The sequence below is a fragment of the Sphaeramia orbicularis genome, chromosome 24 (assembly GCF_902148855.1).
Source record: "Sphaeramia orbicularis chromosome 24, fSphaOr1.1, whole genome shotgun sequence".
NCBI classification, from domain to species: domain Eukaryota; kingdom Metazoa; phylum Chordata; class Actinopteri; order Kurtiformes; family Apogonidae; genus Sphaeramia; species Sphaeramia orbicularis.
In genome coordinates, this window is record NC_043979.1 from 31757393 (window position 1) to 31901571 (window position 144179).

Genomic DNA, 144179 nt, shown 5'->3' on the forward strand with positions numbered 1-144179 from the left:
ACCTGAACTAATATGAACAACCTGAAATGTCTAAAAAAAAATAAAGTGCAATTTTAACAATTTTCTGTCTGTTACTAAGTGTTTAGTATTTTTGTAGATCCAATCCATAATGCATGTGTATAAATGATAAGCTGAGGCATAATATTGTTAAAACTGCACTTATTTTTCTGAAGAAATTTCCATTTTTCCAGGTTATTCACATCTTTTTTGTTTGGATAGTTTAAAAAAGTAAGTATTTTCATAATTTAATGGGTTTTTTTTGCGCTAAAACAAAGACAAAAATTTGGAGTTGTAATTATTTATAGGTTATTATGCTATTATTTTACTGGTCTGGCCCACCTGAGATCAAATCGGACTGAATGTGGCCCCTGAAAGAAAATTAATTTGAGACCCCTGATGTAAATAGTTAATTGGGTAAACACTGTCAATATATTTTTAACAAATACACTAATTAACGTATTCCCTGTAATTTACTTTACTGTTAAACCTTACATTTCTTCAGCATAAATTACCTTAACCTCTGAGCCTTACACTCCTCCAACACTTCATACACTGTCCCTACCATCAACACAAAAAAAATCTCATCCACATGTTAGTAGTACACTTTACTTATCATATTTTATTTTCCAAAGTGAATGCAGACTTTTGACTGTATACCACGGTCCATATTTCACATATATGCTAATATATATCTGAGATCTTAGCAGACTGCAGGGTATGGTATTTAGAGATATCTATGTGTCGGACCTGTTAAATAGAACTGGAATTCCAATTTTTCCTACAGATACCGGCTACTTACTCTGTTATCTGATATTGGCTCTAACCAGGAATCTAATTTAATTACCCAAGCTTACGGTCTTCCTTATATTTTTTTCACCACATGCTGTGACATATCAGTGAAGTACATGGGGTATGAAATATGGATAAGAACCAACTGTAGGAAATCCCTAGCCATCAGCAGTAAAACCACTGCACGCTTTCCCAATACGACTTAATTATTTTATTTCTCATGTTAGATAGTAACTGAAAGACAACCAGAATGAACATGACCCAGAGATATACGCCTCAGAAATATTTAATACTCCACCAGTGAGGATAATCAATATGTTTCCACAGTAGAGAGAAAGAGAGAGAGAGAGAGAGACAGGCAGATAGTGTAAACTGATTCCACTCACTTAAATGATTGGTTGTTTGATGAGCTAGAAGCAACAGAATAGTGGGTGTGTGGAATGATATCAGCACCTCTGTGTATATATTTAGTTCCTTCCAGTGATGTACAAGGCTTTTTTTGTCAATCTGCTGTCTTTGTGTTTTGCATATCTGGCAGAAAAAGACCTTGTCATGCGGTGAGCAAGAAAACAGAACTTCTGTCTTCAAGCCAAACTGCGCATAATTTCTGAACACTAATAAAAAAAAAAAAACACTGAGCTGTCTTTGCACCAGTGCAGAGAACAACCCTCTTACTTCTTCAGTTGTCTTATAGTTGTACTCCTTTTACCTCTGCAACCGATAACGGATTAAATTATCGCATGAATCAATTGAATTTGGCCTCGCTAATAGCTTTTTAAAGTGGTATATTGAAGACCATGAATGAAATCAGGATGATCACTTGAAAATATTCCACTTCTGCTAATGTCAAGTAAGAGAGAAAGACCCTCCTCTAGCAATCATCCAGTCTCTTAGTCACTCTGCAGCTGACAGTTATTGTTAATGGAGTGAGGCCATCCAAGGTCTGAGTGTGTCTCTGTGAGCTGAGATCAGCAGTTAACCTTAGTTAACCTGTCGACAGTCGAGAGAGACTTTCCTCATGTGGGCGACCTCCCTGTCGTTCCACAACACTTGGATCAGTTAATACATTCCTTCATAGCAATCCAAAGACGGTGCATCAACTGTGAAGGTTTCCTTTTGATAACTGAGGGTCGCTCCTGAAAAGATTTGTGTTAACAGAGCAAAAGAAAAAAAAAAAAAGTGGCAAAGGTGATAATGAGAACTGTGAGGAAAAAGGAGAAACGGTTGAGAAAAGGTTTATGCATTTTTATCACATTTTAAAGATAAATTCATTGCTTGCTTGCTTGCTTTTTCAAAAGGTGGTAGCCTGAGGGCTCGAAAATTAATGCTGGAGTCCAGAAGGAGGCTGCTCAGCCTAAATATTAATGTGCTGTTTGGTCCTTCATGCAAAACACAACAGAAATACCTTTGCTGTAGAACTGCCAGAACTGTAAAGAATACTAATGTTATCGCTAACTTAGAGTGTAACTGAAAGTACTGTATCTGTGGTATAACTGAACATGTGTAAAAGTAAAACTACGTTTACAGAGTGTATCAAAAAAAAATAAAATAAAATAAAAAAAAAAAAAATAAAAAAATAAAAAAAAAAAAAATATATATATATATATATATATATATATATATATATATATATACATTTTGGGAAAATTACCCCCAGTTCCGCATTTGATAATTTTTGGAATTTTCTTTTATGGACGTCGGTAGGTAGGGGATTGGTGGATATTTGTCCAAATTTACAGACCCAGGTTTTCATGCATGAGTGAGCAGGGGCAAATTGCGCAATCCAAAGTAAAACTGGTTTGCGAGAAGTAGCGGTGGGATTTAAACCAAATCAAAGATCATGGGAGGGGACAATGGGCATCCATGTTGTTTTCCACAAAATTGCCAGGTTACAGCATTAACCCTAATCCTAACCGTAACTTGGCCTTTCCTCAGTGACATTTTCAGGCCTAAAAAAGTTGAATTAACATTGAAAGGCAAGAACAGCTGCCATGGGTAAAAAAAATGAAATTGACATGGTGGCCAAATGCTGTAAGCTGGCAATTTTGTGGAAAACAAGATAGATGCCCATTGTCCCCTCCCATGACCTTTGATTGGATTTAAATCCCACCACTACTTTGCGCAAACCAGTTTTTACCTTGGATTGCGCAATTTGCCCCTGCTCACTCATGCATAAAAACCTGGGTCTGTAAATTTGGACAAATATCCACCAACCCCCTACCTACCGACGTCCATAAAAGAAATATTTCAAAAATTATCAAATGCGGAACTGGGGGTAATTTTTCAAACTGTATAGTTTTTTTTTATACATCCTGTATAATAATCTATTCAAAAGTAAAACATGATTTTACACTGCTTAATATTAATGACTATAGAATTAAGTAAGCCACAGTTCTAATGCATGTAGGTCATGTTTAAGTAAGCACCACATGTGAACTAGTTCAGCAGGTTTATACAACACCACACACTTTCCCACCAATACCCTGTGGAATTATCAGTAAAGCTGCTGTTACCACAAATGAAAGTGAAAATTCTCCTATGCAGGTTGGATTCAGAGTTTTTGTAAACAGCGCTCTCCACACTTGTGGGGAAACAAAGCTCACACCACATTATATAGGTGTTGCTTGTTTTGAACTGAAATTGGTTCTTTTTTGTAGCAAAGGATTTTCTTGACATTGATTTTTCAGCCTTTGCTAAGATGTGATTGGGATGTAGGTCTGCATTCAGGTGTCGTCTCCATTTTTTCTTTCTTTCTTTCTTTTTCTTTCTTTCTTTCTCACTAAAGATCAGTGTTCTGAAGTTGTATGGATTAATCAACTGATGTCCTATGTTGGTATAGGGCAGGGGTTCCAAAGTAGGGTACTTGGAAGATACCCAGGGGGTACTTTTTGGAAAAATACGTTAAATAAGTCATCATGTCCTGAATACAAAAAAAATAATGAGAATTAATGCTGAAATATAAAACACAATAAATACATTCATATAATAGTTTTATTTCCAATCATCTTGTTTAAGCTTTGGTAACATTTTAAGACCATTTCTATTCAAAAGAGTTTATTTGAATAATTGAGTAATTTTTTTTTTTTTTTTTTTTTGATGAAAGGTTCATTTATTAATTAATGATTAATTAATTTATTTTTCTTATCAATAAAAGAGGGCACTTTTCAGGTTATATTTTGCACACAAAATTTACATAAAAAATGTTTGTAATTTTTTAAATATATGTTGTTTGTTTACAAAGTTTTGAAAATATAAACAGACACCTTTGGCACAGGAGCAAATTGTGCCAAATTTTTTTTCAATCAAAAATGCTGAAGTGAAAGTTGGGAGTACTTGGCTAAAAAAAGTATATTTCAGGGGTACTCCACTGTAAAAAGTTTGAGAACCACTGGTGTAGGAGATCATTTACCGGCACAAATGCTGGCCTTTATTTTATTATTATTATTTTGTAACACAGACCACTGAAAATAGTGTACCTCTTGCCCTTCAAAAAAAATAAATTCTTAAAACACACAAAAAAGAATTCAAAAAGTACATAATATGTGTAATTTGTTGCTGTCCTTCAGTATCAATTACTTGTCATTATAATCATATAAAACAAAACACTTATTCTTTTATATATACTTTTATTAAAACATCATTGGCCTCCGACAGTTAAAGAATGTACATAATAATAATAATAATAATAATAATAATAATAATAATAATAACAAAACAAATAATGTCAGGAAAAAAGGTGTTTTCTGTTTGTATTTTTCTATTTTATTCATGTTCTTAATTTGTCAATTTTTCTGTGAGGCATTGTCTGGATCTCTGTATTCTTTGACTTCAAGGCTTGAGCTAATTTTTCGAGGAATGTACAGTACAGGAAATAAAAAGTATGTTTCCCCCATCTTTTCTTTTCTGACATCTCCACATATTTTCTCTTTTTGCATTTCATCATACAAATCAACCACTCATTATCTTTTCCGAAACTATCTGATGTAACATAAACCGTTACAAACACGCACACATTTTCAGGCAGGTTGTGCCTTCGTTCGGGCACATACACTCACACATACCAGTGTGCGTGCACATATTCACACGCGAGCACACAGTAAAACACATGCTTGGTTGCTTGCAGTGTGGTATAGTGCTGAGCTTCGGTGCTTTAATCAGACCTTTGGTCATAAAGTGTCCCAATGACCGAGGCAGCAGCTTCCACAGAGCTCCTTTCTCAGCAGAACCAAACACAGAAGGAAGTGCATTTGTCTGCCACCAACCAGGCTCTAGCACAGCACCACAGCACCGACCCATGTGACCCACCTCGTCACTCTCTGCTCTTCCTTGCCAAAGTGCTTCATGCTGAGTGGTATGTCCTTTGTTGCTGAAATTCAAAGGAAATGCCACAGATGCACCATCAAAAAAGTGACCTTTAAAAATTACAAGATACGCATAGGGGGAGGGAGGAGGGGGGGTCCATTTTACACAACATAATGTCACCAGGCTGCGCAATATTCAGATTGTCCCTTAATAAAGTGTGATTTTTTTTTTTTTTTAAACAATTAAAAACACAATAGCACGATTAAAAACCTTTGTTTTGACTTCAAAGTCTGCACTCTGCACTCAGTCAAGTGTAGGTTTACAGTATGTTCTGACAGGCAGGTGATGCTGAAAATCTCTTTTATGGTTTCAGAGCAGTTCATGTGGGCTTGACAAGAGCAGAATATCATCCTGTCATGCAGCTGATTTCTCTATCCATCTCCAGTCCTGGAGCTTTCATAAAAGCATTCAGTCTGGAAAGGTGACTCCAGAGCTGGCGGTCATGTGTCAATGACATCCTGTGCCGGCGAGGGTTCATGGGGCAAACTGGTGGCATTGGGCAGCGGTTGTGTGTGGCTGACAGAGTTCTGCTGTAGTTCTAGCGCCATTGCGTTCTGTGGGTGAGGGAACTCCTTTACCTGCTTACGGTACTCCAGGAAAGTGGATGCCTTCGTAGCAATGGCAACCACATTTTTGCCCACAAAGATGGTGGAAACACGACTATCCTGAAACAGTACCATGTTTACACCTCGTATGAGAATGGTCACCACGTTTATTGTGACCAGACTCAGAACCGGGTATAGCATCATCTTCTGGGGTGACATGTGCTCCCCCTGCATGCTGATTTCACTGAGTGACACACAGGGCAGGATGAGCAGAAGGATGTAACAGTAGAAGAACATCAAGCCCTCTGCCCAGATGGGCAGACCCGTCCGCTGGGGCTCCCAAAGGTTGGCTTGGATATCCAGGAGGTCCAACAGGTCCAGAGCCACCCAGAACAGACGACTCCTCATGTCTTCCTTCCTCCGGAAAGTTCTCACATACTCCATACTATCCAAAGCCACTAGAACCAAATATAGACCCGGCACGCATACAGATAATAGTAACGTCAAAGCCTTGCGGGCCACTGTCTCCAGACTTTTCCTGTCAGCTTTGCAATTCTGGAACACAAAGTAGAGCTTGATCTCCAGCACAAAGATGTACAGAAACCAGAGGATCATGGCGTACCCTCGTCGGGCAGTTCTCACCTCTGCACCCACCCACACTGCCACATACCGTAGGACAATGAGGAAACATACATCCCCAACCAGCACTATGATGCACACACCAATCTTCCTTGGACCCTGGTTCTGCTCCACCAGGTATGCGTCCATGAAGGCCATGCTGGTCATGATGACAATGGTGGTCAGGCACACGTGGCGTTTGTCTGGGGGCGGCAACACCATGGCGAGGGCAACTGCTAACTCTCACTATCTGCCTACAGCGTTAAAAAAATATTTATAGTCCTGAAGGGGAAACCTGGGACTGTCCACTCCAAGCCTTTATGGTACTGTGGACTCTGACAGCTTTGATGACCGCACAAACAAATCTGTCTAAGATTAAAACAATGCTGTAAATCACTGCACTAGTAGTCCACTGCTAATGATGGTTAATGCAACATAGAAGCAGAGTAGTGTGTGAGTCAGCGGAGAGTTTCTGACTGCTGATTGCTCTCAGGCCATGTGAAAAAAGGAGCATCAACTTGTTACTCAGTGCACTTCCATTGATTTGGTTCTGCCCCTTAACATGGGCTACGTTGAGGGCTTTACAGCTGATGCACCATGAGTGATAGTAATCCACACACTGTCAAATAAGCTGGCTTCATCTAATGGATATGTGATGCAATTACGAGACAAGGTGCTGCACTGTAGAAATGTTTATGGGACTGTTTATTTTTGGATGAAACTGTGTAGGAAGCTAATGTGCTGCAGCTCAGCATGTGCAAGGAATTCCTCTTCGAATACTCCTGCAAAGGGTGATGCAGTGTGTGTGGCTCCTTACAATCCTGCGGTATGGGTGAAGGGATATAAAGGAGAGAGAGGAGAGGAGTCTGCAGTGGCCAGAGGCCCCCAGCCGCCATAAATCACAGAGACAGTAGGTCAACGGCCCATGAGGCCTTGCGTCCGACACCGGCTTCCCCGGGGGGAGGCTCTTACATTGGACTGGAGATCCATCCTTCCCACCTCCTTACGCCACGTGCCAGCTTCTCCACGGCCTAGACGAGAGAGAGAAATAAAAGAGGAAAAGAGGGGGAGGGAAGAGGAGAAGGAGAAAGAAACCTGTCAGCACTACCGGACCATATAACACAGCTTTCATTGCCAACGGCCTTCCATATATGAGGAGCCAAGTAATGTGTCAGCTCGACTCAAATAAAGCCTGTTTCACTATTGATAGGGCAGAACATATTGCACATGTTAAGACCGCTTCAGGAGGTCATTAGCCCTCCACCGTATGTGACGTGTCACAACACATCTGGATGTATGGCTTAATATGCTCTAATGTCAAAGTTATTATATTGAGCATATTTGGGCTATATTACTAAGCAGTTTCAATTTGGGAGTTAAATTAATAGAGAATTTATAACCGGGAAAAGGAGCCAATTTTAAAGTCTGATATAGGAGCTAACTGCTCAGCACATCTTTCTTTTTGCATTGCTCTGCACTACATTTCTACATTCAGGCAAGACATGAGCAATGGGAGAGACAATGAGGGAGTTCATTTGGTGCACAGATCGTGAGTCAGTCTTAGTTACCACACGAAGACAAGACAATTATGCAGGAGGATTTTACTGAAGGATTATGAGACAGGTTTTGATTATGGTGCATCTAGGGAGTGCACAACCAAATATCCGTTGTCTTCTTGCCTTCTAGGTACAGCTTCCTATTATAGTCTATTTTTGTTTATTGATGATTCACGGTGTTTGTGTGCGGCCTGCTTAGTATTCCAGCAGATGTGCGAGTTGAGCGATGTGACAGGTTGTTTTACAGGGGGCCTCTCATTAACAGTCCAGTTGGACGTTTACAGAAGTTTCTAGAAAAAAAAAAACAGTACAGATGCTGAGCGCTTTGCTCGTCAGCAGGAGCCTGCCTTGTGCACTGGCCTCTTCCATAAATAACAGCATGTCTAAATATTAGCATGGAGAGAAAGCAGGCCGATAAAAGAAACTGAAATGTGTTAATTGAGCAGAAATGTCTCCCATAGATGATGTTTGGCGAGCTTCATGTTGAGCAAAACCTGTAATTTATCTGTCGCTCTGCACTAGTGTGTTCATTTCTATCTGTTCTTGCTGTCATTGAATCCTTCAGGCAGAACACAAATAAATCACATTAGAGCTTCTGTCAGCTCAGTTATATTGCAAATCAAGGTATGACTATATCCTACTGTGCACTGGCACTGTTAACACTCATGTAAGCAAAATATTTGGCCAAGGCAAGTAATTATGAAAGTTTTATTTGATATAAACACCCCATGGCTAATTGATGTAAAATAACGGTTATGATTGCCAACATTGACTTGCTCCCAAGCAAAAAGCTGGTTAAACCTAATATGTTTTGCCACTGCTTAATATAATTATCGCTCTGCTAATCATACAGTATTTTAAAATTGACCCAATAACAGAGTTAAAGGTTCTGAGTATCAAATGATTTACAGTATTATAGCCTGTCCATCCATGGGAGTGGACCTCTCCTTCACTGTGATTCTCCCCGAGGCTTCTCTTAATCCCACTGGCTTTTTTAGAGTTTTTCTTTGCCGAGAAGGAGGGTCTAAGGATGGGGGATGCCCGGGACATTGATCCATTTGCTTCACCAACTGTTTACTAACTGATTACTTGACTGTTTGCTCAAAAATTTCTGTAAAGCCCTGTGAGGTGACTTTGTTGGGATATTGGGCTCTATAAATGAAATTGAATTGAATATTATTAGGGCTGTCAAAATTAACACATTAACGCGGATTAATCCATCATCATGACTAATGTGATTAACATTTTTAATGCAATTAACCCATCTGCAGTGCAAAATGACTGAACATCTCTGGCAACACATTTGGGGCAGTTTTTCCAAGTAGAGTTAGCGTCGCACATGTGTAAATGGGCAGTTGCTCTGGTAGTGACAGGCAACAAAACTGACCAATAAAAATGGAAGACACTAAACAGCACGTTAGCCCTCTGGATGGAAATATGAGGACAAAAAAAACCCAAGACAGAACAGTTCTTTCAAGTTGTTTTGTTGAAACTGTTGAAGGTGTTTAATAAACACATTAAGTGCACATATATTCACTTCTTTCTTGCGTTTGTTCACTCATGTAAAATCAAATGTGGTTAATATACATTAAAAATGAATGATATTTAATCATGATTAATCAAAATTAATCCACAGCAACCCTGTGATTAATCTGACTGAAAATTTTTATCATTTGACAGCATTAAATATTGTTAAACCCGACTGCACCTATTCTTTGATTTTTTTTTTTGTGTATACTGTGGCTAAGTTTAACATACTATATAATTCACACATTTGAAGGCTTTTTCGATCAGTGGCTTGTGAAAATGGCCCTGGGGGGCATTCATCCTTTCTATTTAGTAATAATGATATTGCAAGTGATGATAACTGTTATGTTTTTAATAAAACATAAAAAATAGACGTGGGTTTCTCAGCTTTAGCCTTTTATTTTTTAACTAGGCTGCTGCATTGTTCATGTCTTGACATCAACAACCGGCTTCTGCTTCTGCTACACAGTAAGTAGTTTTTAGCTCAAGACAGCCCCCTTGTGGTGTGGCTGTATTAACACCAAATACTCTTAATCAGCACATCCCCTTTTCTTTTAGATGTAAACTTAATAATAACAATACTAGGTAAGCACATAATGCATACAAGCATATAGCTACATATATCAACAAATATTTTAGTCTAAACCAATATAAACATGTTAACATGCATAAAGTGAGTTTTCTTTTGAAGTACTACCAAAGAATTTTTTTTTTTTTTTTTTACATCTTATAACTCATTCAAAGGTTCAGTCTATCAGGTGGTTTGACAGTGCGTCCAGATCTTCTGAGCACAGGTGGTTGGTCACTTTGCTCAACACTGTCCTTTGCAGGTGAGGTTGGTTCAGGTGTTTTGTTATCTTTGTCCTCACACTGTCCATCTTGTGATCTCATCGTCTCTTGTGTACGTAACAAACTCCTCCGGTTTCTTCTCAGTATCAGTCCATCTTCAGTTTTCACATTGTATGATCTCGGGTTCACTTCTTCCAGAACAGTTGCTTTCTTTGTCCAGATGTTTGCATCTTCCACTCTGACTGTGTCATTGGGTGCCAGTGGTTTTAAACTTTTTGAGGACTTGTCATAGTTGACTTTTTGTCTTTTCTGCAACTGTTTCATTTTGTCTTTCACTTGTTTGTGTTTCTTGGTAGTTATGTAAGGAAGAGTGGTCCGTAGTTGCCTTCCCATCAGTAATTCTGCAGGAGATTTACCATGCTCTAATGGTGAAGCTCTGTAGCTCAAAAGTGCTAAGTAAGGATCTGCCTTACTGTCTCGTGCTTTCTTCAGTAGCCGTTTCACTATGTGTACCCCTTTTTCTGCTTTCACATTCGATTGAGGATACAGTGGGCTTGAGGTCACATGTTTAAAGTCATATTCCTGAGCAAATAGTTGGAATTCTCGACAACTATAGCATGGTCCATTGTCACTGTAAACAATCTGAGGTATTCCATGCCTCGCAAAGATTGATTTCATGTGCGTTATGACACAAGCAGCTGACATGTTGGACAATAGCGCCATCTCCGGATAGTTTGATAAAGAGTCTATGACTAATATGTAGTTTTTACCATCCAGGTGGAAAATGTCCGTCCCTACTTTCTGCCATGGTTCATCTGGAATGTCCGTAATGGTCAAAGGCTCTTTTGGTTGCTTTGCCTGGTGTTTGATACACGTGTCACAAATTGAAACCATTTTCTCAATATCTGCATTTATTCCTGGCCAATAGACTGCTGTTCTGGCTCTTCGTTTGCATTTCTCTATGCCTAGATGTCCCTCATGCAGTCTCTTCAGCATTTCCTGTCTCAGTGAGCGTGGGATTACTACTCTGTTTTGTCTTAGCAAAAGTCCATTTACAACACTTAGCTCTGCTCTTATGTTGTAGTATGCTTGGCACTCACCTCTTGGCCATTTTCCATTTAACAGTATCATTACTTTTTGCAGACAAGTGTCTTTTTGTGTTTCAGCTGCGATTTGCTTTGATTTCATGTCTGACAGAGGAAGTGACTTAGCTACTAGGTTTACATGTACCTTTACATCAGTCTCCGTGGAGCTTTGCTCTTGGCTTTGTGTTGTTGCCCTTGAGAGAGCATCTGCCAACACAATAAGTTTACCTGGCGTATAGATCAAGTTGAAGTCGTATCGCTGTAGCTTCATCATAAGTCTTTGAATGCGTGGAGACATCTCACTCAGGTTTTCTTGATGATGGCTATCAATGGCTTGTGGTCTGTCTCTGCCACAAATGTTGGTAACCCATAGACATAACTGTGGAACTTTTCAAATCCATACACTAGCCCTAAAGTTTCTTTTTCAATTTGGGCGTAACGACATTCTGATGCAGTCATTGCTCTTGAGGCATAGGCCACTGGCCTCCAGTTGTCTCCATAAGCCTGTAATAACACGGCTCCAATACCATCCTTTGATGAATCAGTGGATATCTTTGTCTCTCTCCTTGGATCAAAATATGCCAAAACTGGCTCTGTTGTCAGTGTCTTTTTCAGTTGTTTCCATTCCTTTTCCAGGTTGTCACTCCATTTGAACTCACATCCATCGTGTAGAAGTTGTCTTAGGTGTATTGTTTTTGAAGACAGGTTTGGAATGAATTTTCCGATGAAGTTGATCATCCCAAGTACTCTCAGAACACCCTTTTTATCCTCAGGACATGGCATCTCCAGTATAGCACGTATTTTGTCCTTGTCTGGCTCAATGCCATCTGCTGTCAGCTTGTCTCCGAGAAAGGTGATTTCAGACACACCGAACTGACATTTTGTTCTGTTCAGTTTAAGTCCATACTGCTTAACTCTCTGCAGCACTTTAATGAGTCTCTCATTGTGTTGTTCAAGGGTGGAACCCCACAGAATTATGTCATCCACATACACTCTGACTCCTTCAATGCCTTCAATCATGTGCTCCATTGTCCTGTGGAAAATCTCGGGAGCTGAAGAGATTCCGAAAGGCATTCTCAGGAAGCAGTACCGTCCAAATGGCGTGTTGAATGTACAGTATTTTGTACTGTCCTCATGAAGCTTGAGTTGCCAAAATCCTTGTGATGCATCCAGTTTACTAAAAAACTTTGCGCCAGCCATTTCACTTGTTATTTCATCCCTTGTAGGTATCTGATAGTGCTCTCTTTTTATGTTCGCATTTAAGTCTTTTGGATCCATGCACACTCGAAGAGCACCTGTTGGTTTGTTAATGCACACCATGGAATTAACCCATTCAGTCGGTTCCTCCACTTTTCTTATCACTTTCAGTGACTCCATTCGATCCAGTTCCTCTTTTAGCTTGTCCTTAAGCGCTGCTGGAACACGACGAGGAGCATGAACTACAGGCTGAGCTCCTACTTTCAGCTGTATCTTGTAGGTGAAAGGCAAGACTCCAAACCCTTTAAATATATCTGGGTACTGGTTCACTATAGCTTTCACACTGTTTGGCTCAGAATTGCTTATACTGTAGACACGTCTGACTAGGCCTAGTTTCTCACATGCTTTGTCTCCCAACAATGACTCATGTCCTTCTGGTACTATAATAAACATCAGGCTGTGAGATTTCCCTTTAACTTGTACCTTGAGTCTGCATTTACCTTTGGTGTTGATTGGCTGTCCATTATATGCTTGGAGTGTACTGTTTATTTGGTAAATGTGTGGCTTTACCTTCATTGCTTTCACATCCAGCTCATTCACCAGATTTGCTTTGGCTCCTGTGTCCAGTTTAAATGTGACCAGGGCTCCATTCACTGGTAATGTCTCTGTCCATTTGTCCTGCTCCACTGTATTGACCGTCACCTGTTCCATGGGTGTGTCCTGTTGTGTCACCAGGCCCACGAAAAACGTGTCACTGAGAGCAGTTTCCTCCACTGTGTGTACTCTGTCTTTTTGGTTTTGCTTGTTCTTTGTGAAGCATTGTTTAGCAAAATGGTTTTGTCCTTTGCACTTATTGCACATCTTACCATAAGCTGGACACTGTTGTCTTGCATGTTTTGTGCCACATCTTTTGCAATGAAACGTTTCTGTCTCTCTTGATCCTTTGTTGTGCACCTTTGTATATTTGTGTCCTGTTTGTCGTGTGGTCACTGCAGCTACAGCTGTCCCTTCCGCGTCTGCGTCCCTCGTTGACCCGCTGAAGGTTTTTGCATGCTGTAGAGCTAGTTCACTGGCATGGCATATTTTCACGGCGCCATCCAATGTTAAGTCTGCCTCTCGCAACAGTCTTTCTCTCATTTTTTTTATCTTTAATTCCAAACACGATCTGGTCTCTTATCATAGATTCCTGTAGCTGTCCAAAATTGCATGTTCTTGCTTTTAGCTTTAGGTCAGTCAGAAACGTATCAAAACTCTCTGTAGGTTGTTGTATACGTGAGCGAAAGACGTACCTCTCAAACGTTTCATTCTTTTTAGGCGAACAGTGTTCATCAAACTTTCTTACTACCACGTCAAACTTTTCTTTATCGTCTGCAGTAGCGAAAACAAACGTGTTGTATACCTCCACCGCTTGTGGACCCGCCACGGTAAGAAGCAGTGCAATCTTCCGTGCGTCTGGCTTGCTATCCAGGCTGATAGCTTGCAGATATAGCATAAACCGCTGTTTAAAAGTTCGCCACTCACAGTCCACATTTCCACTCCGGTTGACGCCATCCGGCGGCTTCACACTTTCCATGACATCCGTCTTCATAGGCCAACTCCTGGTACCATGTTATGTTTTTAATAAAACATAAAAAATAGACGTGGGTTTCTCAGCTTTAGCCTTTTATTTTTTAACTAGGCTGCTGCATTGTTCATGTCTTGACATCAACAACCGGCTTCTGCTTCTGCTACACAGTAAGTAGTTTTAGCTCAAGACAGCCCCCTTGTGGTGTGGCTGTATTAACACCAAATACTCTTAATCAGCACAATAACCAATTAATTAATCATCATGGGTTCTCACTCTCCAATAATCCATAGAGTACTCTATTAAAGATGACAAAATGCAGGAAATATAGAGTTTTAAATTTGTCAAGTATGCAGATATAAATTGTTATTCATCAGTTTTTCCCGAGGTTGTCTGCAGACCTTTTCTACAAAGAAAGATTAATAGAGTTGCGTAGAACACGGAAAAATTAGAATCTGTGTTAACACAACAAAGCGTCATTTACCGTCACTTCACAAATACCTCACAAATCTCAAATTTGTGGCTGAATACACAAACAAAAAGAAAAACAAGCGCTCTTTGATTGTGTAATTTAAAAAGACAATCCAAGAATGCATTGCAAATTGTTTCATCACCGTGTGTAGTTTTCCCAAAGACTTCAATTTTACTCCCTCTTTGACAAACTAAGCTCTTGATATGAGAGATTTAAGTATGCGATAAATAAACATGAGTTTGTTTTCGGCTTTGCTATGTGAAATCACCAAAGCAAAATGAGCGTTTGAGCTTTGTGAATAAACGCTGGAGTGCATAAACTATATGTACACCCATGGCAGACACAAAGAAAATATTAAATAGCAATAATTACGTCTTTAGAACAACTGCAATGGATGTTCTGGGTGACATCTTTTTAGTTGAAGAAGAACAGCGACATGTTAGATTTTGTAACATCCTCAATCAAAGGCTGTCAATAGAAGCCCGGTGTAAGGAGAGCATCAGGCTTCAGAATGAGCCTCATTTGCAATCCAAGCATGGATTTGAATGTTTAAAACCTATTATGTAGAACAGGGCCTAAGTAAGAGATTAAATTCATAAGATGGTGATTAATTGACTGATTAGCAGAATGCTGTGGATCATTAACATGCTATAAGGAAGACTGCTCCCACATATACAGTACATCACATCATCATTTAAATGCCATTAATTATAAAAAAAAGTCTTTGAGATTGTTCCCCTAATGAACGGATTACAGCAGGCGTGATAATATGAGACTGCTAAATTAGATGGTTCGAAACTTGGAGGAATTATGTGTGGCTGAGAAACACAGATCCTGAGATGTCATCAGCACGATTCGCAACGTAACATGGGCTTCCCGCGAAACAGGAAGCTGATGAACTTTGACACTAATAGACGATTATTAATCTTTTCTGTCACATTCTGTCGAAAAGCGCCTTTGTCTCTATGAAGCGAACCGCACTGTTTTGCATATGATTTCTGTTCAGCATTTATAATGTATAACTCCAGGCTGAAGATTGACCAAGGGTGCCGGTGCTGAATTTAAAAAAAAAAAAAAAAAAAAAAAGCAAAGAAATGTCAATTGAGATGCGATTTGACAGCTGTGACGACTATCATTTCACATCTTTGCTTGACTTGTTCCCTTTTACTTGCAATGATTCCCTGTGTTCCTCTCAGCTTTCTTTATATGCTTCAATTACAGAGTATTAATTATGGCATACTAAAAATAGGCAACATGAAGTGCTGTGAACTGGCTGTCCAACATTTATTCGCAGAGGGAGACTATTATTGTGACTGGGGTCCAGGCCATTATCTCTCTAAACAGCCAGAGCTTCCTTGTCAGGCAGTTATATTAACAGTTAGCCTCCCAGACTGTTCACAGGCTTCCCATAGACGACAACAACAAGGACAAAGGCTGGGGCAGCAATGGTATGACTGAATTACTAGGTTTTGTTTGTTCTGCCAATTTTTATGAAAAATAATGAAGTAGGTCATTTGGAGCTGAAGAACAAAACTGTCAGAACTAGAAGAACAGTATTTTGGCACACAATTTCTATTCCGTCTGCCATGGAAGAAAAAAAAAATCTAATAAAACCCTTTTACATTTATACTCTGACATGACCATCTGCTTTTTTAACAAGCACAAAAAAGTTTTATGTTGACTTGACTAGATTACCTCTGATTCTTTTAGATTGATGTTGGGTTTTTTTTTGTGACTAGAGCTCTGTGCTTGAGGCTAAGAAAGTCTTTCAAGCTCCAAGGAACTTTTCTTGCAACATAGAGTCGTGCTGATGCTTTTTACACCTTGTGAGGGCTGCGCGCTAGCATTTGTTTACTGCACAAAAATCATTTCATCCAGCAACTGTGGATGGTACGCTCTGTTACCTGTGGACTTCAAAGACGACTGAGATGTTTATGCTTTTGGGAAGCTGCATTGTTATGCATTGAATATATCATATTACATCCCCCCGCAACTTTACTTTCATTCTCTCTTTTTGCCTCCCTCACCACCCCAAGGATGTTTACATCAATGTCAGCAAACACTGCAGCGGGACGCCTCGGGTCTCCTGAGTGGTCCGTTTTGTCCGATATTTATGTCAGGTTGTCTTCATTAGGGCCAGAATAAGACCCATATGTTGTCTTGGCTGCCAGCCATCTCCATCATCTCAGCAGGTGTTCTGTGCCGTCCTTTGTGTTACTCGCAGTGCTTGGCTAGTTCTGAGAAAGGTGGCAGATTGCTTTGAATTTGTCCAGTACACAGAGTACAGCTCAGCGCGGCTCAACTGACAAAATGCTTGTACACACACAGACGCCTAACACATACATAATGCACACACTCATATACACACACTCTCAGTCAAGTGCATCCATGAAGGCTCTTGTATACACCTTCAACTCTCCTTGCTCTTAAAGGTTGCTGACAGATCCGTAATCTGCAGGTCATGGGTTTATCCCATCTCTCACATCCCGATAAAGCTCTGCAACCTCATACTGATCACATATATCCTGTACTGATTATAACATCACAAGGTATTATATTTCCAAATCCCTGAATACATGTTTCATGTCTCATATTCCCTGCTGGGACCAATAACCAACCAGGCAGTATTCAGAGATGTCTGTTTGATTCCCCTAGATACAGTGACAAATACGTGTGACATCCCTTAGCTGTTCAGTACATTTCCTTAACATATTAAAAAAACAGGCTTAGCTGCCCTCATGGGGATTCACATTGTCTGCAATGAAATATTCAGTGTATATAGTGTATCAAATTTTATGCATTGAAATTCCAGACACATCTGTTTTAAATTTTATTGTCATTATTCTTGTGAGGTTTAGTCTTTTCCACCTATTTTGTGTAATTCAAAGACACACACCTCAATTAGCCAAAAAACAATACACTGGGTTTGTATGTTTCTTCGTGCTCCCAGATTTCCATTCCCTTGTTTTCTTGTTATCCCTGCATAATACGCTTGTAATTGCTTATGAGGTTGCACTGGGTTAGAATACTGAGGAGGATCTGAAACTACGAAAAGGACTCTGCTTTGTAGCACTGGCTAAGCTCATTTTATCATCCATTATGGTTGATTAAGGCTGATCCTCACTCTACTTTGCCATGTCACATTGTGTGTGTGTGTGTGTATGTGTGTGTACGTGTGATAAGCACTGAAGGTTCATTTTAGCACATAACTGTAACTAACCCAATCTGTATTCAGGCTGTCTGTACTTAAATAGCTGTGGGTGTTGATCAAACACTGCTGGAATCAAACATGCAGCACATGACAAAGGATGGATAGCTGTTGTTGAGGGAAGGCTCCTATAATAGGCATTGTATAAGGCTAGATGTTGAAAACAGCTCAGAAGTATTTTGCTTCAACTTGGCCCCCAGCAGCAAAGACAGGGGGCTTTTCAACATGACAGACGTGTCTTTTTCTCCCCTGCCAACTCTCAAACGGCCATAATGTGCGCAGCGTCAATCAAAGCGTATTCTTTATTCACAAAGCTGGGGAGAGGATCAAAAGCACCATGCCACTGTGAGTCATCATCAAAGTGAAGAGCAGCCCTCTGACATCCCACCCGGCAGTTAGTCACTGACACAGGGGGCAAAGATGACTAGTTGCCCGAGTTCTGCACATGAAGCAAGAGACTCTTGAAGTTGGGTCCAAAACTGATGCTATCTAAGTTGTGAAAAGTTCAACCTTGTGTTCAAGTTGTATTCATGGTTGGAAGTTGAGTGACTGTTTCCAAAAGTAACATTTCTAATACTTAAAGAACCAAAAAAACCTCCCACAAACAGCAACTTGCTTATTTTATACCAGCTTGTGTATCTCCATTCGATCTCTTATTGAGTCATTATTTCCATAGACAAATTTGATCTCTACATTGTACCCATACTAATACACTCAGTACCTAGCATTAGGACATGCCGCAGATCACATTGGGAGCGGTGAGCTGTCATTGAAGCCGCTTGGGGACCGACTCTAGATCTTCATCAGCACTGTGGTCAGGGGCTCTGACAGAAGAATTAACCTGTATGTACCCCTTATTTAATGGCGGAAACCTATGTGGCTCAGAAAGAACAGGCGAACTGAACACAGCACCCTCTTGCTGTGAGGTGGAAGTGCTAACGCCAACACCACTACACCACCCCAGTTACTATTATGCATCTAGTTAAGTGTTCTAACCATTATTACCTCTGCCAAGGATGACAGAAGTTAAGTTTTCATCGGGATTTGTTTGCTTGTCTGTCTGTTAGCAAGATAACTCAAAAAGTTATGAACAGATTTTGGTGAAATTTTCAGGAAATGTTGATACTGGCACAAGGAACGAATGATTAAAGGGGGGACGACAACACGACTGATCTGCCTTGGCAGAGGTCTGTGCTCTCTGAATGCATTTCTAGTTGTCAATGAAAACTAACAAAATACCGGAAACTAAGGCCCCGTCCATACGAAGACGGCTTCGGTTGTATCTGCAAAAGTTTTGTATCAATTAGACCTTTCGTCCACGGGAAGCCGGCGTTTTCAGTCACTGAAACCGCAACTTTTTGAAACCGGGTCCCAGAGGGGATAAATTTGAAAACACTGGTTTAGCGTCTTTGTCTGAACTACCAAACTGCAACTTTTCTAGCACAATGATGTCATTGCCCCACCTCTAACCTTTCAACCTGGAAGCAAGACACCACTTAACAAGTGGCAATGCTACAACAGCTGTTGAGCTTATTGGAAATACTGAATCAAAATTTATCGGCTACTCTTTCATTACAATGAACAACAAACAACCATTGCTAACAATATTCACTACATGCTTGTGGATCTACCACAGAGAGGGGCAACCAGAAGGACAACCAGGAGGTAATATTGGATCAGACCCGGTGGATCCACGCAAGCTTTATGCAAATGCGCCATGTCTTTTTCTCCATTTTTGCAACGCCACATACAGGCCTGGCATTTGTACTACATCGTTTTCAGTTGTTTTCAGTGGTTTTGTGTGGACGCAGATATATCCTGAAACAACTCTGTGTTTATTGAACACTTTTTTGAAAACGACAAAGAAAAAAATCAGATTGGAAAAGATGAGTTTTTGTTTGGACATGGCCTAAGTGTGTTAAAGGTTTAAGAAATTTCAGACATACTTGTGTGCTTAGTCTTTTTGGGAGTCTGTTTTGTATTAGGAGCACGTCATTTGTTGATGTTACCCAAGCCAGTTTTTAAGCTTATGAATGTCTCAGTTGCTTACCATCATGATAACAGCCTATGCAACAAATTTTGTGTAGATGACTAAAGTGCACTCAGAGTGAAGTGCAACATTAGCTATTGTAAGCTTTGAAATGGAGCCTGCTAATGTCAACAAATGACCGAGTCAAACACAGAAATCCCATAAGCACACAAGTATGCCCAAACCTTTTACCGTGCTTAATTTCAAGTATTTTGGTTGGTTTTCACTGACAATAACGGCTAGAGCATTTAACTGCATGGGATAATAATAATAACTGGGGCAGTGTGGTGGTATACTGGTCAGCACCTCTGCCTCATGGAAACAAGTGTTAGATGTTGAACCTTTAAGCCACTGAATTCTACAGTAGCTACTTATCGGGTGTGTGATACTAGAACTGGAAATAAAAAGTCAAAATGAAACAAATTAAAACCAATGTCAAGTGTAAACTGGTATCACTTTGTCTCTTTAACTTTGTTACACAGTGATTCATTTGCCCCATTTTTTAATAGGAGCTTTAAAATGAAATAAATATCCTGCCAATACTTAATGGCATCTTTGAAATGACTGTTATAGACTTTTGCTAGAGGTCATTAAGTCTCCTTTGACTTATGTTTTAAAAGAACAAAATAAAAATAAATGAATAAAACAGGGGACCCTTATGCAAAGAAAATATATTTCTCTATAGATTGACTGTCAATATATTACTGACTGAAAAATATATTAATGTGTAATATATATTTATATCTAAAATATACAGAATAATATATTGTTTTAATATATTTTGTATTATATTACAATATATTGAAAAATACATAAGGAATTGCCGCTTTCCATATATTGAAACATATATGACAATATATTTACTTATATATGTAAATATATGTCATTATATATTTAGTAATACACTTCATAATGTATGTATGCATATATACATACATATATTGTCTAGTGTATTACTAAATATATGTAATTATATATTTAGTAACACACTTCAAAAAATATGCATGTATATATATGTACATCTTTTTCATCCTATGTTGCCAAAATGACTAAGAAGACATAATTTTTCAGTTAACACTTTTTTCATGTATATCACGATGCATATTTTCATGAAATACGTTATTATGCATACCACGTAATGTAAGTGTTGATAAATATCTGCTTTATCTAAACTTGTGTTGATGGAAAGAAATTGAGTTTCAATAAAACTATATGTAAAAATATAGGGCAGTTTTTGTCTTCATTGCAATATATGTTTTATGTGTCAATATATGATTAAAGCATATATTGCAGTATATTGGAAAATATATGCACTACTTTCCCATATATGGAAATGTATTTTTTAATAAAATGCATTATATTTTTCGATATATTGCCATATATTTTTGTTTCATAAGGGGAACCACAAACCCAGGGGAACCCACACCGTCTGCGTGACTTAACCTATAAAGTGAAGCCTTACTCAATTTTAAATGATGGCAGGTTATAGTTGTGTTCCAGGACATTTCAGTTGACCTATAAAATATACTTTAATACCCCCGGTGTGCTTTATCCTGTAACGCTGCTGTCGGCTTTGATCAAGGAAACATAACCTCATCCTGAGGAAATAACCCTTCATTTTCTGAGTTTTGCCAAAATTCCCAAATTGCCTTCAATGGAGCAGAACCACGTATAAATCCTTGACTTTGGTTGTCGGAGTTAAAGCCATGCAATAACAATTAGGAATTCCTGAATAATTAAGTTTAGCTTCCGTTTAATCCCTTATGTTGAATAACGCACACCTTTAACCACATACTGTAACTACCGCCTCACTGATAATTGGATTGTCCCTTCAAGTGATTGTTGGCCTTCCCTTTTAATTTTATAAATTGAGGGCCTAAAAAGGGCTAAAATGCCGCAGTGATTACCATCACCCATCATTTTTACACACACATACACACTACACACACTCCCAAACAAACATCTCTGATTGTACCATGGTAACACATTACATACACCTTTAGCACCAATGCAGCATTTAACAAGCATATTGATTTGCCCATGCTGTACCAGCTCATATTCATTTCTCTAATGATAATATGGGGGTGTGATCACCCAGGGACAGTAGTGATTTTTATCCAGAGGTTTTACAGGGAGATCCATTTAATCTTTGTGTCAATAACCCTCCCTTCCCCCCCTTTCCTCTCCTTCCACTGCTTCCTCTTTTGCCTTGCAATTCCTCCTCCTGTGTTCACTGTCACCATTTTAATCTGGCCACCCCTCAAGGAGCTGCTATCCATACCCACACCTCATTCCAGTCACGCTGCTTTTCTGTTTGCTTTCCATTCCACTTGAGGGTAGAATGAATTCCAAAAGACATCAAAACCTCTCAGGGCCTTTGCACTACTTATCATATCTCTATTGTGTTATGGAACATTCCTAAAATTGTAGAGTTAAAAAAATAAATAAATAAAATCCAGAGTTATGATCTGTCATGTAACGTTTCACCAGAAAAAAAAAAAAAAAAAAAAAAAAACTACTTTGGTTTCCATCTCAATTAAACACCCACTCTCTCCGCTGTTAACAGTACTTTGCATGAAACAGATGTGCACTGGCAGGTAAAAGGGCTAAACCAGTCACCTTCATGCACCGTCCTTTGAGGAAAAGTAACCAGACAAAAAAAGAGCAAGGAGATGAAGGAGAAGGAGGAAAAGGAAGAGAGGGACTGAGGCAGGAGGGGAAGAGGCTGTTCCACGTGATTGAATAAAAGGGGGAGAGAAAAGATACGAGGAGGATTTGAAGTGGAGCTAATGAGCTGGGAGTTAAAACGGATAGCTTTGCAGAGGAAACAGATTTAAATATTACCAGGCAAGGATTAATGCTGAGAGTGTGAGGAACATTCAGAAAGATGCAAAAAATGTCTTCTTCAACAAATCATTTCATCTTACATTTGCTCTTAAAAAAACGTATTTTCGATGAAGTAAGCGACGAAGATCTATTGATAGTGTGAGTAATGATAGCTGTTTCGGGGATGATAGGTTTTAAAATCTGAATACCAGATCATTTACCTTAAGTGGAAACGTTTGGCAGCAAATGAGGACATTTGTCAGGTTCTGCTCATGGAGTTTCTCTTACATCTGTGAAGAAAAACTGGGTATTTGACAAAAATGTTGCAAAACTTTCAATGTGTCTCACGGGCATATTGTTTGCTGACAACACCTGCTTTGTATGATAATGAAATGGAAAACAGTATTTCACTCAGGATTATGCATTTGTTTGCAGCTCGCTAAGGAGGGTTGACTTTCTTGCCTGTTTCTGCTGAGGTGTGATTGGGTATGACTCTAAAGTTTACAAGTGCTTGTACATTCCAAAAGATCAGCTCATCCAATTTATATTTACTCCCGCGAAAATTGTTGAACCCAGACAAAATCAAGAAACTAAAATATACATAATTTGACAGCTGGGTGTTGCTGTTAACTGGACATGGCAGGTCATTTTCTTCAGGCTTTGCTCTGAATGGTGCAAGCTGTTGTGTATTATATAACAATTATGGGCTCAGCCATTATAAACAGACTGTTGCTTTTGGCAAGTTGTTGCAAACCCTTTCAGTGTTGTGCAATTTCTAATGTGAAATTGGTGTTGATGGGATAGTTCTGCTGTGTGATACAACTGCAGGTCAAAACACTTTTGGCCTAGCACATAATTTGATCCAATAGTCAGTGTTTTTGTAGTTTTTAGACATGATGTAGCTCCTCAGTCACTACTCTGTGTGATCAGCTACGGTGCTTTATACACCATAATCTGTAACTGATGAATTAGGACTAGTAAATGAGCCTTACCTTTTGTTAGTTTTATTATTGTTATGTTACAGAAATTGAGGGACTGTATTGTTCATTTTTAATTTAAAGAATTCTGTTATGTTAATTGGATAAAGCGGGTTCAGATAATGAATGAATAGTTTGTTAATAACAAATGCTGCTGGTAGATCCTCCTACTTTTTAAGACAATGAGCCCATTTACATGCACACCAATACTCCGATCATTATCCAATTTCTGGAGTTATCAGATTTTTCAAGTGATCATGTAAACAGGATAATCTGATAGGCATCATCTGATAACGTCAGTTATCTGATTATGAGAAATCGGATTAACACACCTAGATTTCTCCGCAATTCTTCGATGTCTTTACACATGTATACAGGTTATTCTGATTTCTTTTGGTTTTTTTTTTACATCTCCATATGTGTAAAAAAAAAAAAAAAAAAAGTGGAAGTTACACAGCACCAACGTGAGCCCAAGAAAAAAAAACAACAAACAATGAAATGAAATGAAGTATAGCAGCAACATGTGACCTATTTTGTAATCTTATTAGCTCCCACATTAGGACAGCTAATGCTGATACCGTAGGCGTTGCCATGGTCAACAGGACAAGACTAGATATTTTGAAAATGACAGGAAATGTACGTTTTATGTCATAACGTACATATGTACTGCGAACCAGGGTTTTTCGATTATCGCATTTCTGAAGTGCATGTAAAAGCGATGCATTGGATTACAGCTATTATCAGATTACTCAGTTATCTTATTTTTCTGGTCATGTAAACGGGCTCAGTGTTGTAAAGTTCTCTTTTAATCACACATAGGCTTAAAGCTATTTTCAGTTATATGTTGGAGTTTGTGTTATTGTAAATATTAAATCATTTCTGATTCTGACATGAGGATTTTCATTTTCACTGTAAATACAGTACACATATGTACCAAATATGGGATACCACTGTCCTTTATCGCTACTAATCCATTCTTGTAACAGCCCTGAAAAAAATTACATTTCAATCTCAGTCATTTTATTCTATACTTACAACAGGAAGCAGTAGCAGCTCCACATATACATGTATATGTGCTGAAAATGAAATTACTTGGAAAAGGGAGTAATTTACTCATTAGTTATAATTGTTTAGGTCGGTGTTTCTCAACCTGTTTTGAGCAAACACACCTTTTTGTCATCATCAGCCTCCTGCCCCCCCCCCCCCCCCCGCCCCCCAGGAAAAAAAATGTGCGACTAGGGGAGGCGTTATACCATTATGTGCTCTGTTACATATTGTCGTGCATTGGGGGGTGTAGTGGGTCTGATGGAGCTTATATATGTGGCATAGATAGTACAAATTGTCAAGTGGGGGGACACGACGGACATTACCGCCAAAGACTGGGAGGGGGGGGCTGTGACGTACCGTAAGACGTATGTGTGTGTATGGGGGGGGGCGGGCAAAGAAATTTGCCATTGACATAACATGCTGCTTGATATTGATACTTATACAGACTAACACCCCTCCTGTCAGCTTTCTCATTCCAAACGTCCCCCTATGGTGTCCCAACACCCCCTGGGGGACGGTACCCCCTCCCGTTGAGACACACTGCACTGGGTGGTGCTCACAACACTAATTCAGAGCTCACACACCTTCTAATACTGAACAAAAAAACATACCAATCTTCATCAGCACAACATCTTAAAAGCATTTTGAAATGATCGTATTCTTCTTCTTTAGGTCTTAATGTCATCAACATTGAGAGGCGAACATCCATAATCAATGAATGTGTTCTAGTAAGTTTCAACACTCCTACACACCTATTGCAGTCTCACAATTATTGCTTCATTTAATGGTTGCTCATGGTGGCGTGGGTGTTTGTAACCTGTCCTTGATTAGAATTTATTCATTTAATCAGCTAATACATTATGAAAGCTCATGTTCTGCACTGAGAAGGTTTAGCCATTTCTTACTCATGACCCTTGTCCTTATTCAGGCTTTTCCATACACATAATGTAAATAGAAAGTCTTAATATTGGTTGTAAAAGCATTTGTATGTGAATTTAATTTCAGTCTTTTTAGAGAAAGCTGATTGTCCAAATGTAGATCTAAGATGTCCTTTTGCCATTCACCATTATGAGTTAGGGCCTTGACACACCAGGGGCATGATGAATAAAATGTGCAAAATACTCACCCACAAATATTTAGCATCACAACTATTCATACTGGCAGCGATGTGAATTTGCAATAGCCGAGACAGTGAAATTAGAATTGATTCGACATCATCTGGTGCTCTTATATAAAGCCTGCATGTGTCTCCTGTTCTGTTCGTTCAGTGTTCAGGTAAAAAAAAAAAAAAACCTCTCAGCGCAATTTATATGATTCATGTGACGTTAATGTTATATAAGCTCTCCACAGTGCCACACTCTGTCCTTCAGTTCTTTGTGTGCTTTACATACAAACCAGAGTGAATTAAAACCAACGTGTTTGTTGCTGTGACATGATGTCCCTGACACACAGCTTTACGGGTTCATGCCGTTACTCACAGTGCAAAAGCAAGTAAAAACTGACACACAAATGATTATTAAATTACGAGTTTCATCAAAATTAGCAAAGAAAAGAGTTAAAGTGAGCATGAGGCTGTGACAAATTTACACCAAGGGATTCCTCCAGCACTTAACTCTCCCTAAACCTCCAACTGTCATTTTTTCCACCGTGGTTTTCTTAGAGATAAATAAGTTAGATGTGTTAATTAGTAAACTTTTTAGGGACTTATGGTCCTTCAGGCAGAACCAGGCAGTCTGCTTCCCCTGCTCACAAGCCTTCTGCCACACTGAGCTAGTCACTGGCTGGTTTCAAATTCAGCAGGAATGAAAGTGTTACTGATCTTCTCATCTAACGCAGTTTAGTTTTGTTTATTTCGAATATGCAACAAAAGAAAATAATCCTACTTAGTCCTTATAAATGAAACTGATTATAAGGAAACAAAACAAACAAAACAAAAACTGACTTCATTTGCATATTCAAAAAGGAGTCGGAGGAAGTATAACTTATTTAATCCCACCCCTGAATCTCAACTGGTGTTTAGCAATCCAAAAGTGGTTCGCAAACCCGTTTTCAGCCTTAGCCTGGGCAAAAAGTAATGTTAAGAAACAAATCCCATGTTTTATTTTTTTTTACGGAGCTGAGCGCCGGCCAGTTACACTCCCCAACAATAGATGGCAGTAATGCGCTGTTGAGCCGCATTATGAAATAAATTCCCATTATGTAATAAAAGTTCAAATGTAATAAGAATGTCACGTCATCTTGTAATAAAGCCACATTATGTAATAAACTGACACATTTTGTAATAAACTCCCTCAGTGCATTATGTAGGAAATTTTTTCGCATTATGTAGTAAGTTATTACAATTTGAGAAATTTATTACAAAATGCACTTGACACATTTTTATTTTCAGGAAAATGTAATGGGCTAAATTAATCTTTAAACTGTGTGGTTAAAGTTCTGATTCCATTACCTGTAGCTCCTGTGACTAATTTCTTGTAAATTACTCTGAAATTATATTCATTTGGATTGTTATTACATAATGAACCACGTTATTACATTATTTTTAATAAAAATGTGTCAAGTGCATTTTGTAATAAATTTCTCAAATTGTAATAACTGACTACATAATGTGAAAAAAATTACTACATAATGTATTGAGGTAGTTTATTACAAAATGCGTCAGTTTATTACTTTATGTGGCTTTATTACAAGATGACGTGACATTCTTATTACATTTTGAACTTTTATTACATAATGGGAATTTATTACATAATGCGGCTCAACATGCGCTATAGTGCTAATTAACACCAGATATTTCACAGCATAAAAGAAGACCCAAAACTCTCTATCCAAATCATGCCAAATTCAGGTATGACACAAACTGCATCAGATATGGTTTTACCTACATCGAGGACAAAAACATCAGTGTGTTTAATTCTTGAATAAGAGTCAGAATGCTTTTTTTTTAATTTTTAACTGAATTCACTTTTTAGCTTTGGTTAAAATGTACCCAATCTAGTGTTAAAGGGAAAATTTCCATATTTAGCATCACCACCTGCTGGTCAGTTTGGTTTATCACTAAACTTGTCTTCTGTGTTTTCATACTGTGATATTCTGTTACCTCAGGTTCAAAACACACCATGTTTTCATTAAATACATTTGAGAAGTTTAACTTTTATCAATTTGGGTCGCAGCTTGTCATTGAGGGGTGATTGAGGGGTTGAGAATCGTGATCTAATGTTTGGCCAGAATACGAAAGAAACAGTTGTTGAAATATCATGCATTGACTCTTGGTTGAATAAGATAAGCAACAAACATCTTGCATCTTCTATTAGACTCCTCATGGATTTTGTGGTGCAACTCCACTCTAATCCCCAAAAAGTGATACGGTAACACAAGTGTAATCGGTGATATAGGTTTCCTGGCAGCAAACCTGCAGAACGGTTGCTAGATCATTGCATCAACTAAAGGGCAAGTGTCACTAAATGTAATCTGTGATGGGTGACCCAATCATCAAGAGTGTCATGATATGTGTCATGATCTCAACTTTTTTTTTTTTTTCTTCCTTACAAGCAGTTACATCTCAGCTATATGACGCAACGACAGGGGCTATATGTAGTATTTCTACTTTAAAATATTAAAACATGTTCTAAAATTATCATCAAACTGAGATTTTCACTGAATGTAGAGTCGCAGAAAAATTTATTAGACCATCAAAAGTCGTCAAAAACAATGGTTATGCAATCAAGTACGAACTCCTGTTTGTATTATGTGACTAAAACAGACAGAAAAGAAAATATGGAATGTCTAAAAGCACTGTTTTTGTCAGTACAATGCCATAGGTATTGATGTAAGAACTGAAGTGATTTTGGTTATTATCAAGAAAACCATGGAAAATAGATAGATACCAGCTCTGAAATTAAACTCTTATGAGCTTTTTTTGTTGTTATCATTATATTTATCCAAACAAATGTACCTTTAGTTGTACCAGGCATTAAAATGAACAAGAAATTGGAAAAAACAAGGGTGGTTTAATCATTTTTTCCATGACTGTATTTACACTTGTTCATTGGATTTATGTGACCACTAGAGGGAGTAAAGAGTCACTCTCCTGTGGTCAGGAAAACTAACGCCACGGAGCTTTTGACCAAAGCATCAGCGAATGACGAAATGGGATGAGAACTGCAGGGAAACATCTTTTTACAACTAGAATCACTGTTGTTTTTTTCACCACTGGACACAGCTCTAAAGGAAAAGAATGGAGTTTGATGCTGAAATCGTTTCCTCTAATTTTACTGTTTATTGATCCACAGTTCAGAATAAGCTGTGAACTTTCTGGCTTTGTTTGGATGATTACAAACAGATCTTTATTGTAGCTATTGACAACAAGAAGTTAGGATTTTTGGCCCCAGTGTTTCAAATCACACAGCTCTTGTTGACCTGGGTTCCTTATCACATTTGGTTAAACCAGTCATGTCAAATTTGGGTGTTAAAACGGACCCCGATCTTAAACTCGACCGACAAATTAGTGGTGTGGTCAAGTCTAGTTTCTTTCACTTAAGACAGCTTGCAAAAGTAAAATCTGTTCTGCCCAGGGATCTGTTTGAAACTGTGATCCATGCTTTTGTAACTACTAGACTTGACTATTGTAATGCACTTTATGCTGGCTTGAATGAAATTGCACTTTGCCGACTGCAGCTGGTCCAAATTTGCTGCAGCTCGGCTTTTAACAGGAACACGGAAACATGAACATATTTCACCAGTTTTAGCTTCACTCCATTGGTTGCCAGTGCATTTTAGAGTTGATTTTAAAATTCTTCTGTTTGTTTTTAAATGTTTGAATGGCCTTGCCCCCTCCTTCCTGTCTGACCTGATCCACCCCTATCCCTACCCCCCCACCCCCACCCCGTGCTCTCAGGTCAGCTGATCAGCTGCAGCTTGTGGTTCCAAAACTAAAAAGAAGCTTCGTGGGGATCGTGCCTTTTCTGTTGTCGCCCCAAAGTTGAGGCTCAGTCTCTGCCTGTCTTTAAATCACATCTAAAAACGCACTTTTTCTCATTGGCTTTTAATCAATGAGTGATGTGTCTGTTTTTTTTTTTTTTAATGCTGTTTTTATCAGATTTTAATTTGTCTTTGTTTTTATGATGGTTGGATTTTGTTGTTCTTAGCCCGCTTTACACCCTGTGATATCACTAGTTTTATTTACTTATTTATTCATTTAATCCCTTGTTTTATATTTGGTGTACGGCACTTTGGCCAGCTGTAAAGTTCTTAAAGTGTATTATAAATAAAGCTGGTATGGTATTGTAACAAACTACAGAAAAATGACTTGTGGTTTTACTGTAGCTCTTTTCTGTCTAATTGCAGAGCTAAGCTAACAACTATAATGTAAAGACGCAGTGTTATTATGGCTGATTATCGAGATAAATGGCTATGAGTTTGCAGAAGAAAACTCAATGACGCCATAACACAGATGTGTGTGAACAATATTCTTTATATTTTATTAGTGAGTGTCACAGTCTGTGGATACATAGTGATAATTTGTAGACTTTGGTATTATAGCTGCACAATATATCGTTTGAGCATCGTCATCGCAACGTACAGTACGTGTGCGCAATAGTCACATTGCAGGTCCTGCAATGTAGGAGTCAACATATAGAACTCCTGGAGGATTCTGTTGGGTTTCTGTAAATTGGCTTAGAGTTTGGTTTCGACCAACTCTATATATAAAGTGTCATGAGATAACTTTTTTTGTTGTGATCTGGCGCTATATAAATAAAATTTGATTGACTGAGTGATTTGATTGGTTTTCCCCTGTAAGTCGCTTTGGAAAAAAGCATCTGCCAAATGCATAAACATAAACATAAACTCAACATGTTCATGCACACACTGCGCGCAGCGATCCACCAATCACAATCGTTCTTAATCAGTTTGCTGAAGCAGACCACGCCCCCTGCACATGGAGTGAGTCACTGGTAACAACATTGAAAAATGAGCAACGAACAAGAGAAAATCACAGATAATGATGATTTGGTGCCAAAAAGAAAAAAAAAAATGTTGGTTATCTGGAATTATTTCAGCAACAAGAAGGATGATATTGAAACATGTGTTCTGTGTCGACGGTGCCTTCCACCTGTCGTCACAGCAAGACGTAATACAGCTAATTTGTCTGACCATTTATGTCAGCACCACACAGCTGTTATATCCTCCTGAGTATTTTTTCATATCGCAGAGTTAAAAAAAATCGCAATGTCAGTTTTTTCCAATATTGTGCAGCTCTATTTGTTAGTCTTAAGAACATTGTTTTATACATCTTTCTCCTGCTGTTGACAGTTTGGAGTATCAATACTACATATAATTCATATAAATCAAAATAATTTATAATAGGAACTGAATCTGAACCAATAATTGATATTGACACTATTAGGACCTCTTTTAATAATCTGTATAATCGAGTCCAGAGACCATTTGGCAACAACTAAGACCATTTACACTGTATAACTTTCAACTACATCAAGCTCCACTGACTTCCACTTAGAAAAGATGACACGCTTTGCGGAGCTAAATGTGGACGTCTTTTTATCTGTTAAGAAGATCTGAAGCCAGGCATCAAAAGCTGACACGAACATCAGGTGTCTGATGTAAACAACCGTACAGAGGCCCCCCAAACAGATGGGGCACGCTAATAAACTTCTGTTATGTCACGCTTTTCAAACAATGCTATACAGTAATTTATAAACAATTAACAATGCAGAGGAAGAAACCATTAAAATTGGCAATTAAAATATGAAGTATTAATTATGTCACTGAAAAAACAAAACAAAACAAAACAAAACAGTTTTTTCATCAAAGCCACTGTTGTAAAATTTATTTGAGTTTATGAATATTGATTTATATGTTGTTTTGTGGAATCCAACAGACTCAGACTCATCAGAGAGGATGTCGTAACGCTTAAGACCCATCTGGTAAAGGCCCAATCATATTTTGCTTTGAGACCAGTGGGAAGAATTCTGCAGCTGTGCTCTGCCTCTAAAGTAAGGTTAATATGACAATAAATTGCGTTTCAAGAAGCAGAAAAACAAACAATAACGGTTTGTGTATAGCGTTTTATTCCTTAAATTCAGCAGTGTAATAATCACAAACTGAGATCAGTCATGTGTGGAAGTAATCCATCCATGACACTTCACGGGCTCTTCAGAGTTCTTCTCCTCACAGCGGTGGCGAAGAAATCTAAACAAACCCAGCTAATTCCTGGATGAATGCTTTTTACTATCTCACAGCTAAAAGTAAACAAATAGGAAAAAAACGAATACAAATAAAACTCTGAAAGCTTTGAGTCATTTTGAGTTATAGTTTACTTTTTGATACAATTACTGAAGAAGGGGAGAAAACCAGTCCTTGATTAATATGCCAGCAACAGCAAGAAAACTGATCTGAAGGATGTCGAAGTAATGAAGCATTACTGAGATTAGTAACTAATATAATAACAGTGCACTCAGAGTGTGCACAGACAAGTCAAGGCCAAATATCCACTCTTCGTCTTTTTTCACATTATTATCCAACCACAAATTATGATCAATATTTTCCTCCTTTTCTGTTAGCTGGTGCTGCTGCTGCTTCATTTTTCTAACTTTTACCATGGTAACAAAGATCTAATTCACCAGTTGGTACCTGTTATTGTGTGTCCAGTGTTGAAGAAAGTGAAAAACAATCCCAGTTTTTCACCCTTTGTGATGGATTTTCCTCGGAATTTCAGGGGTTTGTCCTTGCTTCACGCCCCATGAATCTATCAGATTTCATCAAAGTTGCTTCAGTATAGTTGTTGCATCATCCTGCTAATAGATTAACAGCAGTGATCACATAGCGTCCTTAGTGGAGGTAATTACAGATTAAAATACTTTATGCTATTAGCTGTATTTATGGAACTGTAACATGTTATTACATAATTTGTGGCTGACCATAACACAGCTGGAGCATATAGAGCAGTCAGCAGGCTGCCCATTTACCCATCACCCAAGTTAATGCATGCATGAAATCACTCAATGAGAAATGTGTTTATTAAACTGTAAAACAAATATAATTATCGGATCATGTTTTTGATCATTTAGGCCCTATTGTCCCAGAAACTGTTAAAATAGATCTGTAGGAAATGAAGGCAATGCATCCCAGATTGATTAGCAATAAGAAAAAAATATTGTCCCATCTTTGCTCAAGGTCTCAGCTGTATAGCTCGGGGGTTGTTGTGAGCTAAAAAAGTCAATCTGATCAATCAGCCAACTGCTGTCAGCCCTTACAAATGAGAACAGCCTCCATCTGTGAAAGTAGTATGCTGATGTGTACTGCAATCACGCACAAACACACACATATACACATACACACACCTCAGGCTAGCCTGCACCTTCATAGGCAGCAGAGTGTATAAAGGAAGAATTAAAACAGCTTTTTACTGTTTTTTTTTTTTTCGTCAGCATGTGCTCTCTTCCAAATGTGATTCTTCCTTTAGGCCGTGCTGCTGCCTTTAACAGATTAAAAGCCAAAAAGTAATTGAGAATTAGCAATTCATCAAAAAGTTATTGGCGTTTTGGTCTCAACAAACTAGGTCTGTTCAGGGTATGAGCTTCCATTTTGGCAATTATTTTTTCAGCTTAGACAGAGAGACGACTGCTACTGTGGTCCTTTTTAAGGTTTCTAATGTCCTTTGACAGAAGCAGAGTCCTATTTAACTGCCTCCTACATTGACACGCAATTTAGTTTTTGCTAATTATAGGGTACAGCGGTCATAAATTATTCTCAGCTCCTTAGCTCTCCCTCACCCACTTTCGGTCTTCATACACAGACAGAAAGACGCACACCCACCCTAACCATACAAACAAAATTACCCATCTGCTGATTTTCACACTGAGACTGAATGTCACGTACACTGCGTTGCCGCACACTGACTCCGGCTGGGGGCTGCGAGGCAGAGAGAAGGAGCGAGCAAGCAAAGAAATGAGAGCAGGAAAAATCCAGCAGTTCATCTCTTCCCTGCTGTTAAAGGCCATTCATAAATACTCAGGCTGCACACCGCCCCACAGTCACAGATTCTCTGAGACTCCAGCGCTTCAGCATATCACAAGCAATGCTTTAAATTATCACAACACCAGAAGATGGAGACGTAAAATGAAAATTGACAAAAGTCGAAAACTGGGAGCCAAAAGAAGGCTGTGCAAATATAATGGAGAACATGCAAGAGCCCCCCAGTTATACTAATAGGACATTCACAGCCCTTCTGTTTCCATTTTGCATATAGCTGTGAAGGCACAGCCAGATTCTGTCACCGAATGTACTGAGGCATTAATATATTGTTCATGAGTAATGCAGTATGTATGTGCCATTATGTAAAAAAAAAAAAAAAAAAAAAAATACTGCACTTTAAACCTGTAAAGCCTGAACCATTAAATCATTGACAGAAAATTCCAGTTCTTAGAAACTGGAGCCTTTATTGGTCCTTCTGAACAACCAAAATGTTTTTTTTTTTTTTTTTTTAAATATCAATTTCCATGTATGAGTTTCAATTTTGTATCATATTTGATACATCGGGTCTCAATGCTCAAGTATTATTATTTTTGAACAAACAAAAACATAATATAACACAAACATATCTAACAAATCAGTAATTCCTTTTCAAAATTGGCAAAGTTCTTGGCCTGTAAAAAGACCAAAAAAATGGCTATCACAGGAGAGCCCATCTTTAAACGGATGGATGGAAATCACAATGGACATGTATAAAATCAAATCAAATCAAATTTTATTTATATAGTGCCAAATCATAACAAAAGTGGAAAAGATAACAGCATTTATTAATCACAAGTTGGAGACATTTGCTTCATACTGGGTCAACTATGTCACACCCTATAGGCCTGATTTTGTTTTCACAAATTAGTGCTTGTACTAAATGGAAAAGATCACTCCCTACTTGTTCGTAGTTTTTTCTCTCTTTTTTTTTTCTTTCTTTTTTTGGTTATTTGACATAAAACAAAAACATTATTCTTGTATTTAGAGCAGACAATACATGTATGCCATATGTACATGTGATGTACTGAATGTGAATGTCTGATACTCAATGTCAATAAAAAATAAATTATAAAAAAAACCCAAACTGGCAAAGTTCTGCCCCCTGACAATTTTGTAGTGTCACTGGAAATGCCTCTGTACGAATTCCTCCCCCTCAGTGGATTATCCATTCATTGTATGTGTCTAACTGTAAAAATCACATTTTTCAAGAAAAAAAATATCACCCTGATCATATAGAGGGCTTCAAAACTCATGTATCAAATATGATACATTTGGTGTTATAGGGTTAATTATTGTGTGCAGAATAATAGACATGCTTTCTACACACAGAAAACCTATGTGCAACGTTTCACACAGTAAAAAGAACGCCTTATGAGAAAAATAATGTTATTCAGCTGAAGCTACAAGTACAAAAACTAGCATTAAAAAGTGATGGAATCATGAGTCTGTTAATAGATGCAGGCATAGAAATTTGGTGCTATTCATTTCAGCTGAATGTTCTCAGACGACTGGTCTGCATCTGCGGCGCTATTATTGTTTGGTGTACCTCACTTCTCCCTTGCAACAGCCAAGATGACTGACATTATGACACAAACAAATAACAGGTAGAGGAGGTATTTTGCATAAAATACAGCCTAGAAAGCTGCCTCCAAAGTTACACTGTGAGATGTAAATGAATGTGAGTGACAAACAGGTTTAAGGAAAGCGCATCCTCATGTCTTCTTTTTTTTTTTTCTTTTTTCCCTCTTCTCTGTCTCTCTGTCTGGTCATAAATGTTGAGTATCCACAAGGGGGAAATGCTCCAATTCTCCAATTTCTCTCCTTGAGTGAGCTCACAGATTTCTCTTCTCCATCCCGCTTGGCTTGTACATCTTTGCTGTCCTGATTTCTTCCTTATTTCACAGAGTCCGTTTGGCCTGTGTTCAGACGGAACAGTTCTGCCCTCTTCACCCGACGTAGAGCTAACAATCCTGTCCTGTTACCTATTATGCTGATCATTTTACAGGGCACACCTCGCTCAAGGTCATTTTCTCAAAGCATGGCTCATGCTCTTTATGTTTGCATAGAACAGGAAGAGCTGGTTACGTGAATTAGATTTGAACCTACACAGAATATATTTTTTTCTCAATTCAATCATCGGGAAAAAAAAAATGTCACGACTGTATGCTTTTACAAATCACAGATGTGTTTGCGTTATCTCAGGGCTGGTTGGGGTGGATGGAGATGTCTTGCACTTGGCCACCTGTTCTAGTTTGGGTTAGGTAAAGGTCATACCTAGTTTAAATATTAATAAAACATTGTGTGACATTTTTAATACAGCTTTCATTACATCTTCCTTTTAACCCTGTGCTGCATGTGTGTAAACCCAACTATACAAACTGTTCAGTGTTAACATATGAACATATTCGTAGCTGAAAAATCTTGATGGTTTACAGATCTATGGTTTACATTAAGCATTTTATTTTGACAAGTCATTTTTTTTCCAGAGTTCAAACTAAACATGGTGAAACGTCTTTTAGCTGTTATACTGCATGGAACAAAATACCCCACGAAAGCTAAATGTTGTTGGCGCTTTCATAAAATTCAGTATCTTGTCGATCTGTCGGGGGGTGGGGTGGGGAGGGGGGTGCGCAATCCATACATAACGTCACTTGCGCTAGCGTGAAAACAAAACTGAAACTTAACAGGCTTTAAACTTCTGATTCCCGACTTCTGTGTCTCTCTTATATAGCGGATCTTACAGGACATTTTCACAACTTCTAGCCTGTATCCCACTGGACCCCCTCCACTGCTCTATGCCCCCCCCCCAAAAAAAATGCTGGGCCCCATGAATTTGTCATGTTTACTTCCCCCTTATCGGTGTCCCAGGCCCCAAATGTGAACTTTTTTAAATCCAGGTTAAAAACCTTCCTCTTTTCATGTCCTTATGAGTAAACTCTTTTCAATCTTGTCTTTTAAATGCACTTTTTAAAAAAAAATTAATTGTCTTGCTTTACGCTATTTTAAATTTAATTTTAATGTATAATTTTAATATAATTGTACCGTGAGGGTTCGTTGGTGGTTAATGGTTCATTCTTTATAAAATGAAACAGCAGGATGGAGATGGATTTCTTCTTGAATAGTGCTTTACTTTTCACACATGACAACTACCGCCACATGACGCATAACCTCACATGACCGAACTAGCCAATCAGGAGCTAGGAGTACTTAGACTGGTTAGAAAGGCAGATTCAACAGACTATCTTAGCTGCTTATGTACAACAAATGAGAATAATTAAATGTGTAAATGTGTAAATAATAATTCTACAAACAGAAATGTAAAGAGTTAATTGGGTAAACACTGTCAATATATTTTTAACAAATGCATGAATTAACTTATTCCCTGTAATTTATTTCACTGTTAAACCTTACATTTCCTCAACATTTTTCACGATTGTGTTTTTACTACTGTTTGTTTTTTCAAGTTTGTGGATACTGCTGGAACCTGTAAATTTCGCTATGGGATGAATAAATTATCTATCTATCTATCTATCTATCTATCTATCTATCTATCTATCTATCTATCTATCTATCTATCTATCTATCTATCTATCTATCTATCTATCTATCTATCTATCTATCTATCTATGTCTTTCTTTTATTCTTTCAATGCCTTTTAAAATCAGTTTTATCTCAGATGATTTTAAAGTGTTTTTATTTTTTTTCCCCCTTTTTTTGATTTTAATGTAATTTCATTGTCTTGCTTTTGTCGCCATTTTTTTATGCCTTTGTAAAGCACTTTCAGTTACACTGTGTATGAATAGTCCTATACAAATAAACCTGCCTTGCCTTTTAATAATAACTAAGGTTTCATGTGTGATATTAGGTTGGATTTAGGGGTGAAGTCTCAGATTGCAACCATCTGCAGCCAGCCACTCTACTGTGGTGGTTTACTATGTTTCTACAGTAGCTTAGAACAGACTCTGCTCTTTTTCTCTCCTACTATTTTATAGCAGTTGGTACACAGCGTAAAAGTGCTTTACTGTCACCTATAATAGATCAGAGTTAATATCCCGTTAAATAAAAGCCCAGGACAGACAAAACAGATACTGACTCCTTATGGTTGGTAGGTTGGTGGGATATTCACTTAGTTGCAATTTATATCTTCATCAGTAAGTGTTGCTATATATAACACTGTGAGCCATAAATCAGAAAAAAAAGAACCGGTAGTCCATTCTGAACTAATGCTCTTCCTGTCAATATAAATCTGTCATTTTAGGTCATTAAAACACAACTTTTATCATTTTTGGTGATTATGCAATTACGAAAACACAATTATGAATATTCATTAGTTTGATTAGATCCTCATAATCCCCCTAAATCGTAGCCACTAAACCTTTAAAATGGTAATGCACATCAAAGGGAGATCCAGAATGGTGGATTTAACAGAGCATGTTAAAGCTGAACTTCTTTGTTGCTGAGGAGACCAGTCTCCTGACAGACACTAAGGTGTGATATTGTAGAGCAGGGCTATAATGAAGACCTTGTTCCCTGGAGAGCAAACACTCGTGGCCAGTTTCACAGACATGGATTATGTCTGGTCCTAGACTAATTTGCCTTTTCAACTAACATCTCCATTGAGAAATCTCTTTAGTTGAAGACAGTGTGTAAGCGGCCCCCTGTGTCTCCCTCCTGAAGTTTCCTTAGTTCAACTGTCTGCTCTGGCCTTTTCTCTCTTCTTTTTTCTTGAAGCTTTGGACAGATGTGATTCTGCTCTTCCTCTATTCACAGCTTCACCCCTCTTCCCCTTTACTAGGAGGACGAGATTTAAGACTTGAGCAGATAGCACAAGTTCTACAACTCTGGCTTATTCATCATGTTAAATATCCCTTAGCCTCTCACTCCCTCGCTGTAGATTATTCAAATGACGGCTCCCTCATATTTGGAATTAGGGTGTAGACATATCGTTCCCATAAATTGGCTCGAGCCCACAACACACTCCCCTTTGCAAAGAACTCTGGTGATGAATGCTCTTGTGTGTCATAATGTACTATTATTCCATTTTGAACATGCTATGGGTGCTGGGTCTGTGTCAGCCGCCTAGATTAGAGTCATAAAACTTGGCACTGAGATGATGTGACATTTCGCCTGGGCTGTAAAATCTCTGCAGCCTGATAGTACTTTCACACTGTAAATTCAAAGCCAGGAGTGAGAGTACTGACTCAGGCTTGTACGTGCTAATGGTATGTTAAATGTGTGCATATGCTAGGTGTATACTTTTGCCCTACAAATTCCTTTTACAGCCGGTTATTGTGTTTACTTAAATACATCCTTTTGGTTCTGTCTGTGTTGCAAAATGCATTTCAAAACGAGTGCGTTAAGCTGTGGCTGAACTCTATATTAAGCACATGCATGACTGCGAGTCTGTGTCTGTCTGTCGTCTTACATGCATGCATAAAACTGAATGAATATTTATGGCGCTCTCATGCTGTGTGCATTCGTGGCACTCTAGTATCTCCCCAATCTATCGAGTGGGGTGGCAGCAGGTTGTAAAAGGAAAGGAAAAAGGGACAATGAATGACATTGACAGGCAACATGCTGTAGAACGTCTCCCGGTTCCAGGGACACCGAGCTGATCACTGATAGCAGATGTGTGTCTAATTGCAGAGGGGTTGGGCGCCCTGAATACGTCTCTGTCTTTTCTGTCTCTGCCTGCCAGGAAGCTAAGCCCCCTCCAGAGCCCCCAATCACTGCTTCTAATTAGAGGCCTTATCTTTGTCAATCACCGCGGCTTTCGCTCTCTTTTGCAGCCCAATGCACAGATAACAGGGCAACGGGCCCGGCCAGGATGGAGTGGTGGTCGCAGAGGATGAGAGAGAAGAGGAGCTGAGGGAGAAGTGGCAGCAGTATTGAAATGCCACTGGGATTTAGACAGGATGTGAGAGGTGTGGGCCTTGTACACAATCTGTTCTTAACCCGAAGAAAGCATTTTTATTACTTAAACCTGAAATCCTTTCAGAGTCGGTACGCAAAATCCATTCTTTAGTTACAAAGTCCTGAATTTTGTACATTCCAGCCTGTTGAAGAGGAGAAAAATAATGGAACTTTCAATGCCAAATTGTGCTGAAATTACATGTATCAGTAGTTTGTGAAATTATACAAAGGTAGTATTTTAGTCTAGTGACTGGTGCGATGTTTGGTGACTAAAACAGGATGAGTCATGTTGGCTGCATCCTTTTCTTTTTCACATGACACACAGATCCACAGAGCTACTAAACTGAAGTAGATAGAAGTTAAGTGTGTTTTTTCAATGGCAACTGAACAGTAGATACTGCAGAGAGAATAGTGGCATGCATTTACTTTCCCATCCTGCATTAGGGTAGCTGCTACTGTTGAAATTTAGACACAAGCTTTTATCCTTTTGGCTCTTTCTGTGCTATAATAATACAAAAAGAGGAAAAAAAAAAAAAAAAGACAGCGTACTGCTATTACATATTCTATTATCGCTTGCATATTTTAATCCAGACTGTACACAAGCATAGAATCAAGTCAAGAAGTCAAGATTTTCATTTAGCTGCTCCATTAGAACTTTTTACTGTATAAATATTAGAATGAGCACTACTCAGCCCTGTCTCAGTTTCTTCTCATTATATGTCTCAGTGGTGACAGCAAAACTGATTACTGCATCCTCGCAAAAATAGATTATCACACTTTACACCTGTTGTCCCTGGAATCAGGCAGCCTAGCTCTTGCCAGTGTAAAAAAAAGATATAAGTTAATTTCCCAAAATAAAATGGTTACTCTATGTTTGTGTAACCTGAGGTAACTTGGCTTAGTCAGACCCCACTTTAGCTGGAACTGCAGCAACCTGCTGTGAAGAGGGAAGGAATGATGGAGAGGAAACTAGCATAGCGTAGTGCTTCCATTTACAGTCCAGATAGGAGCAGAACATATTTACTGGTCAGTCACAGTTAACCTGCCTGAGTCAGTTGAGGTAGGTGTCTTTCATTGCACTGCAGAAATGATCCCAGTCACTCATACAATACATCCATCCAAATAAAAACTAGCTATCACAGTAAAAACTCTCTCTAGCCATATTGCGCATTATGTCCACACTGTATATTGTATATTTTGACCTTTAGCTTACTTGTTTATTCCCTTCTTTATTCTATTTTATTAAATTTTTTACTGCATGCTTCTTACTTACTCCATGTTCTATGTATGCACCTAACCACTGATGCAAATTCCTAGTAATGCGAACCCTGTTACCTCACATGGTAATAAACAATTCTGATTTTACATTATATGAACAATTTAACATGATTAATGCATATACAGTTGCGGACAAAATTATTAGACCACCCTTGTTTTCTTCAGTTTCTTGTTCATTTTAATGCCTGGTACAACTAAATGTACATTTGTTTGGACAAATATAATGATAAACAACAAAAACAGCTCATAAGAGTTTAATTTAAGAGCTGATATCTAGCCATTTTCCATGGTTTTCTTGATAATAACCAAACTTACATCAGTAGTTATGGCATTCCATGTTTTCTTTTCTGTCCGTTTTAGTCACACGATACACACAGGAGTTAGTACTTGATTGCATAACCATTGTTTTTGATGGCTTTTGATGGTCTAATATTTTAATCCGCGACTAATTTTGCATTTCGCAGGCCACAACAGTGATATTTTCAAATATGCATGAACCTTTTTTTTGTAGAAAACCTAAATCACTGGATTTGTGACGAGTGGCATCATCATTTTATACTTGTTTGTGTCAGTTTTGTCTATGACAGTTAGACTTTTCACACCTTCTGACACGTGTTGGAATATATAGCCTATTTATCATCCTGAAAACAAACCATGGAATGATGCTAATAGTGTGAATCAGAGTAACTCATTATACTGTCACAATACTTTGCCTATTGAATGAATGAATGAATTTATTTGTTTTGTACATCAATTATTGCACTTAGTACAATAATCATAATAAAAATGAAAGCCAAAAAAGGAATAGGCTAGAAGCAAAAGCTTATTTTTTTGCCTATCTTTTTCACCTGATACACCGCTTACATCAAATTAAATGTGTACAGCATCGAGCATTCACACCATAAAAAAAAAAAAAAAAAAAGACAGATCTACCATCTCAAATCAATATTCCTAAATAATTTTAAACTTCAGGCTTTTTTTTAACTTAAAATTCCTACAATAACAGTATCATAATTGAGGAGTAATAACCACGTTTTGAAATTTAAATTGTTATCTTATACCAATCGTGGCCACCACATGCCAGCTCTAACAAGACCTACCTTCAGCAGACTTCATTAGAACTTCTCTCTTTTTAAAATTTGGTCTCATTTGCTTTATTTGAACTTCTTGTCATTTTGTAAAGGATTTGTCTGTTAACAAGATTTTTAGAGCTAATGGATGTCTTTGTATTCTGCAGTGTAGGGCTTTGACAGCCCCCTCGCCTGCTGAGTTGGACTGTCAGAGTTACTGGTTTTTGAATAAAATTAATTTTCCCCACCCGGCTGACTGAAATTATGTTTAAGAAGTTATGTGAACACCCACTGGCAAATGATACTTTTTCACATTTGTTTCATGAAGTTTAGTGTTTGACCATGTCATTAAGTTGGCATTAGTGGGGAGACGGATAGATAGACAAACTCAAAGATAATGGTAGACATGATGTGTTATCTACTTTTAGTTATATTGTATTCATATAGTGCATGGTTATGATACAGTGGGTCTGCAATATTTAACCCTTTCATGCATAAGTTATTCTGCAGTTGTTTTCTTGTATATTAATGGGTTTTGTTGTTTTAGTTTCATATCAGCCAACACAGTGGACACTTATGCACCATCTCATACCCTGACATTCATACCATTACTGTAACTTTGATGTTCTTGATAAACCTGATCTGCAGTGACATGTTTTAGTGTAAATCAATTGTTATTTGTTAGACAAAAAGTTTTTTTTTTTTGCATGTTATCTCCATGAAGTGAGTAATTACTAGCATTAGAATATGTTAAAATGTGAGAAGACATCAGATTAGCAGCATTAAAAATGTTTTTATTTCATTGTTTTCATATCACTTTCTCATATTGGGTTTTAAACATGTTTCTTTGCTTCAAAAATTAAATGCATGGATATTTTTGTAACACTATAGAAGAAAAAAACTTGATCACCTTTTTTTTTTTTTTTTTTTATGCCTAAGGAGGAATAAAAACGCTCAAGAAAAAAATCTTGACTAAGGTTCTCATAATTCATGCATGAAAGGGTTAATATAATTCAGTATGAGACACACTATGATCTCTATGTAAATGGAAACAAAAAAAATATACCCCCAATAAGACAAAAGCAGGAATAATGGATGTATTCACTGCATTGCGTCACTGGAACACTTGAAGTAAAATTGGTAAAGGGACCTATTGAAATATCACCAAAATTAGAAAACCCTCAGAGCACAAATGTCTGTCATGGCTGCTAAATTCCCCACAACAAAATACATTCCCCAGCAAATCACACTGGCATTATGGAGGCACTGATTCACAACAGTTTTCAGTTATAAAATATATTGTTCTAAATCCCCCATATGTAACCCTAACCATAACTCCTATTGATCCCAAACAGACACACTGGGATTGTATTTTTCAATCTGGAAGACAACAGCCCAAAGATTCCTCAGTTAAAATGAGCTTTTTGCTGTGGTCTTGCAACCTTCAGTTTTTCAAGGTCAAAGTGTTGCGTTAGATCTTGACATGCCAAATACATACATGTACATTTTTGGAATGTCCCCCTGATCCTTACCTTTAACCTCAACAGGTAAATTCATTATCGTTATCACCATAAAATAATTTTAAAAGAAACAGAGTAAAAATCAGGACAATTTATCCCAAACTGTAGATCCTAGACTGCAAACAGACAAACAGCGGTAAGAACGTTACCTCCCAGCTTAAAGGGGTCATATTTTGCTAAACCCACTTATATTAGTCTTCATTTATTTGTGTATTTGTGGACTGTAATAGTTCAAAAAGTCTGAATTTGAACCCTCCAGGTGCTGCAAAGCTGTCTTTATATTTATTCCGGCAAAAATCGAGTGGATTTCTACAACCTGTTTCAATTTCTTCTTAATTTGTTATGTTTTATAACTAGTTACATCACAACATTTGCACATATAAGGTCAAGACTTCCGACGAACGTTTCTCAGAGTACGACATAATTGTTTGTCAGCGGCAGCAGTTGTAGTAAAAACTGAAAATATGTCCAAACTTCAAGCTAATTACCTAAAATGTTCAGTTACTGGATGTATTAACAAACACAAGTAACTAAACAGGACAGAGCGCACAGTCAACAACCTGGAGGGGGTGGGGCATGAAGTGGCTCATTTGCATTTAAAGGGCCAGCGCTCAAATTGACCTTTCTGGTGTCACTACTCAGAAATAGGGTTGAAGATGGACTTGTGGAGTTGAATTAATGAAGAATTCAGACCAAAGCATAGCATTTACAATTGATGTAGGCCACAGGGACATGTTTTAAAATGTATAATTCCATTTAAAAAAAACAAAATATTTAATGTTGATATTCAGTGCCAGAACAGTCTGCAATATGATATATTATGCATATCATACACTACAGTGTTCCAATACTGTCATGTTGTCCCACCCATAAAATAGTGCTTATACCATATACAGCAGGGGTGTCAAACTCATTTTCATTCAGGGGCCACATTAAGCCAAATTTGATCTGAAGTGGCAGGACCAGTGAAATAATAACATAATAATATATAAATAATGTCAACTCCAAACTTTCTTCTATGTTTTAGAGGAAAAAAGTAAAATTATGTGATGAAAATGTTTACATCTACCAACTGTCCTTTAAAATAAAGTGAATAACATGAACAAACTGAAATTTCTTAAGAAAACTAAGTGCAATTTTAACAATATTATGTCTCAGTTTATCATTTAAACGTGTAAATTACAACTTACAGATCACAGTGGATCAGCAAATACACAAAACATTTAATAACAAACAGAATATTGTTAAAATTACACTTCAGACATTTCAAAATGTTTATATTTGTTGAGGTTATTCATGTTTTGGTGAAATATTAGTTTGTTTTCGTGTAAATACAGTAAAATGACATGAAAATTTTTACATTTACATAGAGAAATATTTGGAGTTGTGAGTATTTATGGGTTATTATGATAGTATTTTACTGATCTGATCCACTCTGAATGTGAAACCTGAACTAAAATGATTAATATCTTCAGTGTAATTTTTGCATTTCACAAATTCATCCAAGGGGCCAGACTTGACCCTTTGGCGGGCCAGATTTGGCCCCTGGGCCACATGTTTGACACCTGTGATAAACAGTAATCCAATCCAATCCAACGTTACTTGTAAAGCACTTTAAAACAACCACAGTGGACCAAAGTGCTCTACAGAAAAATAAATTAAAAAAAACAAAATTACAGAGTAAAATACAAGAATAGATTAAAAGACATAGAACAACTGTAAAAATTAAATGAAAATAAATAAATAAAATACATAAAAATAGGTAAAAACTAAATAAAAGAATAGAATACAAAATAGATTAAAACATAACAAGCTGTACAATTAAAAACAACAACAAATAAGAACAATAAAACAACTGAATAAAAATAATACATTCAAATATCTCATGTGGTTTTAAAAGCCAAGGAGAAAAGACGGGTCATACACAAAGTTGCATTCGTAACAGTTTTAAAATTAGCATTCTAATTGTTATTATATAATTGCGAGCATCAGTACAAACTCATTTGTTTTAACTCACTTCACATCAAATGTCAACATCCATTTCCTCTTACAGTTTCATCTTTCTTTTATTCTCTGCAGAGTACGCTCAATCTGCTCTCAAATTATTCGTGTCAAATGTACATAAATGAGAAACCAAGATAAGTTGATAAAATATTCTAATAGTAGATTTGCGAATCGGAAACACTGAGTAGGATGAGGTGAGAAGTTAAGGTTAAGTAGATGAGATTGAAACAAAAGGACAGACGTGGTGATGAAGCTTAAGTCTGGGATAAAAAGAAAGATTAGACCAGAGGTGAACATGTCCGAAGAGAGAGAGAGAGAGAGAGAGAGTGAAAGAGAGAGGATTGAGGCTAAGCAATCCTTTCCCTCTTCCCCATCTCAATGTCTCTCCATGCTTGTTCTGTCTGGGCACCTCTTCAGAATCAATTTAAGAAATTACCATTCAGCCAGAGTTCCGTCATTAGGATTTTATAATTTCATCTTCCTCCTCCAGTGCCTTTATCCCAGAGCCCCTCAGTTCATCTCTGCAGCACAACCCCGGTGAATAATTAACCGTGGCCGTGAGCAGAAAGACGATGAGCGACACAAGCGTTCTATCATTCACACACAGCCGCACACCTTCAGCAATGGTACACTTTTAAGTCCCTTCCTCATCCTCTATCCGTCTGTGTTTTTTTTTTTTTACTTAAATCTCACATACCATGACTCGCTCATCAAACGAAACACACAAGCCGAAGAAGTTCTCAGACAACGACGAACATGTCTCTCAGCTCAGACGATCAAACACACCCTTGCACACACAAATACTCAGACTCCCTTTCGCCTTATCATCTTCGCACACACACAGACACTGTCTTGCTGTCTGTCTCCTCTGCCCTTCCTCTATTCCCTCAAGGTATTTCAGCTGAGGAAGCAGAGTGAGGTGGAGCGGGAAGCATTTGAAAAGCGGGTGTAGGGGAAACTTCCTCACTTCCTATCCTGCCCTCATTTGGCCTTTTACGCCTGCAGCGAAGACAAGGTGGGGTGGGAGAGGTGGCAAAAGGGGAGGTGGTGGTGGGGGGTGGGGAGTTAGAAGTAGGAGCTGACATGTGAGTCTTAGCCTTAAGACCAGATGTGGGCGAACATATTTCTCCACAATCAATAGGAAGCCTCGGTCGGATTTCTCTGCAGTCTAGCCACTTTCAGATGTACGAGTCCAAGTCTGTGTCACGTAAAAATACTGAAGGCATTTGTTCCAGTGCCATTTGGCTAATGAGCCAGTGGTGTGTAATATCTGTAGCGAGCAGCAGTTACTTTTCTGTACAATTTGCAGGTCCAGCATGTCTGTATGTGAACAAAGAAAATTGGTAGACTAATGCAAGAGCAGACCGTCAGGCCCTCGGAGATATATTAAACAGATTTAGTTCTTCAAACTGAATTAATTTATCCCATTTGCTTTAGTCCTGGGTGTGTGCATCACCACTTTTCTGATTGAGTTTGTTGCTCTTTAACTCACTGGCTACTCGTTTCATTGATGTCTTAAGGTTATTATTTTAATTTGTTTCGGTTTCATTTTAAGGTGGGTTATTTTATTATTGTGATATTTGACGCTTGGTTTTTTTTCTTTAGGTCTTTTTTTTTTTTTTTTTAACCCAAATGTAATTTCTGCTGCAAGGGGTCTCTCAATTGAAACTATTTTAAGCAGTGTATTGAAGTTCTATAATTATCCTTTCAGCATTTAACAACTTACACTGCCTGGAATTATATATATATATATATATATTTTTTTTTTTTTGATGGACCTTGTAGAAGCCAGTAACGTAATAACGGCCGATAACATAATAAGTTCTGCATTTGTGGGCATTTATTTGTAATGCAGCACATGAAATAAAATGCTTAAGAATCATCCATGTTTAGAAATGAGATCGCAAACATGTGCGAATTGAGATCGCAATCTTTTAACGATAATCGTGCAGCCCTACATTGCATTACAAGACAAACAATGCCAGTGAGTTCAAAAGCTAAAAGAGGTCTGTAGAAGGGGGGGTGGGGGTTATACATTTTAATATTTTTAAAATGTAATAGGGCAATAACGTAAATGTAATGCAAATGTAATAACTGAGCCAATAATGTAATAATATATTAATATCACTGTATTTAAGTTTCATTTATTAGATATAACTGTGATAAAATCCACCCCCCCCCCATTCTCTCTCGTTATTACGTTATTGGCTTCTACAGACCTCTTTTAGCTTTTGTGCTCACCGGCATTGTTTGTTTTGTAATGCAATGTAGGGCTGCACGATTAATTGATAAAAGATCGCGATCTCAATTCACACGTATGCGATCTCATTTCTAAATACGGACGATTCTTAAGTATTTTATTTTACGGGCTGCATTACAAACAAATGCCTGCAAACACAGAATTCCACTGCCTGAATTTTTTTTTTTTTCTTTTGATGGACTTTGTAGAAGCCAGTAACGTAATAATGTCTGATAACGTAATAAATTTGCCATTTTTAAAGTGTGATAGGTCAATAACGTAATAACTTGCCAATAACGTACTAGAAGTCCTGAACCGATAATGTAATAACTTTTGGCCAATATCGTAATAACTTATTGCGTTATTGCTGGTTATTACATTATTGACCTGGTAAAAAACTTTGCAAATGTAATAACTGAGCCAATAATGTAATAACATATTAATATCACTGTATTTAAGTTTCATTTATTAGATATAACTGTGATAAAATCCACCCCTACCCATTCTCTCTCGTTATTACGTTATTGGCTTCTACAGACCTCTTTTAGCTTTTGTACTCACTGGCATTGTTTGTCTTGTAATGCAATGTAGGGCTGCACGATTAATCGTTCAAAGATCGCAATCTCGATTCATACATATATGCGATCTCATTTCTAAACATGGACGATTCTTAAGTATTTTATTTCACGGGCTGCATTACAAACAAATGCCCAGAATCGCCGCCGCCTCCTCCCTCAACCAATGGTAAAGTGTCTTTACAACACATGAGCCTGCTGCTGTCGGCTGCAGTTGAGTGAAAAAAGAGTGAATTCCAATGGAGGAACAGTCTGCGGTAAAGAGAGTGAAATAGATGAAAACAGTGGTAGGGGTGAGAATTACCCATCCGAACTCATGCCCAGTAAAGGTTTGCATTCGGCGTTGTTAATCTCATGTTGGTCTTCTTTTCTTTTGCCAGATCCAAGTGTCTTTTCACTTTCACTTTTCTGACTTCTGCACTGTTCTTCTCCTCCTTTTCTTTTATTTCCTTTGAGGATAACTCGACCTTTAACCAAGAATCAAAAGTCTCGCCCTCTCCAAAAATTTTATATAAAAAAAAAATTCCATTGTGCCGGCTGGGAAGTTTCTTTGTGCTGCAAACTTTCTCAGATCAGCTGACGTCGCTTAGCAACCAGGACCATAAGTGACCGGACTACTTGCGGAATGATATTGAAAGATGCAAATCAGAGGTAAAAGAACCCATTTTCCTTGACAGCGGTGCAATAAAAATTTTGTGAAAAAAGAAAAAAAAAAAAAAAAGAAAAACGTGCCAGAGAATCGTGATCTCAATTCTAAGCAAAAAAAAAACAAACATCATCCACATTTTTGCCAGAATCGTGCAGCCCTAATGCAATGTCACAACCTACAGAGTCCGCCAAAATAATGTATACACACATCAGGAAAAGAAAAACTTACATAAATATTTCATTTGTTTAAGTACTTCTATACGTATAGTTACCTCTTTTGAAGTTTGATCAAATTACGATAACACTGTGTACTGTTGTGCAATATTTTCAGGAATTTTTCATGAATGTAGCATCAACAGGTGATGTCTACAACATGGCGGCAGTACGGTTGTCAAATGAATAACGTTAGATCATTTTAACCCTTTCATGCATAATGGTCACTCCAGTGGACAACTATTCTACAGTTGTTCTCTTATATATTCATTAGTTTTGTTGTTTTAGTTTCATATCAGCCAACACAGTGAGCACTTACACATCATCCCATACACTGCAATTCATACCGTTACTGTAACTTTGCTGTTCTTAATAAACCTGATCTGTACTAACATGTTTGAGTGTAAATCAATGGCTAATTGTTATTAGACTGTAATAACAGCTTTTTTTTTTATAACAAAGAGTTTTTTTTTTTTGCATATTATCCCCATGAAGTGAATAATAACTACAGGGTGTCCCATAAGTCTCTATACATAGGAAAAATAAACGTTTCTTGACATAAACCATTTTTATTTATATAATATGCTCTGTATGACTGCCATTTTGTCGGGAACACATTCAATGCGTGTCCTCCACTGCTGAAGAACTATAAAGAAGAAATATAAAGAAATACATGTTAGAACCATATATGTATGGAATGTATTATGTCTCCTATGTATGGAGACTTATGGGACACCCTGTAGTATTGGAGTATGTTTAAATGTGGGAAAACATCTGATTAGCAGCATTAAAAATGTTTTTATTGCATAGTATTCCATACCACTTTCTGATATTAGGTTTTAAATACATGTTTCTTTGCTTCAAAAATTAAATGCATGGGGTCCGACTGAGTGGACATTTGTGTAACTCCTTTAAAAAAAACAAAAAAACAAAAAACTCGATCACATTGTTTTTTTTCTTGCCTAAAGAGGAATAAAAACACTCAGGAAAAATATCTTGACTGGGGTTCTCATAATTCGTGCATGAAAGGGTTAAAGCGGTACTTCAAATTTGACAGTGTTGTTGAAGTCCAAAGACAATGGAGGCATGAGTTTGGTTCAGAACCTCCTACACGTCTGACAATTTCATGGATAAATGTCTGGAAGCCAATGGCCACCACTTTGTAATTGTAGAGGCCAAAGGGAACTTGATTTAACCTTGTGGTGTCTGAATAAATTTGGTATTGAAATATTTATGCAAGTTTTTCTTTTCCTGATGTGTGTATATGTCGAGGCCCAAAACGGAATCTGGCCCGATTCAGAATCGGGCCGGCCCAGAATGGAATTCTATTCTAGGCCGGCCTAGAATGGAATCCTGCTGCTATAATGTTATTTTTATACCATGTTTAATGCAAATGATCTAAATTATTACAAAAATCAATACATGGAATTTGCAAATATGTGAAAAAAAAATGAAACAAACAACATTTTAATTGGAAACTATAATACACTTTATTTACAAATAGAACCTAGTGGTACTCCCCACCAATATATGGTACAGTGAAATCGACTGAAATTGACAATAGTTACTCAAGGTATGTAAGACTGAAAATGTAAAATTATGACAAATTATGGAATTATGGATCATTTGCAATAAACATGGTATAAAAATAACATTATAGCAGCAGGATTCCATTCTAGGCCGGCCTAGAATAGAATTCCATTCTGGGCCGGCCCGATTCTGAATCGGGCCAGATTCCGTTTTGGGCCTCGACATATACATTATTTTGGCTGAATCTGTATATGATCTGGGGTTCAGTTGTATCACTTTTTTTGGGCCAAGCTCTATTTATTGCTGATCAGATAGTCAAACCACTGCCTACAGTTGACTTCAATGACCCCATTTCTTGACATATTACATTATTGAACCTAGACCTGACCAACTGAATCAACCCCAGATCATAATATTGCCCCCGCAGGTTTGTACTATAGGTGTTAGTATGATGGGTAATCACTTCATCTCCATCTTGTCATTCCTATCACTCTGGAACGGGGTCAGTCTGGACCCATCAGACCACATGACCTGTTTCCATTGTCCAATCTTTTTGCTCTCTAGTAAACTGATGGTAGTTTAACCATGCATTAATTTGGGTCCAGGGTTAGAACTTACTACCAGTTTAACCCATAAAGACCCACTGCTACTTTTGTGGCAGTTTCCAAATGAGTTTTTCTCTTTCTACCTTTCTTAAGTGATTTATCACGAATTTTTTTCATAATATTATCCTTTATATTTTGCATTTTTTGGTGTAAATAGTGTATTTTCCTATATTTAATTCACAGATCACATAGATGTTCATGAACTCACAGAGTAAATTTAAAGTTAATTAAATCAAAACAGGGAAAAATGTAGAAAAAGTGACTTTTTCAGCGAAGATATTACTAATTGACTGTAAAAACATGCATGTCCATCCACTGTCACTGATCCAACTCCATGGGTTTTACTGGTGAATCAATGTTGTAAAGGATGACGGTGTTTCCACAGTAACTATGGAGCCTCTGAATGTCCAAATGGGTCATATCTGATGACCATGAAAAGACGAATAACTGTATTTTACACCAATTATTTACATGTATTGATAGGTTTAATGGATCAACAGGTGTTAGACAGTTTAGATCTGTAGATGGTTTGTGTCACCAGTGGGTGTTTGGGTCTTTATGGGTTAATCTTACAGTCACTACAGTAAGGATTGGACCTATTTGATTGGTTAAATCCAAGCAGGGACTTTATTGGCTAAGCAATATATATCTTTTTTTTAAAAATTATTTTATTCTGTATAAATAACTGCATTGATGTTAAGCTTAATCTAGTAATGTATGGGAATATAGCTGATCAAATGATTCTTGAGTAACAAATGTAGATACATGATTTTCAATATCGTAAGAAACATTTGATGCAATGTAGGAATTCAAGTCGACTCAACTACACACAAACACGGACCCGGTCGTTTTTAGATCTTTTAACACGGATACGCTCCATGTTACATCCTGAAATTTCTTTTCCCCGTTGCCTTTATTGCACACTGTTTTTCAATCCATTTTTTTTTTTTTTTTTAATGGAAAGTTTTCTTACACTTACTCTCACATGTACTCAAAGTTTCTAAAGGTAGCAAGAAATTGTTTTTTATCTATAAAGCGATAGAGACAACCTCCCCACAAGCTTCACAACCTTTGGAAAGCTTACCAAGGGTAACTGATTGGTTATGTCTCTGTCTGGAATCAGACCATTACAGCGGAGGGAGACTGTGCCAAAGAATTGGGAATGTAATCCGAGAGCAAATCAGGCAGGGACTGCTGGCAGATGTATATTCAAATCACAACTCTCAGTTTTGATAGCAACTTTATGGGGACCGAAAGTAATAAAAAGTTGAGTGTGGTATATTTATTACTTAGTTGACTTGGTTCCTGTCTTGATTTATGAATGGCAACACTTAAGAGAAATATATATAGCAGTCAGCGAAGGGAAAATGTTTGCTTGGATATGGAGCTTCAGTCATTTTTAGCATGGAAACAGGATTGGCCTGGTTACTTAGTGTGTGTGAGTGTGTGTGTGGGTTTGGGTTGGCAATGTCAGCCTGACCGAATACTCTGCACTCATAGTATGTACAGTATACTTAATCAACACTCGTTACAGCTAATGTTGCGCCTGTAGGACAAGTGTTAAAACCTGTAGGACACATTAGTTTTGATTGCTGCAAACTAGGTGGAATTTACAGACTAGAAGTTGCACGCTATCGTTCTTAATAATGCACATTCCCCAAAGTGTTGACTAATTGGAACTATTAAAATCTTGACACTGGTGGTTAATTTGTTTCCTTGTGTTTTATAGGGATCATTTGTCCCATCGGAAAGCTCTGATGAAACATGAGGTGATTACGGCGGTAAGTGAGTCTGATGGAGTTGGAGCGGGTCGAGCGAGGCGCAGGCCAACATCTTTCACTTCCCAAAAGCCCTAATGTCATCAGTCGTTGACATTTTTGTCACGTGAAATATGTTGGGTCCGCATCGTTGTCGTCCTGTCGAACCGGACCTCTGTGAACATTCTGAGACCTAAGTGGGAGAAAATAGTCAGCTTGACCTTTCTGTGAAATCCTAGAGGAGAACACATTGAAATATCTTAATTAGAAAGAGATGGAGTTGCTAAGAACACACATTGATCAGACAGAAACCACAGCTGTGAAGACAGAGCTGCAGGGAGGGAGGGGAACACAATGCCGGGCAGTTGTCGGATAATAACCATGAATCATGTTATTCTGCTCCGGAGTGAAGAATGGGGGAGCTATCTGTGCAAACAAGTTTTTTTTTTTTTTTTTTTTTTTTCAGTCCACACAGAGGACCCCACTCATAAGAACAGTAACCACCTACACAACAGAATTTCATTTGATTCATTTTCACTGTTTTTATTCGACGGCTCATTTCAGTCAACTGTATAAATTCATGGTATTACAAAAAAATATGTTCTACAACTGTATGAAATTAGATACAATTGATGAAAAGGAGCTTATTGAAAAATATTCTCCAACGTCATTCTCTGTCCTTTCATGATAAAACACAAAATGATCTGCTTAATACTTTCTAAGCCTAGATATTCTTATACATTGACAGCAAGCATACGCACACAAGCAATCACCAGCGGTTAAATTTCTTAACTGAATACCTGTTCACCAATATATGAAATGATTCCTGTAGTGCTGACTGATAAATTATATTTCCATTATTATGTGCAAATGAATGGCAAAAGACTTTTCAAAAGACTCACTGTGTGAAATGCAATGAAGAAGAAAGATTATTTCATGGGTTCACGTACTTAAATTTTCTCACAGCTATAATGCATTAAATTACAAATTATATCATTTTCATTTCAGTGGGCATAGGCTATTCAGTGTATGACATTTAAGTGTTATACCCAGTAAAAAAAAAGACATCTGTATAGTTAATATGCACAATAATATATTTAGTTACTGCACATCATTATCACATATTGTCAGTGCAATATTGACTAATGCTCAGACTTTCCTCCTATTGTCTAGGCATAATTATCTGAAAAAGTTCTACACTGACTGACTAAAAAGTACCAAAAAGCCCATTTGATGTCACAAAGAAGTCCCCTATAGCTTAAAAGAAGCAGCAAATCCACAAAATATACAGTCGCGTAAAAAATTATTAGACCATCAAAAGTCATCAAAAACAATGGTTATGCATTCAATACTTATTCCTCTATTTAACCTTTCTTAAGTAATTTATCACCATTTACAATAATATTATCCTCTACATTTTGCATTTTTCATTGTAAATCATGTATATTTCTCTTTTTATTTTCCTATGTTTAATTTAGATGTTCATGAAAACTCAGAGTAAATTCAAAGGTTATCACAGTCCTTTTCAAAATTTGTAAAGTTCTGCCTCCTTCCTCATTAACAACAATATTGTAGTGTCACAGGAAAGGCCTCTGATGAACAAATTCTTCCCCCCTGGTGGATTATCTGTGTATAGCATGTATCTAATTGTATACATCAGGTTTTTCAAGACAAAAAATATCACTCTGATCATGTAGAGGGCTTCAAAACTCATGTATCAAATATGATACGTTTGGTGTTATAGGGTTAATTTGTTAGATTTGAGTGATTTGTATAAAAAGTTCAATCTCAATTTTTTTTTTAATGTTATGGATAATTTACAGTTTTAACTGATTGTTTTCTGGCTACATAAATTGAAAACAAAACCTGATTCAATGATATACTTTTTCTACTAAAATTATGTCCCACAGATGGCAGAAGAAACGCATCAAAAGTTAATATAGTTGTGGATTAAATTATTAGACCATCAAAAATCATCAAAAACAATGGTTATGCAATCAAGCACTAACTCCTGTGTTTATCATGTGAACAAAACAGACAGAAAAGAAAACATGAAATGCCTAAAAGAACTGTTTTTGGCACTACGATGACATAACTATTGATGTAAGAACTTAAGTGATTTTGGTTATTATTAAGAAAACATGGAAAATGGATAGATATCAGCTTTAATTTAAACTCTTATGAGCTATTTTTATTGTTATCATTATATTTGTCCAAACAAATGCACCTTTCGTTGTACCAGGCGTTAAAATGAACAAGAAATTGAAGAAAACAAGGGTGATCTAATAATTTTTTATGCGAATGTAAAATGTATTTATGTAAGCTTCACAACTAGAATAGAATAGAATAAAATAGAATAGAATAGAATAGAATGCCTTTAACCCTTTCATGCATGAATTGTGAGAACCTTAGTCAAGATTTTTTTCTTCAGTGTTTTTATTCCTCCTTAGGCATGAAAAAAACAATGCGATCGAGTTTTTTTTCTCCAATGGAGTTACAAAAATACCCATGCATTTAGTTTTTGAAGTAAAGAAACATATGTTTAAAACCCAATATCAGAAAGTGATATGAAAACAGTGAAATAAAACATTTTTTAATGCTGCTAATCTAATGTCTTCTCACATTTTAACATAGTCTAACGCTAGTAATTACTCATTTCATGGAGATGATATGCAAAAAAAAACTTCTTGTCTAACAAATAACAATTGATTTACACTTAAACATGTTAGTGCAGATCAGGTTTATCAAGAACAGCAAAGTTACAGTAATAGTCTGAATGTCAGTGTATGGGATGGTGTGTAAGTGTTCACTGTGTTGGCTGATATGGAACTAAAACATTAAAACCCATGAATATACAAGAAAACAGCTGGAGAATAACTGTCCACTGGAGTGACCTATGCATGAAAGGGTTAATGTCATTATATACTGAACAACAAAAGAAACGCAAGTATGTTTCGGTATTGGTTTATATGGGAGTTTTATTATGAATATTGGTTTCATATGAGATATTTATATCCAGCTGTGAAATTTACAGTGGGTCTCTCTTGCTGTCCTTGTAGCACTGAGTTGACGGTCACGGAGATGGGCCAAGCAAATATGGCGATCCTGATTACGGGTGGTCACACGTGGTCTTCCAGATCTTGGTCTGTCCCGAGTGGTCCCTGTGTCACGGAATCATGTCCTCAGCCTACTGATGGTGGACTTGTGCACTTGCAGATGTCTGGCAACGTTGCAAGCCAAACCAGCATCAAGCATACCAATGGCACATTCTCTCAGATTATCGTTAAGGCGAGGCATCGTGGTAATGCAGTAACTTTTGAATCTTACCATTTCTTTTTATAGCCCCCGGATAAACAAAGGGAATTGTCACTCCCATTTGTTGCTCCCACTACCATATCACTCAAAACATACCGCACCTCCGATACTTTGTACACGTGCTCAACACCACTCGTGATCGTGTTTGCCTGCAAACACATGCTCCAATGGTTACAACTCACTTGTTGTAATGTGTATCTCAGTTGACAACTCAACAGGACAGCTGAACTCTTGCCTAAATTAACGACCAAAACTTGCGTTTCTTTTGTTGTTCAGTATACATATGTACAACAGAATTAAAAGAGACAACTCTTTTGTGGTGCCTAGAGCAAAATAGTTTAAAAGAAAGTGTAATTATATATAAAGTATTAAAAACAAGCATGTCAACCAACAAAAAAAAAAAACAGTAAAGATTAATGTGTTGCACTTTGACTCCGGCTGAACATGAATGGATAGATATCAGCTCTTAAATTAAACTCTTATGAGCTATTTTTGTTGTTATCATTATATTTGTCCAAACAAATGTACCTTTGGTTGTACCAGGCATTAAAATGAACAAGAAATTGAAGAAAACAAGGGGTGGTCTAATTTTTTTTTTTTTCTGCAGCTGTATACACTGTACCTGAGGGAATGTTTGGAATTTTCCAGGCAAAATTACTTAAGTGATTAATCAATAATTAAAATAGATGCCAGTATTTATTCTGTCAATTGACTAATTGTCTAATCAAGCTTTTGAATCAGCTCTAATGCACATATTGATTTTTTTTTTTTTTTAATTGAATCTTGTTCAGTAACTCTGACCACAAAGGGTGACAATATCCAGAACTATGAACTGCTGTGTAGCCCCAGTGGGGAATGTTGGGGACATGCTTGAGTGTATAGACACACACCCGCTGCTGTGAAAAAGCAGAAATGTCACTTGTAGCTTGTCATTGCTATTGACAGAGACCTTGTAGAATTCAACAAATCCAGTGAAGCAAGACACCAGCCAACCTCCACTTCACCTCTGTGACTCCTTTTGACTGATTCTGATGTAAACACAGTGCCAGCAGAGCACTCGTTTGACCAATACAACATGCCGTCTGTCTGCCGCCGTGATGCAACTCGGCCCCACATCCAATTTTTTAGTCTGAACTTCGAATTTCTATCAACTTGCATCACTGTGACTAACTGCTGTGATTTGGAATTTGAGTATTTCATTAGCACCGCACTTCAATTATTAGTGACAGATAAAGAGTTATGCGAGATACAAGAGATATTATTTGGCCTGACAGCATTAAGAACAAAAAGCAACTGGAGAACCCAGATGTCGCTAGTTTCATCAGACACCTCTAGTGTTTTGAGGTTAAAAAAAAAAAAAAAAAAAAATTCATTACTACAAAGTTTTAGTGATTGTGAACAGACGGACGGGGAACGTAGTTGATATTGATCTGCTGAGGCTAAGAATAATGTTCAAAGGCATCAGGCTTCAGGGAGTAGGCTGGTCGGGTTTCATTAAGTGTAAATATTTTCAAGAAAGAAATGGCTTGAAATGAGAGAAATCGAGGGAATGGGAGATAAGGGAGATACAGAAAGGCAAAGAGGAGAGAAGACAAAGAGAGAGAGAGAGAGAAAGGAAAAAAAGACAATTCATGTGTTTTGTTTTTTTTTTCCTCAAGCCATCTATTTTACTGTGCCGCCAACCCAGGATAGATGTGTGCTGGATGATGAAGCTTTTCAGCCGTGGTGGTGGCTTCAGTCCCTGTCTCTGGCTCTGACATGAAACCATGGGCAACAACCCTGAGTCCACACTGCCAGAGCACTGTGTGGACAAGGATAAAGCGCCCGCTACCGCTTTAGCTCCGATTCCAGTAACAACACCCACATAAATGGCCTATATAGGCTTTTAATAAGTGTTTGAACAAACAGGCACTTGCATCTGCTTTTTGTTTGATGTGTTTCAAGGGCATAGTAGTGTCTGTTTGGCAGAACGGGCTTCCACCTGCAGAATCGCATTGCTGGGATGATAATAGCATTTGACTTCGATTGAGGGTTTTGCGATGGGCAAGGCGTGAATTGTTTCATCTTTGTTTATCAATGTTTTTCCCATGGTTTTCGGCTAATTGCAGAGCAGAGTGGCTTGCAGAATGCCTATTAGAGCCATGCTGAGTTGAGAGACAGGCCACGGGGGGAAAAAAAGGCTACTCATCGCTGAAAACAAGACAAATCCACCATCATTTCACACATTTGTCTGTCTGCAACTTTCGTCTCAGTTAGCACAGGCATACGCATACTTGTTCATTTTTGTCTATCAGTGCACGTACGCAGAGACAAAACAGTGCAAGATAAGAAGGGCTAGCCTTTTGTATTTGAGCCCACACACAGAAGATGAAGCAGAACACGTGAGGGTACATCACTGCTGGGTGTGTGTGTCCTTGCATTATCTTTTGCCTGTTGGTGCTGGTGTTTAAGTGCTGCTGAGGAAGAAAGAAGGGAGAGAGACAGAAGAAAAGGAGTTACAGCAGAGGGGAAGAAAGAGGGGTAAAGGGGAGAGGGGAGTGTTGTATCTCCAGAGTCACCCTTCAGTGCCCAGGGGCAGTGACACAGCAGCAGCTGCTTCTGCCTTCCAGAGCCGCAGCCGCAGTCATACGAAGCTAAGTTTATCCCCCCAGCAACAGCTAAACCCGCCGCCAATGTGGACTAATCAGACCACCAGTCCGGGTTTCAGCCTGGCCGAGAGAGGCTGACTTTTCCTCTCGTCGGACTTGATCTGTATCAGTGTCAATATACACAATTGTAAGTGCAGCCGGTGGGCTGAGACGCACAACACACAGGCAATAATGTCCTACAGACGGGTCATGTAGCCCCATACACCAGGGGTTAATTCTCTGCCACGGTGGCCACCCTCATACACTTCACAAAGCTGCAGAATTTGTGGACGGTTGGCAAAAGGCGGCAAGTGACAAACGAGGGGGGAATACAGAGGGCTGTACAAGAGACTATGAGGCATGGTCTGTTGGTTCAGGACTCTTTGTGTGTACATGTGTGTGTATGTGTGTCTATGTTTGTGCGGTAATTAAATCACGAGAGGCTCCGTTTTGGAGCACTGCACATGGAGTCTACAGTAGCCTGGGTGCTGACTCCGTGGGCTGGACTTAATTACAGGAGAATACGCACGCTGTAATTACACAATAACACACCTGCACGACACTGCTAGCTCTAAGGTTGTCCAAACAATATTTCTTGAAAAAACAGTCCAATCTTGCTTTAATAAGCATGCTTAGAGGACATCCCAAAGACTTCCGCTTATTATCTACTGTATGCATTCAGCTCGGACAGTGCTTTAGCCGATATAACCTTCACTCTGGCTGTTGTTGTCCATTAGTAAATAGATAAACAGTACAGCAGGTTGCTGTCAGCACAATATGCTGTGGCTATTATGATAATATAATATCCTCCAGCTGGCTGAAATTTGTCACATATGTGCCCATATAGCCTGTTATTCAACTTACTAGACCACACCATAATCAATCTGAGCACCATATAGCTGCATGCACAGACATATGGTGGCATATAATTGCGTGCACACACAGCTGCACATATTACCACTTGTGGGCATCTGCACAAGCACTTAAAAATGACACAATACACTAGTAAACAAACATGCACTGGCCTGTGATGTACACCAGTGCTTTATGGTATGTCTTAGTGATTTACACATCAGTTTCTTTTAGAGATCATCTCCATTTGTCCTGCTTCTTAACCAGTAGAGCATCATACAGACACTGCCAGCTGGAGGCTCACACTGGAACACTGATCTGAACCTAGATATCACTGGTTGGCTAAATTAATCACAGAGAAAAGAGAGGAGGAAAAACTATACACAATACAAATACACCTAATAGTCTGGACAAAACCCCTAACTCTGGATAGTGTGAAATATAGAGAATTAATTAAAAAAAAAAAAAGATTAAAACTAAATCTGTTGTGTAAACCTAGAGACAAACTATAGTTAGCTTATTGCGTAGGATGTTTGGCTATACACACCAAACATAAAAGCTTAGATGTTCTTTGATAATGATTCAACAAACCTCTAAAATTCTCCCTTTCACTGGTTTGATCACTGCAATGGATAATCCTGCCATTTAGGAAATAATAGAGCCTCCGTGCCAGAATATATGATAAAGAGCCTGGTACAACAACGTCCCTGAGGACAGAAAACACTAGGGAGCTCCCCAGACAACTACATACCCTCAGACATTTTTCATGTTCGCATTTGCACCACTAGTGTGAATGCGGAAGTATGATCTGACTGGCGGTTGGTAATGTAACTTCACATCTGCATGATGACTCGTGAGGTAGGGCAGGTCATCCAATTACACTGGTCTACAATTTTATAGAAATGATTTGCTTCAGACATTAAATGTGCTAAATGTTACGAATTTTAATAAGATTAATTGGAAAATAAATGACAAAAGTGCCGGTTTGCTGATGTTTTCAAGGCATATGATAAAGTGTTATTACACATATATATTGGTTTATGTACATTTATATAATAGTTTTAGAAATCTTCCACTAAATAGAACCTGTAAAGTGAATGTATTCTAATGTGCAGACAGTGTTTTGAAGTAAATCTTGTAGCTCTGAGACAAATATTCCTTTTGAGTCAAACCCATTCTCTCGTTAATTCTTAAATATCATATTTTGACCCAAGGCTGTATCTTGGAAACTTCAGCCAACCAGCATTTTTGACTTGACTTTTCTTTATCAGTGACTCTCATGTGGTAAAATTTCATTACTTTTATTCTGGAAGCATTTTCCTTGTAGACCAGTGTAACCGAAGAGTTGGAGGTTCGAATCCCACTCTGTCCTAGTGTGTCCGTTGTGTCCTTAGGCTAGACACTTCACCCACCTTGCCTCCAGTGCCAATCACACTGGTGCATGAATGCATATGGTGGACGGTGAGGCTGTAGGCCACGCTTCTGTCAGGTGGAGTGTAGTGGAGTGTAAGAGACCGTTTCCATTACAGGATACTACTGACTTTAAAGTACCTGGACGTCATAGCGATGCGGGACGTTACTTCCGTGTCGTCTGCTCAGAGATTTGCTGCTAAACTCACTCGTTGCCTGTTGTCTTGTCAAGCTCATGCTGAATTTTTACATCTGAACCTCCTCAAAAAACCAGGGTGTAGTTTTACAGGCTGTCATCATATGGATTAACCTACCACTATATTTACTGTCAACTTTCACATCTGTTTTTTTTTTGTAAAACGGTGGGTCACAGAGACGACTCTCTGACCAATCAGTGGTCTGCAGTGTTTACACGTCACATTTTAGTATCTGTTCCCCAGTCTTGGAACCTCGGCGGAGGTGATACCTAAAAAAAAGTAGTACCGGGTACCAGATTCCAGGTCCTTTTCGTAATGGAAACAACGTACAACGTAGTGGAAATGCGGCATAAGAGCAAATGAATAATGGGTCAATAATATAAAGTGCTTTGAGTGCCCAAAAAAGTGCTATAGAAATCTAACCCATTATTATTATTATTATTATTATTATTATTATTATTATTATATATGCTACCAGTCAAAAGTTTGGACTTACCTTCTCATTTGAACAGCATTAGATGGACCTCAGATGGTCAACAAGTGCTCAGCATCGCTGGGAACTCCTTCAAGACTTTTGGAAAACATTTCAGGTGACGACCTCATGAAGCTCACTGAGAGAATGCCAAGAATGTGCAAAGCAGCAATAAAAGCAAAATGTTGCTATTTTAAAGAATCTAAAATATAAAACATGCTTTGAGTTATGCCACACTTTAACTACATAATTCCATTTGTGTTCATTCATAGTTTTGAAGCCTTCGGTGAGACTCTATAATTTAATTGGCCTGAAAATAACAAAAAAAACAGCAGAGTCCAAACTTTTGACTGGTAGTGTACAACACCAGAAAAGAGGAAATATGTGAATTTAGGCTGTGACACCAGGAGCTGGGATGACTTTAAAAACTCTACTTTTGTCACAGGCTTTTGGCGATGGCATTTTTCCACACCATGTTCAACACACACTTTTGGACTAGTTGCTGTGCATTTGCTTCACTCAAAGTTCCTTTGGTGCTGCAAAAATATCTACCCTAAAGGGTAAGAAAAAAAAACTTAAAACACTGTTCTAACAACTATAATCTTCCTCAGTTCCTGCTGTGCTTAAATATAAAGCTATACTTCTTCCCCCAGGTTTTGGAATTGTGAAAAAGTTTCTCCACTTTAAGCATTTATGTTATGCTCCACTGATTTCTCTTATCTTTAGTAGCGTCGTAATAACAGCTTGACAGAATGGATGCATTGATAGACGGATGGAGAGTGTTAAATTCTCCGTTTGCACTTGTCTATCATGCCATATGCAAGCACACGTTCTGTCACAGCTAAGCACAAAGACACACACATATGCTCACATCAATCTCTTTGAATAAATAGAACTCCTACATGCCTAACACATACTGAATGGCAACAGACACTCGCTCAAGTAGAACAGGAAGTAGTACATCAGTGCAGAACATGCAATGCTTGAATACAAATTTACACACTCCTAACCATATGGTATATTCTCTGAGTAATGATACAAGAAGATGAACACAAGAAATGAGCAGAACATGTGTGATATGGCTTATTTCCTGTCTAATAGTTTCAGCTACCATAAACAGAAGCACTACTGTGACACTCTCTTTTATGCGTGAAAGCATTCTTGTACAATTCACAGCTAAACACACAGAGATAGATTAATGTGGTACTTGCTATGCTGACAGTCCAGGCATTTATGCTGGCAAGGTTACGCTTGTTGCAACATGTTTCTTATAGAAGCTTTAGCGAAATGGGAGAAAATGTAAATGGAGCATATAGGGAGACACAAAGATGACAGTTTTGAAAGCTTAGGATGAAAATGGTTTTACATTTACTATTTAAAATCATTATAAAGAAAACAGCCCGCGTGGGATTATATGACGTATTAATGTTTATTGGCACTTAAATCCTTTAAAGCCTTTAGCTACAGAACATTACCTTGCCCTGCTCATTTTTGTATCGGATTTGGTGTTGGCCAAAGCTGCTACCAGTGCTACTTATAGTACATATCTGCAGCAGCAGAGTAACAATAAAGTGCATGAATTAGATATGAGGTTGACACAGAGTCGTAACAGATCTGTTTGCTGTTTGCCTTCACACTGCATTGCTCCCATCACACTGTGTTGAGCAAACACGGAAATACTATAGACGGACAGACGGACAAGTTCAGGAGATAGACAGACGGAAAGACAGATAGATAGATAGATAGATAGATAGATAGATAGATAGATAGATAGATAGATAGATAGATAGATAGATAGATAGATAGATAGATAGATAGATAGATAGATAGATAGATAGATAGATAGATAGATAATGTGTGTACATTCAACACGCACCCCTATGTACATACATTTATGATATACGTTTTGGTTCAGTGGGTAAAATACTCTGCTGCAGACATCAAGGCATGGATCTGGAAGAGACAAGACTCGTCTCTTCACCACAGGCCAGGCCACTCCACTTGAGCTGATTGATTTCCCATCAGTTCTGTATCCCTGATAACTGCATGCCTGGAGGGCTGCAATGGCTCCAATATTTCACCACTATATACCCGCACAGCCACGCTCTGTTTAAAAGCATGATTTTCACTGAGAAGAGGTCTTAGTGCGCACGTGTATTTAGAAGGTGTAGGCGGATTTACTGGTCACTTTGTCGATGTGTGTGTATATGTGTGTGTGTATATGTGTGTGTGAGTGAAACAAAACTACCAGCAAGCTACATTGTGACATTTCTGGTAATGACATGCCAAATATTTCTGCATGTACACAGAAAAGGAAGGAGACCTGCATTCTCCTATTGCTAAGTATTTTTTTTTTTTTTACTTGTCAACAATCCTCTGCTGAAGCAAATTAGCTGAGCTGGTGGCAAGAAAATGCCCAGAGTCAAAAACAGAGATAAGGAAAAATCTGTAAACAACATGCAGATGGTGCACAGTTTTATGATGCATATTCGCCTTCCTCAATCCTGGCAGCGATTGGTCAAAAACCACATAGGCACATTTGTTTTCTCCTCTAGCAACAGAATCACATTTGATGTCTTTGATTTATTGATGTCCAGTGAGCTCTGCTTTATGAGATACTCAGCAGTTTGCTAAATTGCCCTCCAACAGAGAAATGCCATTTAAGGTGGCAGGGATTTTTTTTTTCTCCTAAAATCTGGGTTTAATCATGCATCAGTTGTTGAGTGAGCGAAATAAAGATAAACTTCTCATCTACCATTCAGTGCAATTTGCTTTTCTGTTGAAATAGCAGCAGTTACTAAACCCTAGCTGTGACCCTTACCTAGATACATTTTCTATTTGTTCTCTTTCCAAAATCATTTTCCCTTTCTCTGTGCATAATGTTATCTTGGATGATGCCGTAGAAGAAGCATTTTGAACAGCTGAATGATTCAAGGCCCTTTATCCTACACCAGGAAGCAGTCTTAGATAAAACTGCAGAAATGCTTTTACCTTTAGTGTGCCACATGTAAAACGACACAGCAGTGGTAACTTAGATTGGATATCTTGAATTTCTTAGATTTCTTTGAGGTCTTTGATTTCTTTTTAGCTCAGCTTGAATAAAAAACTTGATTATCACTTAAAAAGGGGAAAATGGATTTTGTGGCTCCATGGGAAAAGCCAAAATACCAATTTGAAGAAGTAAAGCACACCACTTCCTTGCCTTACTCTTCAAATCTGCCACTGGCTTGTGCAGCAGTGTCTCAAGCAGATGTTAAGGAGGCATTTTGCATGTGTTAAATTCTGAATATTTAAAACACCTCTCATGTATCTTGAAGATTTTGAAACAGAGACCTACTTTAAGTTTTTACTGCCCGGCTGTACGCTCCCCAATTACATTTGCAGTAATCTTATTTTAGTGTTAAAATTCTGCTTTTGTGCCACATACCCTGTGTATGTGTGAGTGTATTTATATGTGTGGTGGGGTGATTAGAGAGAGGCGACCGGAGTGGTGCCAATTTTTTTTTTTTTTTTTCAGCTGCTGTGCTTACATTTGCATAGATCATACAGCAATCCATAATACATGGCTCGTTAACAAGGTTGATATTTTTGATCCATAATTAAGGAGTAAATTTTCAAAGAGTTTCCAGGGTTAACATGTGATGGCTGCAGCTCGCTTTCCCCTCTGCCACTCCTAGGCCACGTTATTGTACAGTATCGTAGCTATTGATTTACCATGCCATTTGGGTATTGATTGAAGTGGACGCCATTATGTCAGTGAGATTATAGCCCTCCAAAGCATAGTGATTCTGAAGTAGAAAACCAGTGGCTGAGAACCGATGAGATGAGCTGAGTGCTTACTGCATCAGATGCAATAGCAGCTGTGTTTCAGCTAATGACAAAAGGGGGAACGGCACAGCACAGCATAGAACCGCATCGCTTAGCATAGCATGGCACTGCCTTACCCCAAAGAGTACAGCCTAGCACAGCAAAGAAAGAGCACTCTCATGTTTCTAGTTTCTATCTGTTCCAGCAAGAGCTATAGTAATACACCAGGGAGTGAATAATCACATTGACTATTCTAGACACACAGATTTTTTATTGGTGCGGTTCATTGAGGCCTAATATTCTCTGTGACAGCCATTGCCTCCCAGATTGTCTTCGGTTGATCATTCAAATTGACCACAATTCACTATGCGGTGGGGTGAGGGGGGGAGGGGTTTCAGAAGCCTGGGATGATTGGGAAGGGGTGGGGTGGGGGTGCAGAGTGAAGGAGGGTGAGTGGGCGTTTACAGCCTTTCCTGCTCTCTGGCTTTCCGATCAAACCCGTCATGTATTTATAGCAATATTGAATTTAATTGCATTTCTAGCAGGGGCCTGAATTTTAAGAGACCCATAAATGGAATTCCAGACATGCAGGAACATGATCCAAAGACCTATATGAGCATGTGAAGTGTACACTGATGAAAAGCAAGCCACATCTGAAATATTTATTATTCAAAAACATGATGTGCATCATCCTGCCCACCACCTTGGTAACTGCTGACCCCTAAGGTTACATGCAGTGCCTCATTTTTTTTTTTTTTTTTTTTTAATATTCTTTTTAATGAGGCACAGTTTAAGTCACAAACAGTTAGGTAAAACTCAGAGTGGCAAATAGCTGTAAAACTACTTTGCCTTTATGGTACAGGGAATGCCTTGAGATAAATGTGTTGAATTAAATGCCCTCCAACCCGTCGTGTTTGCATTTCCAACTAGACAAAGGCTGTTTAGAGAGAGGTAACAGGCAGTTGTGTGGCCTGGCCTCTGTAGGGCCACTATTCAGATTCAAATTCATGGTCTGTTTATTGGATAATAAATTGAGCATGAAAGATTAATTTGCATTTAGTTCATCATCCCCATGATATAGAGCAGCAATTTCTATACAGTAGGGCCCAGAGCTTAATAACCCAGAGGCAAATCTGGCATATCAATATGTGCTTTCTTTCTTTCAAGGACACTGGATTTGAGCCCTGTGGCAACATTTCTTCTATGATTCACTCTTCCAGCTTCCTCCCACTAAATTCTTGTCACTCAGAGCCTGAGCCGACATATCACACACACTTAACGCACAGCCGTGAGTTATCACACATTCGGCATAATCAAAATCCTAATGAACATCATTAAAATCACGGCTTTAAAACTGAAGCTTACACTACTGTGTCAGACAGACAGTCAGAGTGTGTGTGTGTGTGTGTGTGTGTGTGTGTGTGTGTGAGAGACTATGCACGTGTGAGTGTGTGTTAACAGCTATCAGCGCCAGTTAGAATGCTGCAGGCAAAAAAGCACAGGGGTCACCTCTTATTCAAAGCAGGCCTGACATGGGCATTTTTCTTCCTTTACATTTTGAGAATTAATTTCTTTTTGCAAAAGAGGTACAGCAGACAAACCAAGTGATGGATGTGAGGCATGAGTAGGAAAACAGAGGGAGGGTGGTCGCATCAATTTCAAGCACCCGTCTAGTAACTTAAAGGTCACATATCTGTGTAATCCTGGCAACAGCCAATATGCAGCATGGGATTACAAGTGTAAAATAAATAAATCCCTTAGTATCTGCCAGAACTGGTTACTGTTAACACTGCTGTAATGATTGAGCACATTTATTTTTTTTCTCAACTGAATCTATGAAATGATAGAAAATAGTATATTTTTATATAATAGATGTTTTGTAACCTATGTCTGTAGATATCTACTTATTTTATGAGAAGCAGCAAGTCTTTACAAATAATAAGGATGATTAATATCTTCCATTTTTACTTATAATGTTATAAACATAAACTATGGCTGAGCAATATAATATGTTTTACTCGATGAGACAAAAATACTGTCTGTTGTTTCATATGTGTTGTAATTCAAATTCATCTCAACACTTAATACACCAAAGCAAACAGAATTTGCGTGATGGCAACACAAACAAACATAGAGGAGAGTGATTGTTACACAAAACAGTTTAACGTTGAACAGATGGACTCAACCAGCCAAGAAGGAATGAGGAGCAGGGATTTACAAAGAGGGGTTATTTTGATCATTTGCACATGGTTTGTGTATAAAAACTATTGGAAAGTATCTTTTTTGCAAATGTAATTGAGTTGTTGTGTCTGACCTTTTTGTATTCTGTACATGAATACTTAATTTAGTTACATACTTAATTGGAAATGTAATGATTCTATGTAAAATGATAAAAAAAATAGTCAAACATACATTTTTGAGGCAGTGGTTCAAAATGTAATAAGAAATACTGTAGCTCTTACCATGAGGTCATTTCATATCAACCATTCACTGAAATGACAGAATGAACTTGACATTTGCCATAATGTGATGCACATCAATATGTGAATATGAAATGACCATATAGGGGTATGATATTTTCATCACATCACACAGCCATAAAGGACTGAATAAAACATATTTGTTTTTTTTTTTCTTCTAACTCTATTTGACAAGGTGTCAAATATTATATATTTAGGTATGGATATTTGGTGCCGTGCTCAAGGCCCCCAGGCACTAGGGGGTTCCACACACCAGCCCATGAGTTAAAAGCATCCAACATGCTCTCTGATGGAGTGCCTTTGAGCAAATAGATAAATAATTTTTATACATATATATTTTTAAATGAAAGCACTGAAGCGTCCATCCACTTACTGTAAATCTCTCATGTTTAATTGCAAATAAGTATTAAAAATAACAAACTGTAGAGGTTAAAAGGGAGCAGCGGGCGTCTGATGCTCATTATCAGAGAGTCGGTGTGAAATATCGGCGGGATGAGAACATGCGGGGTCGTGAGGGTTATATTTTTTTTAGCGACTCCCGTCTGCTCGCTGCGTGCCGTGGGGGTGGTGTGACTGTGTGTATGTGTGTTTGTGTGTGTGTGCATCCCGGGTTAGGGTGGTGGTGGTGGTGGAGGTGGGGGCGCTCAGAACATGGGCTGAGACCGGAGGCACGAGCCGCAGCTGCTTGGGCACGCGCTGACTCTTCAAAATAAACGGCTGCCTTAAATAAAACTGGCCAAAGCGAACGGAAGCTCCCTGCACACCAAAGCACTGCGACCACAATGAAGACACCAGCATTTATAGGAATGTTTAGGGATCACTTCAGCCTCCATTGCCACATCAGGCCAGATGAAAGCAATGAAAGGAAAGTGCACAAATGTAGGATAGTCGTTTAACATCGAAAAGAGCGACGGGAAGAGTCACAAACTAGATCTATGGAAGTGGCAAATGCTTCTTTAAACTTACACTGCTCTAAAACTGACTCCCATTTACACTGCTGCCATATGCTTTACAATGGTTTGCACACATCCTGTCGTAGCACATACTGTGGAACATATTTTTTGCAGCCTGCTGTTTCTCACTGACAAGAAGACATACGGAGGAAAAAAAAAAAAAAAAAAAAAGAGAGAGAAAAGCCCCAGTAGGGATGTTGTTCAACTCTGGTGGCTTACCGCTACAGTAGGTGAGCTGTCCAGGGTGCTGAAATGCTTAGTCGCTGTCCAGGGTGCTGAAAATCATCGCAGGCTCCGGACAGGCTTTGTAAATCCGCTGCGAAGAGGCGCCGGAAAAAAAACGCCGGTCCAACAACTGCTACCAGTGCAAGTTACGTTCAAGAAAATCCCATTTCTGAAGCCAGTCCGACGCACAGAGAAACATATATCGTAAAATGTTGAATTAAAAATCAACGGGAGAGTGAATGATAAAAGTGGAGCCAGCTGGCCGTAAAGCGCCGCTTTGGCAACTGTAACTGCTGAGGCTTCTTCGCTAGTTGCTTCTTCGTCCGGATGGGCTCATCCACCTCTCTCTCTCTCTCTCTCTCTCTCTCTCTCTCTCGCTCTCTCTCTCTCCCGTTAGCTCTCTCTCTCTCTCCTCGCTCTATCAGTCACCATTCAATTCTAATATGTTGGAGTAGCCCACTCTTCCTATAAGCTACAACAGACCTGAGCAAATTACAACCATTAGTTAAAACACAAATCATTCGGTGTTATCTTCATTGGCAGTGATGCGATGAAGAAACATTCAACTTGATTTCATTTAATTATGTACCCTCTGCATACAAGCTCTAAGAAGACAACAGTGCTTCTCTCTCTCTTTCTGTCTCTCTCTCTCTCTCTTTCCTACAGACACACAAAAAAACCGAGGCATTGAATTGAATTTATGGTCAATTTACTTATGTAGAAGGAACAGCCATCTGTTTCAGGCACCTCCTGCCCTGTCATTTTGTGTGGGTTTTGCATTTACTTGTTTAGCACATTGCAACAGTTCTACACATAATAATCAGTTTGCCCAATACAGTATGTATATTCTTGTCTATTCTTGCATCATAAGCATTCATTGGATAATTAATACAGGAAGGGTGCTGTATAAGTACATATGATTACCGGTGTACTATAAAAATAAGCGATGCTCCAGGCGATCAATGTGACATAACTGTTCCACTATAAAGTAAAGTACCACACACTAAGTCTGTGTCATCACTAATGTAATAGTCGTCCTCAAGGAGCTAAACCTTTCACTGAATGTCACATTATATGATTAGATAACGTGCAATAATATATTAATTGACTGTTTTTTTTTTTTTTTTGTCATACACACAATCTGTCCTTTACAAGACTTGGCTTTACAAGACACCAAAAGTACAGATGCAGTGGTCAAACATTTCATTACCTTTCATATCAAAATTATAGTTTCTTTTACAGCTCAGTCTTAAACTAAATACTCTACAATCTCGTCCAAGCTTGGCAATTAAAATCTGCCTCACAAAGCACAACTCAAGTTATTCTTAATCATCCAGCCAAAGGAAATTAACATAAATGTGTGGCATCTCACTAAAAAAGTACATCTCTTACAGTCTCTCAGACATGGCAATAAAACAAAAAAATGAAACTTTCTTTCAATTTCACCCACTGGTCATGCAAGAAAATGTGTCATTCTATAAAGTAGCATTGAAATTGCTGGTCTCCAGGGCTCATAATGGTGATATTGACTCCAAATCCATTCATAAGGATATTAATTATATTTCACATAGGGTTTAATTTTTGTTCGTACCATATATCAACAGAACATTTTCTTCATACACAGGGGAACATTTTCTGCTAAATATCAGACTAATGAATGACAAATCTTTCATATAAAATAGATAATCTCATTAATACGGAAGTTAAGGCCATAAAGTGTTGAGTTAATTATCATGGGCACTAGCCTTTAGGGATATAGACTTAAACCAGAATAGCTCTAATTTTCTTTTGAATAACAGAAAATATTTCATTGTAGAGATACGTATTACATCATGTTACACTAGATAAAAAAATGCATCAGCATATTTGTAAAGTTGATGTAGCGTACACATTCTATAGGCTAGTATATCCCTGTGGGCTTTTACCATAGATGTTTTGTTTTTTCTTTTTTTTTCCTGTTAGGGATTTGGCTGCCCCCTTCACCGTGGAGAAGTCTGCTCTGTCTCATTAGCTTTCAAAACCACATCTATATAGAGTGACTGCGCAGAGCTACTTCAAATCAAGTAGGCCGAGAAAAACCCTCCTGCACTTGCTCGTCATTTTTAAAGTTATTCAGAACCCACACATACCAGCATCACATTAAAAGTAATTTTCAATGATTAGGGTTTTCATAAGCCAATCAACGCCGATTAGACTCGGGGATAGAGGGAGATGTGAGGTGACTGTCTGAGTGAGCTTTGATGGGGGGAGATCACAAGGTTATTCCTCGGTTTGACTCAAAGTGAATGCTGGATGAGAGGTGTTAAATATTGAGGCATCCCCCCACATCTCCTTTTAGATCTTTGCACGAGCCTCAACATTACGTAATGCTTTTTCGCACGTTTTTGGGGTGTGGGAGAAATTGCCCTCTGGTAACCAGGGAAGGGAAGTTGACTGCACACTTTCATCATAGCAGGATGAGGTACCACCAGCCGCTGTAGCTACCTGTGTAACTGCAGCAGAATGTAAAGTGCCTTAGCAAAGAATTGGACAGAAATGGCTTTCCTCAGTAGTATGCATTAAGCTCCACTTGTATCGCAGTACAAATTTGACTTTAAAAATTTATATTCACCCAACTTCTCTGCCTTCTATTATGCAAATCAATTCACAATATCACATGGTAGAAGATCCTATTAGGAGAAGTTATCTCTGGGTTCCTCATTAGTCTCAATTACTCAGCAGTGGCTGATGCAGAGTTGTTATGGCTTTAAACAGAACATCCAGAGACTTTTAATGTATGGTATTGTTGCAGGTGCAAACAACAAATACAGGGTTTTCCATAATATAATGACTTAGCCACAGCAGTAAAAGGTTTCTGCAAAGGACTTAAAGTGAAGAAAGAGAAAAGATAGCAAATTAGCCTGGATGAACAGTGTTTTTCACATGCAAACACCAAACACAAGAATCCCCTTATTATGAAGACCTCAGATGAAAACATTCAAATAGATACCGTGGTAGCCCCAATAGTGTTATTTTCTCATAATTAACCCATAAAGACACAAACATCCACCATCAACCAAAAACATCTACTGACATAAACTGCTGATCCATTAATCCTATCAAAACATGTAAATAATTGGTGTAAAATACAGTTATTCATCATTTCATGGTCATCAACTATGACCCATTTGGACATTCAGAGGCTCAGAAACACTGTCATCTTCTACAACACAGGTGTCAATCATGCAGCCCAGCGGCCAAATCCAGCCCGCCAAAGGGTCCAGTCTGGCCCCTGGGATGAATTTGTGAAATGCAAAAATTACACTGAAGATATTAATCCACAGGTGTCAAACATGTGGCCCAGGGGCCATATCTGGCCCGCTAAAGGGTTCAATCTGGCCCGCGGGATGAATTTGTGAAATGCAAAAATTACACTGAAGATATTAACAATCAATCCACATGCATACACATATAGACCAATTAGATTTCAAGTGAGTCAGACCAGTAAAATATTACCATAATAATCTATAAATAATGACAACCCCACATTTTCTCTTTGTTTTTTGGTGCAAAAAAGTAAAATTACATGAAAATGTTCACATTACCGAACTATACTTTTATAAAAAAAATGTGAATAATCTGAACAAATATGAACAAACGGAAATGTCTTAAGAAAAGCAAATGCAATTTTACCAGTATTCTGCCTGTTACTAAATGTTTTGTGTGATTGTAATGCACATGCGTAAACAATAAACTGAGAAACCGTGGCGTAATATTGTTAAAAGTGCACTTGTTTTTCTTAAGACAATTCAAGTTGTTCATGTTATTTAGATTTTTAAGGAAACATTGTAGATGTAAACCTGATCATAATATAATGATCATAATATAATTTTACTTTTTTCACTGTTATTATTTTATTGGTCCGGCCCACTTGAGTTCAATTTGGGCTAAATGTGGCCCCTGAACTCAAATGAGTTTGACACCCCTGTATTAATCATTTCAGTTTAGGTTCCACATACAGACCAGTTTAATCTGCAGTGGGTCGGATCAGTCAAATACTATCATAATGACCTATAAATACAACTCCACATTTTTCCCTTTTTAAATGTAAACATTTGCATGTCATTTTACTGTATTTACACTAAAACAAACTAACTTTTCACAAAAACATGAATAACCACAACAAATACAAACATTTTGAAATGTCTGAAGTGTAATTTTAACAATATTCTGCCTGTTATTAAATGTTTTGTGCATTTGTCGATCCATTGTGATCTGTCCATTATAATGAACATGTGTAAATGATAAACTGAGACATAATATTGTTAAAATTGCACTTAGTTTTCTTAGGAAATTTCCATTTGTTCATGTTATTCACATTGTTTTAAAGGATAGTTGGTAAATGGAAACATTTTCATTGTATAATTTTACTTTTTTCGCTCTAAAACATAGAGGAAAGTTTGGAGTTGACATTATTTATATGTTATTATGTTATTATTTCACTGGTTCGGCCCACTGCAGATCAAATTTGGCTTAATGTAGCCCCTGAACTAAAATGAGTTTGACACCCCTGTTCTACAACATTGATTCACCAGTAAAACCCATGGAGTTAGATCAATGACAGTGGATGGACACACTGGGTTTATATTCAGTTAATGATATATTTGACTGAAAACGTCATTTTTTCAGTTTTCTCTGTTTCTGATGTAATAACCTTTGAATTTAATCTGAGCTTTTATAAACATCTACATGACCGGTAAATTAAATATAGGAAAATGGAAGATTTTCACTGGAAAAAATGCAAAATTCAGAGGATATTATTATAAGAAATGGTGATAAATCACTTAGGAAAAGCTAAATAGAGAGAAAAATTCATTTGGCAACTGATACAAATGTCACACTGGGTCTTTATGGGTTAAGTGGTCAGCATTTTAAATAGTAGGAGTTATCTGTCAATCATTTTGTCATCTGTCTGTCCGTCTGTCCATTCAATGACACAATCGTATTATCTGAAGAATGCATTGAGATATCGGCACCAAATTTATACTGTGGATGCATCTTGGCATGGAGAAGAAGCTTATTGAAAATAAATGACCTTGACCCATGTTTCCAAGGTCAAATAGTCTTATGCATTTATAATATCTGAGGACTTTCAAATATAAATATGCGTGTAATAAGTTTTACACAAAGACAATTTAATCTAAATTATAGGGCAGTAACTTTCAACAGAATCTTAAACTATATTTGGCCGAGGGGAATTAAAAGTGTTATGTTTTTAGAAACTGGAGTTGAGTGTTGAGTTATTGATCTTATTATTACCTCTGCCAAGTGTAACGGCGGAGGTTATGTAATCATCGGGGTTTGTCTGTCTGTCTGTTTGGTTGGTTGTGTGTCTGTTAGCAAGATAACTCTAAAAGTTATGGACGGATTTGGATGAAATTTTCAAAAAATGTTGATACTGGCACAAGGAACAAATTATTAAATTTTGGTGGTGGTGGCGGCGGGGGGGTTTGTTTGTTTGTCTGTCTATTGGCAAGATAACGCAAAAAGTTCTGAACAGATTTGGATGAAATTTTCAGGAAATTTTGATACTGGCACAAGGAACAAATGATTAAATTTTGGTGGTGTTGGGGGGTGGGGGGGTGGGGGGGGGTGACTGATCTGCCTTGGTGGAGGTCTGTGCTTTCCAAGTGCTTTTCTAGTTATTTCATGCTTTTTTTTTTTTTTTTTAGATAGTTTTTTTTTTATTTAGTGTTAGACAAAAATTGTGACAGGGGTAACAAAAAATACAAGACAAAGTGAGGTGTGTGTGTGTGTGTGTGTGTGTGTGTGTGATTATGATTATTTTGTGCAGGTTGGGCATATTCAGGTGAAGACAGAAGAGGGAATGAAAACTAAACTGACAGTCTAAAAGTAAAAGGGTCAAAAGAGGTGAGTATACAAAAGCAAGACATGGGTTTTAAATAATGGTACAGAAAAAAAAAAGATAGCTATTTTTTTTTTTATTATTGGGTCCAAAATAAAGCACAAAAAACATCACCGCACACAAGCTCTACAAAATGATTGGTGTGATTTCGTGTCATTTCCAGATAAAGTCTATACTAAGTAATACTCACATGCACTTTTCAGCAAAATTTAACGGTCCTTCATAAGCCAAGTCATCAACTCTGTATGGATTGGAAAAAAAAAAAAGCTTTAAAGATAATTTTGTCTTCTTTTATTTTTCCAAATTTCTTTTTGTTTCTTAAAGATGGGAAAGATGGAAGTCCATTTGTGCAGATCCACCTTTTCAAAACATGCATTGATTCACATTGTCCATTAATTTCACTGCAAATGGTTCATCATTAAGTCTAAGAATGAGGTTCCGAAAGACTAGATACTAATAATACATGAAAATGACAGTCTTTTGGGCAGCAAAAATCAAGTTTTATGAAAAAAAAAAAACTTCAAAAGAGGAAGAAAATAAATGTTTTGTAATGGCATTGTTTCAAAACAGTAAGTGAAAGCTTTATTTCGTTCTGTCTTAGTCATAATGGGAATGTTTTCAGGAAAGAAGTTTAATGATTGGTGACAAATATGGGACACAACAAAGCAGAAGTTTTACTGCAGGCGCTGTTTATTTACATTTAGTGTACAATCTCTTTAAGTCTCTTTTTAACTTCTGTCATAAATGTGCACTTTTAAGCTCTGTGTGCATACTGTGACAGCTGCGAGCGACCCTTCAGTGGCCACAGACGCTGAAGCCGCGGTCTCCCCTGGCCTGGCCTGAATTTACTTGGGCTTAGAACTCAGGTTTAGCCCTTGGGAAACAAACAGAAACTGGTGTAAATGAGGTTAGTGTTTCAGTCGCTGTGTTTGTGTGGCCAGTAGCGAATTCTACAGTTCCAGCCCCTGCCCATCTGCCACTGACCCTTGTTTTGCCAAAAGACCAATTGCGGTTTGTGGCTGCCAGATTAGACTGTGGTGACATAATGATTTTGTCCCACATAAGGGTGATTTGACATGCTCTGCTTGCCTCTCTCTTGCTCGCAGGCTCTGTTCCCCAAATCCAGCACTATGCCTCAGCCTCATTACTGTCATACACATCAGATGTTTCCTCTGCTTGGTGTCTGCGTGCTCACTAATGTGCGTGTATGTGCATGTGTTATATGCACCGAAATGTTCTTTGGTAATGTGTGTCATATTGTCTGTTTTAAGTCTTACTGGGAATCTGCTATTTGTTATCATCTGCATGACTTCTACTTGCTATCCATTATTCATGCTTCCTCCACACACAACTTGCTTTTTCTCGCTCTCAGGCTTTTTCTCATGGTAAGTCTTATTTTCCCCCAGCTTCCCTTCTGAGTTTGCTCTGAGCGGTGCTTTGATGTCATGACGCAGACCCAGCCCAGCTGTCTAGTCCAGGTAAGGTGGGAATTAAGCATCTTTCTAACATTTTCGAAAAACTTGAATCTAAATACTTGTTACAATTGGAATAAGAAAAAAAAAAAAAAACTCGCATATCTATGACATACAGTAAAATATGTATGAATAATTTAACCTCATCACGTTCAAGTCCAAAAGTTAACACACAAAGAAACTCTGAAATTCTACTTTTAAACCTTTAAACTTTTTGGCTCATTAAAATCAACACTGAACATCCCCATTGAGTGATTTTTCTACGGAACTCTTGTGATTCAAGAAAAGGTACAGTAGGATGAAACTTTAATGATCCCCATGGGGAGATCGGGCAGTTCAGGGTAACAAAATGCAGTGTCAGTAAAGTGAAGGGGGCTCCAGCTCTCTGCTTCCTCCTTGTCATAGAAGCAGAATTCACACACTCTCTTGCATAATAATATGGGATATTTGTTATTCACAGCTTCCTGTGTGGACGTCTATGCATATTGTACTGCTCACATTCACCTCTGTGTGAACCTGTTTCATATCTTTAATCAAATGAGTGAGAGAAAGTCAGAAAAAAAACAGAATAGGCATATGAAGAGAATAAATCCTTCCAGGTAACAGTAGGATTGTTGGAGGTGCGGGCTGTCGAATACAAGACAGCTCCCCGCTTACCCTCCCTTCCTTTTCCATATATATACCTCCTCCTGGCTCCTGCCTCTTGCCACCCTCACCTCCCCCTCAGCCTTGTGCGTCTCCTCACTTTCATCTGCAGTGCACTATAAACAGAGCTTCTTACCATTTCAAAGCTCATACCTGTTATGTCTACTCTCATGCCTCCCATCTGCAGCAGAGTCAGCCCTGGCCGCACGGGGAGGGGCAAGGGTGACAACTCACCATACATACAACTGAACCAAAGTGCACAGCTGGTGGGATTTGGCCAATGGGGTAACAAGTGTGTGAGGGATGATAAAGAACCAAAGGAAGTGAAAGGAAATTATGGGTGGAATATATAGGATTATACGTTAAACTGTACAGCACGGGGAGTCTGACACACGTATCCTCAATGAATGCGTAAATGTGGGAGTATTTCAGCGATATACTGGAAGAAGTGGCTGCATGTCGCTTTGTGTGTGTTAATGCATTTGTGTTTGTATTTATTAGGCAGGCATTTGGCATTTGGAAGCCAGCTACAGGGGGCTTTGAAGCATATTGTGTGCATCCCTCTGTGTATGCGTGTGTGCACTGATATGCAAGTTGAGGTGGTGAAGTGCATTAAAAGCCTGGCTGGCACTCTCCGTGAAGAGACAAGCGGCCTGTTCCAAGATAAAACTAGACTTAGATCAGCATGTTCCGTTTTTGGCAGTATTAGCTCCCTAAAAAAATAATTTGCATATTGATTGTGTATCTGATAAAGCTGAATATAAAAGGTAACATTGTTTATTACAGCCAAGGGACTAAAAATCCAGTGCTTGTGGCACCTATAGCTTATTTTTACCTCCGCCAAGGAGGTTATGTTTTTGCTGGCGTTGGTTTGTCTGTCTGTCTGTCTGTCTGTCTGTGTGCAAGATAACTCAAAAAGTTGTGGATGGCCAGGAGGCTTATATTGTTAAAGTGGAAATCCTCATCTCCACCAACCTTCTCAAAATGGATCAAGGAAGTATTTTATTTTCTCAAACTGGAAAAAAAATTCCTTTGACATTAGCTGGAGCCTTGAACACTTTTGAAAAGACATGGACTCCTTTTCTGATCTATGTTAACAGGGCAATCTGTCATGTTTCTCTTGACTGAGTATTTTGATATACATTTTTTTTTCTCTCTCTCTCTCTCTTCATAACATTTAAAGTGGAAATTTTGTACTATTATTTTTTATTTATTTACTGTTTATTTGTTTATTTTTATCTTTCCTGTGATTTGGAGAGGGGGGATTTGTTCCGCTTGTTGTTTGTCTGTGTGTTGGACTTTTGTGTCATACGTCGGAACTATGTTCTTTTTTTTATATATGTTAAAAAATAACAAAAACCAATAAACAGAAGGTTAAAAAAAAAAAAAAAGTTATGGACGGACTTGGATGAGCATTTCAGAAAATGTTGATACTGGCACAAGGAACAAATGATTAAATTTTGGTGGTAATAAGGGGGGGGGCACTGATCTGCCTTGGCGGAGGTCTGCGCTCTCCGAGTGCTTTTCTAGTTTGTTTGTTTTTTTTCCCTTTATGGAAGCGAGAATTATCTACAGTATTATACAATATTTACATTTACATTACATCATAATGTGTGTGAGTGTGTGTGTGGGTGGGGGTGGGTTAAGATATATGGCATGTAATATACAAAAGAAACAAAACGTCAGCCAGTAGTAAAAATCAATGTCCTGCCTTGGTTGTGTAAATGTTCTGTGTGTGGTGGAGTGTGTAAGATGTGTATGTGGTGTGACTGTTGTGATGTGGGCTTCTCAAAAAAAAAAAATAAAAAAAAAAAACGGAAAAAAAAAATCAGGGCTATGACCAAAGACAATCATTAGGTAACTGAAACTAAATGAGATGAAGAGAAAGGAAAAGGAGACAGAGAGAGAGAGAGAGATGGAGAGAGAAAGGAGGGAAACGGGGGGGTAGTAGTAAAAATAAATAAGTAAATAAATAAATAAAAATAACCAAATGAGATTAAAAGTGCAATTTATCTACATTTAATGCTACTGCCCCTGCTGCATCACCTCGCCATCACAGCACTGCTCCAACTTTATTTATTTATTTATTTTTGATTAATTAATTTATTTTCATTCTATAGCTTATTTTGTGTCAAAAGTTTGCGAGTAAACTTGACAGCTTACCAACTTTAATCCTTATTGGTTATTTATTACAGTCTTCTTGTTGTTTTTCCTATTTATTTCCTCTATACATGTGCGGGCAAGATAAGCATTTCCTGTTCTAATAATATAGTAAATGAAATTGAACTGCAGGGATGAATAGAATGAACACGCAGAATAAAAGTGAGAATGGGGCAGCGGGGGTGGGGGTGGGGGGGGTGGGGGGGGAGTGAGATTAGAGCAGTGTATATAGGGTGAGAGAGGGATTAGTTGAGGAGAGAGCGAAAGAGAAAGAGTATTGCTGTGCCAGGTGAGCCGTGAGGTGAGCCAAAGCTTTCAGAGATTATAACAAACCGGTCGCAGGTCAATCAGGGGGACACGCTGTTTGAAACCACAAGGCAGCTCGATCGCCATAGTGACCCGTTGTCTGTTTGTGCCTCATTAACCACCTTTGGATCAGCATGTTCTGAAACAAGTAGCTGAGGAGAGAGGGGTAGGGTAGCGGTTGACTGAAAGGATGCTGATGGATGTTGATGTGGGAGTGGAGAGGTGGATTGCGAACAGGGTACGACTCTATAGGTGGAACATCACAAAAGACAAAGGCCAAGGGAATTTCTTGTTATAACGTGCCCTTTATTTGAAACAAGATTTCCCACAAACCCTTGCTTTTCATTTCAACCCTTCCTGCCTGCTGTAATCACTCCTTCTGATCACACTGACCATGAAAGAAAAAAAAAAAAAATCCACTTCTAAGGACAGCATTATAGCAGAGTTAAGAGAAATTATATTAGAGTTCTGGATATAAAATGCCTTCTTTGTTTCCATTCTGAGCTGCAATGAAGAGGAATATGGTATCAAAACTGTAACTTTAGGAAATATTCCCTTGTTTCATCTTACTTTAAACTTTTTTAGGGGCTTTTGAATATATTCCTACTCTGTGCATGGACTGTAGATTTTGTCCTCCCTGGAAAAAACAATAGGAACTAGAATATTGCTAAAAAGAGACACCAACTTTGAATCTTTCCTGTAAAGTTTGCTGCAATCAAGTGCATTAATTGCACAGTATGTCATTTCTGCCACTACAGGTTTCAACAAACAAATATAATTCCACAAGACCCGGTAGTAAATGACATCATGATGTAGTGTAGTGTAGGGATTGTGTTTGTTGTTTTCACCACAGTTGTATTTTTTTTGCATATTTTTCTTTCTCTCCAATGAAAAACACAGAAGGGAATAATGCGCTCGTCGGTCTTTCAATTATTTCTGACTCCCTCAGCCTGTTTGTGACTCTCAAATGAATTTGTTCGCACTGAATTTGTTATTTACAGTTTGTAAATGCAGACTTTTATTGCTTATGAAGGACTAATTACTAACCCAATATGACCCTCCTATTGATACTGGTATTTCCATCTGGAATTAAAGCCTGAGTTATGTTTGGGAATTGTTTTTATTTCTAAGGTCGGTGGTTTTAACAGCATGTTTTATCCAAGTGTAATATGGATACTGAACACAAAATAGTGACAGTACCTCGAATACGGATATATATATTGTCATGACCCATGTTAAACTTTCCCAAATTATCTTTATTGAACATATTTAACCAAATTAAATAATCAAACGAATCTTAAATAAGTCAAATTGGACCAAATTAAAGATTTAATAATATGAATTGTGGAAGTCAGTTAAGTCAGTGGTGTGGGATATGCATGAGTGGAAAGAGTGTGTGTGAAAGTGTTGAAAGTTGCAAGCAGAAATGAATTAACCTAACCAAATAGAACATTAATTTAACATATATCCTTAGTTTTCAGCTAGGATCAAAGTGCAAAATATTCATCTCTACTATTTTTTTTGGTTGGTTGACCTGCTTGTTTTTATACTTGATATATATTTACACTTTATTACCTCCGCCAAGGAGGTTATGTTTTTGCCCGGGTTTGTTTGTTTGTTTGTTTGTTTGTTTGGTTGGTTGTTTGTCTGTCTGTTTGTCTGTCCGTTAGTGTGCAACATAACTCAAAAAGTTAAGGACAGATTTTGATGAAATTTTCAGGGTTTGTTGGAAATGGGATGAGGAAGAAATGATTACATTTTGGTGGTGATCGGGGGTGGGGGGGCCCACGGGGGGGCCCATTTCCAACAAACCCTGAAAATCTTATCAAAATCTGTCCATAACTTTTTGAGTTATGTTGCACACTAACGGACATACAAACAGACAGACAGACAGACAGACAAACAAACAAACAAACCCTGGCAAAAACATAACCTCCTTGGCGTGGGGGGGGGCCACAGGGGGGGCCACTGATCAGCCTTGGCGGAGGTCTACGCTCTCCGAGTGCTTCTAGTTTTAAACTGTTTTGCACTACGCACTACAAGAGGGTTGTCTCTTAATTTCGTTGTACATATGTATAATGACAATAAAGGTATTCTGTTCTATTCTATTGTATTTTGTTTGTTTATTTACTTGGAATTTGCATTAAAACCAAACAACAAAAGGATTATATAAAAGAAAGTCCAACATTCGGAAACGATGAAGTTTAATTTATAATCTCCCGCCTCCTTACCCCATCCTTCAACCTACCCTAAATTCCTACACAGAACACAAAATTGTTATTCATATCAAGGATAGATTGTCCATTTGGCAGCAACGTTTCACATTAAAGTAAACTCTGTCCTTTTTGTAGTGGTAGTAGTGCACATACCAAAAACAAAAATAAACTCTGTCCATTTCATGACAATAATATATTAAAAAACAAAAATAAACTCTGTCCTTTTCATGACAATAATACATATTGTAAAAAACAAAAATAAACTCTGTCCTTTTCATGACAATAATACACATATTTAAAAAATAAATAAACTGTCCTTTTCATCACAATAATACACATATTTAAAAAAACATAACTGTCTATTTCATAACAATAATACACATATTAAAAAAAACAATAATAAACTCTGTCCTTTTCATGACAATAATACACATATTAAAAAACTAAAATAAACTCTGTCCTTTTCATACTAATAATACACATATTAAAAAACACAAACTGTCCATTTCGTAACAATAACACACATATTAAAAAACTAAATAAACTCTGTCCTTTTCATGAGAATAATATACATATTTAAAAACAAAAGTAAACTGTTTGTTCCATAACAATAATGCACAAAAATAAACTGTCCATTTCTTAGCAGTAATATACTTACCAAAAATATACTGTATCTAATTCATAACAATACCCATATAAAAACCCAAAAATATACTTTGTCCATTTCTTGACAATAATACCCATATAAAAGACCAAACAAAAATAAACTGTCCTTTTCATCACACTAATACACACACACACACACACACACACACACACACACATATATATATATATATATATATTAAAAAGTATAAGTAAAGTCTGTCCATAGTTGTAAAGCTTACATAAATACACATTATCCTGAGCTAGACCAAAGTCTCTCCACCAGGTTTATTTTCCACTTGGCTTTTACTGCCTTCATTCTGCATGTGGCTAAAAACATGCAGAGGGTATCTGATGGGAGGCATTTTAAAGAGCTACTTCACATTATGTCCGCCAGTAGAAATGGGCTTTAATGTTCTCTTTAGCGCGATAATAATATTAAAGCTAAAACAAAACAACATATTTCTTCAAGCTACATGCTGTGAACTGTACGGCGCTTTTTTTCATTTCCTAATAGGATTCCTCCGTTTACTCTCGCCGGAGCTCCACACACAGCCCCAGACCACCTGTTTGATCTGCCTCCAGTGGCGTGGAGGTGCAGAAGGCTAAGGCCAGACTGAGCTAAAAGCAGCCTTATGATATGATTGTCCTTTTCACAGTGCAGTGATGAAATCTTGTGTAAGAAGGCTCAAAAATACAGTTCCCTCTCTATTACGAAAGCTAATTAGGTTTTCCACCAAGCTTTCATCTCACCAGGACTCATGCCATTTCTGTAGATTGACACTCTCAGATTGCAGGTTCGCCTGGAGGTAGAAAGGCTGATTAATAACTTGTGGTAGGTTTAATTAGCGTGGTCTCAATTTTGATGACTAAAGGTCTCTTGAGGTGAACCTTGAGTTGTATCAGGTGCATTATAGGTGACCCTATCCTCAAAAAAAAAAAAAAAAAAAAAGAGAGAAATAGCTAAATATAACCATAGACGGTATATACCTGTATAAAATGAAAATGGCCACCATGACACTACCCTGTAGTTTCATCACCATCTTTTAGCCAGAACTGGTCATGGGTGGAGTTGGAGATGAGTTGGGAGTTCACTCATTCATTTTTCAAACCACTTAGGCTACGTTCAGACTGCAGGGAAATGTGGCCCAAATCCGATTTTTTTGCCCATATGTGACCTGTATCCGATCTGTTAAACACAGTTTGAACAGCACAAATCCTACTTTTTCAAATGTGGTCCTAAATCCAATACGTATCTGATATTTTATTTATTTATTTAATTGGTTTATTTAATAGGAACCATGCACATTTATGAACATTGCTGAATAAACTAGAAGCACTCGGACAGCACAGACCTCCGCCAAGGCTGATCAGTGGCCACCCCCGTGGGCCCCCCCACCCCCGATCACCACCAAAATTTAATAATTTCTTCCTTATCCCATTTCCAACAAACCCTGAAAATTTCATCAAAATCTGTCCATAACTTTTTGAGTTATGTTGCACACTAACGGACAGACAAACAAACAGACACACAGACAGACAGACAAACAAACCCTGGCAAAAACATAACCTCCTTGGCGGAGGTAAAAATACACCCATGTAAATATGCCAGAATTAATAAAAATAACTACTTTTTATCTGCAGTCCCTAGGCAGGTGACAGAAACAAAACATAAAACAGCCAACAGTAGTCGCTTTCCATTGAGCAAATATAACTTGCACATAAACATTCACCTAATGGAAAAATGACAATTTCGCAAAAAGTCTCATTTTTCGATTACAAGCTTTTGCGCTGGCGAGAGGTGGTTTTTCGGGTGTAGCGCAAATGGTATATCATGCAAAACTGCAATGGAAAGACTTTTTTTCTCAAAGGTGAATTAAAAAACTGGATGTTGACGGACGTTGCAACAAACGAAGAAGAAGAAGAAACATGTCACGATATGTGTGGACACACCAGGAAACCCAATCATTTTGTAATTTAGTACGAGATAGAGGGGTAATATATAATGATAATGAATATATTTGTAAATCAACACCATATTTACATTTATCTCCATGTTTATGGAATGACTTCTCGTGTCATCTAGCGATAAAAAATAAACAAATCATCGCATTTGTGATTTAATGGAAAAACTGACATTGCCCACTTCTGTTTTTTCGATATTTAGTAAATATCGGTAAAATTTTGCACAGATGTTCAATGGAAAAATACCACTAATACATCACTCGTTTTCCAATGCGACTTCAGTCTGAACTTCCAGGTCACATTTATCCGACCTTTACATCATTGAAATGCAACAAACGTCCCAATTCTGTGTCCCAGGAGGAGAAGCGGTGGAAAAAACATACTTCTGTAACCACAGTGCGAGCCTGCGTGGTCACGAATTACATCAGCAACTCTTTCATGCGGGTCACTTCAGGGTTGCATTCATTTCATACTCAAAACTGATAGAAGTCGCATTTAATATTTAGTAAGTACGAGCACACCAAAAAAAAAAATTGGATTTCACCAAAAAATCCAAATTGTGCATTAAGACCTGCTGTCTGAATGTAGCCTCAGTCTTTTTGAGGGTCATTTCACTCCGAACAGTTGGGAGTGAAGCGACAAAACTCAATCTATCTGCTTTTTCTATTCATGTATTCAAATACAGACCATAATACTAACTACTAGATAAATATTAGCACGTAATGTTGTATTTTAATAATAGCAACTTTTATGTACTTGTGAACGCTATATCTGTCCATCCATCTAACATTAGTTAATGTAGCGGACTGATGTGAGCCATTAACCTTTTATCGAGCAAGTGACTATTTTTGGTCATTTCCACACACATTCACAGTGACAGTAGCTGGGTTTCCAATATATTTCCGGTTTAAGTTTCCACAAAATAAAAGCAATATTTCTACAATTTCGACAAAGTACAATTGCATTACATGTGTTTTTCTTGTATTTTTCATACCTACTTCTTGGATTTTTTTTTTTTTTTTTTGCCACATACCAGAGGGGAACCAAATACGGTAACTTCACTGACTTTGATTTTCAACATGACGATAAAAAATAATGGAAAATTTTCACGAAAGTAATAAAGTCCTGTTTTATCCTCCAATAGCACACTAGAATAGAACAGAATTTATTTGCCATTTGCACAGATACATCGCAGTATTGGCACATTGGAATTCTTGTGCGTTTCCCTGAGTCACGAAATCCAAAGAAAAGAAAAAAAAAAAGACTTGAACAAAAACAGAAACTAAACATAAACACATATAAAAACAATTATTACACAGACAAACTCAAATACACACTTGTAAAATAGAGCACTGTATCAGAAAATAATAATAATAATAATAATAATAATAATAATAATAATAATAATAATAATAGTACTGGAAGGTAAAAACAAGTTATTGCACATTTGAATCAAAGTACTGGGAGGTAGAGCAGGTTATTGCACATTCAGTTAAGAGCACTAATGTTGAAATGATGAATTCCAGAGTATTTCTGTGAGTGCTCTGTAAAGGGTGAACAGCAACGTGATAGATCATCTGATGACCTTGTTATTGTAACTCCTCAACCACAATAATAGAGCTGCCTGTTACTTGAATAAATGTTTTTATTCAATTAAGAGAAGCTCTGGGATTCTATCTCAGCAGAAAGCACGGAATCAATCAAAATAACAATCAAAACCTGTATTGAATGGCTGACACGAACATCTGTCACTTAAAGAAGCCATGCTCTTATTTATGCATGACCTTAACCTGTAATGTAATCGAAACGGGTGAGTCATATGAAAATTCATTCCCCTGTACAGTTGTCATGAATGGAAAAATGAGCTACAGACGCTGAAACCATTCGTTACCTGGGCTTCCATAGATTTACTTCTGTTTGTATCTGCAGTCAGTGTTATATTATGAAAGATCATTATAAAACAGTGGTATTATATTCTATAATATAGTGTCATACAGTTTGCATTGTATTGCAAGGCTACTGCAATATAATGCTCAGGAGTTATAGCAGATTGTTCATAAACCCACAAGGTTGGTGGTTTGGTCTCTGGCTCCTGTCCATATGTCAACGTGTCCTTGAGCAAGACACTAACTCCCAGAGGCTGTGCCACCGATGGTGTGTTAATGTGTGTGAATGAGACACATTGTAAAGTCAGTACATTTGCATTAGCTTTTATCTTATTATATTGTACTTGTATTATCATTATGAACAGAAAAAGTAGAGCACTGTTGCAGCTGATAACTTGAAATACATTGTATGTCTGTTGGAATTCTTCTCATGTTGCATAAAACATCTTCACAGCTCTCTGTTGAATACCAGGAATACATACCGTCATTCTCAAAATGACATCAAATTGCCGCAAGCAGCATGAGCAGCACACCCTCAGCATAATGACGAAGAGCTTTGCTTGCTGCTTGAATGCAACTGCCTAAAACGTTCAAAGCGAGTATAATTTAGGAGCGAATGAGCTAAATAGTGGACTTTGAATTCACGGTGTGATTATTTTGTTGCTGTATTATTGAATTACGCTCAGGGGAATTAATTCTGAGCACAGAGGTCAGTGGGTAATGACAAAAAATTACTCCTGGGTTAACTTTTCTTTTCAGGGCTATCGATTCTTAGGTGACATTTCGGCTTACATTGGCATCATTACGCTGCTTTCTACTGTTAGCGTGTTCTTTTGTTGGAAGCTCCAAGAATAAGTCAGGATTTGCCTCGGTCTCATTTTATAAATTTAATTTGATTTAATCTGACCACAAATAAAGCATAACTCAGTACTGAGGATCCACACCAAGGAGGAAATAGATACAGATATTCCAACGTGCATCTCTTTTGTTGTCCTTGTAAGCTGATCCCCAAACTATGGGCTGACCCTGTGGGCTAGGTGTGGGCTGGTGTGATCTGACTCCAAGTCAAACAGATGTGATACCCCAACTCTATTTAACCCTATAGTAACAGTATGTTTACATCTTATCTCCTGTGATTAACAGTCCTACACTGTAAGCCTGGGCTTTGTATTTACTAAAATGCTTTAATTACAATGTACTTAAATGATTTAAGTTTTATTGCATTACTATGAAATGTGAAGTATATTCTACAAATTTGTAGACATAGTCGAAAGTATGAGACAGTTTAAGTTGAATGGATTTAAATCACTAAGTTTTAGTCATGACCACACCTTTTTATCTTCGCATTGCATTGTGGGTATTGGGCATGGTGTTGAAAATGTGTTATTTTTAAGTGCAGGGGTTCAGCAGGGTTGTGGTGTTAGTGTTAATTTGGACTTAATATGTGTATGGCAATGTTCATTGGCCTTTTTGTGTTTGTTTTTGTATTTTTGTAGAACTGCACCATGAGTGAGAGCCATAGGAAGAACAAAGGCTTTCCTGTTCATCTAAATTCATTCTGCTTTTAATGTAATTCTTTATGTCTTGCCAAGTTATAAGCAATTCCTGTACTGGATAATCACATTGAGCGGACGTCCTGCCTAACTTCCATCCACACTACAACATAGTACGTGGACTAGTTATGTAGAGTAATTCATATTGCAAAGGATTTTAATTTAAATCAACTTGGAATTGAGTACAATGAAGTGATGACATTAAGTCTAATGATTATACAAAGCAATTGACATTGCGACAAATTTAAAGTTAAATTAACTTGGCATTTAGTGTGTTGTACTTAAAACAGCAATTCCATTCAAATCAAGCATTTCAGTTTACACTCAAGTTTTCATTACTCATTACTTAATTATTTAAGGCAACCGGTTTCCTCAAAATTTTTAAGTAAACTCAACTCATCTGGTCTTACAGTGTATGTGAGAATGTGTATTCAAAAGTGTGTCTAAGGGAAAACCTATGTCCTGTGTTTACAAATCTGTCAGTTTGATATGCTGACCAAGATGTTACACAGAATAAGCCAATCCATAATATTGAAAACTTATTATCTAGTGTTAATAGTAAAACAAAGAAATCCTATTTTAAAACTAGGGCTCGGCAAGTTAACGCGTTATTACCGTGTTAACGCATTCATTAAATAACGCCGACAATTTCCTTTATCTCACGTTAATGCCGTTTTATTCTAACTCCTATCATTCTGCCCCTGCTTGTGTGCATGTAGCAATTAGCTCGGCAGATAGACAACAGGTTTCCCAAGAACAGCCGGATGCTGAGAACTTCTCTCCAGATCTTTTACTTGAGACTCACTGTAAAACTGCAACATACATACAAAATATGTCTCAGTTCTGTTCATTCATTGCCTTAGTACATTTACATGGCATTATACCTTTAAATGAATGGGAAAAGATCGCTAGCTCGATGCTAACTTCAATGGGAAAATCCATAGACACGCTAACGATTAGCATTTACAGATTAACTTTTTATTATATTATTATTTGTCTTTTTATCCAGCAACAAAAGTTCACATCAGAGATACTTTATACTATTCATTCTTACAACAACTGAACATAAAATACTCACAGGTAAACGTTTGTCGGGCCATACAAACAGAGTGAAAGAAACGTGTCTGTTAATTCCTTCTTATGTCCGAACTGGCTACGGGAACAGCGCAAGTACAAAACATACGTTAGTGCAATTTATTCTGACCACTAGAGGGTCCCCTTTGCTTGCTTTTAACAACTGAACATCACATATTATTGGGCTTATGAGTATTAGTACTTATTAGTGGGCTTAAGACTCCTGTCAATCACTCACAACCGGAAATAAACTGGTGGAGAAATAAACATGGAGAAAAGTAGAGGTCTTTTCCATGGACATTTTCATTTGAAATGTCTTCAGATGGTGGGGTTGAGAAGGACAAAGTTGTTTGTAAGCACTGCAATATGGAATTTTTTTTTTTTTTTTTATCACCAGAGTACTTCCAGTCTGAAATATCACTTAAAGGCAATACACATTGTTGATGCTGGCAACCCCCATCCCCCCCACCCCAATATAACTATGTGATTAATCGCAGAAATCCATGCGATTAATTGCGATTAAAAATTTTAATCGCTGCCCAGCACTACTTAAAACATTAACTTCTTACTACTAAAAAAATTAAACTTAAGACTTCAACTATCTAGATTAAAATAATATTTCACTAGTCCACAACCAAAACATGTTATTACTCAGGGGGAGAATTGCAATTAATTGTTTCCTCTTAAATGGCTGTCTGTGTGGACCTACATTTTAAATGGCATTTAATGTTGATACTTCAGAACGTTAACAGTTAATGTTACAACTGGGAAGACAAATCGTCAAAGACTAATTGCATTCTCTAAAGGAATTACAACCTAACAAATGTATATTTCATTTGATTCCTCCATTCAGTTGAGATTTTTCTAAACTTATAGCTTCTTAACTTTGACAGCCTGCTTTGATTTTAGACATAAAGTCAATTCATGTCCAGAAGTCATGAGTAAATTAATTTTATTGATTATGCAGGACGGGTTTGCTTGCCTGTTTATAAATCACACTTTTATACGAGTAAAAAAAACATACAGTAGATGCATTTTTTAGCCAGTTGATTCTAAAAAATGCAATGTTAACATCTGCTACATGAAAGAGTGTATCTTGCACTATAGAGGAGGCTTATTTAAAAAGGAAAACCATTTAGAAAAGTACAGTTCTCAGCCAATTAAAGTATGATACATGGGTGCTTTTATATTGTTGTGCTTTGTCTAATTTGTGGTAAAACTCATTTAATTGCATGCATAAACCCCAAAAGCTAATCAGTGAAATATGTTTCTGCTTGTCAACATTTTTTTATATTCATTATGCAAATTAAATAACTGGATCAGATTCGAAAAAAGACTAAAACCGCAACAAATGAATGTAAAAAAAAAAATCACAAAGTCCTTCTGCATATACTTTTTAAATGCAAATAAAGTGTCGGAAAAGCAGTTATATGTTTTGGGTTTTTTTTAGGTCTATGCCCATGTGTATTTTGTTGGATGAGCTGGCATTGATTCTGTCTTTTAAAAGCAGTACATACAGATTAAAAACAGACGAGGTTGGAGGGCTGGTTGAGCAGATGATGGATTGTGGTGTAGGTGGGGAGTCGTGCAGGTGAGATAATTAGAAAACAATACGGACAGAGCAAAGATGTGAGCGGTAGATAAAGCAAGAATAGGTGAAGGACGGAAGAGCAAGATAAGACAGAAAATAGAAGAGAATGGCCGATATAGATAGAGATTGTCTGTGCAGAAATGAAAGTTTATTGTGTCTGTATTCCTTGGCAGTTTTGCTTCATCGCTGCTTTGGAAACAAGGAAATTGACCTGTATGTGTCTTTGCTGTCACATTTTCTAGAAGAGAAAATTGCAAATAAAAATCTTAAGTGCTAATGTGGATGATATCTTTTCTTCAGTATTTTTCCTCTGCTTTTACACAAATCATTTGTCTACAGTTCCGCTGCTTCTTTTTTTTTTTTTTTTCTGAGGATGTTGAAATTTCTGTAGGCGGTGATGTTTCTTTCCTTTTGTCTGTTTATCCAAGGTAGCTATTACTGTCCATGATGTGCCTTCTGAAAACATAAAATGCATTTGCAAATCCTTTTTGTGTGACAGGGGAGATAAAAGATGAAGCTAAAACTACATTTTCACAATTACTCATTACTGGGAATGTAATGCAGATATCAAACATATAAATAATCAGCAACAAATGTCAGGAATTAGAATATGTTTGAATTGTATTTTAGAGATAATCCCACTAACATTTAACTCGATATGTAAGATTTGTAGGTGTTTGTGTGTTTATGTGAAGTTTGTGTTGGAGTGTGTGTATTTTTGCAGGGAGCTGGTCATTTATTGATGTTAGCTAACTCCACTGTTTTGCTTGACCGCATCCATGAAAACAGCTTGTCCACTGGTTTCTATGTAAAGTACTCACGTCAATTTTTCACCCTAAATGCTACCACTCATTTCCAAGTGCTTTGGTTCTTTTCAGTATGTTGTCATAGTAGCGCATTCAGATAAAGTACACTGAACAAAAATATAAACGCACCACTTTTGTTTTTGCTCCCATTTTTCATGAGCTGAACTCAAAGATCTAAAACTTTTTCTATGTACACAAAAGGCCTATTTCTCTCAAATATTGTTCATAAATTTGTCTAAATCTGTGTTAGTGAGCACTTCTCCTTTGTCCTTTGCTGAGATAATCCATCCACCTCACAGGTGTGGCATATCAAGATGCTGATTAGACAGCAGGATTATTGCACAGGTGTGACTTAGGCTGGCCACAATAAAAGGCCACTCTAAAATGTGCATTTTTACTGTATTGGGTGGTCCAGGGTGGTCAGAAAACCAGTCAGTATTTGGTGTGACCACCATTTTCCTCGCACAGTCTTCTTCATGAATTCTCTGAAACAGCTTTGGAGATGGTTTATGGTAGAGAAATGAACATTCAATTCACAGGCAAAAGCTCTGGTGGAGATTCCTGAAGTCAGCATGACCATTGCATATTCCCTCAAAACTTGTGACATCTGTGGTATTGTGCTGTGTGATAAAACTGCACATTTTGGAGTGGCCTTTTATTGTGGCCAGCCTAAGGCACACCTGTGCAAAAATCATGCTGTCTAATCAGCATCTTGATATGCCACACCTGTGAGGTGGATGGATTATCTCAGCAAAGAAGAAGTGTTCACTAACACAAATTTAGACAGATTTGTGAACAATATTTGAGAGAAATAAACCTTGTGTGTACACAGAAAAAGTTTTAGATCTTTGAGTTCAGCTCATGAAAAATGGGAGCAAAAACAAAAGTGGTGCGTTTATATTTTGTTCAGTGTATGTAGGAAGTCCAAGCATGATACAGACTCCAGATAACCAAGCAAGCATGTGCAGGTGTTTCTTATTACCCCACCCCCCGAAGGGGAGGCAAGGGGTATTGTTTTCGGTTTGGTTTGTTTCTTTGTTTGTTAACACTCTAGCAGCAAAACTATTAGTTGAATTCATACCAAATTGGGTTTATAGATTGCCAGCGACCCAGGACAGATCTAATTACATTTTGGGAACAGTAGGTCAAAGTTAAAATTTTTTATGAATTTGTTAAGTCTTTTTTTTTTGTTTGTTTGTTTTTTGTTTACTTAAAATGGGCAAAATTTCAAATGCCTGTAGCAGCAAAACTACAGGTTGAATTCATACCAAATTTGGTTTGTAGATTGCCTTTGACCCAGAATGGATCTGATTAGATGTTGGGAACAGTAGGTCAAAGTTCAAAATTTTTTTAAATACATTTTTTTTTTTTTTTTCTTTTCCCCATTTACTTATAATGGGCGAAATGTCAAATACATGTAGCAGCAAAACTTTTGGTTGAATTCATACCAAATTTGGTTTGTAGATTTCCACTGATACAGAATAAATCTGGTTACATTTTGGGAACAGTAGGTCAAAGTTCAAATTTTTTGTGAATTTTTAAACTTTTTTTTTCCCCCATTTGCTTACAATGGGCAAAAATTCAAATGCCTGTAGCAGCACAACTGCTGGTTAAATTCATACCAAATAGGGTTATAGATTACCAGTGATCCACAATAGACATTATAACATTTTGGAAACAGTAGGTCTAAGTTCAATTTTTTCCTGAATTTTTAAATTCTTTTTTTCCCCATTTACTTATAATAGGCGAAATTTCAAATGTCTGTAGCAGCAAAACTCTTGGTTAAACTCATACCAAATTGGGTTTTTAGATTGCCAGTGACCCAGAATACATGTGAATACATTTTGGGAAAAGTAAGTCAAAGTTCAAATTTTTTATAAATTTTTTTAAATGTTGTTTTTCACCCATTTATTTATAATGACCGAAATTTCACTTCTATGAAAACATCAATTTTGTTTCAAATTACTTCAAACTTGGCACATATATAGAGGCAGTTGATATACTGACACCACCACATGCATAGACATGGATCCATGCCATAATAAGCTATAACACATGCAAGGGGCGGGGTTTGTTGTGCCTGGCACCACTTATTGTACCTGTAATCATTCGAAGGTCAAACATCTTTTTAAAATCCAGATTTGACTTTCATTTGCCCAACATGATAATAAATAACAAGCTCACTTTTCTGTCCTATTTTTCTCAACTTTTCTGAACTACACATCAAATCTAATCGTCGGGTTCCATAATTGTTAATCTGGGTCCTAGAGGACTGGATCCAATCCCAGACTCTAGTCCCGTAGGACTGGGCTAACTCCAGACTGCCAGATTTCTCATCCTCAGCCAAGTGCATCTACTGTCGGGTTCGTTTCAAATGCACCTGACCTGCTGGAGGACAAGGCCGTTAAATATGCAGATAGACGCACAACTTGCAAAACGAGCACAAACTAGTCATGATAAATCTTGCGAAAACTGAAAAAACAAAGACAGCTGACCTGGTCGAGTTAGAGCAAAGGAGCAGGAGACGAGGCCAGAAACAGCAGGGTGGCAGCCAGCTCTAGTGTATCAGCCTTTCGGCGTTGTAGTGATAGATTTACACAATACTCAATCTCTGACCTTTCAGTCTTGCCAAAGTAGCAGACGCCGCCCACATCTCTCTTTCCGTCTCCCTTCATCCTGCTCTAACTCTCTCTTCTCATTCTCTCTGGAGCTTTCCTTTTAAAACCCATCAGCGGCCAGAAGACTGTCCTTTTCTCTCCGCTCGTCTCTTGCACCTCTTTGTGCTCATTAAAGGACAGTTTGATCTGATTTAACCGCTGAGCTCCACTGGAAGACAAACAGAGGAAAAGGGTGTACGGAAGAGTTAGCGCTGCCAGAGGTTGTTTCTTTTTTTTTTTTTTTTTTTTTTTTTTTTTTTTTGCATAATGTACACTTCCCGATAGGGGACTATACTCAGGCGGAATCTACTCACACTCCAGACTGCTGAGGAAAAATCTCTAATTCATGGCTGCCTATAACAGCTGCAGCTTTTCCAGGAGGTATCAAAAACAAAATAGCAGCTTATACCTTGCCAACTTTGCTTTTGCTGCCTGTTTTTTATTGCTATTTCTCTGCTTCCCTCTCTGCCTGCCTCTTTCACATACACCACATTTCTCATTATTTATCACTCTTCCCACCTCGCTGCTTATCCTCACACTCTTCTCCTTTCTCCTTACCTTCTGAGGCTCTATCTCACTTAAAAGCATGGCAGGGTGGAAACTCTCCTCCCAGTACCAGTGACCCAATTACTCTAAGTTGTCCCTCCCCAGTAGGATGTAGCAGTGTCCCTCCCTGGAGACTCAGCCTGCAGCATACAGACAATCCATCACTCTCCTCTGCCACCTCCCTCTCGCTACATTTATTACTGTCGCACACATTCAGAGGCTCACAGGCGAACACGTTCCCTCACATGCACGGCTGCCCTCAAATGCCCTCAAAAACAGACATATACATCAGTTCAGTACAAATGCATGCATAAGTAAACATATGCATGAATTCAATTTACATGCATTAAACGCACACGGACACACACACATACACACTGTTGCATAATTACTGGTAGGTGGCTGACACATGTTGACAATTATTTCTTTTTGCTCTGGCACCTCATCACACCTCCACTCTTTGTGTGTATAATCCTGTCTGGGATTTTCACAATCCTGTCATTAGAATTTGATGAAGGGGGCAGGCGTTCATGAAGGCAGCGTGCAACCATTAATTTGCAGAAATCAAGCTATGCTGCTGTTGCTGCTGCTGCTGCTGTTGGAAAGAGCGATTTGAAATAGGGGCTGGCAGGTGGGGTAGGAATATAATGGGTTTCTATTCATCTTTTCCAAGAAAATTTAACTAAAATGTGTTCGCTGCTGAACAATACTCTGAATCATCCTTAAAACCATGAAACCGTGCCTCTCATTGCTCATTGATTGTGTTTATATCTTGGTTATGAGACGTATTCAAGTGCTGATCATGTTCAGGATATGAAATTTACATGAAACACAAATAAATTGGGGTTTTTAAATACCACTCATATCCTGTTTACTGTCGACTATTTGCTAATTTTATATCTGTGATGTTTAAACACAAGCTGCACTTTCATCTGACGTTGCTGTAACTAGTTTAACATTAAATTAATTTGGCTGTGCTGCTAATCACGTTTCTAAGTTTTCTTAGCACTATGAAATGCAAACATTCAATTAGAGATTTTTCTTATCTACCTTATTTCCACCAGTGGGAGATGAGAGTAATAGGAAATTAAACATGTTAGTCACTTCGCCGCTCAACGTTTTTAATTATTTTATTACTGAAAGATGACACTCCTCATCACTTAGAGAGCAGACTTTGTTGCCTCCATTGCTTTTGTTTCCACTGCTTGACCATATCAAACCAGCACCAGGTAGTGAGCAGTGGCAGGAAAAAGGAAAGTATATATGGGTGCTTTTATGAAACCGGTATAAAACAGGACATGGGGGCTAAAAGTTCAAACCAGATGTAGACTAACGTAAGAAGCAAGTTTTGAAGCACTTTGGGTCTATTTAAAAATGAGACAAGAGAAACTATTTTTCAGATAAAACACATTTTTATATTATTTTTATACAAAATGCCACGTGTAACATGGTAAAAAAGGACACGAAAATTACGCACTACTACTTTTTAAAATATTTTTATTCTCTCACAGGATCATTTTGGGAATCGACATAAATATGCAAGGCAGAGTGTTTCACAAAAATGACCAATGTTGAAAAATCACTTGCGATTTATGTGTTTAAATGGGCAGGTTCCGCATGTAACGTGAGTGGACACGATGGGTTACGCAGGAAACCTGGAATGAGACTGTCGATTCATGAAAAACCCACATGTCTGGATTAGAAAAACCACTAGGATCGTCACATTTAACACAGCGTCTTTATTTATAGCGGTATGTAAGACCGTTTCAAGCCATGTTTACAAGAAAAAAATGCACTGACACCTAGGTAGCTTTTCATGTCCCAATTTTGGTTCCCAATTTTGGCCTCAATATCAAAAGTTCATTAATTTTGGGATGGCTCAGAGCAAGAATATAATTTTTTTTTGCATTTATCTGAGGTGATCATTAGGTACACCCTGGGGGGAAATTTGTCTAAATTTCTCTTTTATTATTGGGTTTAAAAAGCTGGCAAAATGCCTGATACAAAATGTTTCATAGAAGCACCCATATACATGTAACAGTATAACAGTTTCTTTGCAGTCAAACCTCTTACAACTCGAAGCATCCGTTGTAGAATTTGAACCTAAGTCATATAAAATTAGTTTCTAATGGCTGCATGATATTAACAATCTTCCTCAAGTACCATTTTAATGTCCACAGTGAACATTTTGACTCCTTGCAGATTAGACAGGTTATTGCAAGTGTTTCAACGGCTCATGAATCTTTAAACCGAAAGAATTTGACGCTAATGCAGTTTTTTGTACAGATCTTACAATGACATTTTTTTTCTTTTTTACACAAACTGCCTTTGCCTCAAAAAATTAAGCCGTACAATATTTTATCGGATCACTTTTTTGCTTTAATTATGGGCCGCATTTGCTGTTGCATCATATATACTACACAGTGCTTATGCAATATCGCATAAATGTCACAATATTTACATTTAGAGTTGTGTTTTTTCACCAAGACCTTGGATTTAGCATAAATGTTCCGTAAAGATTCTCAGTGGGGTTCAGGTCTGGACTCTGTGTGATGTGTCATACTCCCTGAACCACTCTTTCACAACATGATCCTGATGAATCCTGGCATCGTCATCTTGGAATACCTGAATCTATCAAGGAAGGAAAAATAAACCCACTGATGGAAAAATCCGGTTATTCAGTAGATTCAGGTTGTAACTGATGCATAATGTTGCTGATTCCAGACCTGACCAGCTGAAGCAACCCCTGATCCTAACACTGCCCCCCCAGGCTTGTTCTATGGGCACTAGGTATGATGGGTAATCACTTCATCTGCCTTTCTTCACACCCTGATGCACCCATCACTCTGGAACAGGGTCAGTCTGGACTCGTCAGACCACATGACCCTTTTCAATTGAAACACAGTCCAATTTTTATGTTTTCTATCATACTGATGGTTGTTTAAAGGGGTTATAATTTGCTAAACCCACTTTTATTAGTCTTTGGTACATTTATTTGTGTGGTTGAGATTGAATTTGAACCCTCCAGGTGCTGTAAAGTTATCTTTATATTCATGTTAGCAAAAATCGAATAGATTTCTACAACCCGTTTAAATTCCTGCTTAATTTGTTGCATCTATAACTAGTTATGTCACGACATTTGTATATAAGGTCAACACTTCCGACGAACATTTCTCAGAGTACGACATAATTGTTTGTCAGCAGTCTATACTGAAAATATGTCCAAACTTCGAGCTGATTACCTAAAATGTTCAGTTATTGGTTGAACGGGACAGAGCAGCACAGTCAACAACCTGGAGGGGGCGGGGCATGAAGTGGCTCATTTGCATTTAAACAACCTTTCTGGTGTCATTACTCAGAAATAGGGTTGAAGATGGACCTGTAGGGTTGAATTAATGAAGAATTCAAACCCAAGCATAGCATTTACAGAATATGTAGACCACAGGGAAATGTTTTAAAATGCATAATTCCATTTAAAAGAGCAAAATATCACTATATTACTGTTCTGCATAAGCCAGTATATTACAGTTGTTAGCTGTGATTTAAGACACAAAAATACACAGTAAAATTACAAATCACGTTTGTTTTTTATAGAGTTTGGGTTGTCAAATAGCTGCACTAATAAAAGATCAGAACTAACATGGAGTAGTTTGAACCGTGTATCAAGGAATGGCAGAAAACATAAACTCACCAGTGTAAAAGAAAGAGCGCTTGATTCATTAAACTATTGCTCAGCTTGATTCTTTCACTACTTTAAGAAATGAGAAGATACTCCCTACATCAGTCATAGTTAAACAGCTTGTTGCCTCCTGAAACATATTAATCACTGCGGTAATTATCCAGCGGAGAGATCTTACGTGTTTGCTTTGTTAAATCCAGGTCGTGACTTTTTTGTCCAAACACAGTATATGAGGATCTGCAGGATCATTTATCTTTCTCATATGCTTTAGTGAATTAGGCTCCAAGTTCTAATAGATTATATCAACCAAAGTGGGACATAACATCGAGCATTTAACATAACAATATAATGAAATTTTATATTCTGAAAGGGAGGGAGGGAGCAGAGGGCTTAAAACAGAGTTGTTCTGCTCTGTCTTGATAATCTATCGATCACTTCTCACTGTAAAAACCGCTTGAATTATCTTTGCTAAGCAGCTTAGACAGGACCTCTGCACACACTCTCATCAACAGTATTAGTATTTCGACATGTAGAGGACACAGACCCAGCCGCAGCAGGGTATGAACACACAGTATGTGACAGTCGGGTGGGTGGGTGGGTGGTGGTGGTGGGGGGGGGGGGGTTAGCCTTTCTCAGCAACTTGCAACTCTGTCAGATCAGCAAAGATGGGAAACTAAATAGGGCATGTTGGGGAAACATGATTATCTCTGAGCAAGAAACTAGACCAGTCAATAAACGCTAATAGATTAATGGAGACAACAGGGGACGAGTTCCATCCCTAATTCTGGGCATTAGTTTAATGATTAGAAATGCTGAAACAGACTTCGATTGAGTTTTAGCCAATGCATTGCCTGCTGGACCTTTAATGGGTCCAAAGTAGGTTTCCACTGCTGTCTTTCTGTGGAACTATGTGTGTGTATGTATGTATGTGTGTGGGTGTGTGTTTAATTCTTTTTCTCTGTGTCAGTCTATTCCCCTCTGGCTGTGGAGCGTCTTATGTTGCTTGTGGCTCGCAGGCTCCGTGGTGATTGACAGATGCTGGGAAGAGAGGCAGAAGGGTTAGCAGCCCCTCTGACAATCAAAGCCTTCGTACAGTAGCAGCACCCAGCTCTGCACAGAAAATAAGCAGCAGAAAGTTTGGCCAGTGGCACACTGAAATTTAATAGATGGCACTTAGCACCTTTAACCACTGTCAATAATGTTGTTTTTTTTAGTTGCTGTTGTTGGTGGATGCACCGTGACATTGATAGTGTGTTTGTAAAAATGATGTAATTTGAGTTTTTAACCCATAAAGATCCAAACATCCTCTGGCAACCAAAAGCATCTACTGATCTAAAACATTTTATAGCTATTGATCTATTAATCCTATCAATACATGTTCCTGTGGATTCAAAATGTTGTATTTTGCACATCTTCCCTGAGCAGTTTCAAGTAATTGGAGGAAAAAGGAAACTTGTTTTTGTTTATTACAAGCCAAACAAGTCATTTCTTTCAGATGGAAAGATATTCAAGGACCTACAGGGTGGAGAAGCAAAATTTACAATGAACATTTAGTTGTTTTTTCTCAGCAGACACTACGTCAATTGTTTTGAAACCAAACATATATTGATGTCATAATCATACCTAACACTATTATCCATACCTTTTCACAAACTTTTGCCCATATGAGTAATCAGGAACGCAAACGTCAAAGAGTGTGTGATTTGCTGAATGCACTCGTCACACCAAAGGAGATTCCAAAAATAGTTGGAGTGTCCATAAAGACTGTTTATAATGGAAAGAAGAGAATGACTATGAGCAAAACTATTACGAGAAAGTCTGGAAGTGGAGGAAGCAACAAAAAATGTACCCAAGCTTTTATTAAAGCTCTCAAATCCAAAATCCTAAAGGATCCAACCAAATCCATGAGAAAAATGGCAATTGAACTTGAGGTAGACAAGACCGTTAGAAATGCAGTAAAATATGATTTGAAGTTAAAATCTTACACAAGAACACCAAAACACTTGTTGACAACAGCGACAAATCCAACTTTAGCAATTTTTGGGAATCATGTTTATGGCCGCCTTCTAGCCCAGATCTAAACCCTCTGGATTATGTTGTTTGGGGCGTTTTAGAACATGCTACCAATAGAACATCACACAGCAATGTCGGCTTTCTTAAAGATACTATTAAAGAAGAATGGGAGAAGTTGTCACCCGAATATTTGAGGAACACTTGCGCAAGTTTCAGGAAGCGTGTGAAGGCAGTTATTGAGAAAGAAGGAGGACACATAGAATAAAAACATTTTCTATTATGTACATTTTCTTGTGGCAAATAAATTCTCATGACTTTTAATAAACTAATTGGTCATACACTGTCTTTCAATCCCTGCCTCAAAATTTTGTAAATTTTGCTTCCCCACCCTGTATAGCAAAGCAATGGATTAAAGAAATGTCTTCTAACCTGGCAATGGAAAACCTGACGTACCTGGCTAAAGGAAAGATCAAAGACTTTTATAAGATTTGGACACCGTTTTTTAAAGTTTTAAAGGACTTGACTGTATAATCAATTAAGTTGTGTCTGTCAAGTATGTTTTGTTGTACTGGGAGTGGATGGTATTGTGTGGGTGGGGGGTGGTAGGGATTGTTTTGATGTGTTATGTTTTTTGCTTGTTCTTATAAAACAATGAAAAAGGGCAATAAATATATTTATGAAAAAAAAAAATCCTATCAATACATGTACATAATTGCTGTAAAATGCAGTTATTCATCTTTTCATGGTCATCAGACCCAGCCAGCATGTCCATGTGGGCCTCAGAAGGGTTACATTTAGGCTGCATATAAGGGTCCACAGTTTCCATGGTGACCCCACATGTGTTTACCCATATCAGAATCAAAATCAGTATCAGAATCTCTTTATCGTTATTGTAACCAAGGACAATGAAATTGAGGCAAAGGTCTCAGGTTCAGTGCAAGAATTTACAGACAGACAACAAATATCAGTAAAACAACAACAAATATCAGTAAAAGGCACAGTTATTTACATTAAAAAATATGAAGTTTTGCAAACTAAGATATTTGTAAAACATAGAATTTAAGCAGTGCAAATAACGTGAGAAGTAGTGCAAATGACATGAAAGATAAATATCATGGGATAAATAGTGTGAAGAATAAATAATATGATGTACTCAGATCTCTGATTCTGATATGGGCAAACACATGTGGGGTCACCATGGAAACTGCGGACAAGCCCAAATGGAACCCTTACATGCAGCCCAATTGTAACCCTTGTGGGGCCCATATGGACATGCTGGCTGGGGATTGGACGTTCAGAGACTCCGTAGTTACCATGGAAACATCATCATCGTCTGCAACATTGATGGGATTCGATAAATGACAGTGGATGAACACACTTGTTTTATTCAGTTATTGATATTTTTGCTGAAAAAGTCACTTTTTCTTCAGTTTTCTCTCTTTTGATATACAGTTGCAGAAAAATTATTAAACCAACCCTTGTTTTCTTCAATTTCTTGTTCATTTTAATGCTTGGTACGACTAAAGGTACATTTCTTTTTTTTGGACAAATATAATGATAGCAACAAAAATAGCTCATAATAGTTTAATTTCAGAGCTGATATCTAGTGATTTTCCATGGTTTTCTTGATAATAAGCAAAATCAATTCGGTTCTTACATGAATAGCTATGGCATTGTACTGACAAAAACAGTGCAGATAGATAGATAGATAGATGGATAGATAGATAGATAGATAGATAGATAGATAGATAGATAGATAGATAGATAGATAGATAGATAGATAGATAGATAGATAGATAGATAGATAGATAGATAGATAGATAGATAGATAGATAGATAGATAGATAGATAGATAGATAGATAGATACTTTATTGATCCCGAGGGAATTTCAAGTATTCAACAGCTTTGCATACAGCAAAAGAAGACAAAAAACAAACAGACCAAAACACAACAGTGGGTTAGTAGCCAGATTGATTTTAAAGTTAGTATATACAGGGTGGGGAAGCAAAATTTACAATATTTTGAGGCAGGGATTGAAAGACAGTGTATGACCAATTCGTTTATTGAAAGTCATGAGAATTTATTTGCCACAAGAAAATTGACATAATAGAAAATGTTTTTATTCTATGTGTCCTCCTTCTTTCTCAATAACTGCCTTCACACATTTCCTGAAACTTGCGCAAGTGTTCCTCAAATATTCGCGTGACAACTTCTCCCATTCTTCTTTAATAGTATCTTCCAGACTTTCTCATAATAGTTTTGCTCATAGTCATTCTCTTCTTTCCATTATAAACAGTCTTTATGGACACTCCAACTATTTTTGAAATCTCCTTTGGTGTGACAAGTGCATTCAGCAAATCACACACTCTTTGACGTTTGCTTTCCTGATTACTCATATGGGCAAAAGTTTCTGAAAAGGTATGGATAATAGTGTTAGGTATGATTATGACATCAATATATGTTTGGTTTCAAAACAATGGACGTAGTGCCTGCTGAGAAAAAACAACTAAATGTTCATTGTAAATTTTGCTTCTCCACCCTGTATACTCTAAAAGACACTTGCTAAAGAGCTACCTCTAAAAGAGCTAAAAGTACAATACTGTAAATAAAGACTTCTGATTGTATTTACACATTTCAGGACACTGATATAAAGTGAAACAGTGATTTAAGTGATCTACGGTGGTTTGGGCATTCCATGTTTTCTTTTCTGTCTGTTTTAGTCACATGATACACACAGGAGTTAGTACTTGATTGCATGACCTTTGTTTTCAATGACTTTTGATGGTCTAATAATTTTTTCCATGATTTTAATAACCTTTGAATTTCCTCTGAGTTTATTAGATTTATATAGCGCTTTGTACTATGAACGCATACTCAAAGTGCATACAGAGGATCCATTATTCCACAGGTGTCAAACATGTGGCCCGGGGGCCAAATCTGGCCCGCCACAGGTTCCATTCCGGCCCGCAGGATGAAAGAGCAAAAATTAACCTGAACAGTCAAGGCTGTCAAAATCATTTTGGTTCAGGTTCCACATACAGACCAATGTGTGTAAAAAATAACAACACAATAACCCACAAATAATGACAATGACAAATATTCTTTGTGAAAAATTATGTGGAAAAAATGTAAGCGAAAAAAATAACATTACACTGTGAAAATATTTACATTTACAAAACTATTCTTTCACAATAAAATGCAAATAAATACATAAATAAAAACAAAGATGAACAACCCGAAATGTGCAATTTAAACAATATTTTGCCTGTTACTAAATGTTTTGTGCATTTATGGATCCACTGTGATCTTTAGTTAATAATATAGAGTTAATAATAATAAGAGATGTAATATTGTAGAAACTGTTCAAATTTTAGCTCCAAACTCCAAAATTTTTAACAATATTCTGCCTGTTATCAAATGTTTGTATAACATTGCGTGTAAGGTACATGTATAAATAATAAGTCGAGGTATAATTTTGTTAAAATTGCACAAATTTTTCAAATGAAACTTCTGTTTTTTCACGTTATTCACATCTTTTTTGTAAAATGCAAATATTTTCATAATTTAATTGGGGTTTTTTGTACTAAAAGAAAAAGAAAAACTTGGATTTATCATTATTTATAGGTTATTAAGTCATTATTTTACTGGTCTGGCCCGCTTGAGATCAAATTGGGCTAAAAATGGCCCCTGAACCAAAATGAGTTTGACACCCCTGCATTATTCACAAATTTTTCAAATGAAACTTCTGTTTTTTCAGGTTATTCACATCTTTTTTGTAAAATGCAAATATTTTCATAATTTAATTGGGGTTTTTTGTACTAAAAGAAAAAGAAAAACTTGGATTTGTCATTATTTATAGGTTATTAAGTCATTATTTTACTGGTCTGGCCCGCTTGAGATCAAATTGGGCTAAAAATGGCCCCTGAACCAAAATGAGTTTGACACCTCTGCATTATTCATTCGCTCTCACATTCTCCCTCTGGTGGTGGTAAACTACATTTGTAGCCACAGCTGTCCTGGGGCAGACTGACAGAAGCGTGGCTGCCAATTCACGCCTATGGCCCCTTCGACCACCACCAAAGATTCACACACCAGTTTGAGTAGCCCAAGGACACAACAGCACATGGGCAGAGCGGGATTCGAACCACTGACCCTTTGGTTATTGGACGACCCACTCTATCATCTGAGCCATGGCCGCCCCCAATGAACATCTAAATTAAACACAGGAAATTAAATAGAGAAATATACATGATTTACAATGAAAAATGCAAAATGTAGAGGATAATATTATATAGTAAATGGTGATAAAGCACTTAAGAAAGGTTAAATAGAGAAAAACTCATTTGGGAACTGCCACAAAAGTAGCACTGGGTCTTTATGGGTTAACCATCTTAAAAAAAAAAAAAAAAAAAAAATCACATACTCTAATATTTAGTTGGACCAACTTCAGTTTTGATTAAATCTGATATGCAAATATTTCAATAAGCTTATGCAATGTCACAAGGTTTAGAGTTGCATTAATTTTTCATCATCCTATATTGAAGATGGCAGACTCAGACCACTGTGTAAAGTCTTCTCCTGTGCATCTCAAAGATTCTCCGTGAGGTTTAAGGTCCTTACAAGGTGAAGATATCTCATGCACACTCTTCCACAGTCTGAGCCTGATGAATCCTTGCATTGTCATCTTGGAATATGTCTGAGTAAGCAAAGAAAAAAATCCACTGATGTCCACATCATACCACTGCGCCCACAGGCTTGTACTGTATGAACTAAGCGTGATGGGTAATGACTTCTTCTGCCTCTGTTCGAGCCCTGATACACCCGTTACTCTGGAACAGGGTCAGTCTGGACTCCTACTTGATCTTCTCCATCGCTCCAGTGTCCGATCTTTCTGCTCTGTAACACATCAAAGCCCTTTTTTCCAATTATCCTCACTGATAAGTGGTTTTCTTAAGGCCACACAGCTGTTTGGTCCCAATTCCTTGAGCTGTCTTTGCTCTGTGCACATGGAAATGCTCTTACTTTCACCATTAAATATAGCTGCAAGTTCTACTGTTAATTTTTTTTTTTTTTTTTTCACATGTTCATGGACATAAAATACAACTAACAGTACAGCAAGGTCAGTTGAGGTTTACAGTATTCAACAAAAGATATTCATAAACATTACAATTAAAGGAAAAAAAGGGCATCACATTACCATTTCAGCGCTGATGTCTTTGTTTTTAAATCCAATCCATTTGTCCCATTTTCTATCAAACTTATCTTATCTTAAGGTATAAGTCCTTTTTCCATCACCCATATTTCTATATCTACCCATTGTTTGTATCTAGCTCTACTGTTAATCTTTTATGTTCTGATGTAACCAAACATTTAATTTATCACCTTGAAGATGAAGGTCCACCACTGTTCTTGCTAGTTTTAATAATGTGTTGGACAGTTTTTAAGCGAATTTTAGTACTTTTAGCATCTCCTTATTTGGTGAGTGATTTAACCCTTCTGAAAAAGAGATACGTCTTTTCCACAATCAGAAAATATGCCTTCTAACGTGATTGTGGACAGAGATAGTTATTCTTTTATATATTGAGTATTTGTTTATGTTTTTCTTTTTTTTTTTCTTTTTATTTTATTTCTTTCATTTGGGAAAATACAACAGAGTAAAACAGAAAAAAAACTAAGCACATTTGTATATCATGTCTGAAAAATCAACGATGATAAAACATGAAATTTAATATAAACACATTCCATATAAGTTCTTTGTGTAGAAAAAAAAACTCTTCCTTGTTTGTTATATTTTGTTAAATAACATACATTTGAACAAAAAGATGTCACATTTTCCCCTAATTTTCACTATTCTTATTTGAAAATCCACACAAGTTTCAACTCCATTACATTCAACCAGTACAAATATAACTTGTCATTTCCAGTTAAGTTAAATCTGGCCTCAGTGGGGTGATATAACCAATCCATTTTGACCACATTTCTATAAATTTATCCTGCTTTACTTTTAATGAAAAGGACAGTTTCACTATTACATAGATTTCTGTTTATATTTTTCTTGTATATTTATTTATTATTACACGTATTTCAAATGAAGCAAGCCAACCAAACGGAACAAATCTGACACATCAGATATCAGAACACGTGTTATTAGTTCTTTATTTATGTATTCAGTACTAATTAGTCAGTTGTTAGAATATGTATTAGCTTATTTGTCCTTGATTCACCCTGATCCATAAATTATGATCTACGCTGTGTGCACCATTATTAGGCAAGTGAATATTTGACCATGTCATCATTTTTATGCATATTTCCCAACTCCAAATTATATATATTCAATTTCTTATCGAAATTGATCATTCTCAGGTGATATGTATTTGTATAATAATAGATGGTGCAGCCTAAAATGATTACCACCCTCTTCTAAGTTGTACAGAATTATTTGGCAGCTTCTTTACTTCAGGTAAAATGAAAAAAAAAGACATTTAACTAACAGTGAAAAGTTAAAAATTGTAAAATACCTTTAAGACTGATAGAATGCTCTTATAAAATAACAAATCTATTGCAGCATGGCCATCAGATTATCAAAGGTTTTGCTGCAAATACTCAACAGTGTCACAAAAAATGCAAAGAGAAGACACAAATTCACTCTGTAAAGCCTGAACCATTAAATTATTGACAGAAAATTCCAGTTCTTTGAAAGTGGAGCCTTGAATATTGTTGTCTTAATAGCTGAAGCAGTTACTTCAGATAGAACTTTATGTAAAAGCTACATGAATAAACTTTAAAGAATAAAAAAATAATAGTAATTTAAAAAGAAACTGGAGCCTTTATTGGTCCTTCTGAACACCCCCATTTTTTTTTTTTTTTTTTCAAATATTACTTTCCATGTGCTTTAATTTTGTATCATATTTGATGTAAGATCTCAATGCTCAAATATTATTGTTTTTGAACAAACACAAACATGTCTAACAAACTGGTTATTCCTTTTCAAAATTGGAAAAGTTCTGCCTCCTTCCTCATTAATGACAGTCTTGTAATGTCACTGGAAAGGCCTCTGATGAACAAACCCCTCCCCCTTGGCGGATTATCTGTGTATTGCATGTATCTAATTGTGTACATCAGGTTTTTCAAGAAAAAAAAACATCACAGTGATCATGTAGAGGGCTTCAAAACTCATGTATCAAATATGACACATTCGGCATTATAGGGTTAACAGCAGAAGATTTCAGAGGAATCAAGTGGGACGCTACCAGGAACCCACTGATTTGTAGTATCACTATATTCTAGAACTGAAACCGACCTGGAGTGTCTAAAAGTACAAGATGTTCAGTGCTCAGAGACAAGGTCAAGGTGAGAAAGGCTGAAATACAATTACCACTGAACACGACACGTAAGCTGAAATGTCAAGACTGGACTGAGAAATATCTGAAAACATATTTTTCAAAGGTTTTTTGGACTGCTAAGATGAGATCAGAGTAACAGTTGATAGAATAGACATATGGTCCCCTGACTTTAAAATTGGAATCATATTTTGAGTTATAAAAACTTGGATGTTATTAACACTTATATTTTGGTGCTGTGCCACTTACGAATAGACGATAATTGTTAAGTGCCTGAAGTGCTATAAAGGGAGAATGACTATTGCAGTACTGTCAAGGGACTTCTCTTTGGAAATACTGAGCAAGTATTTATTCATTTCTTTTTCATTCTGCTTTCATTCATTTTCTTTGAACCCTTTACTAACTGTACCGATGGTCCTTTTGTAAATTATTCGTCTGTTAATAAGATTTTAGAGCTCATCAAAGGCTTTGACATTACTTCATGGGCTTCGATTGAAAGGTGTGTTTGACAACTTGCTCTCCTGCTGAGGCTTTCGGAGCTCCTATTTGTTGAATGTAATAATTTTTTCCCCTCTCTGAGGCAGTACTATTGTTGTGGTTCATACGTTACCTTAAAAGGACCTTAAAAGAAGTTGTTTTGTTATGGAAATGTTTTATTAAGTTAGCATTAGCCTTAGCTCACCATCACCCCCTGCGGCTCCGTCTCATCCAATAATGCTCCAAAATGCTATGACAGTTTTGACCAAAATGCAAATTAAAAGCTTCAGAATGGTACTTTGAAAAGCAGTGAGTGATCTTCATCCACTTCTTTCCTACAGTCTGTGGTTGTTATTGATTTTTAGGCCCATACAGAGAAAAGCATATTAAAATCATGATTCATGTGCAACAGCTTACTATCGAGTCGAAATTAAGAGGTTATTTAAGGAAGACTTTAAAGGGGTTATATGTATTATTGATATTCTACATTCTCTACAAGTGTTGAGCCAGAATATGACTACAAAAAACCAATGAATTAAAGCCACGTCCACGTATCACTCACTGAACAATCTCTTATACCTCTTTTTTCTCACACATCTGTATTATATCGTCAATTATTCTTCCTCAAATGAAACTCAGACAGCTAGTCAAAATACTTAAAGGGGTCATATTTTGCAAACCCACTTTTATTAGTCTTTGGTACATTTATTTGTGTATTTAGACCCTAATAGTTCTAAAAGTTTGAATTTGAACCCTCCAGGTGCTGCAAAGCTACTTTCATATTCATTGTGGCAAAACTCAAGTGGATTTCTACAACCTATTTCAATTCCTGCTTAAATTGTTACGTTTTATCACTAGTTGCATCACAACTAGGGATGTCTGATAATACCGATATTATCGGCCCGATATTGGCATAAAAATGTAATATCGGTGAATATCGTTATCGGTTTTTTTGCCTGTCATTAAAACCGATAAAATAATGCCTTGATTTCGCTGGCATTTACCGACGCATAAATGAAGCATTGTTTGTAGCTGAAAGAAATGTGCAGTTTTCAAAATTGTACAGTAGAGTTGCCACACTGTACAGGGTGAGTCAGAAAAAACGCTCTTTTCATTTAAAGAAATTGTACCACTGAAATGGAAATGCTTATTTTTCTTTTGATTATACAGTCATATTGATGTGGTTATTGAGCATGTCTGGCGATTGAATCATTGATTTATGGCATAGCATAACAGAGGGAATGTCCATTGTTTATTGTGCACCGAAATATCTGCCAACACAGTTTATGCCACCGTGAATGAAATTGAAATTGTCAACCATTACAGCATGTTTACTCGCCATCAAAATGTTTTGTCTCAACAAAGTCGTCCGGCACGACCTACAACCTGGCTACCATTCAGATTGATGCAAATCTGTGCTCGTTGTCGCATCTCTAACACAGCTCTTCTCGCCATTCGTGTTCGTCGTAGGGCTTGGATTTCAGCCGTGATGCGATTTCAGAGTTCCTGAAGAGTTTGTGGAACAGTCTGATACACACGGTTTTTAAGATACCCCCACAAGAAAAAATCAAGGGGGGTCAAGTCCGGGGATCTAGGTGGCCACTCTCTCTCCTGACCCAGACAACTCGATGAGGAAATAATACCTGCAATCGCTGTGGTCTTGCCATGATGAAAACTCCCTGGGCACTGTCATGTAGGCCTATGTCCTTAGTGTGAAAGCAAAGCCCCGACTCCTGTAATTGTTGTCAATTTCAAGTTTGTTCACTGTGGCATACATTGTGTTGGCAGGTATTTCAGTGCCCAATAAACAATGGACCTTCTCTCTCTTATGCAATGCAATAAATCTATGACTACATCACCAGACGTGCTCAATAACCACATCAATATGACTGTATGGTCAAAAGAAAAATCAGTGTTTCTGTTTTAGCAGTACAATTTCTTTAACTGGAAAGAGCGTTTTTTCTGACTCACCCTGTAATAGACTCATGGAGGGAGGGAGAGAAAATAAATAAATATGGCATTTTTTCCACAACTTAAGTTGAAGTATGTATTCTTTGCACAGACAGTGTTTACATTTTGAAAGCCTTTTTGCATTTGAGAATGCATCCAATGGGACATCACATTACAATTAGGCATGATGTGTTAATTCCATGACAGGAGATATGTGATATTACCTAAAATTAGTTTAATATCCCACATATATGGTCCAGAATGCAGCAGCACGTCTGGTCTTCAATCAGCCTAAAAGGGCACATGTCACCCCCTTACTCATTGAGTTACACTGGCTACCCATAGCTGCCCGCATCAAATTCAAATCTTTAATCCTAGCCTACAAAATTCTCCGTGGGTCTGCTCCTGTCTACTTAGGTGCACTAATAAAAGCTTATGTCGCCCCACGACCACTCCGCTCGTCTGGGGAACGTAGTCTGGTGGTCCCCAGACCTTGTACAAGACAATCCAGGCTCTTTTCATGGGTCGTTCCACGTTGGTGGAACGCTCTACCAAGTGCTACAAGAACAGAGTCATCCCTGCCTATCTTCAAGAAGCTCCTGAAGACCCAGCTCTTCCGAGAGCACCTCCTGTCCTAGCACTTTCAAACATTCCATTTTAAATATTCTAATAAGGTTTTTCCCAGGACAACCACAGATTCTTTCACGATTATCTCTGGACCTGCTGCGGTGGTCCGGCCTCTTCCCTGCCCTCATCATCACCACTCACTTATCCTCAACCGCCTCCATGTGTCTCCCCCTACTCCCCCCTTCTCCCCCTCTCCCCCAGTCCCTATCTCTATCGCTCTCTCTTTTTCCCCTTCTCTACTCTCTCTCTTTAACCCCAACTGGTCAAGGCAGACGGCCATCCTCCAGGAGTCTGGGTCTGCTCGAGGTTTCTGCCTGTTAAAGGGAAGTTTTTCCTCGCCACTGTCACCAGTCACAAGTGTTTGCTCCAGGAGGATTCTGTTGGGTTTCTGTAGAATTGACTTAGAGTCTGGTTTTGACCAACTCTATATATAAAATGTCAAGAGATAACTTTTTTGTGATCTGGCGCTATATAAATAAAATTTGATTGATTGAGTGATTTAATTGGTTTTCCCCTGTAAGTCGCTTTGGAAAAAAGCGTCTGCCAAATGCGTAAACATAAACATAAACATAAACATATATTGGCAGCGGTATCGGTAGATATTGGAATCGGAAATTAAGCGTTGGACAATACAGGCATATTGATTTTTGGCAAAAAAGCCAATATTGGACATCCCTAGTCACAACATTTGCACATATAAGGCCAAGACTTACGAACATTTCTCAGAGTATGACATAATTGTTTGTCAGCAGTCCATACTGAAAATATGTCCAAACTTCGAGCTGATTACTTGAAATGTTCAGTTATTGGTTGAACGGGACAGAGCAGCACAGTCAACAACCTGGAGGGGGTGGAGCGTGAAGTGGCTCATTTGCATTTAAAGGGCCAGCCCTCAAAACAACCTTTCTGGTGTCATTTGTCAGAAATAGGGTTGAAGATGGACCTGCGTAGTTGAATTAATTAAGAATTCAGACCCAAGCATAGCATTTATAGTTTATGTAGACCACAGGGAAAGGTTTTAAAATACATAATTCCATTAAAAAAAAAAAAAAAAAGCAAAAAATCACTCTTTTAATGTTCTGCATATCCCAATACATTACAGTTGTTAGCTGTGATTTAAGACAAAAAAGTACACAGTAGAATTACAAATGACTTGTTTTTCATAGAGTTTGAACTGTTAAATAGCTGCACTAATAAAAGATCAGAACTAACATGGATTAGTTTGAACCATGTATCAAAGAATGGCAGAAAACATAACAAACTCACCTGTGTAAAAGAAAGAGTGTTTGATTCATTAAACTAATGTTCAGCTTGTTTATTTCACTGCAGTGTCAAGTAGCGGGGAAAAAAATTGAAATATCTCTATTTTTATCACTTTGTCTCTTTCTTTGACTCTGAGTCACTCTGAAAGAATCACAGAAAGAAGAGTTTCTTAATGGTTTACATCCACAATTTGGCCTTGGAATTCAATGTAATTTTCAACACAGTAGGAGACCAGAAGAGTGACTCTCTACTCCCTCTAGTGGTAAACAAAAAAAAAACACAAAAAAAAAAACAAACAAACAAAAAACACATTCACAATGACACATCGGACTGTGTATTCCACAGGTGTCAAACATGCTGCCCGGGGGCCAAATCTGGCCTGCCAAAGGTTCCATTCCGGCCCGCAGGATGAAAGAGCAAAAATTAACCTGATCAGTCAAGGCTGTCAAAATCATTTTGGTTCAGGTTCCACATACAGACCAATGTGATCTCAAGTAAAAAATAACAACACAATAACCCATAAATACTGACAATGACAAATATTCTTTGTGAAAAATTATATGGAAAAAATTTAAGCAAAAATAATAACATTACACTGTGAAAATATTTACATTTACAAAACTATTCTTTCACAATAAAATGCAAATAAATACATAAATAAAAACAAGGATGAACAACCCGAAATGTGCAATTTTAACAATATTCTGCCTGTTACTAAATGTTTTGTGCATTTATGGATCCACTGTGATCTGTAGTTGTGTTAATAATAAGAGATGTAATATTGTAGAAACTGTTCAAGTTTTAGTTCCAAACTCCAAAATTTTTAAAAATATTCTGCCTGTTACCAAATGTTTATATAATATTGCGTGTAAGGTACATGTATAAATAATAAGTCGAGGCATAATTTTGTTAAAATTGCACTAATTTTTTAAATGAAATTTCTGTTTTTTCAGGTTATTCACATCTTTTTTGTAAAATGCAAATATTTTCATAATTTAATTGGGATTTTTTTTGTACTAAAAGAAAAAGAAAAACTTGGATTTGTCATTATTTATAGGTTATTAAGTCATTATTTTACTGGTCTGGCCCGCTTGAGATCAAATTGGGCTAAAAATGGCCCCTGAACCAAAATGAATTTGACACCCCTGGTGTATGTGGAAAAAATTCAGTTTATGTCTGCAATATAGTACAGTTACATCTTGGATAGTACAGTTACATCTTGGATATGATGTCAGAACTCTATTCTTACCACTCTAGTGACACTTTTACATTATCTTTGAATACTTGGAATACGAAATACACACATTGCCCTTTTAAAGGTTCTATTTTAAACATATACAGACACTTGTGTACTTTTTCCTTTAAGATTGTGTTGGTTTTATTCTGGGAGGTGGACATTTTGTGATGTTCACTGACTGCATTACCAGACTAGGACTGTTTGCCTGCTTTCCTTGACAGCAGCCACAATACACTGTTTTCTACGTATAGGTGTTGAAATCTTTACACTTGCTCCTCAGTGCTTCAGTGCAACAGTATGGAAACACTAGCAACTGTTAACTTAGAAATGTTGTCAGTCTGTGTCAACAACTGAGCACTTTCTCAAATCTGGCTCCAGCACAAACTTCATGTATATTAAATACACAAGCATGCACAAATCTAACATTTTTCACCTTTAATGGTCTATTTCAGGGGTATTCAATTAAAAATCACTGAGGTCCTGTGATTAAAATTTCCTCCAAGTAAAAGGTCCCAGCTGAAGACCAACTTGTGCCTTTGAGCCTTCCCCTATGTCCATATGTTTTCATATGGTTTCAACAATATTTACTGTCAATTTTCAATGCAGAAAAGTAGTCCCAGGCAAATACATTTCAGGCCTTTATTTCAGATTACAGAAAATAGAAACCTCAGAATAAAATAAATAAAAAAGTGCAAACAGAGGTGAAAAAGCTCGTCTTCTCTTTGCCTCAAACAGGCTAATAACAGATGGTTAAGGGTTTGTCTTCTTCTGACTTTCGCGTTTGTTGGATAGAGACAGAATTCCTTCCACACCGCCACCTACTGTTTCGGCCCTGTAACACCCACTTGTACTCGGGCACAGGCCGCGGTACATGCTTGTGAATGCAACATCTGCAGGAAAGGTGTGAAAATATCCAAGAACAGTACAGACTCGGATACGCAGTGTGAAAGCGCCCTAAAAAAACAACAGTTTTCTGCATCGACTTTCCTTGTTTGGAGCAAGACATGCTGTCATCACTGTCTCTTCTTCTCTGCTCTGGTGCACGCGCCACAGGGTAAACAAGCAATTTGATTGGCTCATGTGTGCTCAGTGAAGCTATTGTCATATCAGAGTATCAGCACCCGCTGTCTGTAGCCACCACCGTAGGAAAAAAAAAATTCATGCAAATGATCTGTTCATGTTAATTTTTCAGATTGGTCATGAGTCCGGACAGAACCATCACTGGGTCTGGACCGAGGTCTATTTGGTGATGCCTCGTCTATTTGTTGCATAACATGGTCATACAGAATAAGCCATTAATAACTGATTTATAATGTGTCATGAAGAGCTAGTATGTTTCAGAATCAGTTTACTTGCCATTTGCAGAAAAACTGCATTGGAAAACAACTTGCAACAGCTCAGTATAGAAATAAATGAAAGACAGTACAAGGTTAAAAAAAAAAAAAAAACAATGAAAAACTAGAAAAGCACTCGGAGAGCGCAGTCCTCCACCAAGGCAGATCAGTGCCCCCCAACTCCAGGTTATTAAATGAATAAAACTAGAAAAGCACTTGGAGAGCACAGAGCTCTGCATTCATTTGTTCCCTGTGCCAGTATCAAGATTTCCTGAAAATTTCATCAAAATCCTTCCAAAACTTTTTCAGTTATCTTGCTAAGAGACAGACAGACAAATAAACCAACCCCCCCCCCGATCATCACCAAAATATAATCATTTGTTCCTTGTGCCAGTATCAGCATTTCCTGAAATTTTCATCCAAATCTGTCCATAACTTTTTGAGTTATCTTGCACACAGACGGACAGACAGACAGACAAACCAACGCCAGCAAAAACATAACCTCCTTGGTGGAGGTAATTACATGAATAAGAGTAATAAAAAGACAGGTGCCCCCTTAGATCAACTGACACTCACTTGGAAAAAGTGCATGAATATAAAGTGCGTTATTTATACCCAAGAACAAAATGAAAAATATATGATATGATTTCTAATAAGCAACAAGTTAAGGGTGAACATTATCTGTCCCTGATCATATTCTTGCAGACTGAATGCACTGGGGAAAAAAAAAAAAAAAAAGCATGTGAGCAAGTTGATTTATTCAATTTTAAGTAGAAGGTGGCCAAAAAGTCAGAAATAGTGAAGGACAAGTACTGTAGTCAAGGTCCTAGTCTGATGTGGAAGCTCCCAGGAGAGACAGGCTTACTGCCTCATGTTTACCAAGTGTAGCAGCTGTGCAAGCAGGTGTGATGACTGAACCTTGAGAATATGTCCTGCTGAGCATAAAGGGCGCCAAGCAGGGGTTTGTGTCCAAGGAATCTTATAACCTCCCTGGGTACAAACTCTATAAATTTCTACAAAATGAGCCAATTGATGCTGGACGTGCCACAAATTCTATTTCTTTTCTTCTTATGTTTCTTATTGTCCCGCACCTGTCTGCTCATTGCTGCGCAGGGAATTTGGCAGGTTCCCGTCGGCCTTGTGGATGCTTTCCCTGGACGAGCATGATGGGCTGGAGATGTTTCAGATGGTGGTAGAAAGGTAGAACATTTTATCGCGTCTCAGCTTTAGCCAAGCCTCACAATCAGCACTGAGCTAAGCAGTAATTTTGGCCCAGTTGCTATGGTTGAAATAGCTTGTCACCTGAGCACAAAAAGCATTTTCCATCATTTCACCGGTTAGAAGGTGTTTAAAGGTGTCATGTTGAGCTTTAAAAACCCACTGCATTCTTTATTCTATCTTAGAGGCATACTTATTATTATAGCACCATTCATATGTGCAGGAATTTGGCAGCCTTTTATATAACATGGAATTAAATATGTATGAATGAACTTTTCTGGCACACACTTTAATTTGGACATGATTAGCGACTCGTATTCAACAGAATAAGGCTCCATAAAACATGAAAACATAGGGCTCCGGGTCTCCACACTGTTGTCCCTTATGAGGAAAACGCACATTGGGGTTGTACCTCCTGGCAAAACACTCCATGACTAGTATGAATGGAGGTTAAAGAAACAAGATGGTCATGAATATCAGCTTGTTTTTTACAGTATGTGATGTTACGAGCAGCTTCTTGGATGATCCGAGCCGGCGACCTCTTTTCTGAGTCAGCTGTCGGATAACCTTCTGAAACATGCAATCTGCTGGGTGAAATATGCATATAAAGATCAGAACATGGAGAAAATCTCTGAATTCATAAGCCATCATGATGATATAACAAAGAGGTTTCCATTTTTAGCCTTTTGTTTTAGTTATAATTATATAATTGTACATTTTTTATGCTATCCTAAAGGGTTGAATCTCCATTATTTTTGTGGCATTCATCTGCACAGGAATTTGGCAGGCTTAAATAGAAAAGAATATAAATGTGCATATGGAATAGGTCAAAACTTTGGAATACATAACAAACTTTTCTGGCACACAGATCAGGTGCAATGAAGTATTTGTATTTGAAAAACTAAGGCATCCCAGTGGATCACATAGAACACTAGCAAAGACTTCCAAACCTGAAATGCTTTTGTCTCTTACAAGCAAAGCATACATTGTGGTTGCACATTCTGGCAATGAGCCGTACAGGGTGGGGAAGCAAAATTTACAATATTTTGAGGCAGGGATTGAAAAACAGTGTATGACCAATTAGTTTTTTTGAAAGTCATGAGAATTTATTTGCCACAAGAAAATTGACATAATAGAAAATGTTTTTATTCTATGTGTCCTCCTTCTTTCTCAATAACTGCCTTCACACGCTTCCTGAAACTTGCGCAAGTGTTCCTCAAATATTCGGGTGACAACTTCTCCCATTCTTCTTTAATAGTATCTTCCAGACTTTCTCGTAATAGTTTTGCTCATAGTCATTCTCTTCTTTCCATTATAAACAGTCTTTATGGACACTCCAACTATTTTTGAAATCTCCTTTGGTGTGACGAGTGCATTCAGCAAATCACACACTCTTTGACGTTTGCTTTCCTGATTACTCATATGGGAAAAAAGTTTCTGAGAAGGTATGGATAATAGTGTTAGGTATGATTATGACATCAATATATGTTTGGTTTCAAAACAATTGACATAGTGCCTGCTGAGAAAAAAACAACTAAATGTTCATTGTAAATTTTGCTTCCCCACCCTGTATGTACTCACAGTCATATAGTCTTATTATAAATAGACCGATGAGAGCCAAGGGTTGGATGTTTTTAATGCTTTTGTACTTTTTAGACCAAAGAAACAAACAATAAGAAGAGAAACCAAAAAGATGAGGTTGGAAAATAGCTACATTTAATTTGACAAATGAGATGTGTGTCATATTTACATGGTTTATATGACTAATGCTGCATTTCCATTATATGGTACCGGCTTGACTCAACTCAGCCTTTTTGCGTTTCCATTACGAAAAAGGACTTGGAATCTGGTACCCAGTACAAATTTTTTGGTATCACCTCCGCCGAGGTTCCAAGACTGGGGAACAGATACTAAAACGTGACGTGCAAACACTGCAGACCACTGACTGGTCAGAGAGTTGTCTCTGTGACCCACCGTTTTACAAGAAACAGATGCAGAAGTTGACAGTAATGTCGTGTTTCCACTACCTGGAACCGGCTCGACTCAACTCGGGTACAAGGTACTATTCCTGGAGACCCTTTCCATTACAGGATACTACCGACTTTACAGTACCTGGATGTCATAGCGATGTGGCATATTACTTCCGTGTTGTCTACTCAGAGAGTTGCTGATGAACTTGCTCGTAAAAAAATAAACTTACTCGTTGCATGTGGTCTCGTCAAGGTCATGCTGAATTTTTATGTCGGCCACCTAATCTCCTCGACCGACCATAGTGTAGTTTTGCGGGCTGTCATCATTTGGATAACCTACTGCTATATTTACTGTCAACTTCCGCATCTGTTTTTTGTAAAACGGCGGGTCACACAGACAACTCTCTGACCAATCAGTGGTCTACAGCGTTTACACGTCATGTTTTAGTATCTAGTCCCCAGTCTTGGAACCTCAGCAAAGGTGATACCAAAAAAATAGTACCGAGTACCAGATTCCAGGCCCTTTTTCATAATGGAAACGCAAAAAGGCCAAGTTGAGTTGAGTCAAGCTGGTACCATGCAGTGGAAACACAGCATAAATATAGCGGTAGGTTAATCCACATGATGATAGCCTGTAAAACTACACCATGGTCGGTCGAGGAGATTCAGTCTTTGGTGGCCGACGTAAAAATTCAGCATGAGCTTGACAAGACAACATGCAACGAGAGAATTTATCAACAACTCTCTGAGCAGATGTCACAGAAGTAACCTGCCACATTGCTACGACGTCCAGGTACTCTAAAGTCAGTAGTATCCTCTAATGGAAACGGTATCCAGGAATAGTACCTGGTACCTGAGTTGAGTCGAGCCGGTTCCATGTAGTGGAAACATGGCATAACACTGTTGTTTAAGTGCTAGTAATTCCTCTCAAATTAGTAGTACTAGCAGCATTGTACCTGTGGTGCCATTGTACAATAGCGCCCTCCCATGGTGCAACAGCAGCATTGCACCTGTACACCCTCCCGTGTTGTAACATCGGGACACAGGACATGCATTGGACACAAAACGTCCATTATAGTACAATTAACTCGAAGTAAAACCAAGAAACTCAGCGTTCCCACTTGAAGCTTTTATTATTGATGACATTGTTAATGATCTCCTCTTCTTGTTCATCATCTTTTATTTAAGATAAATTATCATTGACATAAGTCCTTGGTTGATAAAAGATCTAATGGAATACTTTTTAACCAAGGAGACTTCAGCATATTGTCTGTTTCTTCCATTGGGATAGAACCAAACAAAGCAACCATCAATAATTTAACGCAAAAACAAGCTGCTTATCCTTGCAGCTCACCAGCCAGTGAAGGTGAAGAAAAGTTTAGGAAATGAAAACACTTAAAAGCAGTGGCGTAGGATACGTTTTTGTCAAACAAATTGTATATATTATGTACCAGTAATTCAGACGGTATAAGAGTCTGATTCTGAAACTCAATTGGGCCACCAATGCTAAAAATACTGTGGGGATATTTTCGATAAAGGCTGTAGTCTGATGGTAGATCTGACGTTAATCCTCCGGGCAGCTATTCAAAGGGGCTGATTTTGTTGGTGCTTTGAAACATCCTATCACATTTCCAAACATTTTATGTAGTGGGTCCTCAAGGCGCAAATTATGTCTCCCAGGCACGGAGGACTGTTTCACTACACACTGGGCTGTCTGTAAACACTAGCTACATGGGAGGGATGGCAAACGCTCACTGGCGGCTTCACAAATTCTGTTCCAAAACACTTTCTGCCACGGCTCTTTGTACCTTTCCGTTTCCCTCTATAAGCCACAGTCTCATTTGTAGAAGAAGAAAGACGTCTCTTAGCACAATGCATCCCTACGAAAGGAAAGAAATTGGAAAGATTATGTAAGCTGAGTTAATTTCATGTTGTGAGGGGAGTGTGCATAATATGGTTTATATTCCTTCAAATATGTGTTTTGTGTTTTACATTTCCATGCGTGTGTGTGTGTGGGTGTACTGAATGAATGAATGCGTGTACAATTTTAATGTTCCGTGTGACTTTGTGAGTCACTGTGTGCGCACTCCAGCACCAAGTGGAAATTAAAGCTTTGCCCATGTGTGTATATTGTGTCTATCTATCTAAGCCTCAGTGTGTGTGTCAGTGCTCCTGTATGGGAGCTCAGCAAGACAAAGAAGCCATTGAGTCATTGCGTGAGACTCCCATTACAAGCAATAGCTCCTATTTTCAGAGCTCCCTCACTCTCATTACAGGCTCACACTGCAGACAGAATATGGCTGACATTTAGCCATTATGCTCTGCCACCATCCCAGCCTGTCTTAGCTTCTCTGCGCTAATCGACTGTGTTAACGAGTGGGTTAAAGACCATAGTAAGCAGCATTAATGACAGGCCTGTGAATACAGTGAAGGAAGGATGAGCATTTGCATAAAGGGAGAGGTTTAGGGTCAGCTCAGATGTAGGAAGAAGGTTTAACCAGAAAACCAGTTTAAGTCTCTGAGGATATAGAGCTGTGCTGGCCGTGATCTCAGGAGGGTTTAAAGGGGCAATGCACCCTCTGGGAGTCACAAAGTCCATGGCAAAGTAATTAACGCAAGAAGCTCTTGATGACCTCAGCATGTAAGGCAAGGGAGCAGAAAGTGGTGTGACATTTGTGTCAGAGACTCGCAACTGCTCAGCTTTGCCACCGAACATGATCATTTCTCTTGTCAGGATGTGATTATTTGCTCTGGGCTTGCTCTGTACTTTTTTTTTTCCCACCCAATTATGGTGCTGTGATAGAGAAAGCCATCAGTACATGAAGGCATGATGCCAGAACCAGTGATGTTTTCCCGCAGATGTCTCCTCAGAAAAGGAGCGGGACAGAGACGTGGTGTTGTAGTACATTAATAATGAGCGTCACGGTGCTCCTTAAATGACTTAAAGAACGCCTCGGTGCTTTTGTCGGCCGGGTCCACCAGGCTACGACAAACACATAAAGCTGTCCACTGGTATGAGACAAAATAACTAGCAACAAAAAAAAGTGAGTGAAAGAGAGAGAGAGATGGAGAGAGAGGGAGGGAGCGAATGGCTGAGCCGACGATGCCCAGTCACCATGGCAACCCCTTTGACATGCAGCTGCCATACCTGCTGCCAATACTGGAGCTTTACTCAACCATTTACTCTCTGTCTGGGCATAAAGAATCAACCTAACATATACAGAGGACTGTATTTATTTATGAATGTAATCAGTATGCATATGTGCACATGTTTTTTTTTTTTTTTTTTTTTTTGTCCCTGCCAGCATTAATGTACCTTGAGTGCTTGCGGTAATTATTTGTGAGAGCTGATGTGATGCTGCTTTAAAGGGAGTTTTCAGACATCTCATGCCGGTAATTACTTTTAATTATTACCATAGTTTAAAGCAAAGGACCTTGGTGAGGTAAATGTTTCTAGGTGTATGATGTTCAGTGAAAAACTAAGGCTACAGGGCACATTTCTGAACTTAATACACCTCTCGCTTTGCAAGAAATCCTCTCCTGTGTGCTGCTGCTGCTCTGTGCTGAAGAGTTTGTACTTGTTATAAAAGAAAAACTGTCTGTTCTGTGATTGACCAGAATGACCAGCAGGTACTGCCTGAGGGTAGGTGACATGAGTAGAACCTGACAAACTGTGACAAGGCATCTGTGGCTTTATAACCTCTGTATGCATACACATTTATTTTTTTAATTATTCTATGCAGTCAGAAACTTGCAAAAATCTGCATGCATGCCCTGTACACACACATAAATGCATACATATATAACATACATTCAAACCAACAGAAAATCTCAGTCTCAGCGGCTACATAACACCTTGAAAAATACCTACAGCAATGAAATTGTCCTCTGGGTGCCGCAGGGCTGCTGTTTGTGTTTTAGCACAAGAGTTGTTTTGGCCTCTAGAGATACCAGAAAACTAATACAAACAAGCACGTGTGTCTGTGGGCAAGTACACACATGGCAAGTCAGTCAGATGCTTTTGAGAAAAAAAAAAGGAAAAAAGAGAAGATCTGCAGTAAGATTCATAAACACACATGAATTAATAATAGTGCAGTCAGAAGAACTGTATCCAGGCAAAACTCTCCTCGCATGAAACCTTCTTGTCATTCACCCCGTGCACAGAAGGACACACACTGAAATGTAAAGCAACAAGTAAATAAGGGTTGCGACGAAATGCCAATCAAATATTCTTTTGTACTGTGTGGCAATCAAAGCCCCTAATGCACTAGAGACGTTAGTACAGAGTAGCTGCTGTATGTGTTTAATATGATATTATCCTCTGTCATAATTAATGTAAGTACAAATGTGCTAATTAATGTGACTGAAGATTCAGATTTGCATCTACATCTCATTTAAATAATCTTTGATGAAACACACACAAGTGGAAAAAGGCAGATTGCGGGGTGGGATACAGTTGTTTTATGATTTGCTGCAAATTACTTCAAATGTCAGCGGTTTCACCTTTTTGCATTTCACCTTTTTTTTAAAAAAAACGCATTTAAAAGCAGAAAGTCTTACCAGTGTCTTCCTACTTCATCTTACTTAATCAGTTTTCAGCGTCTATTACTTTCATAGAGTTCGGTCCGATTTCTCCCGCTAGACAGAGAATATTCATCTTTTGGAGTATTAGCACCAAACCGGAGTGTGTCTAAAAGCTGGCACTGTGTGAAAGATACATATATAGGAGCTTACGTTAACTACTGTCACATAACAGTTGAGTCAGCGCATTACTGTATCTCTTCAATCTGTTCTTCTGCAACTCCCACTGAAATTCATTCACAGCTTCCTTGCATTATTTTACTGTTAAAAAAATTCTTTAGGGCTTTCGGAATTATAGCCCTAGCACTCACAGATTGTAGCTCAAGAAATATAGACTCTGAAAAAACATTCCAAATGGGCAGGGGAGTAGAATTGGGTAGGGACGCTGGGGACACATCCCTGCCAATATCCAGCCACTACTGTGTAATCACTATCAATACAACCACTATCCATAGTGTTTAGTCAATGATTATGGCACACAAAGGGTTAAAAGTTGGTCTCTGCTAGAAGTCCCGCCTCTAACCTAAATATCGCTGTCCGATTGGCTCTGCGGTTTTCCTAATGTACAGGGTGGGGAAGCAAAATTTACAATATTTAGAGGCAAGGATTGAAAGACAGTGTATGACCAACTAGTTTATTGAAAGTCATGAGAATTTGTTTGCCACAAGAAAACTGACATAATAGAAAATGTTTTTATTCTATGTGTCCTCCTTCTTTCTCAATAACTGCCTTCACACGCTTCCTGAAACTTGCGCAAGTGTTCCTCAAATATTCGGGTGACAACTTCTCCCATTCTTCTTTAATAGTATCTTCCAGACTTTCTCGTAATAGTTTTGCTCATAGTCATTCTCTTCTTTCCATTATAAACAGTCTTTATGGACACTCCAACTATTTTTGAAATCTCCTTTGGTGTGACAAGTGCATTCAGCAAATCACACACTTTTCGACGTTTGCTTTCCTGATTACTCGTATGGGCAAAAGTTTCTGAAAAGGTATGGATAATAGTGTTAGGTATGATTATGACATCAATATATGTTTGGTTTCAAAACAATGGATGTAGTGCCTGCTGAGAAAAAACAACTAAATGTTCATTGTAAATTTTGCTTCCCCACCCAGTACATGCGATTGGTTATCCCTGCTGTCACTCCATCTACTTGTAAAACGGCTAAAATTTACTTAAGGGGTCAAATGAGTGGCCATTTTGTCAAAAAAAAAGTTATAAGAAATGCATAGAACTGTGTTGAAATAATGCTAATGCATTTGTGCACAGACTACTGATATTATTTGACAGTGGAAGCTATATTTTCAGAAATATTGGATTTTGAATAACACGTGTATGTGAAAACTTTTGCTGGTGGACGGACGTGACATTACCCATGATGATCTGGTCAGTACCAGTACTTTATTAATAATAAACTTATAGACTTACTATTGCTAATTCTCCTCTTATTCATAAATGTTAGTATTGTGGATTTAAAACAATAACAGCTGACACAAAAACACAAAATGTGGCAGTGGACGGATGTGACATGGTTGTTACAGATCCCATCATACTGATGCTCAGCAGCCATGTCAGCGTTTCCACAAATGATCCCTGTGCAAAAACTAGTATCATAATTATTTATTGTATAGTTTATCATCATACTAAAGAGTAAATAACAATACAGAATTGTTATTTCTTTATAAAAGTGCATATTATTAGAAAACTGTTGATTTAAAAAGTGACATGTGACATTCTTCATGTATGTATTGGCGTAACATAAGCAGGATGGATCAGCACCATACTCCATATTGCAACCTGTAAAAATAAAACGTGATATGTAGGATTGAATCTTGTAAGAAAAATTGGGGAATCTAAAAGAATAGAATATTTGTTTTTCAGGTAAGTTCAGTTAAAATATAACTTGGCCATATGTGACATGAAAATATAGCATTAATTGTGATGAAATTGGACATTTTTGACCTGAAAACAGTTCATATGACTGTCAACATGTTGCAACAGAACTGAAATCCTGTAAATTTGCATAATTTGCATTTACCAACAAAAAGTTCATTTGGGGATTCACTTACCTTGATTTCTTATGCACAAAGACATAAATAAGACCTCTAAGCAAATTTTTAGCCATAAAGGAACCTGCTGGTTGCACAGTTGTACCGCTAGCGCAAGTTGTTAATATGTTTGGCATTCGTTCTGCCTGGGTTATGTCAGCTACACAGGTTTTAATATCTGTGGTGTCATTTATATTCACATTTGTACATGTGTCTGTTTGCATATTTGTGTGTGTGCTTGGTAATTAGGATTTGTAGGATGCCAAAGAAAATAAAACTGGTCAGAAGACACTTCTTTCGGAATCAAAGTGTAAGTTAGTTCAAGGGTATAGAACTGTAGAGGCTCAACAATACAGATATTTAATGCCAAACAGATACAGGTTTTTTACAGTTATTTTTTACTTATTTCATGTATTTCTAAAGATGAGAGCAACTGTATAAAAAACACAAATAAAGAAAATTTGTGGTGAAAATACAATAAAACCTAAGAGTCTAGATGTGATTCTAGACATGATTTTATCCCTATTTTTGGGGAATAAATTACAAGTAATAATTGAAAGTAAAAGCCTTTTTTGCGCAGGCAGTAACTGTACCATCAAACTGTATGATCATTGTATCCCTGATCTGTTCATATGTCATGCTACGTATTTATGTCAGGTGACAAACAGTAAAGAGGAGGGAGGAGGTAGAGGAGGAGAGGCTGGAAATTCACATGTGAGTTTAAATAATAATGGATATGTTAGTCATGAGAATAACATTTCAGAATGCATTAAATTCTTGTATTGTCTTTAGATCACAGGTGTCAAACACATGGCCCGTGGGCTAAAACCGGCCCACCAAATGGTCCGATCCGGCCCGCAGGATGAATTTGTGAAATGCAAAAAAACTTGCACAGTGTTATTAACAATCAAGGATGTTAAAATAATTTTTTGGTTCATGTTCCACATATAGACCAATATAATGTAAAGTGGACCAGACCATTAAAATACCATCATAATAATCTATAAATAATGCCAACTCCAATTTTTTCCTCTTTGTTTTAGTGTAAAAAAAAAACATTACATGAATATGCTTACATTTTCAAACTATGAAATGTCTGAAGAGAAGTAAGTGCAATTTTAACAATATTCTGCCTGTTAGAAAATGTTTTGTGTATTTGTAAGTGGACTGTGACCTGTATAATATTGTTAAAATTGCACTTAAATTTCTTCAGATATTTCAGGTTGTTCATGTTATCCATATTTTTAAGAAAACTTGGCAGATTTAAAAATTGTCATTGTGTAATTTAAGTTTTTTTTCATTAATTATTTTACTGGTCCGGCCCACTTCAGATCATATTGGCCTGAACTAAAATGAGTTTGACACCCCTGCTTTAGATATTCAGATATGCATTAGAAACATGTAAATTACTGAATTTTTTTTCTGACTACGATTGTTTTTTCGTTTGATCAGCTGTACATGATGTGAAATTATAATTGCAAATGCAAAAAATAAAACATCAACTTTCACGAGTACTGCCTCGGAGCACTTTTATGTCCCCTACACTGTCAAAATCAAACCTACTCCCTTGCAAATCGGGTCACGGGGTTCAAGTGAGAAAACCTCCAAGAAATATAGTCGATCTGCTGCATTTTGTTGAAAGTATTCACTCATTTCTGTAATATGTAGTTAGAAAAGACTTATGTTTTAGAGAGAAAAGTTAGATAACTGGATGTGATGAAACTGTAGACTTAGAAATGTCACAGTTACGGTTAAGGTGTTCTGCAACGGTGCCCTTTGGGAGGTGTTCAGAGCAACTCACTGACTCGCAGCAGTAATATAAACGACGCTGTTAAAGCATCCTGAATCAGCACCGGGTGGTATGCGTGTTAGGAACTTGAAACGCTTAAATGTTTCAGTAACACTAAATCATCGGCAAATGCTTTTAGCCTACAGGAAGTGACAGCAAATCCTCACATTTTTCATTCACATTCAAGATGTTTTGCCAGGAATTGTTCTCTGGATTAATAAATAAGGTAATAAATCAGGCCCGGTGTTGTGAAGGTTACCCTTAGAATGTAATAGGTTACAGATCGCCAGTTAACCTGTTAAAATGTCATAATTAATGTAAACATTCTAATTACTTAACAAAACAATATAACAGCAACACTTTTTCCTAATGTCTTTCTCAAATGTAGGGTCACGACCACAGATGAGTCATAGAGCTGTTTTTACTATGCAAGTAAAATAAATGACAATAATAGGTGAAGTCATTTTTTTGATTAAAATACAAGATGAGGGTTCTCTAGAACAGGGGTGTCGAACTCATTTTGGTTCAGGGGCCATATTTTGCCCAAGTTGATCTCAAGCGGGCCAGACCAGTAAAATAATGACTTAATAACCTATAAATAATGACAAATCCAAATATAAATATACTATTTTCTTTTGTTCAGACAAGGAATAGTTTTTAGATGTTACCTGCAAATCCAAGTTTTTCTTTTTGTTTTAGTACAGGGGTGTCAAACTCATTTTAGTTCAGGGGCCACATTCAGCCGAATATGATATAAAGTGGGCCGGACCAGTAAAATGATATAAATAACAGGATTAGAACTTTTGAGTGTACAAAGTAAATTCTGTAATGAAAATGTTTCTATCCACAAATTGTACTTGAACATAACATGAAAAAATATGAACAAGCTGAAAATTCTTTAGTAAAATAATTCCAATGTTAACAATATTACGCCTTAGATTACCATTTATACATGTGAATCACAACTTAAAGATCACAGTGGATCTACAAATACACAAAACATTAAAAAAACAGGGAGAATATTATTAAAATTCCACATACTTCTCTTAAGACATTTCAGATATTCATATTTTTTGTAAAATACTAGTCTGTAAATGTAAACATTTTTGTGTAATTTACTTTTTTACACTAAAACAAAGACAAATTTACAGTTTTCATTATTTATAGGTTATTATGATAGTATTTTACTGGTCTTATCCACTTTAGACTGAAATGACCTAAAATGATTTTAACATCCTTTCTTATTAATATCTTCAGTAATTTTTGTATTTCATAAATTCATCCCAGAGGCCAGACTGAACCCTTTGGCGGGCCGGATTTGGCCCCCGGGCCGCATGTTTGACACCTGTGCTCTAGAAGATGAAAACATGTCACTGATGTATAATACATGACCTAAAAAATGCAACAGATTATAAAATGAGACTTGTATGAGTTGGCATTTGATGTGTTTGTTGCATAGCTGGTGGTTCATTCATTATTTTATTATTTTATTTTATTTTATTGTATTTCAAATTTCATCTTATTTCTTGCACTTCAAAAATTCTATGCATAATCAAATATTTTAATGTGAGCTGTTTTTATTTTTATTTTATTGTATTTCTCTCAAATTTCATTTTATTTCTTGATGTATAATCAAATCTTAATGTATTTTAATACTGTATTTTTTCAATCAATGTAAAGCACTTTGGGCTACAATTTCTGTATGAAAGGTGCTATACAAATAAAGTTTATTATTATTATTATTATTATTATTATTATTATTATTATTATTATTATTATTTTGTTTTATTTTAATGGTGGAAGAAAATTATAGAAGAAGTAAATTATAGGGGTGCTTCTATGAAACTGGTACCTAAGAGAGAGTGCAATAGAATGTGATAGTGTTTGTGTGTTTTAGCGTTTACTTGTTATTCCATTTATTATGTGGTTTTTGTTTGTTTCTACAATATTTTTTATGTTGAATGAATGCATACCGTTAAGGATTGCACTTAATTTCATTGTACAATGACAATAAAGATATTCTATTCTTCTATTCTAAAATCAGGACAGCAGGGCTAAAAATTCAAACTAGATGTAGACTAATGTTATGAAGCAAGTTTGGAAGAACTTTGGGTCAATTTTAAGAATAAAGAAACTATTTTTCAGATAAAACACATTTTTATACAAAAATCTGCATGTAACATGGTTTTAAAAAAAGGACACGAAAATTACTACTATATTTTTTCAAATATCTTTATTCTCTCACAAGTACATTTTGGAATGAAAGACAATATGTACGGCAGAGTGTTTCATAAAAATGACTGCTGTTGCAAAATCACTCACGATTTATATGTGTTTAAATGGGCAGCTTCCGTATGTAACGTGAGTGGACACAATGGGTTACACGCAAAACCTGGAATGAGACTGCCAATTCATGAAAAACCCACATGTCTGGATAAGAAAAGCCACTAGGATTGTCAAATTTAACACATTATCTTTATTTATAGTGGTATATAAGACCATTTACAGCCATGTTTTCCAGATCAAATGCACTGATACCTAGGTAGGTTTTCCTGTCCTAATTTTGGTCCTATTTTTGGCCCCAATATTTTAGTAAAAATTCATTAATTTTGGGATGGCTCAGAGCAAGAGTATAATTTTTTTTTTTGCATTTATCTGAGGTCATCATTAGGTACATTCTGGGGGGAAATATGTCTAAATTTTTCTTTAATTATTGGTTCTAAAAAAGCTGGAAAAGTGCCAGATACCAAAGTGTACCCAGTTTCATATTAGCACCCACAGGCATTATGACAATCCATTGCATTTTTTTTTTTTTTTTCATAAACTTAGGTACCAAGGAGGTGGGGAGAACATTTGAGAATTGTTAATATAACTTACTTTCAGATTTATTTCATTGTACATGTTTTAATATGGGCAGCCTTAGTAACCTTTATTTAAGCTTACAGCATAAACCTCACAATAGAACTCGACACTGCTTATTGTAAAAACTTCTTCAATGTATTGAATTCAACAATGTATTATTCAAAATGTTGCTGAATTTGCAGCAGTGAGAGGTGTTGTTTGTCCGTCTGGTTTACTGGTTGCAGGCTGATGTGGCCGGCTCACGTTGCTTAGAGCGTCATGTATTGATCTGATCGGCAGACTGGAGGTGGGAAAAATTCAGACAAAAGAACCAATCAAAAATATCGCTCATCAAATAATCACATGCTGCCAAATGAATGGAGTCAGTCTAGACCTGGGGGGACCTCCTCAAATATAAGAGGAGAGGATACAAAGCAATGTAATAAATGTTATATATTTCTTTACCATTCTAACATAAGCCCTATGTAATGACCAACATTTTCATTACTAACTGTGATTTAATTATATATGTTTTTTTCTCTTAGCTGAAGAACTGTAACACATTACAATTACTTATTATAATTATTTCACAATTTCACTCTGTAACATTATTAGGAGAAAGTGACTCCCTACACTGCCTGCTGGTTTGGTAATTGTCTAAAAGACCTGAAAGTTTGTTTTAAGAGAATGTATTCCCAAAATGAGTTTGAGTTGTTTTCTTTCCTATATGTACCGACATGAAAGGTTAGAAACTCACAGCACAAGCAGATATTGTCATAACTACACACAAAATGCTGAGAGTGTAACTGTTTTCAAGCATCTACAATGTCTTCAGTTAACTCATAGAAATACTCTGACATTCAAAAAAATCAACCTTAGCGTGTTATTGGAGGAAATATCAAGACTTTTTTTTTTTTTTTTTTTTGTGAAGTTTTATTTATTTATGTATTTATTTAGCGCATGCCAAGAAATAAAATAAAACAAAACAAAGCAAAATAAGACAAAAAGAAAATAACATTTAAATGAACAGAATATATCTTCAAGTATGTGCAAGTCTGAATTTTGTATGGTTGAAAAGGAGTAGGAAGAATTCTAAACTTCTTTTTCAAATTTTTTTATTGTCATGTTGAAAATCAAGGTTAATGAAGTTACCATATTTGGTTCCTTACCTGTAAGTGGCAAAAAAAAAAAAAAAAAGTAAAAATCCAAGATGTAAATATAAAAAATGTATTTATTTGACAGGGACAATGCAGTCAAACATAGTTGCAGCTGATGTGATGCATATAGAGTTTATAGCTAGTGCTAATTCTCAACTCCAGTCCCTGGTTAGGCTGATCCACAACATTTGATTTGATTTGATTTATTTATTTATTTCAAACATGCAAAAAAAAAAATTTAAATGGACAGAATCTATCTTCAAGCACATACAAGTCTGACTTTTGCATGGTCGAAAAGGAGTAGGAAGTATAAACTTGAACATTGCAGTACAAGTATAAGATATTTATCATTTAAAACAATTATGCCATACAATTCAATAATCCAGTGTTGCATTTATATGATATGAGGCATTCATTCACTCACTCACTCTTCCACACAATATGCTCAATATTTACAGATGAGAGCGGTTGTGTTTTGTCTTTAACCAGGTTTGGGTTCTGGTGGTGAACATCTTAAACTCTGACATGGGTATTATTTCTGATGGCAGTGAGTTCCAGAGTTTAATAGGATGACTGTCTAAAAGTTGTCCTGCAGAATGGGATTTTGCAATTTAGGTTAGAGGAGCTTCTGGTGACTCTGTTGCTGATTTGTCTACAATCCCTCACTCACTAATTCACCTCTGAAACCCCATTCAAATACATACATGAAATACACATGTAAGGTGAAAGGAAAAATGTCTTTTAGAACATTAGACCAACAGAAGTGCTGATCCAGACACCTGTCAACATACACCTTATCCCAGTGTTTTTCAAACTTGGGGTCTGGACCCCACGTGGGGTCACCTGTAATTCATATGGAGTCACCTGAAATGTCTAGTAATTGATGAAAAACTTAACAAATTGCTTTTTTTTTTTTTTTTTTACATTTTTTATGATTCAATATATATTTCATTATAATTTACACATTACACATTTTTCCTAATAAAAATCAAATCAAACAAGTGTTCAGAGAACGCAAATCTCCGCCAAGCACCCCGAACAGTGTGCATATGTGGACTGACTATTTCTTTTTAGATTAAACAGTTTCAAGGTTGTTCCATACAGTAGAAAAAGTTGAAGCTTGGTACCAGTCATGTGTATGTCAAATTATATTAAATTCCAGTGAATATTTGTTGAGTTATAATGAAAAATGTGTCCTAACTAGGATTTTCAATGTTAAATTGAAATGTCCACAGAGTCCACATTCCACTGTGGATGTGGACAATTTTGTGGCAGATACAAGATATTGTTATAAGCTATGGGTGTATCAAATTGCAGGCTAATTGGAGTCGTTTTGAATTTTTTATGAATTTTTGAAAATTGGTCAATGATGAGAGATAGGAAAATTTGAGATTTTGTGACCTTGCTGTGACCTTGAACTTTGGCCTACTTGGCCCAAAATTTAATGGTTTCATCCCAGGGCTATCTGTGGGTAAAATTTGGTAAAGATGGTTGGAATAGTTTTCCCGTAAAGTTGCTAACAAACAAACAAACAAACAAACAAACAAACAATACTGACTTAGATTTTGAAAGCTCTAAGTCACAGATGTCAAACATGCGGCCCGGGGGCCAAAACCAGCCCACCAAAGGGTTCAGTCCGGCCCCTGGTATGAATTTGTGAAATGCAGAAATTTCACTGAAGATATTAGCAATCAAGGATATTAAAATCATTTTAGGTCAGTTCAATCAAGAAAAGCACTCGGAGACTGCAGACATCCGCCAAGACAGATCTGTCAACCCCGCCCCCCCCCCCCCCCCCCCCCCCCCCCACCATCACCACCAAAATTTTATCATTTCTACCTTGAGGCCAGTATCAACATTTCCAGAAAATTTCCTTAAAATCCATCCATAACTTGTAGAGTTATCTTGCTAACAAACAAACAAACAAACACAAAAGCAAAGTGATCACAATACTTCCTAGCGGAGGTAATAAAATGCAGGATATAATATCTGAGAGGGCACATCTTGATTGACCCAATCATGTGATCGTATACGTTACTACGCTTTAACGTGCCTGGACACAGTCGAAACCGGACCAAACAGAGAATGGAAAGATTTCTTCACCCACCTGGCCCCGCTAAGACATCTCCAAGAGAAAAATGTCTCCATTTTGAATATCTGGGGTCGCCAGAAATTTGTGATGTTAAAATGGGGTCACAAGTCAAAAAAAGCCGGGAACTACTGCATTATCCCTTTGAACATCATTCCTTACATTAGTACCATTACTTCATGGTACCTAACAAAGCAGGTACACTCACTGTTCATGCAGAGGTGGACCTTACAGACCCTGGAGACCACATTGGACCTGAGATTGTTGACTCACTGTCCTCACTATAACTGTTGCTGTCACTGTCTTGTAATGTATGCAGAAATTACCAAAAAGTCACTTGCCCGAGAAAGGATTAATATTGTAATGACCATAATCGCTCTTTTTTGGGAAGGTAACCATGGTATGTGCCATAGCTGATGCTTCAAATGCTCCCCCTGCAAAGTAAAAGAGCTGAATTAATGAAAACGGTGAATATTATGCACCGTTTGCCATTGTTACTGTGTTACTGTTCCTTCCAACTAAAGCTTTTCGAATAAATTCACACATACACAAATACTGAATGTGTGCCTAATCCCAAAGCTAAACTGACTTTGCGGATGCTTACATCTATATTCTTTGTCTATATGGAAAATGTGAGTTTTTGAGGATCCAAGAAATGCTCAGGGGATCCAGGCTTGTGTTGCAGAATCACTAAGCGCGTCTCTGTTATTGTTAATCATTTTTATGTCTTGTTACGTCTTTGTCTGGTGGCAATTCAGTATCGTTCATTAACTTTGTATTGTTATTGTTGTTGTCTTAAACACAAGCATTTCATCCCAGTAAAGCTTATTTAATTTAAATTTGATAAAGGAACAAAGACAGAGACAGAGAAGGAGCCAGACAAAAAAAAAAAAAAGACAATATTTCAGGCCAACTCTGACAGACTTGAGTCTTTCACATCTTTTCTGACTTTGAAAAGTCATGATTGGAATACTGACTATGAATATTCGCATTCTCTTTCCAGCGTGTGCTCGTGTTTGTGAATGCTCCTAAAAAAACCCCAAAGACTGACACTTTCAGCGGTCTATATTTTTTTTTGCTGCTGAGGCGATTCGGTAACTGAGATAGAGGGTTTTGTTGCAGCTCATTGCATAATGTCAATAGACAATTAGGCATTTACTGAATCCAACCCGCAAGCTAATTAGAGCTACGTAATTAGCGGAGGGAGAGTCTTAAGTGTTCCCAAATGAAGCACCCGATAGCCACTTATGGAGTGCTGTGCTGTGCTTTGGCCTGACACTCCAATCACAGCCCCTGAGACACTCAGACAAGGACTGAAGGTGCTTGACAAGGCTCAACATGGAATTAAGTCAGGATAAGTGGTGTTCAGTAGCGACAAGACCCTGTGTTGCTTGGATTTTTTTGATGGTCTGTGCTATTTTTGAACTAGCCTCGGAGCCTGAACTCACATTTCAAACAAACTCCTTGCGAAAAGACGCCAGAGGCTGAAACTGAACGGCTTTGCTTTAGATATCCACTTTGGAAAAGGAGTGCTTTTGCTTTGTGGAGAGTTTTCTGTGAGCATCCTCCTTTTCCTGAATGACAGGTTTCATATAAACGTTCCAGTCGAAGCTGGCTGAACTTAAACTTGTGCCAGATTTGAAATTTCTCAGCTATACATCTTAAGTCGTACCCATCTCCTTGACCTCTTCTCATCTTACAACTCATTTTGCTTCTTTGATTCTATCCCCCTTCTGGCTCCGCTGGGGTCGTTTGAAAATGCCTTATCTTTTGGCACTGACGGAGTTCCAGCTGTGATGCAAGAATTTTAAAGACTGGCATGTCTTTACTCATTGCAGACTCTCCCTCCTTTTACATCTCTGTATCTATCCAAACTCCGTATGATGTGCTTGAATCAACAATTCAGTCACATCTATTCCTTGCTCTCACATCCACCGGCTTATCCATAATTCTTACTCTTGCTTCTTAGAGTTTTTTTTTTTTTTTTACAAAATCAATAAGGACATAAATTCATGCATTACATCTAAATTATTGGTGTTTATTGTATTTTTACATTCATTGAGAAATATTTTTCCTCATGTGACTTTTATGCTAGTCAAGAAAATAAATGACACTTTTACATCCAAGCCACTTTCATATCTGCAGTTGATGTCTCTGGGTGTATTGTAATGCATCACACTGAGACACATGTATTTATTGTTAAAAAAAAAACACTGTTTTGTGCAAAGATGTATCACTTAACTACTGTCTTTTTGTATCAGAATGTGCGACAAGTCTCAACAGATTTTGTTTTGGTCTCAGACACTTTAGTATTCTCTCTTCTCCTCATCACTTTTCTCTGACATTCCCCCTTTTGTTTCATGCCAGCCACAAGTGTATGAAAATCCTAAAAACACTGATCTATACTGCCAGTGGCATGAATTCCTCTGGTCCTTTGAGTAGAAACGGGCTCGGGTTTGGATTCCAACCACAAGCATGAATCTGTCTGCCTCTGATAGAAGCCTCTGCCTCTCTCGTTATCACCAGACACTTCATAAGTGAATCCCAATTGGACACTTTCCTGAACTGGGACCCAGAAATCAGATTGTGAATGACTGTGACACTGCTGTGTCCGTCCAGCAGTGTGTCTAAACCGCTCTCCCTCCTGCTGAACGACAGCAACCTGCCAATAAACCCATTTAGTGTTTGAAGAGGCACAGTTCGTCACGATGCTTCTCTGAACCCCAAGTCCTTGTTGGTCTCTTACACAAGTGTCATTGAACCTCTGTTCTTCCCTGCTGGTCAATCGAATCCTCTCCATGCTATTACTGCCTGTAGTGAATCCCACTCACTGCTAATTCACATAAACTGAATTTACATCCAATCAGGTCTGCTGAAAGGATGATATACAACAGGGGGGTCAAACATCGCAGCCCCGGGGCCAAATGCGGCTCGCCAAAGGGTCCAGTTCGGCCCCTGGGATGTTTTTGCCAAGTGCAAAAATTCCACCGTCTTCAATTGAATTAAGCAAAAAAAAATTTGCTGGAATTAAGGAAAAAATCTTGAATTAAGCCAAAAAAATCTTCAATTAAGTAAAAATATCTTCAATTAAGCCACAAAAAATCTCAAATTTAGCAAAAAATCTTGAATTAAGCCAAAAAAAATCTTCAGTTAAGTAAAAAAAATCTTGAATTAAGCCAAAAAAATAAAATAAAATCTAGAATTAACAACTTTTTTTCTTTGTTTTAGTGCAAAAAAATAACATTGAATTCTGAACATATTTACATTTACAAACTTTCCTGTAACACTAAAATGTGAATAACCTGAACTAATATGAACAACCTGAAATGTCTAAAGACAATTAAGCACGATTTTAACAATTTTTCTGCCTGTTCCTCAATGTTTAGTGTCTTTGTAGATCTGATCCATACTGCACATGTAGAAATGATAAGTTGAGGAATAATATTGTTAAAATTGCACTAAATTTTCTTATGTTTTTTAATTTAAATTTCAGTTTTTTCAGGGGGTTTTTTTTTTTGGATAGTTTATGAAAGTAAGTATTTTCATAATTTAATGTTTTTGGTTTTTTTACACTAAAACAAAGACAAAAATTTGGAGTTGTCATTATTTATAGGTTATTATTACCTCCGCCAAGGAGGTTATGTTTTTGCCAGGGTTTGTTTGTTTGTTTGTCTGGCTGGCTGTCTGTCTGTCCGTTAGTGTGCATCATAACTCAAAAAGTTATGGACAGATTTGGATGAAATTTTCAGGGTTTGTTGGAAATGGGATAAGGAAGAAATGATTAAATGTTGGTGGTGATCGGGGGGGGGGGGCAGACCAGAAAATTTCATCAAAATCTGTCCATAACTTTTTGAGTTATGTTGCACACTAACGGACAGACAGACAGACAGACAGACAGACAGACAAACAAACAAACAATAGGAATTGTCGTTTTTATAAAGATCAGAACGTATACAAAAAAAAAAAAAAAAAAAAAATCACAAAGCAAGCCACTTATCGTCACCTATTATTCGATGTTTAATGTAGAGCTGGAACATAGACGCGATCATTTAGGTATCCCCACAAGATAAAATCACACACGGTGAGGTCTGGGGATCTCGCAGGCCAAGCACAAAGAGCAAGGTCTTGGAACCCCCCTTCAAACCAATCCATCACTGGGGTACTTTTTCATTTAAAAAAGCTCAAACTTAGAAAACTCCTCTTTCAAATAATAATAATAATAATAATAATAATAATAATGATAATAATAATAATAATAATAATAATAATAGCTTTATTTATATAGCACCTTTTAAAAACAAAGTTTACAAAGTGCTTTTGACAGACTAGTAAAGGGCACAACAGCAGGATACAAGATGTAAGTAAAAACACTAAAACAGAAGCAACACAATAGGAGAGATGTGTACAACAAGGCAGAAACATGACACTTGGAATAAATTAAATGAATCGGAATAAAGAGGGCAGGGATAACGTAACATGATGCTGTCAAATCAATGCAAAAATAAAGGAGTGAGATAAAACAACATCATGTATGAGAATATAAACCAACAATCAAACAGGAAAACATTCAAATTTAAAAAATTCAAAATTAAAAACTTAAAAGGGACAAACATCACATAAAAGCAAGTCTATAAAAATGTGTTTTAAGAAGTTCTTTCAAATGGTCCCTCGTTGCTTTTCCATTGGACATCTGCGCAAAAATTTACCAATATTTGCTAAATGTTGAAAAAACAGAAGTGCGTAATATTGTTTTTTCCATTAAATCATAAATGCGGTCATTTGTTTATTTATTATCGCGAGATGACATGAGAAGTCATTCCATAAACATGGCGACAAACGTAAACATGGTGTTGATTAACAGATATATTCATTATTATTATTATATATTACCCCTCTATCTCGTACTAAATTAAAAAATTATTGGGTTTCCTGGTGTGTCCACACATACCGCGACATGTTTCTTCTTCTTCTTTGCTTGTTGTAACATACGTCAACATCCGTTTTTTTTATTCACCTGACTCTAGTTGCGAAAAAAGGTCTTTCCATTGCAGTTTTGCGTGATATACCACCAAACCGATAAAGTTCCTCTTGCCAGCGCAAAAACTTTTAACCGAAAAATGAGACTTTTGGCGAAATTGTTGCTTTTCCTTTAGGTAAATTTGTATGCGCAAGTTATATTTGCGCAATTTGAGGGTTAACGGAAAAACGGTTACTGACTCATTCCATGACGATGCTTGAGAACTGAAGCAATGCGTCATGAAATCGGTTAATTCTTTTTGAATAACCCTGTAGTGAGTTAAAAAGCACTCAAGGTGTTTTAATTCCAGGGAAGTATTTAAATACTGACTCAAACGCATGTGGAATATAGAAAATCACATACTGCTTTTGCATTTTTCATCTAAATTGCATGCCAGCTTCGTTTTCTCACACGGTAACATTAGCACATACTGAAAAGGAATATTGGCACTTATTACAAGCACTATTAAGGCGTGAACAGTGTATGAGTGTATTTTTGAAATGAGGAAAACAACTTCATAGAAAACTAATCGAAAAGGATGTCGGGATTTAAAAGGTTGTCACATTCCACTTAAGCGGCGCGTTTAAAACCTGCTTTAACAAGGTCAAATAGCGATTATGTCTAATTACTATGGCATCTTTGACAAGTGCTGAAAAATGAGTTTTAACAAATAACACAAATGAACGCAGGCAGACATTATTGGCAAAGATAAATGGAGGTCACAAAAGTTTTAGAGTTTGCGGAGAAGTTAACACAACAGCTGCCTCACACTTTAAAACAGCAGAAGGTGTCACTGAAACAGCCTTGGGGATTTAACGACTAACTGCCAGAGTTTTTAAACTTAACAGTGTGTGAACTCTAAGGTCAGAAAAAAGATAAAATAGCTGCAGGAAAACATCAAAAATGCCGGTGGTTAAAATGTGCTTCGGAGACAATAATCGTATTTACATGCAGAAAATAATCCTGTTGAAAATAGCCCTTACTCTGAAAAATACAATACGCCTACTAAGCTACGGTTAATTAAAATGAATATATCCCTAGTATTCCGGTTTTAAATGCAACTGTGTATACTCTAATTAACATATAAAACAATGTGACTTGTTCAATAATGCCAGCACAGCCTCCTTTTTGAAAAGATCTGTTACGATGTATGCACGTACAGTATCCAAAACCTGTTGATATTTAAGTCTTTCACAAATCTTAAGACGTAGATCCGTTTCTTCCTCCGATTTACAAATGTGTACTCTTCGTTTTGGCGTGCATCCCTACCGCAGCTTTGCAGACTGTTGGCATGATGGTTTGTATGAAACGTACAGAGTTAAGAGGCAAGAGGCTGTGTTGCAAAGTGCTGATAAAACCCCCATTTGAATGTATGCCTAAAGAATACTCCTAAAACCTACATGATTTCAGCGTATCCCGCATGTCTTTATCGGAAAATGCTTAGGAATGCATTAGGAATGAGGAATAATTGGAAATATCCTGACACAATATGTTGTATTCAAGACATGTATTGACTTTGGTTTAATGTTTTATTCTGAATAGTGCAATGTTAGTTTAATATTAGTGTGTGTGTGTGTGTGTATATGTAGTTGGTGTGTAAGTGTTTTGAATGCTTGATCTAAATAAGAACTGTAAGTAAAAATCGAAATTCAACCAGTCAATTAAAAATGCATGAGCCAAAATCATGTTAAAAAAAAAAAAAAAAAAGATGCAATAGCTTGAAAATACATGCCCTCTTTCTGCAGCTTTCTCCTCTCAGTCCAAAACAGTGACTAAATGTTAAGATTCATACTGTAACGAAAAAGCAAATGCATGTTTCCAAGCAACACAAAGCAGCAGTCACGTCCAGGCTATGTTTAATAATGATCCCATCAGCAATCAGTAATTAAATGCTTGTTTGAGTTCAAGTTTTTCACTGAATGGGACCGACATCTGCTCTGAATGTGTACTCAAACAAAAGATAATCTGCAAGATGTATTCATGTAAATGGCTGTTGCTGAAATCACATTAACGACAACAAACAAGCAATTAACCTAAAAAAAAACTAAAAAAAAACTGAAATGTTGTCACGTTGTAGGCAAATTTAGATTCTTTGTAGCATTAACCCTGTAAATCCTGAACTGTTAAATCATTGACAGAAAATTCCAGTTCTTTGAAATTGGAGCCATTACTGGTCCTTCTAAACAACCCCACATTTTTTTTTTTGCAAATATCAATTTCCATGCATGACTTTCAATTTTGTATCATATTTGATACATCGGGTCTCGATGCTCAAATATTATTACTTTTGAATGAACAAAAACATAATATAACACAAACATGTTTTACAAATTGGTAATTCCTTTTCAAAATTGTCAGAGTTCTGCCTCCTTCCTCAATGACGTTAATCTTGTAGTGTCACTGGAAAGGCCTCTGATGAATGAATTCCTCTCTCCTGGTGGATTATCCGTGTATTGCATGTATGTAATTGTATACATCTGGTTTTTCAAGAAAAAAAATATCACACTGATCATATAGAGGGCTTCAAAACTAATGTACCAAATATGATACGTTTGTAGTTATGGGGTTAATGCATCCTATATTATAATAATAATAATACATCAAACTTATATAGCGCTTTTTTGGACACTCAAAGACACTTCACAAACAAACAAAACAAAAAGAACAAAGAGAATAAAGAGGCTCAAGAAAATGCAAGTTTGAACTGATGAATTTTGAGTAGTTATTTGAAGTTTTGTATTGAGTCCGGTAATGATCCTTCTGCAGGTTCACCTTCGGAAACCTTGTTACTTGTTAATTATAAAAGGGAAGTGGACTCTGTCTGTGTGTCTCGGGTATCACATAAAATCCAGAAAGAGCTGACTGCTGCTGTTTGGCACATTTATGCATTTTTGGTCAAGAAAGAGACTAGCGAAAGCAGCAAGTTGATAGGACAAATACTTTGGGAGATATTAGTATATTTAGAATACAGTGGCCTACCAATGGCCAGTCACATTGCTATGTCCAGAATCATAGAATCATCATTGAAGTGGGTTACCTAGTAACAGATAAACAATAGAGCTACATTGCCATGGTGTCAGATTTCACGTGCAGAAACAGATATGTCAGCTGAGAGGTTATTCATCTGAAAATGCGAGTGGAATTTACCAAGAAAGTAAAGGAACGGACCCACGGGTCAACACACTAGTTTGTTGTGTTACAGATGTTATTTGGAACTGAATCAAATGCCCCCAGTCAAACTGAACTCCCTTAACTTGTCTGAAAACACCTGAGATTAAACAAAATCTGCCTCACATGATAGATTTTCTACAACTTGAACACGCAGGGAAACTGTCGATACAGAATTCTCAGATTGTCTTCTCAGGCGATTTTTGCACAGTGATGTTAAAAAAACCACCAAGCGCTGCAGCTTTAAAGGCTGGTAACACTGACAATGGATTACAGGGGAATGACAAAGTCCGACGGGCAGACGTGGTCGGTTGTTATATTAGCTTTACAAACTGTATCTGTCTTCTTCACATTTCTGAGTGTGTTTCTTGATCAATAAGTCACTGACACTTCCATTGGGATGATGCAAACCGATGCAAGCCTGTGTTTCCGTTGACTCTGTGCGGTAATACCACCTCTAAAATTCACCTCCCACTTTCAACACAGTTTAAAATGTCTTAAATTCGTCTGACAATGTCCGTTATCTACCTCACAAAGTTAAAGAAGCATGTAACAGGGTGGAAAAGGCTGTCTGGATGATAAATGGTGACCCTCCTTAAATTTCTATATCTACCTTCTGCACAATAGGTCTATACTTTCTCTTTTTCCTCCCATCTCCACTTGCTGTCTCTCAATCCTGCTCTGTGTTTTCTGGAAGGAGTGGCTGCTGTACTCCTGTGACAGAGCGAGGGTTGCTGTGCTTTTTTGTAGCTGCTGCCGAGCTGTCAGCCGGTTGCCTGGGGAGGTAGACATATAAAGACAACGAGACAGGAGCATGTCACACAGGATTGAGCTGTCACACATATTGAGAAAAGACTTTCGTCATCAGACTCCGTGTGCTGTACAAGAGGTCACACTCATCGCCCGTCAGGTTTACTTGAGTTATGAGTGATCGGAATGCTAAGTATTGCATTATACGCAATAGTGACTGTGGACTGAAACCACAAATTTCTATCACATAATCACAAGGCAGTCTGACATGTTTGTGTGGGAGGGTGTACATCAGAGGTCTCAAACATGCAGCCTGGGGGCCAAATCTGTCCCGCTAAAGGGTCCAGTCTGGCCCGTGAGATGAATTTGTCAAATGCAAAAATTACACTGAAGATATCGATCATTTTAGTTCAGGTTCCACATACAAACCAATTTAATCAAAAGTGGGTTGGGAAGAGGTAAGAGACATAATTGAGAAGATAATTTCAAAACAGATTTTACTGGATCCTAAGCTTTTTCTGCTGGGCTTATATTCAGAGACACATAATTATAGTAAAAATGTATAGACCTCAGCTTACTGTATGCCAAAAAATGTATTGCACAGTTATGGAAAAATATTCACAGACCAAATACAGTTCATTGGATGAGACAAATGCTGTCAGACCTTCCATTAGAAAGTATAACTTACATATTGAAGGCTAAACAGCACATATTTGAGAATATACGGAGACCTTTCATCAATTATGCCAAGAACTTTGATTTAAAGCTATACCGTATGATGTGGCATTTTTACACTTTTCTTTTGTCATCTTAAAATGCTCCTTAAAAGCGTGTGTCAAACTAAAATGTAAAAGAAATCCACCAGGTATTGAAACTCAAAAATGTTTAATTCTCATATATTTCTGATAAAAGTCTAACCAATCATTTTATTCGGTCCGAATGAAATAATTGGCCGAACCTGACTGAGCCTCCTGTCAATCATCCATTACGGCCGTCCAGCATCTGATCCATTATCGCCGCCCCCACATCTGATATGGGTACCTCTGAATCTGACGCTTAACTCGCGCTGCTTCTCCTGTCACTGACCACAGTCTATTGTCTAGGATGTGTTTGGATAGAACTGACATGCACATGTGGAATGGAAAAAACGGATTTATTAAAAGAAACAACAACTAAGGAGAACAAACAGGAGTCCGATGAATGAAGGATGGGGATAAAAGTCCAGAAGTCTGGTGTACTGGACTGAACAGGTCTGCATAAAGGCCAGCTTTTATGACCATGGGACTCATACAGGTACATGTACATGGTCACACAGTGTAGGATTATGTAGGATGATAAATGCATGGACTATGAAACCTCAAATGTCCACGGAAAATTCGCGGAGGCCGCGCGTTCACAGTGCGCGTGCCCATCGCCTGGGCATCTCATTTCCGTGGTGCAGTGAAGACACTGACCCAGAACTGCACAGACCAGACCCTTAAATATAGGGTCTACTGTTGGAACAGGGGCCGTGGGCCCACAGCAGGTGGATGATGCATCTCATTACTGAGGGAGGGGTCTACAGACACACCAAAGCGGACCGGACCTCCACCTCTGCTTCCTCCATGCGCATCAAGTGATAGGAGAGGAGGGGAGCGTAGGACCTCGGGCAGAGGGAAGTGGGCGGGGCTTTGAAGGGAGGTGGGTTGTTTATGTTCAAACTTTTACTAAGTGCTGTGAGAAATGCCACATCGGTAGGTATAGCTTTAACAGATGTTCAAGTTGACTGTTTGCTGTAGGTGGTACAGTTCCTAAACTTTTACACGTTTTACTTTTTTCTGAAGTATGTGCTACATTTTGTATCTACTACAATTTAAAATCCACTTAGTATAGATTACCATTCGTTAATATAGGAGGAGCAAATTGTTGTTCAGTCAGTGTTCATTTGTCGGTTTTTGTTTGTTTTTTAGAGCTAAAACAGATTTTGGATAGGCTGTTAAATGCTGAATTGATAGTTACTGTTTTTTTTATGATTAACTGATCAGTTTGAATACTGTCCTTCTTCAAAAAGATCAGGGATGTACCTCAGTTGTGAAAAGGGGGAGACAGCTGAGGGCACCATTTTGGATCTTGGTAAACATTGATAACTTTTCAGTGTTTTCTGACATCTAGTGGACGGTTCAACTGATTGGGGATCAGGAAAATGATCAACAGGATTATTGGACAATACTTGGTCTTAGTTTGCAGCCCTATTTATTTATTTATTTACTTATGTGTTTCTTGTTTTTGAGTTTAATGAAGCAAACTGACAGCATACATTGAATGTAAATGGCTGATTTCATGCTGTTAAAATGTTCATAAAAATATTGTGGAGAAAAAAAAAGTGGGTCGGATCAGTGAAATACTATCATACGAACCTATAAATACTCACAACTCCAATATTTTCATGTCATTTTACTGTATTTACACTAAAACAAACTATCATTTCACAAAAATGTGAATAACTTGAACAAATATGAACATTTTGAAATGTCTAAGTGCAAGTTCTATCAGAGTAATAAGCTACATGGTGCAATAATGTCATACCTGTATGTGCAATACACATCTGTACAATAACTTATTTCTGAATATGTATGTATGTATATATTATGTGCAAATCTATTTATCTGGTAACTCTCCATTTTTATTCTGTTGGGTTTTCTTATTCTGTCCACCTGTAAACTGCAGCTGAATGGAGTCCAAGAAAAATTTCCCCACGGGGACAATAAAGTACATTTTATCTTATCTTATCTTATCTTATCTTATCTTATCTTATCTTATCTTATCTTATCTTATCTTATCTTATCTTACCTTACCTTACCTTACCTTACCTTACCTTACCTTGTCTCGTCTCGTCTCGTCTCGTCAAT

At 37.5% G+C, this 144179-nt stretch overlaps 1 protein-coding gene across 1 annotated transcript; it reads right to left on the minus strand.

Moving 5' to 3' along the window:
- Positions 1 to 4639: 4639 nt before the first annotated feature.
- tmem121ab (transmembrane protein 121Ab) lies at positions 4640 to 69644 on the minus strand. The gene is made up of 2 exons (XM_030127890.1): positions 69309 to 69644; positions 4640 to 7345 (listed from the first exon to the last, which is right to left on the minus strand). The coding sequence occupies exon 2, from the start codon at positions 6534 to 6536 to the stop codon at positions 5592 to 5594; it is 945 nt and encodes a 314-aa protein (XP_029983750.1). The 5' UTR covers positions 6537 to 7345; positions 69309 to 69644; the 3' UTR covers positions 4640 to 5591.
- Between the last annotated feature and the right edge of the window lie 74535 nt (positions 69645 to 144179).

Excerpts from the sequence above, each read along its gene's own strand:
- tmem121ab (XM_030127890.1), bottom strand. The coding sequence starts at position 6,536 with ATGGTGTTGCCGCCCCCAGACAAACGCCACGTGTGCCTGACCACCATT.